This window comes from Brassica napus, chromosome A1, assembly GCF_020379485.1.
Source record: "Brassica napus cultivar Da-Ae chromosome A1, Da-Ae, whole genome shotgun sequence".
In the NCBI taxonomy this organism is placed as follows: Eukaryota; Viridiplantae; Streptophyta; class Magnoliopsida; order Brassicales; family Brassicaceae; genus Brassica; species Brassica napus.
The window spans coordinates 12,059,720-12,203,898 of NC_063434.1; the positions used below are offsets into that span (position 1 = coordinate 12,059,720).

The following is a 144,179-nucleotide window of genomic DNA, read 5'->3' on the forward strand; positions in this document are numbered from 1 at the left end:
CTGAATTGTTGAAGAATCTTCGGATTTGAATGACCTAGACGATAGTGCCACACTGCTTCAGACGCCACAACCTGCCTATCTGAGAAGTTTACTTCAAATCCTCTGTTCTCCAATCGATAAAGACCATTACTTCTTGGTCCCTTGGCTACCACTGTCAGCTTATCCAGATCAATAACATAGATATCATTAGCATCAAAGAACACCCCACAGTTTTGATCATCACACAGTTTTGAGACATACAACAAGGATTTCTTAATAATAGGACATACCAACACATCAATAAGAGATAGAGTACCTGAAGCTGAAGAGATAGATAGCTGTAAACCCAACATGTGTGGTAGGTAAGAATGCTCCATCCCCTACCATAACTACATCACTTCCTTCATACGGGTGAGCTTCTTGCAGATTTGTTGTGGATGAAGTAACATGTGCAGAAGCCCCGAAATCTGGATACCATTCCTGACCATTCTCATCAGCCACACGGAGAGATGCATAAGCAGCTGCACCTTGATAGTTATTGTCAAAGCAGTTATAACATTTTAAAGCCGTGTGGCTGGTTCTTCCACATATTTCAAAAACTGGTCTCTCTCCTGAACTTCCTGAACCAGATTGGTGCTGAGTGAATCCACGACCTCTAGTTGAGTAGCCTCCTCTACCTCGAGTAAACCCTGTACGTCCTCTGCCTCTGTAGTTGGGGTTGCACATCGGAGCTGTGTTCATGTACTCTTGTTGGGACTGCTTAGGTTGAGTGTTGAAAGCCAGGTGCGGAGTGACCTGAGCTTTTTCTTCATACGTCTGGAGTTTACGTCTGGAGTTTATAGTCAAACCCTCAGAGATAACATCGTTGAATGTTGCTGAAGGAATCTTGGTCAAGGAGCTTTGAATCACCGTTGCTATAGGATCATATTCTCCTGTAAAACCATTGAGAAGCCAAATATTTTCATTAACTCCTCAATAGGATTACCAATAGCAGTCAGGGAATCGCAAATGGCTTTGAAATCTCTGCAATAGGTCGCCAAAGTCTTGTCCTTTTTGGTTAACAGTTGAAAGGTTTCTGCACAAAGAGAACTCTCTTGCAAGAGAACTTTTGTTAAAGTTCTCACTCGCGAGATGTGGTACGAGTATGAACCGTTCCCAACACATCTTCGGAAAGCGTTCCAAAGATCCACGATCGCACGAGCTGGTTGGAACAGAACCATGCTTCGTATTGAGGATTGGGTTCCTCCAGCTGAACGTTTCCTTGCATCACCGTCCTCGTTTGTTGAGGAGCCGCAATGGAACCATTAAAAAAGCCCACAAGCTTCTGACTTGAGAGAAGAGATTCGAACTGGATCTTCCTTAAGAGCTAGTTCCCATCATTGAGCTTCAATGTGACCGAACTCAGAATATGGACATTACTAGGAAAATGATAAGGATTTAGGTTATCCGCCATTGATGTCACCTGTTAAGGTTCACAATGGTTCTGATACCATATGAAGAAGATAAGAACACAAGAAGTTTCTGTGAAAAATATGAACTTTCAACTTAAGTTCAATTACAGTTTACAAGCAAGCTTATATACAATGATAAGAATACTCTAGAACTCTTATTTTTACAGCTAATATACACAGCTGTAAAGTAAATCACACAGCTTCAATAGTTTGGAGAGGATAGAACTGGTTGCTTTCTCTTGTCTTCACTCGTCCCGTACACTCTGCTTTTGCTCCTCTGTATTTTGAACAAGATGACCATTTGGACAATAGCTGAACTTCTTTTGGATCATATATCTTCTGGACTTGAACGTTGTGGCCCATCTTCATATTCTCACCTACACCATTGTCATAGACGAAATTTACAAATGACACAAAAACTTGCATATTTTGCTTTAAGGACATTGTAAGGCTTATAGTCAAATGATCATTTCGCCCTTGCAATAAAAATAGAACATCTGAAGAATATGTTTTGAGTCACTAATATGAATGTGATTTTCAAGGGTTTCTACATCAATAGAACTTATGTCACCACTTTTACAAACTAGAACTATAACTTTGAATGCAACAGTTCTATCGATCATATCATAACATGGGATTACTGAGGAATAAGATTCTATAGAGGCTCTAAATGGTGATCTAGAGAATGAGTGGGAATAGTGAATTCCTTATCATTCCTTATAATTTACACCATTTACAAGAAATATTGGTTTCTTATGGTTCCTTAACATTCTTTAGAATTTAAGAAATAATAGATTACACAATTATTCCTTATCAAATTAGAAGAGAAATAGATTTTCCTCTTTTTTTTGGTTCCTTTTCATTCATTTCTTTAGTGGCTAAGTAGTTAGAACCAGAGATTTTGTAAGTTTGTATTTAATAACTTCAACAAGTTCCTTTCACTGACAAGTTATGATAGTTTAAGGACAGCAGATCATGTGTTTTCAGTTTACATTGATAACATTAAAATGCTTCGTAAGCCCTCTAACAAGTTCCTTCGCCTAATTAAACATAGTAAGAGAAACTAATATGATTTGTTGTATTATTTTCAATTGTGACCATTGCTAGCCCATTTGATAATCTCTTATTTTTTCTTTGATTTGTAATAACAATTTGGGGTTTTCGGCATAATAAATCCCCAACCCTTTAGTTTCGACATAATTAAGCTCTAACTAGATTAAGATCTACGCCTTGTGCAGGATGAGCATTACATATACTAGAATTCTTGTCCGCGCTACGCGCAGATTGTACCTTATAAACTTAATTTTACATCTTTATTATTATTATTTTTGAAACTCATTTTACATCTTTATATATTTGAATATTTTATACCATTTTACTTTTCAAAAAATTAAAATGTCTAAGGTAATGTGTAACATATGGTGATCGATTTGAGTTTTCGTTGTGATTTTTTTGAACTGATAAATTTCACTTTGTTTTTTATTTTACATTTATGTAATTTCTCAGCTGTTATTTTTTTGATCTGGTGTTAATTATAAATATATTGAATATTTTAAAATAGGAGAAATAGTATATAATAGTGTTTGGTAAATGTTTCATCCAAAAAATTGTATATCCATCAAATATAAAATATTTAAATTTTTGTTTTAATCCAAATTTTTAATGCTCTTATACTTTGAAAAATAAACTGTTTTAAATTAATAGTTTGATTTGTTTTTTTTAATTTATTCATATCACCATACTACTGAAAACAAATATATAAGTTTAGTTTTATTATATATTTTAAGTTATCTCTTCGCAAAGATTTTACTATTTATTTTATAACATTTTTGGAATAAATTATTTGTATATGTTTATACATTATTTGATTTTTAAAAACTATTTGTTTCATCATTGTTTTGTGCCAATTTGAATAAATGATTCATTAAACTTTTTTAATTATATAAGATTTATGAGGACTATTGATTTTTCTTTAAACTGTAGAGAAAAGATTCATGAGGACTATTGATTTTTCTTTAAACTGTAGAGAAAGGATAGAGAAAAGGTATGGGAAGGTGAGGAAAAATATTGGCTGAATAAATGTGGATCATATTTAATCTCTTGAAAATTTGTTGTTTAAAGAAAATAGATTTCGTTGTAATATGATTAGAGAACGGATTTCGACTAAGGTTGGATTTTATTTAAGCTTGTTAAATGTGTAACTTTGATTGGATACAAATATTTTTGCTGATGTGGCATAGCTTAGGAGTCTTTAAATTAGTTTCTTTTATATAGTAGAGATACAGTAAATTATTTTATCTAGTATATTTTTTATATATTACGAAATAATAAATATATATTGAATAATTAAAATTTAGTAACTATTGCATATATAATTAAACTGGTGCGAACATATAAATCAATTTTATTAATCCAAACAATATTTTTTCTATTTGATAGGATATATAATTAAATTTAAATGATATTAACATACATAGTGTATTTTTAAAATTAATGTCTATTAAATGATGATTTCTACTTATATGGTTTTTTAAACATTTGTATCTTTTATAGCAAAATTTTTAAATTACTGAAAACAAATTTTATTGTAAGATTAATAGTTTTTATAATGAGAAAAATTTGGAGAAATGCATTCAAATAAGAATATAATTTCAAAACTACACCCTTATTTAAGTTTTTGAAAATACACTTATATATCAATACTATTAAAACAGGAACATGCCCAATTGATATTAGTTGAGTCCAACTATTTAATTCCTTTATTTAAGGAACCATTAATTATTCGCTTTATATAATTAATATATTTTTTTAAACACTAACTACCGCATTATCTTTTCTTTGGTAACTGTATCTTCTAAAAACAGTTTCATCTTTCTCCTTTTTACGATTGTTATGACCTACTAAAAAATAAACCAAGTATTATAATATAGTAATTGATTATCTTTCTTCCTACAGATTAGTTACATAAGCAGTTACCAAAACAATATGAATCAATTTAATCTCGGCTAAAAAATCGTTTCATAAAAAAAAATTACTATTTTGATTTTTGAATGATTGCAATCGAATACTGGCTACCGGATATGTATATTTGAGTCGTTTAGAAGCCGTTTATAAGAAAAAGGCTAAGCTGTTAAAGAAACTCAGATAGCAACCATGGAGAAAGTTACATGAAACTTAAAAGCTGGCTTTAGGAGGAAGACAGTTTAATTACGATTGTGCCATTAATAAAATGAAAATAAATAAAAAAACAAAAAAAACTTTCTAAAATCCGAACACGAGACAAATTAGCTAATCACTAGACCTGAATATCTTGTGCTTTATAGTCTTATTGTCTTTAAATATTCCAATATAATTAGATTTTTATCTCAGTTTCATGAAATAAAAATTATTTGACTAATTTATTATGAAATTAAATTTAAGTTAATTTTTTAAAGATCATTAGATTTATCTAGGTTTTTATCGGGTCAACTATAGCCAGATCACGGTCAATGAAGAACTTACGAGGTTTTAACCATATTTTATGGAGTTCCTAAATAGAAATTTTATAATTTAATTCAAAATTGGAGATAATTTATATGCATATCATTAGATTTCTGTGTTGATCGTGGATTCTTATCAAATATGAAAACATCGCATAAAATATTATATTACAAATTAAGTTCAGAAAATTTTTTATAATTACTTTATATCAATATTTTTGAGTATATATGTTGGACTTAGTCGGTTTCAGGATCTAGACTTTTAGGTAGGTTCAACATTAGGTTTTAGAGTATGAATATTTTTTTAACTAATTATGCCAAAAAAATTCTGATTTTATTTAAATCTGATTACATATTTCATAATAAAAATTATTTGTATTAGAATGTTAAACATATTATAACCTGCACAAATTCAATACAATTATCAAAACCATTACTAATCATCTAAAACTATATATATTTTACACAAATATGAATATATGATTATAAAAATAAAAATATGATGCAAAGAAAAACACAAAAGGCAATTCTCTCAAATAGATTTTTTTTAAGTTTTGGGTCACAAAAATAGATTTCAAAAAATAAAATGACGAAAATAGACTTTTTTATTTTGAAAATTTTAAAATTTTTAAAGTTTTTAAAATTTGAAATCATACCCCCAAAAGCCCACCGCTTAACTCTAAACCCTAAACCCTAAATTATTAACCCTAAATCCTAAATTCTAAACCATAAACCCAAAAACATACCTCTTAATAAAATATTTTGGTCATTTTGATCCTTAAGAGCTATATTTGTGACAAAAAAAAATTTATGTGTATCCTACGGAATCTCTCAAGCACAAATATGAAAATTAATTTTTTAAAAGAAATGTAAACAAAAAATATACCCGCCCTTTAAAGGGCGGGTCAAAATCTAGTATATATCACATTACTAAATTGCCCAATCTTAATATTCTAATATATTGTTTAAAAAATGTTTTAAGAAAAAAAAATCGTTAGAAAAATCTACCAATTATCCCTTTTAATATATCTACCCAATATCTTTCCCATATTTTTTAATAATATCTTAAATTATTTTATTATTTTGAAAAAAAAGAACTCAAGACCCGACTCGTCTTCTCGTCTTCTTCCTTCCCGTATCTTCTCTATTTCTGAATTTTTTTTTCTTTTCTTTTTCTCTAATTTCCCAGTTTTTTTCCTCTCATCTCACTAAGAAGTTTGTTGATTCATGAATAAAATTTCAGTTTCTAATTCTAATTCGGATAATAACTTCCTGTGCGTTTTGCAAAAACCGAGACTCGCTAGCTCCACCATGTGGTTTGGACGTAGCAGCTCTCTGTAAGTGAGTTTGTTTTCTGGGTTTCGGTGGTGGAAGATAGGATCTAGCTTCGGACAGAGGAGGTAGGTTTGCTTGAGGCCGAAGAAAGATGTGAACTTGGCGATGAAGCAAGTGAAAAGGGAGTTGTAATTCTGTTCGTGTTTCTGCTTAGCTTCGTAGCAAAATTGTTGGCCGCCATTGATGTTGGGCTCCTATATGCTAGCTTCGCTGCTGTAACTGAGAGAGAGAGAGAGAGATAGAGAGAGAGAGGAGGTAGGTTTGCTTGAGGCCGAAGAAAGATGTGAACTTGGCGATGAAGCAAGTGAAAAGGGAGTTGTAATTCTGTTCGTGTTTCTGCTTAGCTTCGTAGCAAAATTGTTGGCCGCCATTGATGTTGGGCTCCTATATGCTAGCTTCGCTGCTGTAACTGAGAGAGAGAGAGAGAGAGAGAGAGAGAGAGAGAGAGAGAGAGAGAGAGAGATAGAGAGAGAGAGAGAGAGAGAGAGAGAGAGAGAGAGAGAGTTGCCTATCAACACCAGCAATGGATCCCCATCAAAAAGTCAAGCCATTAATTTTCTGATCCTTGTTTTTTTGTTTCTCTGGATGAGTCATCTCACCATTCGTCTGAGTATGTTCGGCATGCCATCTTATCCCTCCAGCAGTCTGCTTAGATTGGTACAATCTTTTCAATCTGTCTGTAATTGGTTGGTACCACATCCTTTGGTACGGTACCCTATTACGCCCTCGTCCTAGCGGTTTGAATCGTGACTTTTTGCAGAATCGACATTCTTCTAACTTCTCATCATCTCCCCAATAGATCATGCAATTGTCGATGCAAACGTCTATCATCTCCGAAGGCAACCCAAGACTATAAACCAATTGTCGATGCAAACGTCTATCATCTCCGAAGGCAACCCAAGACTATAAACCAGTTTCTGAATCTCATAATAAGAATCAGCAGACACATTGTCTTCCGGCAAATACTCTTTAAACAAATCTTCCCATGCATCCATGCAAATTTCAGGTAGATTGTGATCAATTTTAATATTCATCATTCTAGCATCCAACATCAATTTAGAAAGACCTTCTCTACAACCACTGTAAATTGGCTGATTCGCAGCATCTAACATTTCATAAAATTTTTTTGCATCTATGTTAGGTTCTTCAACTTCATCATGAGCTACAAATGCATCTGCTACCATATCATGAACCCTATCATAATCTACCATCTGCTCTTCCTGATGGTAACTATGTTCATTAGGCAAATGATCAACCGGTTCATCCTGAAATTTTTATTACTACTATTAGCTTCATTCCCATAGTTATAACATTCTCCATGTTGAAACCATATATAGTAATGTGACATGAAACCTTTATTTATTAAATGCTTCCATACATTTTTACGAGTTGCCAATTTTGAATTGTTGTTCGACAAGGACAGAACATCTTACCGCTTTTCTAGGCGACTGGTGTAGAATATGCTTGATGCATAAATGTCTCCAGCCCTTCGAGATATTCTTTCGTCACTCTCATGTTAGTATCTCTGTGCATATACATTCACTTCCGCAACTCGAATATATTCCCATCACCCGTAATTTTTTTTCTTTCACGTTTTTAGTTTTTTTTTTTTGGTGTGTTTCAAATGAAACACAAATGCCATACTTATAGGAAATTTTCAAAATTGGTAGGTGAAAATTTACTAGGAATTTACGAGGAAATATAGTTAGCTAGTCGAAACAAAAAAACATGTTTAAAACTAAAAAGTTGGTGCACTCGAGATATCAACACTAAATAGACGTAAAATATTTCGTCGTAAAGTTCTCGTTACAGATACGTCTACTTTACGATGAATCCTTGTTTCCTCGTTAAAACCATGTTACGTTGTGTCGGTTATAGACGAAATTTTATTGTCGTTAATTTACGATGATTTATTTTTTCCTCGTAAAGTACTCGTAAATAGGACATAAACTTACGAGGACTTTTTTTTCCGTTAAAGTTTTGTTTTCTTGTAGTGGCTTAAATTTAAGAGAATAGGTAAAGTTATATTAAAAAGATAGCATTTAATTTATTTAAGGTTAATGGCATTTGAATGTAAATATTAGGAAAATGTTAGGGTTAAATTCTAACGCGTGCTTCGGCTTTTGTCATTTTGTAGTCTTTAGAGCAACATTATTGGGGGTTTCTTGCTCTTAGGTTCTTAAAATACATGTATGTGTATGTATATATTATATATGCGTATGTAATTGCGGAGTTCTAAGCTTTACGGGAAACCCAACCGAAAGTTTCTTACCGTAAAGCTTAGAATCCCGCAATTACATACGCATATATATTATATACATACACATACATGTATTTTAAGAACCTAAAAGCAAGAAACCTCCAATAATGTTGCTCTAACGCGTGCTCCGGCTTTTGCATGTGGAAGTACGTTTTTTTTGGGAAGTACGTTTGTGCAAGCTCTTTGAATTCATTATTTTATAAAACCAGAATTATAAAAACTACATAGTGTTGAATATAAACGGTAGACAGAGAAAACATGAGTCTTGTCTTATTCAATATGGCACACGGTATAACATCACGGTTTAAACAAAAGATAAGGACATACAATGGACTATTTTAAGTTGGCAACATATATGCTCTTATATGGAGAAGTCTTACAAGGATATTGTAGCAGAAAATGGAGAGACAATAAGAGGGAACTTGCGACAAACATCGAGACCAGTTGCTTCAAGAAGATCAGGCTTATTATCCCCCTTTGGCCCTCCTTCGAATCTTAAGTTGAACCTCTTCACAAGGTTGGCCAATGTGAGCTCGACCAAGGGTAATGCTAAACCATCCCCAGGGCAACGTCTTCTCCCTGATCCAAATGGAAAATACTTGAAGTTTTGTCCTTCAAAATCCAAAGAAGAATCAAAATGCCTCTCTGGCCTAAATTTTTCTGCATCTGGTCCCCAAGTGGCAGTGTCTCGTTGGATTGCATATAAATTGATTAGAACCTGTACATGTTTTGCAAAGTATGTATTCTTAGAAAAAAAAACTTAGAAACCAACTTTACCGTTTAGAATTTTGTTTTGTAATATGCAAAGACTTTACCCTTGTTCCTGCAGCTATGTCATATCCATTTACTTTGACATCGTCACTAACTAGTCGGGGAATTAGTGGACCGGAGGGATGTAACCTAAGCACCTCCTTGATCACCATATTTAAATAGTTCATTTTCTCAACTTCTTTCTCAGACACATATAAATTATGCTTCGAAACAGAAAGAATCTCATCTCGGAGTTTCTTCATACACTCTGGATGTCTCAATAGCTCCGTCATAGTCCATTCCATCAGTGTGAAAGTTGTTGCTGATCCCGCAAACAACAATTCCTGGAGAAATCAATAAAACAAGTTTAGCTACTTTGTTTAGTGATAATCAATAAAATTTTCTTGAAAAATATTAAAATAGACTTTATTATACCACGAGGAGAATTTTTAAACCGGCTCTGTCAAGCTCAAATGGTGTTGTCTTATCTTTTTGAGTAGATAGCAATATATCAACAAAAGCTGACATGTCTTGGTCTGCGTCTTCATGTTCTTGCACAACTTTTTCAAGAAAAACATCAATCTCTTTATTGACTTTCTCCACTTTCTTATCCAGACCTTGGATCCAATCTATCCATGCCAAACTAGGAACGAATTCACCGAGAGGGTAAGTACCCAAAAGTTCATTGAATCTCCTCACTATGTTATTGGAATTATTTCCACCTTCCTCGCCACTATATTTTCTTCCCAATACAACTCTAGTTATTACATCGTTTGTAAGGGTGGTGAGGAGTGCGCTTAGGTTTACCGTTGAAGAGGAATAACTCGCTTTTGCCAGCTTGTCCATCATCAAAGTGATCTCTTCTTCTCTTATATACCCAAAGGACTGAATCGTTTTCTTGCTAAAGAGATTCAAAGCGCAGAGACTCTGAATGCACCCCCAATAAAAAAAATATAAAAATATTTAGCTTATGATTTTAAGATATAGTGAAGATCTAGTCATCCAAATTTTATAACAAAATAGAAGAAAAAAAAACATTAGAGAGAAGTCACATAATCATCTCGTTGCATGGATGTACAAAACTTAGATTTATATTTATGAAATAAGGTGTAAAGTGTTGATCTTATTAACGTACAAAGACAAGTATATATACACGAGAGATTTCCTATACACATCTAGATAATGACTAAGTCATAGTTATCTTTATCTCTAAACTCTATATGTTTATCTCTATACCCCCCCTCAAGTTGGAAGTGTAAGATTATGAATTTCCAACTTGGACAGTAGATAACGAAATGTAGTAGAAGGCAAAGGTTTGGTGAGGATGTCCGCAGGCTGCTCCTTAGTAGAAATATGCTCTGTAGTGATCAACTTAGCCTTAACCGCATCCCGAACAGCATGACAGTCATATTCAACGTGTTTTGTACGCTCATGGAAGACAGGGTTGGAAGCAATGTGAATGGCTGCCTTACTGTCACAAAACAACCTCATTGGGCTATCATGCTTGAGGTCGAACGAGACAAGAAGCTTCTTAATCCACTTGAGTTCTTTCAGTGCATAAGACATAGAGCGATATTCAGCTTCAGCTGAAGACATGGAGACTGTGTCCTGTTTCTTTGTTTTCCACGATATAGGACAGGAGCCAAGAAGAACAATGTATGCACTCAAAGATCGACGAGTAAGAGGACAAGCATTCCAGTCAGAGTCACAGTAAGCAGTCACGGTGAGGTCAGAGTCAGAGCGAAGGAGAATGCCTTGATCAGGTGAACCTTTGAGATATCGAACAGTTTGAAGAGCTGCGTCCCAATGAACTTGGAGAGGAGATTGCATGAACTGGGAAAGAATGTGAACAGCGTAGCCAAGGTCCGGCCGAGTAAATGAGAGGTAGATAAGTCTCCCCACTAAACGTCTGTAAGCCTCAGGTTTCGCAAAGTTAGGACATACTTGCAGAGCAAGTTTATGATTGAGGGCAATGGGAACAGGTGAAGGTTTAGCACCAAGCAAGCCAGTTTCTGCGACGATATCCAGGACATACTTGCGTTGAGAGATAAAAATTCCTTCGTTACTGCGAGCAACCTCGATACCAAGAAAATATTTAAGCTTGCCCAAGTCTTTCATGTGGAAACACTCACTTAAGTAGTTCTTAAAACGCTGCAGAACAGAGAGATCATTGCTGGCTATGATAAAATCGTCAACGTATACTAGAATATGTAGACTCGTAGAGCCTTTAACAAACGAGAAGTGAGTGTAGTCGGCATTGCTCTGTGTGAAGCCATATTTGAGTAATGCCGTAGTAAGCTTAGAAAACCAGCAACGAGGAGATTGTTTGAGACCATAAATAGATTTCCGTAGCTTACAAACTTTAGTAGGATCAGGGTCCTCAAACCCAGGTGGAAACTTCATATAGACTTCTTCTGCAAGATCTCCATGTAAGAATGCGTTGTGGACATCCATTTGATGAACTTCCCACTTCTTGGCAGCCGCGATTTGGAGAAGCATACGAATAGTTGTAGGTTTAGCGACAGGAGCAAACGTTTCTGTATAATCAAGTCCCTCTTTTTGTCTGTTGCCGCACGCGACAACACGAGACTTATGACGAACCACGTTGCCATTGGAGTCATATTTATACTTGTAGATCCATTGACAGGCGATCGGCTTCTTTCCTGGAGGTAGGGAAACAACATCCCAAGTGTGTTGTTCCTCGAGGGCATTATATTCGTCAGACATAGAATCATTCCACACGTCGTCAAGAGAAGCTTCTTTGTAGCTTCGCGGTTCGACGTTGGACGTTATAGCCGCAAGAAAAGCCGTATGTCCTGCGGAGAAGTTAGCTCGAGAGAGATAATCAGAAATGGGATAGGGTGTACCTGAGACCGTGATCGTAGGACCAGGAGAGGAAGCCGATGTGTCGAGAGAGGGGGGTGCAGGAGAACGAGTAAAGTTGACGACGTAGTCTTTGAGTAGAACCGAAGGTTTGGAGACGCGTTGTCCACGTCCAAGAAGTTCAGGAAGGCCTGGAGATGATGCAGCAGGGGGTAGGGACGGAGTGTGAGCGGTAGGGGAGAGTGGCTGAGGTGATGGGAGAGTGGGAGAGGACGGTGGAGAAATAGTATCTATATTAGAAGGAGGTAATGAAGATGACGTAGGTAGAGCTGTAGGAGATGTCGGAGCCGTTGTAGGAAGTGCTGGAGAAACAGTAGATGGTGGTATATCCCAGTCGTCGACAACTGGATCAGGTAATGGCATAGTGGCTGGTGGAATATCAGTATCAAGTGTACAGCCAGGGAACTGATCTTCAACGAAGATGACATCCCTACTGGAGAAGAATGTATTAGCGTCTATGTCATACAAGCGCCAAGCCTTTTTCCCATAAGGATAGCCAACAAAGAGGCACCTGCGACTCCTATGTCCGAACTTGTCTTTAGTTCGATCCCGCCGATGAGCATAAGCCAAACACCCAAAGGTTCGGAGAGAATCATAAGAAGGATCCGATCCAAAGAGTAAACTGTAAGGTGTCTTTCCTTGTAGTAGCGGTGTTGGAGTGCGATTTATCAAGTACGCGGCAGTGAGAATGCTTTCACCCCAGAACGTTACCGGAAGATTCGCTTGGAACAAAAGAGCTCGTGCAACATTGAGAATGTGACGATGCTTGCGCTCCACGCGACCGTTTTGTTGAGGTGTGTCAACGCAAGAGGTTTGATGCAGAATTCCTTGTTGTTTGAGGAACGAAGTAAGTACCATGAACTCGGAACCATTGTCCGAACGAATTGTCTTTACAGTCTTGCCAAACTGTTTGTTCGACATAGCGCAGAAGTTTTTGATCAAGCCAGAGACCTCAGACTTTTCCAACATCAAATAAGTCCAAACAGCGCGAGAGTAATCATCCACAATTGTTAAGAAATAAACTGCGCCGCAGGAGGCAGGAGTGCGATAGGGACCCCATACATCAACATGAATCAAAGAAAACGGTTCCAAAGCTTTATTACTACTCTCATGAAAGACAGAACGAGTTTGTTTGGAACGAAAACAAATATCACACGAATGTGTGTCATCTAAAACAACTTTAGTATCAGAAAACGCTGGTAATGTAGAAAGCACTTTAGTAGACGGATGTCCAAGTCGACGATGCCATAAAACAGTAGGTGATATGTTGTTCCTGCGTGTTTGATTTGATCGTGCAACTGTGACTCCTTTGTAGTAGTAAACCCCCTCTCTCTCTTCACCGGCTCCAATCAGGGTCCTCGTAAAACGGTCCTGCAGTAAACATAAAGTGTCAGTAAAGATCGCAATGCATCCAGTTTGTTTAAGAAGTCGAGCCACCGAGATCAGAGTGCAATTAAAATTCGGAACAAATAACACATTGATGAGGAAATAATCCTTGCTCAACGTTAGTGTGCCAATCATTGTGGCTTGAGAAGCTGTTCCGTCCGGAAAGGTGACTGGAGAAGGAGTAATCGGAATGACGTCGTGTAGTAAAGACAGGTCTCCTGTCATATGGTGGGAAGCACCGGTATCTAAAATAACATCAGAAGTATGGATTTTACCAGAGATGCGATCGACTGAGAGCTGACTTTGTTGATTTTGAAGTAAGTTGATCAAAGCCGTAATTTGATCTGACGTAGAAGAAGCAGATATTGCAGCTGATGCAGATGTAGGTGTAGAACGACCGCGGCCACGTCCACCAGAATTGGAGAAACGACCTCCACGGCCTCTGTTGCTTGGACCCGAAGTGCCTCGCGAAGCAGAACGTTGTTGTTGTTGTTGTTCGAGAAACCATTCCGGGTATCCATGTAAGAGGAAGCATTCAGAGGCTTCATGTCCGGTGCGCTTGCAATGCGTACAAGAACGATTAGCATCGCGATTGCGATATGTAGTTGCAGCAACAGAGGAAGGTAGAGCTAGGGAAGAAGACTCTGTTTTAACAGAGAAACCAACGGCGTCTTGTTTGATTTCATCAGACCGCATGTTGGTGAGATGTTGCTCAGCTCTTATGATGCGAGAGTAGACTATGTTGAGGTCTGGCAAAGGATCTTCGTCGATAATGAGGGACCGAATAGAACCAAAACGAACTCCATCCAGTCCAAACAAAAACTTGTGAACCTTAGCATCCTCGCGCTCCTTCTCAAGCTCAGTAGACGCAGCACACGTGCATGGTGTAGTAGACTTGAATGTTTGTTGCTCTTCCCAAAGTTTAGAAAGTCGTCCGTAGTACTCAAGGACAGACTGGCCGTTTTGCTTACAATTAGTAATCTCATCTTCTACAAGATGTTTACGGACACTGTTCTTGACAGAGAAGCGTTGCTTGAGTGACTCCCACAGTTTGGAGGCGTCGGCAACATGAGATACAGTAGAGGGAACTTTTGGATCAATGGAGGTGCGAATCCACCCAACGATCATAGAATTAGTAGACATCCATCGCGCAAGATCAGGGTTAGTCGTCGGTTTTTGTATAGTACCGTCGATGAAGCCTATCTTTTGCTTGGCTTGAAGAGAATTCCATATCTCAACTGCCCATTCAGAATAATTGTCCCCTTTAAGTAACACAGGAGTGATAAGGGATCCTGGATTATCTGATGGATGTAAGTAGTAAGGATCAGAGGATCTCTCTGCAGAAGAAGAGACCGTAGTAGAAGAAGAAGTAGTAGAAGAATTTGACGAAGTCGCCATTAGAACAGGTAGTAATGTAAGCGGAAGAAAAGAATGAGAGAATCGAAAAATTTAGGTCAAAGATCGATTCTGCTCTGATACCATGAAACCTGGCTCTGATACCATGTTAGATTCGGGTTTATTATGGGCTTCCAACTCAAAACCAATTGGCCATTAGTGGATTGGCCCTAACCCTTTATATATTACTTAATGTCCCATTGATTTTCCAATGTGGGATACATATCCCTTAATACCCCTCCTCGAGATGATGGCTCTTATCGGCCAGAAATCTCGGAACTTTAAGACAGTTATACTCGGTCGAGCGAGTCAATTACGACCTATATACCCGGTCGGGTAGGGTTAATATTAATTAGGGGTTTAACTTATTAGAACCTGGCTCTGATACCATGAAATAAGGTGTAAAGTGTTGATCTTATTAACGTACAAAGACAAGTATATATACACGAGAGATTTCCTATACACATCTAGATAATGACTAAGTCATAGTTATCTTTATCTCTAAACTCTATATGTTTATCTCTATAATTTAAACGACGAAAAACTTACCTTAACCTGCCTCCAATATTCTCCATAAGGGGCAAATGCCAAATCTCTCCCACTATTAAGAAGTTTATCGACCATTTTTGTTACCGGGCGGTTGGAGAACTTTAGATCGTGTGTTTTCAGGGCGTCTAGGGCTGTATCGGCTGAGGAGACTACAAGGGTGGGGACACGACCGAAGTACAGGATCATGAGTGGCCCATAGCGGTGGCTGAGTGAACAGAGGGCGCGGTGAGGGTGGAGACTTAGCTGGTGAAGGTTCCCGATCACCGGAAGCCGCCACGGAGATGGTGGTGGATTAAGTTTGGTCGTGGTGGTCTGTCTGAGAAACGATTTTAGGAACATAAAGGCTAAGAGGGTTGTTAAGGAGAGAGAAATTAATATAATATCCATCTCGATCTAACTGTCTATGATATTTGATTTCAAATTTTTAAATCTCGTTTGGATTTTGAGCATCTAGTCTCCTTTGCACTTCGTATTTATATTAGTATTTAGGTTGGGTCATATCTCTTTGATTGCCATATAATAATATCGTAAATATTGTCGTTGGATTGTGGTTAGCTTTCATTGTAAGCAAAAACAATTCATCTCTTATATATTAAAAGAATAGCAATTTTAATATTTATTTTAATAGATTATTTACAAGTTTGCTATTTTACTGATGTACAACACCATAAACTTCGTTAAATATCAAAATTAATAATCCTTATTTATTAGAAAAATTATAAAAGTTAACCATTTGTACTTATATAATATAGTTTGTTAATACATTGTAATAGACTTTCTATATTAGTGAACGTATGATTTTGTATATATATATATATATATCTAATTTACAATATATTTATATAAAAACTTAATTGTAGCGGATTTATAAATGGAAATACCAATATGTACTTACCTAATATATCATGTCACATGTCAATTAAGCCTTTTTACAAAAAAAAAAATGTTACATGACAATTTAGTAAACAAAACTTCATGTTCTATATCAATTCTGTAAATTACTGCCGCATAACTTGGACATAAGTTATGGTGCAATCCTCTATATATTAAAAGAATTTTTTTTTAATAAACAACTTTACTTTAGTAGTTTATTCACAAGTTTAACATTTCGCTGATATATACCACAAGTCTAGAAGCCTCCTCAGCTATCATAATTAATAGTCCTTTATTTACTTGAAAAATTATAACAATTTCCATTGGTACTTATATAATATAGTTTGTTATACATTATAATAGTCTTTCTATATTAGTGAACATAGAATTTTGTAAATATCTAGTTTACAATATCTTTATATGCTATAAAAACTTAACTGAAGCGGATTTATAAAGGGTAATTCTCTCAAATAGACCTTTTTAAGTTTTTGTCATTCTTGCTGTCAAAAAAAAAAAAAGTTTTTGTCACAAAAATAGCTATCAAAAAAATAAAATGACAAAACTATCACTTTTTTATTTTGACAATTTGAATATTTATTTTTTATTTTTAAAAATTTGAACTCATCCTCAAAACTCAACCCATTAACTCTAAACTCCAAGGGTCTAACTGGTGACCATTATAGGAACATTAGGAATGAGTAGGGGAAAAATAGAGAAGAATAAAACTAGAGGAATGAAAAAAAAATTATTTCTTATCAATTTTAGCGAGGAACAAATTTGTTCTATATTTCTTTAAAATAAAAAGAATGCAAAGGAAAAACTATTCGTTTTAAAAGGTAAAAAAAATTAGGAATAACAATGAATGCATTATTCTTTTTCATTCTTTAGTTATAAGTTACACCCTAAGGGTATAAATGCATATTTACTCTTCAATAAAATCTCTTTTAGTCATTTTCCTCTTTGAAGATCTATTTTTGTGAAAATAAACTAAAATGGGCAATCTAAGCGAATTTCTCATTTATAAATGGAAATACCATTATATAGTTACCTAATATATCATGATTTAGGTCAATTTAGTAAACAAAACTTCATGATTTATGTCAATTCTGTAACTAATGTTGTATACTTGGACATAAGTTATGGTACCATATTTATATATTTCTCATCTAATATATGTATCAATAATTAACATACCACTAGATGATAATTCGCACGCATGCGCGGAGTGAGTTCTTATAATAATGTTTGTTTATGAAATTATTTAAATATTTTGCAACACTACAATCTTTATCGATTATAAAATGATGAATAAAATGTAGTCTCTAAAAATATCATCGTTGTTGAAGAGTTAAGGTATTACATCTCATTTTAATTATTTTTAAAAGGAAATTAAATTTTACGGCTGACACAAATCACCAAAACCAAATATGCAACATCGATTGTATAATGACGAAAGGGGCTTAGGTTTTTTGCTCTCGATTTGTTTACTAGTGACTCCATAAGTGATTTCATTTTCTACCTTTATAGAATTGTACTTTCGTTCTCGTCTTTGTTTTATTGATATGAGTTAAGTTTCTTTTTTTTTAACTTCTTTTATGAATTCAGTGAATTACATAACTGTCAATTAAAAAATTGGACATATGTAAAGATTAGTTTCACTCCATATACATATCTAAGAATCAAAATTTTGAAAAACAAATCACCAGCAAACTATATTAACAGGTTAGTGTTCAAATCTAATATATCAAGCTATTATAGAATATAAATGCAAGCTATTATAGAATATAAATGCAAACTCGAAATATAAATGTTTATCTAGTGTATATATTCACCAACTCAGTCTAAAAATCATCTAATTAGAACAACAGAACAAATTACTTATTTCACCAGTTCGGGTAATACCTGAATCCGAACGGGTAATATCCAAACCCGAATAGATATCCGAAGATAACCAAACATAAGTATACTTAAGTCTATATTTCGAGTTTATTTCTCTCATTTTATTCAAAATATTTATATTAATGATTCTTATTACTCAAAATTAGATAATATACATATAATTATGGACAAAATCATTTGATACTCACTTAAAATACATATCAAGTTCTTGTTTTGTTGCATTAACAAAAGTTGCATCTAAAATTTCAAAACAAAAACTAAATTAGTCTCTTTCTATTTTTAAAGTTTTATTTCCAAACCTATTAATAGTTTAATCTCTTAAAAATTAAAAAAAAAACAGTTAAGATAATATATATTTTATATACAAAAAACTTAAACAATGAATAACTTATTTATTTTTTCTTCAAATTTTAAATATCTGAACCCGACCCAAAATATCCAAACCCGAACATAAAATACCCGAACCCGACTCGAAGTGTAGAAACACCCGAACGGGTTCTATACCATTATGCTGAAATATCCGATACAAACCCGAACGTGTATCCGAACGCCCACCCCTATGATATATGATCATTTGTATCTTGCTTGAAAAAAAAAAGTTAAACCATTGATCACAAATTTTTAATGTGGGACTTTTACCATTTTTAATGATTTATAGTCATTTTTTAAAATTCAAAATATAACATATAAGAAAAAATCTAATTGTTTTTTATTATATGTTTAATGTGATTGTTTAGTTTCATTTAATTGTATAAAATTAAACAAAAAAGAGAGAGGTTAGAATTTTTTTATAAAATATTTATTATTCATAATCATTAATTGTTATATATATATTAACCATATTAGGTAATTCCGTAGTTTTTATTTAAGGAAAGAAAAAAATATTTTTTTGTACACTATTAATTGATTTGATAGTTAGTTTAATAAAAAACATATTATATGTTTATATGGACCAACTTATTTTTCTAACAATTCTAAGAATCATTTTCGTGATGACACTTGGCTGCGAAAACAAGTTGTAATGCTCCAGGATTAATATATAGGGGATATGTATATGCTTATAATAATTAACTAGATTTTGACCCGCGCAGGCGCGCGGGTGTATATTTTGAAAAATATGTTGATATTTGTTTTTCATGTAATTATTAGGATTTGGAAAAATGAATCCGAGGAACATAACCGATACCGATCCAAAGATATAGTACCATACCCAAACATAAATTGATTAAATATTCTAATTATTCAAAATTTTGTTATTTAGAGAACCGAATCTGATCCGAACCGAAGTATTTGGTTATCCGAATTTATCTAAAAATAGATTTATATACTTATATATATTAATTATTTTTAGATTTAACGTATATAAAACATCAAAAATGATACTTTTAAATTGGTTTAAATACTTGAAAATATATATAGATAGTCAAAAGTAAATATCTGAAATAGTTAAAGTATACTCAAATCACCAAAAATACTTAAAATAATTATTGATTTCGTATCCAAAATTTTAAATCAAGCCAATTGATATGTTAAGCTTAAGTATTATGACATATGTTATTCAAATTTATACGTAATATATTATTTTATTTATACATTTTGAGAAATTTAAAATATATAATGATTTAAGACTTTAAAAATAATTTAAATTAGTTATCCAAACCCAAACCAAACCCGCAAAGATCCAAATCGAACTCAAACCAAAATTTAGAAACATTCTAATAAGGCTGAAATCTTTGACCCCGAAAACTCAAAATACAAACCGATCAGAACTAAACCCGTATGGGTATCCAAAAGCCCATCCCTAGTCATTATTATATATCGTATTTTATCATCATATAATTAATCGTATTTTATATGTACCATCATATAAGTAATCATATAATTAATAGTATTTTATACATACCATCATATAAATAATTACATATATTATATTTTTAAAACTTAATATGAAATATGAAAACCATAATTTGAGTTGGTATTTCAAATTGGGCTTTGTATTATATTTTTCTTATATATATTGACAATATTTTTTTATAATGGTTATTGAAAAATAGTTTAGTAAAAATCCATTTTGAATATATGTATATTTTTGAATCAATTTTTGATATAAATCAAATTTGAATTATTATTTTGATTTGAAATATGTATATAAAGTTTAAATTTTGTTTTATGGTTAGTTTAGAAAAAAATTTTTTAGGGAATTAGATTGACCCATTTTGGTATATTTTAAAAGTGGCCTAGATAACTTTCAATTTTTTAAAAAAACATAAGCCCATTACTTTTTTTTCTTAATACTACTATCCTTGTTTTCAAACAAAAATATTTTTTTTTAAAAGACTGCAATCCATGTTTTCAAACACTCCAAATTTTTAAAAGTCCTATTCAAGTCTCCAAACACTCCAATTTTGTACTTGAGTTTTAATAAGATAGATAATAATTTATTTATATAATAAGTGGAGTTATGAGCGCCCTTATTTAACCCTCTTGGCTCACAATACGCGGAGTTATCACATGTGTTACGCGTTTACCAAAAAAAATTGTAATATTTTTTAACAAATTGTCTAAAATATCATATTTCTAATATCACTTTAATCACTACAGTTAACTAATTTAAACTTAGAATTTAGAGTTGAAAAGTAGAATAAAATTTTATAACGTAGAGTTTAAGATTCTAATAAATATATAAATAAATAATTAAACTTTTTATAAAAATAGTTTCAAAAGAGTTTTCGAATTTAAAAAGTAAATTTGAAAAAATTAATTAATTTTTTTTGAAAAGATTCAAAAAAAGAAATTATATAAAAATTCGAAATTAAAAATGTATAATTCGAAAACTATTAATTCTTTTTAGTTTTTATTTTTTAATATTTATTTATTATATATAAAGCAAAGGTATAAGCCTTTTGACTCTTAATGAAAAAGATATTTGTGAAAGTAAACATGGATAACAGTACCAATAATACAGTAAACATGAAAGTTCTCCATATTTTTCCGTTTTGATGTTTACACTTTGTTATTTTTTTCACAAAAAAAAAACTATCTAGTTAAGCCATTATTTGACTAACACAACATATTGATCGGATACAATACCTTTTATATACTTTTAATGAACCACACTCAACTCGTGGAAACATTTAAAATTAGGACTTGATCTAGTAATCTAATCACATCGTAGATTGTATGAACCAAAATTTATTGATTTAGGTAGGAGGCCACCTCTATAATATTGAAACTAATCTATTAATCTAATCACATCGTAAATAATAATATTAAATCTAATATTTTTATTTTAAAAGAAAATTTTAATTTACATTTGGACATCACTGTTTTTATATTTTAACTCAACGATTTGAAAAAGTCATAAACGTATTTTTTATAGTCTTTTTTTTATTTGTTTTGACTATATCAATTTGATTTTATTTAAATTTTTAAAAAAGTACATTTCATAAAAATAAAAATTTTAACTGTATTATTCTGTAGTTAATGATTATTTATTTTAAATATGTCTCTTATCACCTAGTTATATATACACATATTTAGATATATAAATTCTAATAAATAGTATTTTTTAGTTAAAATATGTTAAGCTGAAAAAATCAATTTGTTAATTAATATAATGAACCGATAAATTTAAATAAATTTTAATCATTTACTTATAATAAAATATTTAATTAATGTTACTTTAGTTTTGTATTTGTTGATGCACACCTACAATTTAGCTTATTTTTTATTTATGTGATATATATATACATATATATATATATTAATTTAATACTGATATATGAGGTATTAGTATTTTTATGAGGTACTGTTACTAATATATTTTTAATAGTCTTGTTAAAAATAAATATTTATATAGAAACTTTACATTAACGATGATATAAAAGTTAATAGTCTATTACTATATAGGAAAAACCTTACCATAAAATATAGTTTTTTAAGAAAACTTGTACATGTCACAATTAGATTAGTGCTATGCCATTTTTGTTGATTTTAGTCCCTGTTTAGAAACTCATTAGGTGTTATTTGCCCGCTCGGGTATATTAATTCTGAGTTTTTACCTTTTTATTTTATAAGTGATTTGTATTAATATGACAAATTCACTTTTATCCAAACATATACATATTTTTTGAAAAAATATCTAATGTTTTGAACTTAATATTTGGAATTCTTCTAATCCTTTAAAGTTTTTTGGTGGAAATTTCAGTTAAAAAATAAAATCTAAATCTAATCATTTTAGATAAAATTCTTGAATGGGTTACAAAATTTATAGTAAATTTTTGATTCACCTAAGACATATTAAAATCAATTTAATATATAGATTAAATACAACATAGAATAATAAAATTGATTGCTCCAAATTATTTAGGATGGTTGACGTTTTGAGATTTTTTTTTTGTTTTTCGTAGAAAAAATCTACTGAAAAGTAGAAAATACGCAGAAGTTTAGAAAACATTAGGGAAAAATAGGTTCGATGCCTCTCTGAAACCCAAATTAGAAAATACACATAATTGGCATCAGAAACCGAGGAAAATAAAAATTGGTGGCTCATGATTCTGAAGATAGGATGCATTCATGAGGAAATGACGATGGTAATAACTAAAGAGTTAACTAAAAGTTTTACCAATAATAATTATTCACCAAAAAAACTTATTCAAATTATTAAAAGTCATTTAAAAGTTTGTATACAAATAAAAATTGTCTGTATTTGAAATAGAACCAAAATCTAACCTATACTAAAAGGGTTATATGAGGAGTAGAGAGTGTGTACACGTCAGATTAAAAAATCAGTCAATAGGATTGCTTTAAATCGCCATGTCAGCTTATGACTATTCCTCTTCCTCTTCACCGATCGATTTCCGCTGTTAATGTATCACCTCCTCCTCCTACTTTCCCTTCGCATCTCTTCTACGCTTCCTCTTATTTTGCGGCGCCATCTTCATCTCCTGTGCGCCGTCGGCGCATTCTCCTACCTCACCGTCGACCGTCGTCAGTAATGGAAGCAGCTTCGATCCTCATCTCGATCCATATTCACTCGAAGAAGAGATCTCTCTTCGCACCGTGATGTCGAAAGCTCGTGTCTACACTGATGTGAACGTGATCCGTTCTAAAGAGTATTGGGATTACCAAAGTTTATTGTGGAATGATTACGAAAGTTTATTGTGGAATGATACTAAAGTTTCAATGTTGAGTGGGGGTAAGATCCAAAGTTTGAGTCTTTTCTTGTGGAATTGATACGAAAGTTTTAGCTTTTATGGCTTTTGATATTTGATCTGTTTGAAGAGAAGTTGTTTGGTTTAGTTCTGTATATGATAGGTAATGATGATGTTTATGTTAAAAGGTTCAAGCTTTCTTCTTTGTGTTTGGTTTCTTTAGGGAGCAAGATGGTTACGAGGTAGTGAGGAAAGTGGGGAGAGGAAAATACAGTGAGGTTTTTGAGGGGATTAACATGAACAGCAACGAGAAGTGCGTTATCAAGATCCTTAAGCCTGTCAAGAAGAAGAAGGTTAGTGTTTTACATTACTTAAAGTTAGATAGGTTCTTTTGTGAATTGTTATTTATGTGATCTTTTTAACAGATTAGAAGAGAGATTAAGATACTTCAGAATCTCTGTGGAGGCCCAAACATTGTGAAGCTGCTCGATGTTGTCAGAGACCAACACTCAAAAACTCCAAGCTTGATATTTGAGTATGTTAACAGCACAGACTTTAAGGTTCTGTATCCTACTTTGACTGACTATGACATCTGATACTACATCTATGAGCTGTTGAAGGTAGTTTTTGTGTAATCCCTTTACCATTCAGTGACTTACAACATATAAAGGTTAGTAGTAACCTTGAAACTTTCTTGTGATATGATACAGGCATTGGACTACTGCCACTCGCAAGGTATAATGCACAGAGATGTGAAGCCACACAATATCACGATCGACCATGAGCTGCGCAAACTTTGCCTGATAGATTGGGGTCTCGCTGAGTTTTATCATCCTGGAAAAGAGTATAACGTCCGTGTGGTCTCCAAGTTCTGTTATATAATTTTTGTATTTTAATGTAAACATGTTACATTATACTGTCTTTATCAATAACTAACCTCGATGAAATGTTATCTCTTCAATCAGGTACTTCAAGGAACACGAACTTTTAGTGGATTTACTGGACTATGACTATTCCTTGGACATGTGGAGCCTTGGTTGCATGTTTGCTGGGATGGTGAGTACCTTTGCTACATTTATATGATTGTCTGCAGCATGTTTCATATATATATCGATGATCATCTGATTTGCCTTATTATCTTCCCTTGTAGATATTCCGCAAGGAACCTTTCTTCTATGGCCATGACAACCAGGATCAGCTTGTCAAAATTGCCAAGGTAATTTTAATTGTTTTTAGAGGGCATCAAGTTTTTTTTTCCACATCTAAAGAGTATTTTTTTTTTACTCTTGACTCAGATCCCTGGAACTGATGAATTGAATGCATATCTTAACAAGTATCAGTTAGAACTTGACGCCTCAATTAGAGATACTTTTATTCTTACGAGGAAACTTGAGAATTTTGAGAATTGTTTCAAATCATATCATTCATTCAGCTGAAACGCAGGTTCCTTCTGTAGCATTATATACTATACTTCATCTAGAAAGCTGGTTTCTAATTAAAACAAAATTAACCGGCCTGGGGATGTTTGATATAATTTTTACAAATTATATATATATATACATTGTTGTTAATGTTGTAGCAAATCTTTGTGAAAAGCCTAGAGCCATTTGTGAATTCGACTGAAAGTGAACGATGACGGTCATGATGCATTGTGGCTAGAGATACAATGTCTGCGCATGAGCCAAGCCAACTCCTGGCCCTGGGTCCTGGGCATACAGCCTCGAGCTTTCTCTTAGCCTCCAATGTCACTTACGGTTACAGGTGATGTCTGGGGTCAATGCATCACAACCTACACAATCATTCACGACTTTGCTAGATCAATGTAATTTATGTCTATATACATTACTAAGTCCATATATATTTATTTCCACACAAGGAGAAGCTTAAGAACCGTAAGAAAGCAATCATGAAACTGCAGACGAAGCAATGATGGAATAATGCCTATGGTCACGACGGAAACTTTTGGCAATGACAGTAGATATGACAGATCCAGCGTGGTAACATGACTGGCTTTAGAACCCAAGCTGGAGTTGCCCAAAAGTAGAGGCAAAAAGTTGTGATTTCCCTCATTTCCTTGCCAGTCCTGTAAAGACATAAAAATACTTTTGGATTGGGTTTTTCGTTAGTGTCCTAAAAAGCATGTTTCAGTTCAAATCAGTACGGTATATATATATATGTAGTAGCTATGCTTTAACAAATGTTTCCGTAGAAATGTTATAGATCATCTTCCCCACGTCAAACACTGCTTATGTCCGACTTTGAATTCATTTTCAACAATTTGCGTGATATTGAAAGGGTATATATATATACCATTTCTATATCGAAAAGTGGGTTTTATTTAACGCCCACTCCGTAAAATATCTAATTGTTTCGGTTTACCTATTTAGTTTATTTCTAACCATGACACCAAAACAACAAATTTGAAGTAATACAATCTCTAATAAAATACCTAAGACATCATTCCACTAAATTTGATGTAGTGTGAACAATATTATACCAAATTTGGTACAACACAATTTATCACATCAAATATTAAAATAATGTAGTTTATTATTTTCTATTTGACTATAGATATATTAAATTTATTAATTCAACTTATAGTTATACCATATTTTTTTTAAAAAATTGTATGTTTACATTACTATCATTAAACTATTATTATATTTATATTTTTAATTAATAATATAATTAAATTAGTATTACCAGTAACATTAAATTGTAACAGAAGAGAAATGCTTTTCATTTTAAAATGTATAAATTTTTAATTTCGAATAATATTAAAAATAAATAAATATAAATTAACTAAAAGAAAATAACAAATATAACTAAACAGAAATAAATTGCCAAATTTTAAGAAATAAATATAATTAAGAAATTACAAATAATTAAAGTAATAAATTATCAAAATTAAAAAGTTAATAATATAAAATATTGTTTTGGTGTGATGGTTGGAGATGAAAAATAAAGTTTAACACTAAATTTTGTGTCATGGTTGGAAATGCCCTTAGTAATGTTGTGTTTTCTTTATTTTTGTTTTGGATTATGACACTTCTTATTTTTGCCTGATATACCTGCAAAATAGGTTTGTTTAGTTACAAAGAGAATTTGATTGAAAATTTATATTACTGGAGACAATATTAAGCAATATAAATTAAGTTTGTACATTTTAACATTTAGACCAAAAAAATTAAGTTTTTAACATTTTCAATAACCTTTTGCACTAAATTATATGTTTAGAGATATGGTCTCTTTTCAATTATAAAGTAATATAGTAACACTACTTTCACAATTATCACACTGAGAGATACCTTTTTAGAAACTGCACATTTTTAAAACTTGATTTTGGAAAACTAATACAGTATTGGCTGAAGGTACAAGTCTCAATGTTTAAGTCTTCAAGAACGATTGGAAAGACACGAATGTGAAACAGATTAAGTTTGTATAATTTGTGTTTGATGGTCATCTAGCCAAAAATTAAAGTTTAAAGATCAACATAATAACAATAAGTCATGGTTAAACTTAGAGGAAATTAGATAAAGGTACAATATTATTTATATGTCATATTAATTCAACATAATTAAATGGATAATTTCATATAATTAACAATATATCTATTGTGGAAACAACGTCTAAAATAAGTTTTTTTTTTAACATTCCAAATGAAATGAGAAAATGATAAAAAAAAAGCTATATAACAAAATAAAAAATATGTTAATATTATATTTTTATTACAATAATTCATGATCAGGGACGGCCCATACCCAGTAGAGGCTCCATTACAATTTACAAAATATGCTCCCTTTCTTTTGTAAAAAAAAAAATCGAATATTTTATAAGAAAAATTTAAACCAAAAAAAGGAAAACAAAATTTTTGAGCCCTAAGCAGTCGCCTACTCTGCTTGTGCCATGGACCGGATCTTTTCATGTTACGTTATATATTATCAAATTTTGTTTTACTCAACTCAATATTGCGCTATCAAACATGTTCAAAATGGTGTAGTCTCAAACCGACATTCAAAAATACTTTAAATTCTTGATTTAAATTTATAGAAGTGTTACTAAAGACTTTTTTATCATACACTTATTTTATAATACAATTTTGATTCTTTATTCAAGCCAGTATACAAACAACACAATAATTCCAAACTAACTACTCATCAAGAGACAACTTTTCAAAACATGTTATCCGCGGGTAGCGCGGAAAAAGGCTCTAGTAGTTTTAGTAGTCGTAAATGCAAAACTTTCAAAACAAAAAATATACAATAATTATAATTATTGTTATCAACTAAATAACAAAAAATCATGTAATCCCCTATATATTAATTAAGAAACATTACAATTTTCTTTGTAGTCACCTGTCATCACTATGATAATTTTTAGAATAATTAGAAAATATGTTTGTTTATCTAATTATATAATAATATTTTGATTAAACTAACAATAAATTCATTACTCATGTTTTTATTATTTCCTTATATAAAAGCTACAGAATTGTCTAATATGGTTAAAGTATATATGATAATTAATAATTTTGAATAATAAAGATCTGATAAAAATTAATATATGTTATATCATATTTGTTCAATTTTAAACTATTAAAATAAATTAAATAAGCACAATAGCCATATAATAAAATTTTAGATTTTTCTGTATATATGTTATATTTTGAATTTAAAAAAAAGACAATAAATTACTAAAACTGTTAAAATTTTCACATTCAAATTTTACGATCCATGGTTTAAAATTTTTATTCTGAAAAGTACAAATGATTACAAAATTATATAAGTTAAAACTTTAATTAGATTAATTATTAATATTAAAAAATACATATATATATATATATATATGTATATCGTTTTAAATTAAATTAAAAACCATATGAATACATAAATATTTTCGTTTCAAAACTTACTTTGAGCAATTTTTTTTGATAAAAGCTTTGAATGAACATTGACAACTTAATTTTTAAAGATTATTAATCCCGCAATAATTTTTTTGTTATAAGTAATTTAATTTTTTTGCTATTATAGATAGAAATGATCAAAAAAACCATATGAGTAGAAAACGTCATTTAATAGATATTAATATTAAAATATACTATGTATGTTAAGATCACTTAATTTAATTACATATCCTATCAAATAGAAAAACAAAATTATTTTTTGGATTAATAAAATTGATTTATATGTTCGTACCAATTTAATTATATATGTAATAGTTACTGACTTTAAATTATTCAATATATATTTATTATTTCATAATATGTATTTAATACATAAAAATGTTTTTATATATAATTTGAAAACAAAAAAAAAATATTTAAAACTAGATAGGCTATAAAATTATATAAAAAAATTCATGAACCAATAAAAATTATGTTGTTAAAACCACTATCATAAGTTGCTAGCAGAAATAGTGTATCAAATTTGGAATCCGCTAACTTCTAGTGATGTTCTTACATGATCTCACATATTTTTGGATATAAAACATTTCATAAAAATGTTTAGGCTATATATAGTTTGTTGTTTGACCTTTTGGATGTTCATTCAGATCAGTAATTATAGATAAGTTTCTAAATTAGTAAAATATTATCTTTGAAGTTATTAATTTCTAAAATATTTTGATGTATCCCAAATTAAGTGTGCATAACAAATTAGTTTAATACAGTGCATTTATATATACTTTAATGAACTATGGGGGGGAACTTAAGTTACATTATATTAAATGAAAGTTTAAGTCACGGTTTTAATTTTTTGAAGAACATGAATATATTGTGACAAAAAAAGAAGAAGAATATGAATATATAAAATCCAGATTTGAAAACTAACTAATTTAAAATTTTCAAATTAACAAGATTTATATTTCCAATTATATAACTGATTAATTAAGTTTTTATGATGAACTTTATTTTTAGGAGGTATGGCAAAAAATTCCACGTTTTCTCATAATTTATAGTAGACCTTCAAAATATATAAATACATAGGAGACGTGTACCAACATATGCAAGACTTAAAAGTTGACATTTCAAGTGCGCTAATTATTTGAAATGTTATATACAGACTGGAACGTAATTTTCTTTAGTACTATAAAGCTCTAAGTTAATATATTTTCAATAAAATTATAAACGTTGTAGTGAAATCTCACCCACCATTGAGAAGCTTATCCACTGTTTTTGTTTTTGCCGGTTGCAGAACTTCATAGTTTGTGTTTTTTTTTCATAAAAAAAAAGTAATTTAATTTTTTTTTTGCCAGAAGCCAGACAATGTAAAATTGTAAATAGTTTCTTCATACGAAAACTGAATTTGAGTGGTGGAGTATTTATTAGACAGTCCTTTGCTACTAGACCAACATCTTATTTGTGTTTTCATATTGTCCTGAGCAGTAAAGTATCGACAGAGGAGATTTCAAGGATTGGTTAGATTATTTCTAGCTATTTTATGTGTGTTTTTGTTGTCGTGGCTTCAAGTTAGTGACTCGTTCAACTATCAATAAATTTTCTCTAACACGTGAAAGAGGTCGTCAAATGTAGTTTTATATTATATGGAGGGAGTGCGTAGGCATGTATGGCTTTTATTGGTTCAAATATTAGAGATAATCAAAAAGGAATATAGCTTAATTTTCTTGTTCACATGGAAAGAGGAAATAAAACAAATAACTATGACAATTAGAAAATATTTTTTATAATAAAATACTTTTGCTATTTACTGTACATAAACTAATCCAGAAGCAATCTCATTGGTTAAGAGTCTGACGTCAGTCCAGAAGCAATTAGCAAGCAAAATTGACCTTGAAAAAACAGCTCACAATTTATATAATATTCTTCAGCATAAGACCGAGCCTCTACGTAGCTACATAGCACACCTCAACAAGCAGAAATTATCGATCCCAGCTGGATGTAACACCTCTACGATTATCTCTCTCTTCAAGATAGGCATGCTGCTAGATGGCGATTTGTACAAGGAACTAATCAAATATCAATGCTGAACCATATAAGACATCTTGTACAAAGCATGTGCACAAGTAAAATGGGAGAAGAACTCGGCAACCAAAATTAAACTCTTTCAAAAGCTAAATTTTGAGTCATGAGAAATGAGATACATAGTAAAGAGATAAACTCAGTCATAAGCCAGACAAGGAAGCAGGAGGAATGAATAGCATGAGATATAATCATCAATCAGCATTTAAAAAAAAAAGCAAAAAGGCGATATTGTTGGGGTCGAAAACGGTTACGACGAAATTAACGTCCAAATCTCCGCAAAATACAAAGTATGTCTTTCCGCAACAAATCGTGTTCGGTCAAGAAAACATCACATCGTATGTTCCCAAGATAAAGCTTTGTTCAAATTCTATTTAGATCAAACATAAGTCATCGGAAACATACTCAAACCAGCTAATGATAGATTCGAGTATGATGATCGGAATATGGACAAACCAAGCTCGGTCATTACGCAACTACCACACATGCACGCTGTCCGGCCGCTACGTAGCGAGCCAAGCTCGGTCGCTACGTAGCGACCGAGCTCTTCCGAAACGTCGATACGACACTAGTCCATGCATTCTCGTCTATCTTTTGATGCTATCTCCCGAAGACCGTAGCGAACCCATTTCATGTTTTCTGCCATTCTAAGTCATCAATCAAACTTTACGGTAAAAACCGCGGAAAGTTTGTTCTTTATTGAAAGAAGCCGTAATAAACGCTTCGATTTAGAAGACGGCCCAAAGGGACCTAAGACGTGACTCCAGGCCCAACTTACGGTTTCTTAGTCAACAGCCCGTAAGCCGCATGACGGTTTACGCTTGGTTCGCAAGGAAATATAAATGTCAAGTTTCCGCGGATAAATACGAAGTTTTTAAGATAATTACGAAGATCGGAAAAAATGGAATATCTCCATTTTTATGCTCTGACGGCTTAAGGGCAGAAGAGGAAAAGCGTAAACCGACCTAGGAGCGAGTATATAAGGAGTCCTAGGCGAGGTGCGACTCAAATAGGTTATTGCCGTCTTAGGGTTTAGAACTATGAATCTCGCCGACAGCTCTCGTAGCCCAGGCTCTTACCTTGTTGTAACGCTCAAAGGCGAATTCGGAATAAGATCTACTTTGCTCTCTCTTTTCGATTTCTTAATTTTCTCGTCTTTATTTCGTGTTCTGATTGCTTGGCGTGTGGTATTAACAAATCTCCAGGACCTCTGGGAAATTAGGGTTTTCCTAGTTTCCTAATTTAAACGGAAATCGACAGTGCGAATTTTGGTTCCCACAGATATAATGATGGTAAAAAATTGACCATACCTATCCAATCTCTCCATATCAAAACTGGAAATCCTCAGCCTAATATTTATAGATTCTTCTTGTCCTAGAAGTCGGCGAACAACATTATGCTCTTGACCACTAGGATTTCTTATGGGTTAATATATGTCTAACAATAAACATTCAAACATAGCACTATATGAAAGGGCGAGTTCGATTTTAAGGAAAACAAATGTTATGCATAAAATCATAAGCACATGTATACTTTTACATACCATGAAAACAAAGGATGAATGTTATCTTCATTCATCAGTTAGAACTCAAATAGAAGCTCAACTTTTTGATATAAAAATCTGAAAGAAAAAGTATAAATCATTCTAACAATTTCTATTGAATCTGAACACAACATATTCAAAATGAAATCATGAATTTCATAGTGAGTTATTAGAAAGATCACGGTTAATTACAAGGAAAATTGGATAAAGTGATGAACTCCCTAAGAACAAGTTTAAGATAATAAATCTACAAACGCAATTCTCTGCGCTCCAACCGCCTTTTTTTTTAATGGACGAGTCCGCTTGGTTATTTAATGGGCTATGACAAGAGAGCAAAGCCCATTTCCATCAATAAGTCACTTTCCACTTCACAGTGTGTGAGTCAATCTCAATGAATAGAATAAATAGATTCATGAAGTTAAAGAACTCTGCACTTTGCTAATTTTGTTTCGGCATTGCCCGATTTACTAAAGACTCGGTCAAAATTCGGCGCTGAACCTCTGAATTTATTTCGCTAATAACAAGTTTAAGATGATAAATCTATAAACCAAAATTCTCTGCTCCAACCGCCTTTCCTTTTAATGGGTAAGTCTGCTTGCTTATTTGATGGGCTATGACAAGGGAGTGAAGCACATTTCCATCAATAAGTCCCTCCTCACTTCACTGTGAGAGTGAGTCAATCTCAATGAATATAAGAAACGGATTCATGAAGTTAAAGAACTCGGCACTTTGCTCATTTTGTTTCGGCATTTCCTGATTTACTAAAACTAGGTCAAAATTTGGCATTGAACCGTTGAACTGGTTTCTCTAAGAACAAGTTTAAGATGATTAATGTATAAACACAAATTCTCTACTCCAACCTCCTTTCCTTTTAATGGGCGAGTCCACTTTCTTATTTGATGGGCTAGACGAGGGAGCGTAGCCCATTTCCATCAAATAGTCCCTCCTCATTTCACTCATAGAGAAAGTCAATCTCAATGAATAGAAGAAACAGATTCATGAAGTTAAAGAACTCGGCACTTTGATCCTTTTGTTTCGGCATTGCCCGATTTATTAAAGACCCAGTAAAAATTCGTTGTTGAACCGTTGAATTCATTTCCTGAGAAATTGAACTGCCACCTCAATGAGATGTGGAATGTCGCCTACATTTAGGTGACATTTACCTGTTTTGAAGCCATTTAAATGCTTTTGGATATGCATGTTTTCATATCTGAGTCAGTCTTTAGAAAATTTCTAAGGAAGTCTTTTTGGAAGTCTTCTAACATATAATGCATTAGAAGACTTCCCGGAAGTCTTATGACAGAGTCTTCTCCCATGTCTCCTCTTTCATAACAGATCTGAGAGTTATGGTAAGTCTCCATGTCAGGTTTTTCTTCATTTGGTAACCACTTGTGCTTTTATGGCTTATAGTGATTAGGTTTTTAGAGTTATTGGGTTAGTAGATTAGAGTGAAAGATGGATGATTGGCGATACTTATGACTAGATTAACATTGTTCGAAGCTTAGTAGGTGTTCCTAATGCTGGATTGAACTTGATCTCTCTAGTCTAGATCTTAGGCTATTTCTCGCCCAAAAGGTGTTTTTAAAATGCTTGAATCAACCTAATATTGTCCTTTACAGAAGTTGATGTCCGAGATGTTTAGTAGTTAGTAGACTTGTTATTCATGCATGATTGATTGCGTTAGGCCAACCGAAGTTGATGTTTAATTCACGATTAGCATAGGGTTTCCTGTCACGGAAATGAATTTAATCTATTTTGAATGTGATCTAGACCTATAGAGCACTTGTTAGTCGATGATCTAGATCTTTAGAGCATCCAAATCTAAAACAATTATCACTGACCAATTACAGTTCCCAAGAGCTCGTCTTTCTTACCTTTTATTTATTAGTATCTATTAGTTGTCTTTACATTTCATTAGTTTAGAATTCACCTCGCCTCCCTATATGCTTAGATTAAGGATATTTGTGTATTCTTAGCGATCACTAGTTATTTGTGTATTCGATCCTAAAATACTGTATCGATTTACTATTGATAGGCCATGGATTTTACACATTATTAGTTATGGTATATAAGTGTTTTAAGATATATTTACTACGATATATAGTCTATTTAGAGTGTTTCCAGGTTCAGGAACGATTTGGAGGAAAGTGGTGTTTTTGGTGTCTTTTGGAACTTTTTGAGTGCAAAACTGCACAGACGCATCAGATGTCTAGCTATGTATAGAGATCTTCCCACTGTTAGATTGAGCCTATCTTACAGAAGATAGAGCTTTGAGTTAGCTTTCCAATACCACCAGTTTGAGGTCAGTCAGCATCCTATAGTCTTGTAAGTACGTGTAAAAGTGGTTAGTGTAAAATATGAAAACTGATACTATGAATGTAGTATTTTTGGCAATTCCCTAAAAAAATAAAACCAAAGTATTTTTAAATTTAAATTCATGAATAGTGTATTTTCAAATTATACCCGAATTTAATGAATAGAAAATAATTTAATTAGAATATATAATATAAATAGATAAAAACACCAACCAAAAAGTAATAGTTTCACGAAATTATTCTATCATTTTGGGTCACAAAGCTCAAGTTAAAAAATAAAGTTAACAAGAAAAGAAATAATGGAAAACCATAACCAAATATTAATACATAATATATTTGTTAAACTTTCTGTCCAAAAACCCTAGCCGTCAGAGAGAGAAAAACTCCATAGCCATCGGTCTCCCTCCGTGGTTGGCCGTGCTTCTCACTGCCGCTACGTGAGGGAGGATCGGTGTTCTGATCGTTTGTCTCCGGTGACATGCTTTCTTTTCGATGGTCGTCCGGTTCCGTCTCTGGAAAGCGATGGCTCTTTTCGCATCGGTTTTGCCGGCTTTGTGTCTCTGGGAAGGAATGGTTTCTCTAACATCTCTATCGCCGGCTTTGTGTCCCCGGGAAAGGATGGCTTCTCTAGCATCTCGATCGCCGGCTCTTTCTCGGGTTACGGGGGTGTATGTAACCGGTTGTTCGTTTTTGTCGGTTTTGGTAGATCTTTCAGTGTTTGACTCAATGGCTCGAGCGTTGAGTATTCTCACTACTTCCGCTTTTTCTTATCTCTTCGAGCTTTTGGCGCTTCCAGTTTGTCGAGGTCTTGTGGTTGGGGTTCGACTTTTGGATGGTATACAGCTGTGGAGCCATCTACCTGTTTTTTCTCTGTGACTGGTTTGCGGAGTAAAGCATTAAGACGAAGCAGTGGTTTCGGTTTTCAGCTCATCTCTTGCGAGGAGGTGACCATACTTTTGCTTGTAGGTGGTGGGGTATGGGTACACGAGGGTCCGCGTGTATGAGCTGCTGATCCTTCTAGTTGTTGTCCCCTCTTCGAGTTTCAAGTTTTGATCTTGTGCTTTGGTTTTTCATGGTCGCTGGCGGTTTGTTGCAGATGTGTTATTAGTGGATTTTGTCTCTGTGTCTGCTTCAGTTTTGGCGTCGTAGTTTCTGCCGGGTTGGTTCCTGTGAGATTGTGGTTTCGGCCTATATGGTTTGTGGTTTCCTCAAGTCTTTGGTTCTTATGGTTTCAGCTCGTGCTTATTCATGTTCTATGGAAACTCTCGTTTGATTGTCGGCTGCGTGGAGTTAGATATGTTCTTGTTTTTGTTGTTTTGGTTCTACTAGTTGTGTGATTTATCATTAATTTTATAAAATATCACAAGAGTTAAAAAAAACTTTCTGTATGAAGAACCAAATATAATAAAAAAATCACTGAAAATATATAATGTAATCTGAGCTTGAAGAAAAAAATAATAAATAATAAGATAATTAAAAGGCTAATGTAATCCAATAATACATAAATTTAAAATACATTAAAAAATATTATAGGAATGCGCGAATAAAAATTTATTTGTGATATTGTTTTCAGATTTGATTAAACTCAAGCCAATGAAAATATATAAAAAAATGCATTTAAAGAAAATTTTATTCCAGTTTGGTCACTAATCAGAAACTTAGAGAAATTTAAAAATTAATGGAAAACTACAGTAAAAATTTATACGTTTTATCAAACTAAGATCAACCAAAAAGATAGTGAATCAAACAGTTTTTTTTAATCACTAAGGTAACTTAAACAATATTGATTCATATCCACAATCAAGAATTAGTATATAATAAAAAATTCAAAAAGTTAATAGTTAGAAAATAAAGTATAACAAGATATAAAAATTAAACAATGAAAATTTAAAAATGCTTTTATAATATAAATACGAGATATTAGATAAGATAAACAAGATAGTTTAGGTTATTGTATCTAAATAAATGTAGATTTTTGTTAAAAAAATGTTATATGAGGAATTTTGGAAAAATCCTTGAAGATATATCTATAACTGATATGAAAATAAAAATATATAGTTGTATAATCGAACGACGGACATAATATAAAATATCATCATAACAGACACATAAGAGCAGAAATAAAACTTGATGACCAATACACCAATAAACAAAATACACGACTAAAATAAAAGCAGAACAGAACACTGTTACTGAAATCTTACAATTGTATTTGGAAATTTACTTAACCTCAACGAAATTGTAGTTGAATAAATAAAATATTAAGAAAATAATAATTTATCGAAGAGTATTAATTTGATATTTTTACACAGATTAAGACAAATGATTAAATTTCATTTTTGTTCTTATAAATACACATATTTGATCAATAGTATTTGAGATCAATAAAATTATATATAAGATCAATGCATTTTGTAATTAATATTAAAGGTAAAGTAAATATAAATTACATTGTAATTGTTAAGTGACACTTTTTGTATAACAAGAAAAAAATGTATTTTGACATTTTTTTTTGTATGAAACAGGTAGATATAGTATATAACTAAATCTTTCAAATATTAATCAAATACTTAATGAAAATAAAAATTTTAAATAAAAATAAATAGAAAACGAAAAATACAAAATTTCAGCAAAAAGCACATATCAACCTCTAGGATTTCATATTCCCCTTGAAGACCAAGAAGAAGGAGAAAAATGAGAGTCTTTATGTTCCACGAAAATTGTAATTTAAAAAGAAAATTAATATTATTAGTTATAAACGGTCGAACCGGGAATCCGGTATCGATTACAATTTTGAAAAGACAAAAACTCTGGGTCAATCCCTTACTAATCTACCTTACACAAACATAACCGGCACGGTCCGCTAATTAGGTAAAGACTTCCAGAATTGATCTCCGTTCTAAATCGGAGTAGAGGGACCCGTAGAGGTGAAACTAATGCGGAGTTACTCATATTATCGGACCTCTTCGAGCCTAAGATATTTTTCGATCCTAGTTCCCCTTTCAATTGGAGTAGCTAGTTCCCGGTGACTTCATCAAGCCTATAATAGACCCGTTCACTGAAACGCTTAATCAATCGAATGGATGGTGAGAGTCTAGTAGGTACAGCAGCAAGCATTAATACACACAAATTCTCAAGACATCAACAACATGCTAAGAAGGATACAAAACTAGATCATGAGCCTCAATACCTGCAAATAAAGAAGATAACAGTCTGCTACGAAGAGCAAGTAAACCTCCTAACACTGGGATGACCGCAGCTCAAACAAGTCTCCACATGCCCGTAAAGCCGACTGACCCAGCCGAACCTGTCGATGAATCCTTGCTCCGGTACAGAAAACTTGTATCTATCTTCTCCGCGCTTCGGGGAAAATTCAGACCACTGACCAACACATAATACCAGGAGGAGGGAGTTTGCCTATCCTACACGTGCCTCCACCTCTGAAACCTCTAACGAGATCTAAATGACAAAATAGAACCGCCGAAGATGTCACCCTAAACGCCGACTTCGAATGCCCACAACCTGGCCGCCGAAGTTCTTAAGGTGAGATTCTTAGCGGAATATAAAAACCATCTCTTAATTTTTAACTAAAAAATCTAAGAACCAGTTCTTAAATACCAACCCCCATTAATCATGCTCTAAAAAAAAGAAATTAAAAAAATGCGGAGGAAAAATTAAAAAAAAATAGAAAAGAAAAAACACATTTATTGGATTTCATCGAGGATTTTAAATTTGAAATAAGTGATTTGATTTAAAGTGATCAAATTCCTCTAAAAACTCACTAAAATCTAATCACTTTCAAATTTCAAATTTAAAATCCTCGTTTGAGTAATAGTAGATTTGTCATTTTAATACAAATCATCTTAAACTCTTAGTTGAATACGTCCCCCTAAATTTGAAGTTTCAAGGTGTTTTTTTCCAAAAGCAAATTTTTAAACTTAACTTCAAAATTATTTGTATTTTACACTATGATCCTTATATTTATTATAGTTATATAAATCCATAAAAAATTTATATATAACTAGCACATATATAAAAATATTACAGTAATATTAATTAATAAAATTTTAAATTAAATATAGAAAATTATAAATGGAAATACATTATTAAATATTAAACTACAAGCAAAATACCACATTATTCCATAAAATTATTTTCGTAATGCTCCATCTTCGGTTACACAAAACTTGTTTGGACAATATCTAAAAATTTTGAAGGTTCCGGAGAAAATTTATCAGACTTTCAATGTTGTTATAATATTTAAATTTGTTTAATAACTATGTCTTCATTTATCTTACTTAAAAGTTTTTTATTAAGTTTCTTTTGTAATATTCTTTTTGTTTAATTATAGTCTTAAAATATTATAAATCTTATTTTAAATTTTTTTATTTAATTTTATGTGTAAAATTTGAATTTATAAAAACAAATTTGAAATATTTGTGATATATAAAAATTAAAGATTAAAACGATAAATGAGAAAACACTTAAAAATCATAAATGTAATGAGTAATTAATTACAATGATCAAAATGCAAATAAGAAGATGAAACTTTAAATTTGAAGTTTTAAGTAGCTACACTTCAAATTTGAAGTTTTATTATTCAAAACTCTAAATTTGAAATTTTAAAATGTTTTTTTTAGAGAAAAAAAACTTTATATCCGAAGTTATAGAGTTTATGGGAGAGATTGTTTCGTTCTCTCAGAGCATCTCCAAAAAGAAACTCTATTTTGAAGTTTCCAAAACTCTATATTTGAAGTTTAAAGGTGTTTTTCTCCAAAAGCAAAACTTCAAACTCAACTTTAAAACTATTTGTATTTTATAATATGATCCTTATATTGTAAATAACTAGCAGATATATAAACATATTACAACAATATTAATTAATAAAATATTCAATTAAAATATAAAAATTTAAATAAAAATAACTTAATTAATATTGAACTTCAAACAAAATACCATATTATTCTATAAAATGATTTTCGTAATGCATATATGATCTATTAGTGCATATCGAAGTAAAAATGGCTCTCCTCATTTTTACTTTGTAGATTACGAGCTAAAAGTTGTTGAAATCGGGTGATATTGATACTTGTAAATACATTAGATCGGAACAAGAAAGTAAAAGAGAAACATAAAATATTGCTAAAAGACTAATTTCTTTTCGATGATATTAATACTCGTGAATATATTCGATATGAAGAAGAAATAATTGTACGAAAAATACATCAAAATCAACAACAACAACCATCTTAAGTTACACAAAAAATTTTGGACAATATTTGAAAATTTTGAAGTTTCCGGATCAAACTTATTTGACTATTAGTGTTGTTGTAATATTTAAATTTGTGTAATAGTTATGACTTCACGTAACTTTTAAAAAAAAATTTGTTAAGTTATGTTTGTATATTATTGTTGTCTAAATCTAGTTTAAAATATTTTAAATCTTATTTAAAGTTTTATTTAATTTTATGTGTAAAATTTAAAATCTGTAAAAAAATAAAATATTTATGAGATATATTTTGGGCAAATCTCCAAAATAGCACATTTCTAAGTTTATATCACAAAAATAGCACTCAAAAACTAAAATGACCAAAATAGCATTTTATCTTTTGAAAAATTTAAATTTTTTTATTTTTCAAAATTTGAAATCTTATCCCCAAAACCTCACTTCTCAACTCTAAACCCTAAAACCTAAACTCTAAACCCTAAACCCTAAATTATAAACCCTAAACCCCACTCCTTGAGTGTTATTTTTGTGACTTTTGGCCTTGAGTGCTAGTTTGGGAACAAAAACTTGATTTAGTGCTATTTTGGTCTTTTTCTCATATATTTTTTTTTAAAGATTAAAACAATAAACGAGAAAATATTTATGAATCATAAAAGTGGTGTGTGATTGTAGGGACCAAAATACAAATAAAATATGAAACTTTAAATTTGAAGTTTGAGTAATGAAACTTTAAATATAGAGTTTCATTCTTTAAAACTTTAAATTTAAAGTTTGTTTTTGGAGAACAAAAAACTTTATATTTGAAGTTATAGAGTGTCTTTTAGAGAAGCTCCTAGAATAATGAAAAAAAAGGAGAAACGCATTAATGGGACTTCAGCGATCAACTAACTACTTGAGAAAATCTGAAGCAAAGTCGGTCAACGTCACTATTCACATATCCGCGTCCACTGCGTAAGCCATGTTTTTAAACCTTACACACTTACCAAATCCCCAACTAATTAATTTAACGAACTCTCCTTTTCTTTTTGTATACTATCATATTTTATTATTATCGTTTCAGATTTGATTTTCTGTACTTGGGACTTGGAAGAAAGATTCATGGCTTGTGTTCAGAACACACTCTACTTCGTTGCAGCTATACTTCTAATTCACCAGAATACGGTCACCTCCGATTTCCTCTCTCCTCTGCTCTCTCCTATGTTCGGTTTGTCTCTTCTTCTTCCTCTTTTAGTTTCCCGTTTCAAATAGTGGGTTTTCTAGAATATCCAATTTCGTTTTCTGGGTTTTCCTCAAATTTGATTTTAGTCTAATCTGTTAACCCAAATCTAGTTCCTTTCCTTAAAGATCCATGCATTTAACTTCTTTGTAACAAGTATAATCTCTTAGATAATTAGTCAAAAGTTCTTGTTTTCATAACCTAGATACTAAAGAAAGGTATTTTTTTTATTTGCTTAATCAGGCCAGTAACTTGATTCTGTTTCTGATTAGGATCAACTCCCGCCGGAATTTGAACTAGAGATGCAAGAAAAAGTACATAGTTTTGTGCTTTTTGACAGATTTAAAGTTTCTTTATGAGTTGGGTTTTGTGTAAAAAGTGTTATTCTGTGAAAAGTACTTCTCCAAATTGGAATTTAGTATGTCGTGGCTCATGGTTGGTTTAATTATTGTGAAAAAGATGATATATGCAAGGAAGTGCAATGTGGGAAAGGGAAATGCAAAGCATCTTTAAACGCAACTTTTATGCATGAATGTGAGTGTGATAATGGTTGGAAGCAGATTGATCATAACCTCAAGTTTCTCCCTTGCGTCACCCCCAACTGTAAAATATCTATCCCTATATCTCTCTTGACACTAGTCACTTTGGTTTGAAGATATATAACACAACAATATGTATATTCATCATTCTAGGTACCTTTGATCTAACTTGCGGTGAAGCAGCTTCTCCAGCACAGCCCAAAACGCCTCCCAAGGACACCAATGCTTCATTTTTCGACAGTAGTATAATAATCTCTAATTTCATTTGCTTCCATCATGGATGTATGTATATATATGACTTTTTTTTTGTTTTTAAATAGTTTGTCACTGGGTGGATTGTGGAGGAGGGTTTTGCAACAAGACAAATCCGTTTTTATACAGCTGCAATTGCCGTGAAGGTTACAACAATCTTATGAACATCACCACATTTCCTTGCTTTAAGCAATGTAAGAAGAACACAATTTGGCTTCCTTATAAATTATCAGTAGAAAAAAAAAAGACTTAAGTTTCTGGGGGTTTTGTGTTTCGGAAGGTGCACTTGGAATGGACTGCTTGAATCTTGGGATCCCTTTGTCCAACGCATCATCGTCTTCTCCACCTGCTCTGCCTGATAGCAGCAAGAATCAAGGTTTGATGACTCCTTACCTGCCTTCATCTTTATCGAGATAGCAACTTTTTTAATTAGATCTTAATCATTGAACAAGTTGATGTTTGTTTACGTTGCAGCAACAGGATTGAATATAAGAGGATCATCGTTATGGTTTATAACATATTTGCTCTGTGTCTCCCTAGCACCATGGAGGTTGCTCTGTATTTGATCACTTTTATTCTGTGTGTTTCACATTTTGTATACGGATATTGTTCGGTACTGTTTTGTATTTCTTTGTTTCTATTCTATCTTACTCATCTATTCATTTTTTTTTATCTACCACAAATACTACTGCAGGCCCGGCCCAGTAAAATTTATTGCCTAAAAGCAAAATAAAAAATGGGCGTTCGATGGATCGAATCGAAGATTTTAAAAATGTGAAACACAATCACTGGACTATAAGAAATCTTTTGATTTTTGATGCCCTTAAATTTTTAATGTATTTTGGCGCCTATAAACTCTTAGCTTTACCAGATTTAGGCAGAGTCGGCCCTGATTCTACGTATTCAATTGTCGATATTGATAGACTGTAAATCAAAATATTACTCTTGTTTGTTATTTATTAGTTAATCCTCAAGCCAGACATTTAAATTATGTGTTACTAGTCACTAGATTTGGTGTTTGTCATCATATTTGAATATTTTATAGTTTAATGTAATTCGTTAAGAATTTACATATTTCTTTATAATATGGGGTTACTCAAAAGGGTCTACTATAAGTCTATAACAAAGTAAGGAATGGCTAGATCAAAATGGTCTACTATAAGTCTATAACGAAGTAATGAATGGCCACATCTAGATATACGCAGGTTGCGTTTTCAATTTTATTAAAAAATAAATTACATAAAAACATGTAGTTAGACTAGTTAATAAAACGAAAGTTACTAGACAAGGACTGATCCGGCCGTATGTGCAGAATGGTCACCCTCCGTGGCTGTTTGAATTGTTTGTCAATGAAAGCCGCTGCCTTTGGTTGTGTGTCTTGCCAAAATTTTTGGATTAAACTAGAGTAGGGATGTTGGTTATGATCCTGCTCTTGTAGTTTTTTTTTTTTGATGTATGGGGTTTAGTTGTGCTGCAGCAGGTCGTTTTTTTGTGTATGCTGCAGGCTCTGGTGATGTATGTCTACTACGTTTGAGTAATTGAATCAACTTACAGGGAAAGAAAAAAAAGACTAGTTAATAAAACAATTATAATCAACATTATAATAGGACAGTTTCAAGGCTCCTTAAGGTATCCACGTGTGCACTTTGTGGGTCCCACCTTTAGGTTTTTTTAATTTTTTCTTCCTTTTGTCGGGTGAGCTGCGATCTGTAACCATAATGGACTTCGAATTTTTTTTTAGGGATTCATTGTTACCGTTCTTTGTCTCTTCCACTTCTCCTTCTCCTTCTCCGTTAATCTTTGACTCCAGAGACAATGGATGCTTCTCCAACTTTTAGCCTCCCCTATCATTCAACGGGTTTCTCTTAATTTTTCGCAAAAAGTAATTATCTCAAAGCGAAAGGCAGAGAGAAAACGTTAAGGGCAGAGCCCGACCCTTCTTCTTCTTCGTGAAAAAGCTTCTGAAGCCCAGAAAAAGGAAGCAGTTTTATATTAACTCTCCTAGATTTTTCATCAAGTAATTGACCCTAAAGCGAGCTTCTTTCACGTCTTCCCTTTTCATCATATCATCGTTCCAACTCCATATCTATCACCCTCCCCCACTCTCTGTTCATCTCAAAGGTCAATTTCCTCTACCTCTATCTCTCTTTGGGCCGTTCAGATTTTTCAATCCTATTCCGGTGATTGAAGAAATTTTCACTGTATGCTTCTCAGACCGAAAACGCTCTTGATGCTGCAGAGGGTATTAGCCGTGAAGCTGAACGCCGAGGTTGTCCTGCGTCTATCGTCTCCAATGACGAATTCGACTCGGTATGTGAGATGTTGTTGTGAATCAATTTGATTTCTTACTCTGTTCTGAAGATTGTTTGCTTCAGATTTTAATATCAAGGAAACCGTGAGAGTGCCTCTGTTCGAGTAAACATATAAAAGTATTTTCTTTTATAACTTAATTCTTATTCAAAAAGTTGCCATATTCTTTTCTCCAGAGAACGCTATTATTTTTGTTGTATCCACTACAGGGCAAGGAGACTCTCCAGATTCTTTTAAGGTTCGTTGTCAATTTTCACTACCAATAACGCAGTTTTTTGTGTACCTTATTGTTTGTTCCTTGTCTTTTTTTTTTAATCACTGAAGGAATTTTGGAGGTTTCTTCTTCAAAGAAACTTGGGAAACTCTTAGTTGCAACGAGTTCGCTTTGCAGTGTTTGGGCTAGGTGATTCAGGTTACCAGAAGTACATTGTAAGTGCATCTGCCACATTGTGTAATCTGTTTCACGTTCTTCTCAACATACATTTTATTTCTGGTTCTGTTTTGGTGTATTCATCAATATGAAGGAAAAAAGTAGGCTTTACCGAGTAATAAGTATACTAGCTAACTAAAGATTCCCACAACCAGAAATCTTGAGATGTGTCTGAATTATTGTTCCCTCCAAGAGAAGATTTCTCAGATGGTTCAGATCGAACGCAGCGGCGCCACAACTGATGTCATGAAGAACTACTTCATTGGTATGAAAACAATCTTTGGAACTTTTCTTAAGCATTCCATCTATTGTCTAACTGAATTGATCTTTAATGTATGTGTAGGGAGTGTGTTGAGCGGTGGAGGAAGTGTGCCATCACCAAAGGCCACACCTGAAGCTTGGGTGAACATGGTCAACGAGATTCAGAAGGCTGCTCTTTCCACCCGCCTTGGGATCCCCATGATCTATGGGATTGATGCTGTCCACGGTCACAACAACATGAATGGCGCCACCATTTTCCTTCACAATGTGGGCCTTGGAGTCACCAGGCAAGTCTTTTAACTGTTCTAATCTTCATGACTAAAATTTTGTAAGGCTATTAACGTGAGACCAGCTTTAATATTTTTGTTTCTTTATTTACTTATCCTGTAGGTGAGGTGTGTTTAGATTTATGAATCCATTGTTTTTTTGTCTCATTATGTTTTGTTGGACTTTGTTTTCATCAGGAGGCTTCAAATGTCTCTGCAGTTGCGCAAAAGAGATGGAGTCTGAATGATTTCGACATTGGAAAGCCTCTTTGAAGAGGCAAGTTTGGTCACGCTTATCTTGCTCGAGAGAAGCGGGTTAGTATCCATTCACACATAACATTTGTTTTAGATCTTTACATTGTTTGTTTTCCTCAAATTCTCACACATTGTATGCAACTGTGAAACAGAGCAACCACATTGTCTCCCTGAAGGTTCTATTCAAGACTCAGCTTCAACAATCTCAAGTTGAGCATCAGTTAAGAAGAGAAGTTGAGATTCAGTCACATCTTCGTAACCTCAATATACTCCGGCTCTATGGTTACTTCTATTATCAGGTAAAACTTAACCGCTTCTTTGCTCTTTGTTGACATGATCCACCTTTTTTTAGCATAGCACACTTTGTTGGCTTTTGTTGCAGAAAAGGGTTTATTTGATACTTGAGTATGCTGCTAGAGGCAAGTTTTACAAGGAGCTTCAGAAATGCAAGTACTTCAGCGAAAGACGAGCTGCAACTGTTAGTGCATTCCTTCCTTCTGCTGTTATATGTTTTAATCAATTCTTTTGTTACTTAAGAAAAAACTGAGATCTTTATATGTTTACTTTGATAGTATGTTGCATCGTTGGCGAGGGCTCTCATCTATTGCCATGGCAAGCATGTGATACACAGAGATATCAAACCAGAAAATCTGTTAATCGGTTCTCAGGTTAGACATGTTTTTACCATATTTTGCATTGGTATTTAATCTGAAACCAGCTTAATAACAATGTTCGTGGATTCCAAATATCAGGGTGAGCTCAAGATTGCAGACTTTGGTTGGTCAGTGCACACATTTTAACCGCAGAAGGACAATGTGTGGCACACGTGATTACCTTCCTCCTGAGATAGGTTAAGCTAAAGACTTGGCTTGAAAGTTATAGTATCCACGTTCTTCCTGCTGCTTGTTTTGTACTATAATGTCTAAGTGTTTGAACACTAAATTTTTGGTTCTGGTGTTTTCTTTATTTTTGAGGTATGAAGCAACTCTTGATCCGTGGATGCTGTCTTTGTGGTAGGTAGGGAAAAATTAAAGAAGTTTGTGTGGGGTTTTGTAACAGAGCAGTGGCTGTGTGGCTTGCTACAGAGAACCCAGATCAACTAAAACTCCTCTAAATGATCCACTTTCCAATTCCGTATCTCAAACGGTTAAAAACCTATCGTCTCTGAAAATTTCTGATCAACAAGCACAGTTGATATGGATAACATCACCTTTCCTTCTCAGGGAGGAAGCATATCATCCAGCTAGACTTTTGAATCTCAATCTGTTTCCAGAAACTCAAATCCGCTGCCTGAGTTTGTAAACCAAGGTTAACTTTCTTCCCTTTGGATTAGTGGTGTGTTATGGGTATGGGTTATATATGTGTGTGTTTTCAGGCCTTCTTCTTTGGAATCAGACAAGTGAGCATTGTGTGGGCAAAGAAAGACCTAATACAACCCACCGGATCGCAATCAAGGATCCAAGATAAAGTGAGTGGCCTCATTATACACACATTATTGTCTCCTCAAGAAAACAAAAGCTAAGGCTAAAGGACTGAACACACCTTTTAACATTTTTATGTGATTTGAACATCAGTTGGAGCGCAGCATCGTATGATAGCCTTAAGAACGCTGAAGTAATGAGACCACTGATCACCGTCTCCTCATTGTCCCGTAAGTACACAATAACTCTCACTTTTCCAATAACTTACCCCCATGACATCTTTAGTAATAATTTTATAAAATTACATAACAACATGATGGAGGTCTACTTTTCTTTATGGGACGAAGCTGCATCAATGTTTAGGGGTCTCCTTAATTCAGGGGATATAACTTAATCTGTCAATGTGGTCACAAGTGTGATCCCAACATATTTGGAGGTAACTTATATATTTAAACTTTAAAATTAGCTTAAACCAATAGTTGACCAAGAGGCCCATAAAGGTTGATGCATCAATAATTATTTTTGTCTTATGTTTTTAATTAAAATAAAAACATATCAATATATGATTTTTATCAGTATATGTTTTTAATTAAAATAAATTATGCGTTGAAAGGATTACCTTTTTTCTACAAAAGTTGAGTAGATTTACTTTAAATATCATACCCATACCCATACCCATATTTCCTTTTTTTTAGCATATGCATATAATTTTATTTGGCAAACACATAAGTGGGACATCCTTCAAAATATTTTGCTTCAAAGGTGTGTTCTCTTTGATACCAAAGACACCGAAACATTTTGCTTATATTGAAAGGGTCATCTTTCATGTGCAGGAGCTGCATTATGGAATGGTGCATTGAGAAGCAAGAATGCCCACTTTGTCGAACACCCAACACCCACTCAAGTTTATTTTGTTTGTACAACTGATTTTTAAGCTCAAATGGGGATCAACAAAGACACAACAGTGCAAAAAGGCATGAAAAGCAAAGGAAGATGATAGGCCCAAATAGTTTACACCAGCTTCTTAGTGACAACTTGGGACAGTAATATATTCTACAAGAATGGCATCTGTTTTGTCTTAAGAAATCGAAGTAAGATCATCAAGAAGTGAAAAGACACCAAGAGAGATTTGAGAGTTGATTATGGTATGAATTAAAATAGTGTTCGATTCTGCCCCTAGTATATATAATGCATCCGATTGGACTCGCTTGGATGGATTTTGATTCATAAGAAAAGGATAATTAATAGATAAATCTACAAAAATGTTGATTCATAAAAAAAATAAAGAAATATAATTAAGAAAGTCGGTTTTTTTTCCTAAACAATCAAATCTTAAGGAAAAAATAGTTAATAGATACATCTGGGTATAAAGTGTGTATTTAATTTAAAATTTCACAAAAAAAATATTTGGTCCAGTCAAATGTTTCTGTTTTAATAAGAGAGATTATTGAATTTCATGAATAAACTATAAGAAATCAAATTCATAATATTATGGCATATTAAGATACTTTTTTTTTTTTTTTTTGACGTCGGCATATCTTACATAATAAAGTAGAGTTTAGTCTCTCCTCCTTCTTCCACGTCATCAGAGAAGGAGGGGCAATTGAGGACACCTGGCGTCTCAAAATTAATCATCTCACGTTTTCCTTTGTTGCTTTTCGTTTGGTTTATACATCGGTTTTCTCGGTTTATACTGTTGGGCTTGGACGTACGTCATCCCTTGAGAGCCCACAACGCCACACATCACTCCTATGTTTCTCCTTTTCTCACACGAGACAACATAACGGGCTTACACCTTGATTGAACCAGTAAATTTTTTATCCAAATCTCTTCAGCCTCGCCGCCCCACATTCCTCTGTCCACCATTCTAACGCCTCGCCTCCACCTTCACAACATTTAACAATTATGTCCTTCAATCATTTTGTTCTAACTACGTGATAATTAAGTATCCCCTCATGTGTTGTTCCAAGTCTTTGATCTTTAAAATAGAGATGCAGACCTCTACATATCTCATCGCCTCATCTTCTTCATTGCTCTCTTTAGCTTTCAAACACAAGCTCCAACAATGGCGAATCCCCAAATTTGAAATCTGGTCGTTCTCGAGAGGCAGTTGTAGCACATTTGCTTCGTGCCTCTTACACACCTCACAGTCATCATATTTATCACCCACCGCAGGTTGTGTGGCATTGGAAGCAGGAAGTATTGATGTGTCAAGGAAATTGAATCTGTGAAGAGCTTAACGCATACTTTCTCAATTCTCCTATGTAGGTACATCGCCTAACTTATCCACTCTACTATATTTTAACTCCTAAATCTTTGACTCTTCACGTTCCTAACGCCATCTCAACCCAAACTGCTGAATGGTTCTTATGTATGGCTGCTACTACCTATAAAATATGTATCTTTTTTTTTTGCGTAGATAAAAGTATGTATGTTTTAGACTGAGTTTTTATGAGTTGTTGATGTGACTGTGAGGTTTCTACTGTGAGGTTTCTTCTTGAGATTGCGCTGTATCTTTACTTTTTCCAAACTGTTTGTTCTTCATTTCGGGGTTAAAAGTCAGAAACAACACCCGCAAGATTCTCCATTTCCAATAGGACTGAACTCGCCAGAACGAAAGCAAATAAATAGAAGTTGGTTTTCAAAACACATGCAACCAATTGAAGGGATGGCAGGACAAAGTATTGGCATAGAGAAACCAAATGAGTGAGGTTGACTCACTCTGCAACTAACTTTTGGGTCAGAGAAAAAGCTGCAATGATCGATGATTTAACAAAAGGGCTATATGCCCACAATCTATGGAGATTCTTCATCAAATACATCAAATTTATTTAAGTGGCGATGTACCAAATTGGAATACAGGTTCAATATAAGAGCTGGAAGAAGCTAGCATAGCAGCATCCACGAGTGAAAGGACAGTTCGGACCTTCTTGGAAGATTGCGATTTGGGAGCCAAAAGACTCATTTTGTTGGGTATATATATATTCTGTTAATAATTACATAAACTTTTGTCTGAAACGAGACTTGACTTTAATTGTTGTCTTGATTCTTTCATTTTACAGTGGTAAGAGCTCCTGGTATGAGTCTGTTAACCGAGCTCTGTGGCAAAAGGTGTATCCGCTGCGGAATGGTCTGGCTCTGCATCCAAATGCGGTTACTAAAGCTAGAAAACGCATGCAAACTTTTCTTCAGGTTTGTTTTTTTTGTTGGTTTATAATATAAACTTATTTCGTTGTATTCGAGTGTTATCTTCTCAGCTAATCTAAGCCAGTTTCTTAGGTATTTTTGTTGCCTTCGTATATCAAGATCAGCTCTCGAATGATCCCGCTACGTTAAACACGTGACTACAACTTTGTTTTTCACCGTGATTAGTAGTATTTTTTTTTAAGAGGAATCCATGGATAATCAGGTTGGAGCCGGAGACTATATTATTATGTTTAAAGTATTTGTGCCCGGTATTCTAATTTTTCAGATCTCTTTGTGAAAATGGATGCATTAAAACAACTTTCGACTGCAAGGAAGCTTTTTTTTTGGATGGCATTCTAGGACCTCTCACTTTTATCATATAGTTTTGATGATTTTTGTAATTAATTGCTTATTTTAGAGAAAACTTGGTGTGTAGAATATTTTTGCCCACTCATACGCTAAAGCGCTAACTTCTGTGATTCTTTTGTTTATTGGTGATCTTTTGAGTGGATAAAACATGTGATACTAATACTATAATACAAATTCTTCATATTTTCTGTGCAGAAGTTGAGAAACACTTGAAAGGAACGCAAGATAATCATTTGCAGACAGTTTAGACCGTCGGAAGTTGCAGTGAAACTGACTGCATAAGAAGACGGGATGGAGGGTTGAAATTTTCAAAATTGAAGATCTCACGGGCGGACACAGCATAGAAGAAGGGCACCGTATGAACCGCGTAATGAGTATCCCCTACAACCTGATCACAAGACCACGCCACTTTGTGTTAGTTATCTTTCGTTTGTTTGGTCTTTTCATCCTCTTACCCGTATAAACATCAGAAGAACAAGTTTGTATATACATAAATTCATTACCCATGACACACTACACAAGATATATAGTTTGACTTTACTTTTGTTCATACGAAATACAATTTCTGTGTCATTTTTGGAGATGTGATGTTTTAATCTTATGCTTAGATTTTTTTTTATTTTTATGTATTTGAAAATAATTATTAAAGATGTATAACCAAAACGTACATCCAAATGTTTTATTGACTATGTTTTTAAACGTATCACACAAATAAATATTTTAATTTTCACAGTATTATACAATAATGTGGGTTTTAAAATTCACCAAGTAGAACAAAAAGAAAAGCTTTCAAACAAAATAAAAACCATTACTATATATTTAACATATAAATATTTAAATTATAGACAACAGTAATGTATCATTGCAACAACCTAGAAAACATATTTGTCAAGTATAATTCTACAAACAGGTGAACATTTGTATTTATGATAAACAACTAGGAATTAACACATTTATCGAGAATCTAAGAACCGAATCAAACTAACAACAATGTTCGGTTCGACTTGGGATAGAAACAAAAAATCAAAACCGAAGCAGAATCGAACCAAGAACATAAATGACTTTCTATAATATAATCAATTTATATATTTATAATTATTACCTATATTTAGTTTTATAATAATAAAATATTTTAAATTACTATTTATAAACCAAATTATTCAAAAATTAATTACCCAAATAATTTTTAGCCACAAAAATTTAAATTATTTGATTACCCAAAAAATCTGTTAGTTAACATGAAAAATTGGTTACCCGAATACTTAAGAACCGGCGAGGTTATACAAGCAAACTAATTATTCTAAGTACAATAGAATATCTATAAATTAATACTCGATAAATTAATAATATTTATAAATTAATAAATTTCATCGTTTCCAATTTGAGCCGGTTAAAAATTTGACATGAATCGATAAAATAATAAGATAATATTTTTTTAGAAAATTCTATGTAAATATATGGTTCTATTAAAATTATAAATTAATTATATGTATACATATTTTATATAATTAACACTTAATATATTTTTGATGAGATTTATTAATATTATATCTAAAATCACATTTAAGTTCCTATTGGCTACCTTACAGAAAAGAAAAGGAATCACGACAAATCAAGCATCATATTACAATTATATATTTTAGACTTGATGTGCATATTCTTGCTCTCCTTATAAAAGTCGGGTAAATCTTAGTTTAGAGGTGCAGCACGACTACGACTTCTTATATTTTCAATTGATTTAGTTTAGAGGTAGATTAATTTCTTATCGTGATAAAATTAATTATTTTAATAGTATTAAAATTATACTCTTAGAAATTTTTAAAAAATATTAGTTATTTTTATTTTATATTTTCTTTAACTATATCAAAGTAGAATAAAAATAAAAAGGACGAATAGAAATTATTACATTTTTCTTAACTGTTTAATTTCATAATTTTGTGTTTTCACTAACAAAATAAATGTTAGTGGTCCTTTCAACTCAAACCAACAAAATTTAATAAAATTTATAATTTAATTTTTGAATAAAATATAGTATATTTATTAATACAATTTAAAATAAATTTCCAAATAATTTTAAAATAATTTTTGATCAAGGAATAAAATATATTTTAATATAAAATAGTTTTATTTGTAAATTCACCCGCCCGTAGGGCGGACCAACCACTAGTTAAGATACTAAAGTAAGGTTAATGAGGGGAAAAATGAAGTATACGTTTTACGAATCGATGAGTAGAAAAGGCAAGTATACGTAAAAAAACAAGTAATCGCCTTGCGCACCCGTGTTAGTACGTATGTGGTCGGTCGTTGGGATAAAAAGACAACTTTTATGGAGAGCTAATACAAGATTGGCCCAGTAAGAACTAAGGTCTAGAATCCATATTTTATAAACATAGTTTTGATCTCGTATTAGGCTGAACTTTCGACCCAAAGACTCAGACTTGGGAACCTGTACCTGACCCTGACCCTTAATTTTAACTAAAATATGTGGGTTTGACAATAATGTTTCTTGTACCAAATTATTTGGATCTTACACAAATTTAAGAGGAATTGACCTCTGAGATTAGAGTCAAGAGAAGTCATCGTATTTTTTATCTTCTTTGTTCATTTTGTTTTCTGCAAAATTGTGACAGGAACCAACACTTATATGATCTTTGTTTTTATTGAAGTTTGAGAGGACAGTAGCTTTCTCATGTACCTGTAATCATTCGGAGAACTCGTTAAATCTATTACAGCATTTACATTTTGGTTTAACCAACAAAACGAGTGAACTAGAGTGAAATACTAGAGATAAAGCCAAACTTATTATGTTATGTAATTCTAACAAGTAGTATCAGAGTGTGCGGTTAATGCGTCCTAACATAGATGAGAAGAAGTAAAGGAAACTAAATCAGCAAAAGAAAAGCATTAGTGAGATAAGGTTACTTATATGGCTTGTTAAGAGGAGTAACTTTTCACTTGTGACTCGATTTGTCAAGGAGTTTTTCTTGGGGTTTTCCCGCAGTCTACTGGTTTTCTAGACTTCAGGATTTTTGGTTATGGACCTCGCGATTTCCGGAGTTCATTGGCTTGGAGAATGTTGATCGTCATCTAGGCATTGAGCGAGTTTCATAACATTCCTCTTAGCCTATCCGAGGTATTGTATTAGTATTATCTCGCTCCTTTGGCCAGCAAGCTTCTATCCACTCCAGTGAAGGCCAGTATATTGTTGAGGAGCCATTGAAAGAAGTTAAGGGTAGTACGCCCTTTGGTAGACGATGGAACATGAGATACATTTTTATGAAGATTGATGACGCCTCTAGCTTCCCTTTGCTTTGGCGCCATATAGGTGAGTTTATCGATCTGAGTCACTGAGCTATTCTTTTAGTTTCTCCTGACTAATTAATGTGTTTCTCGTGATCATAATTTTTTCAAGCCCCAAAACGTTCTTTTCTTTTTGTTTGTTTGGAACTAGCCCTATAACGTTCGAAGGAGAGAGATTGGTGAGGGAGGAGTTAAGCCTCCTGAGGAAGTGGAGATGGATATCGTTCTTAGTGAGTCGAGAGGCTTTTCTCCGTAGCCGTATCCTAGGTAGGTTTCCTTTTCTGAGGAGTCATACAATCCACATGGCTGATTGCTGACGTATATTGGTTCCATGTCTCATGATTTTAAAGGGAGCAGGCTGAAATATTTAATGCATTGTTTATGACGAGTATCTGAGAACGAAGGAACCATGTAAGAGTTATATCTCGTACATTATTTCAATGAAGGATGTTCATCTCTTTCCGGATGCTGATCCGGAAGAGTGTTGACGGTGGGAGGTGATGAGATCATGTCGTTGCGTTCTAGGATGCCATAGCCAGGAACCAAGCGGGGTGAATCTTTATAAGCGTTGTAGAGGTTGTTGTCCCATTACATCTTGCTGACATGTACGTTGAATCAAAATAGATAAAACATTTTGTAAATCAGCTGCTACCTGAGATAGAGTTTCGTCATGATCAACGATCGGTTATGCCGATGGCGGGCGGTTACGGGAGTTTTGTCTGCGTTAAACTGCTGTCATGGGGTAGAATCCTATAGGTTTTCTGCTCATGGCAGATCGGATGCGTTTACTTCAGTCATTGCGATGTGCGTTTCACGTTGGATCTTCAGAGGGTGGATCACGGGATCCAATCACAAATTAGGGTTAAAATTTAAGCTAACGTATTAAATAAGTAATAAATAAAATGATAATTTGTGAATAATTTCAAGGTGGAAGAGTTTCTTATTGATCATGAATATTGATTGGTAAATGATTAAGAATAAAAAGTACAAATGAATTCGAGTATAGAATGAGTATAGTCTGAAGGTATCAAGCTTGGATCTCCCTTCTCTTTCTACTTCATTGTTCTTATATAGCAATTTGGACAAGAATCGACAGAAAATTGATATCCAGCGTAAATCCAGCATCATCATTCCTTCTTTACGTTTTGAGTTGATCGGCAGGTTGGCATTGACTTCCTTTCGAGTTTGGGATGGGCCATCATTCTTATTGGAGCTATGATCTTCGTAATAGACTATTGGATTAGATCATTAAACCAGGTTTGGATTAGGATGAAACCCACTTTAAAGTTTAAACACAAATACTAGTAATCAAAACAAATAATTAAAAACTCACGAACAAAAACTCACATTGGAAATTGAAGATTACTTAGACAAAGACGTGCCATGTTTTTTTTTTTTTACGAGTAAAAGTGACCACTTGCAGGAAATGTTACACTAACCGTTATTACTAACTTTAACGGTGGATGCAAAGTTACCATATTTGTATAACCTTTTAAGTCTCAAAAATCACTTTTTTGGAAAACAACACTAAGTTCAACATCATCTCCATTTCCCAAAGTAAAGCTCCACTTATTAAGTTTTTCTTCGCCTGGCTAATATTCCACTGAAGAAAGTTGGTTCTATTTGGGTGTAGCAATTTTATAAGCGTCTTCTCTTCATTCCATTTGTTATTGATATAATAAGAACTTTAGTTCTATAACTTTTTTTTATCTTTTGTAGAAAAAAATAGTGGAATGTAAATATGTTTCCTGTTCTAACTTCCTCACTGGGTGAGGTTTTCTATAGATTTGAAGTTTTGTCTTTTGAACATTTAAAACATGTTGGTTCTCTGTATTCCACCAATAAAAATCCTACTGTCACCTCCTATCTTGTATTATACATTGTATAATACTATATGTATATATGAAAGTATCTGAATTACTCCTTTGGCTGTTTATTTGATCACGTTAACTTCTTAGTTCCCTTAGGGATCTAAAATTATAATTTTCCAAACAAACAAAAAAAAAACAAATTAGCAGTACTGATATATTGATTAATTAAACTCAGCATATATATCAACCAAACTATATATATATATATATATTTGTCTTGAGATTACAGCAAAGTTGACAAACATATACGGAGAAATATTGATGTTGCTTATGGTTCTGAAACTCTTCACCTAAAGTTCTTGTCGGTCAACATTATAATCTCTTCTTGTGTATGCATCAACGTCATATTCGACTATTTTCAATCATTCTTTTGAACAATAGTTTTTGGATCTCAAGTGAAAGGTCTCTTCGGATCATTTTACTTCTTAGAACATATTAATCTCCATTCCATAATTTACTGTAAAAAGGAGTGAAGACCGTAATAATAAAGAAACAAAAAAATAATTATTCCATAAATGAATTAATTTTTTATTATTTGTTTATATTTCATTTTCACTATATTTTTTTGAATAAATTATAGAATGGAGATAGAGGTGTCTTTAAACACATTTATCTTTCTTTTCGTTGTTGTAGTTTGTGTTATTTAGTTTACCGTTGAGTTTACTTCCGGTTGTACTATATTAATTTTTTGGACCGTTAGATTAATATAATCGTTCTGTTGACAAAACAATTACGGAGAAATATCAACATTAAACTTCTCGGAATTGTTTTTGGTTTACACTCCCAAAGAATATACTATTGAACATTCGACCAAAAAAAATACTAATGAACATAACAAGAATGGGGTAGTTGTAAAGTATCATCTTGTTCTTTTATCTCCTTTTTGTTATTCTAATCAAAATATTCCAATTATTTTTGTCACTGAAATTTTTTCTCGGGAAATATACATAGACCGCCGTTGGAATCGTGGGTCAAATATAATAATACTTCCATCTGCTGCGATCAAATATGTCTGTCCAGCGTTATAATAATCGAGTATAAAACTAAGCTTATCCGAAACTATACGATCATTTAAATAGTAACAGAATCACTAGAGATTTGTTGCCAATTTATGTGAGCCACACTAGACAGTACACACTATAAACAAAAGCAGAGGTGTCTTACTAGTTTAATCAAGAAAAGGGGTTTCGTTATATCTTGTATTTTTTACTTTTACTAAATTACACGTGGCCATATTTATTGTCATGGGATACCCTAATTCTAAGACACCAAAGAATAACTTTCTTTTCTCATAATGTCTTTATATTGAACAAATTATTATAACCGTTAATTGTATAATCCAAAAGTAATGACAAGAATATACATATAAAACGTATACAATTTTGATTCCTATACACTTGGTTACACATAAAACGTACACGGTTTGATTCCTATACACATGGTTTGGCAGCGACATTCTAGGTGCTTTTATACTTAGAGGAACACTGATAACTGTTATTTCATGCTACATATATAAGAAGATAGTGATGTCATTGTAGACGGTTAAAAACGAAAACAGAAATTCTCGGCCATATTATGTATAAAATGCGTTTCCGCTGTGTTGGTGAAGACTGAAGACCAAAGAGGAATCTCTTGGCCATTTTCCTTTGTTCGGCGGCGTTGAACGTCATTATTGCCGTATCATGATGTTGACATGAATAGGGAAAGTATCTGCAAATAATGAAAAACTAACACCAGGTCAGTTAAATAATTCTTGGATGGCTAGTGTGTAGTAGTTACCAATAAAACGGTAAATTAAATAAATCATACTATAATATATGATGTACAGTTTAGAGTTTAAATCAAAGTCCGAATTTTCGATATTACTTCCCAACTAGGATATGCATATTATTCCTCTCTCACGTGTAAATGTATTTTTAAAATTGTGATAACCCCAAAATGAAGAGAAAAGAAAAAAAATCTCACTGATTTCGCAAAAAAAAACATCGAGAATAACTAAACTTTTTGAAGATGCCTAACGTTATGTTTCCGTGTATTCAAATACTGGTCTTTTAGTTTCTTGTTAAAATTTCAAAAGAATGCTAATGCCATTTAATTGATGTTATATATATATATATATAAAAAATTGTTTCTATCATTTAAAATATATATATATATATATATATATATATTACAGTAGACCCTATATTTTCTTTCATGAATTGTTTCAATATGATATTATTTCTTCAAAATCTCTATTTTAAAAAATTAATATGGATATATTTATCTAGGATTTCAGAAGGCCCTTTCTCAAAAAACAAAAGACCGAGGATTTCCTAAATATGTAATAGTCATAATAATCGGGGCTTGGACTGTGGGCATATAAAATAGGTAAACAATAGTGTCAAACTTTAATGATGAAGATATTGTGGAATCCCACAACATCCACCCATCAGCGTAACCACAAATAAGTTCATTTCTCTATCACTCTCTAATGCGCAATGCTCAATTGTGCCTTCTTGTATTTAATGTCATCATATCTATTAACTTCACCCACATGTAGTATTATACTCCATCCATTTTAAATACTGCACCTTTAGAGGTTGATTGTTTTGGGTTTTAGATTAGTTTTTGGTTTTTGGAACAAAAACCATTTTCCATCCAATCAAGATTTTGAAAAAATGGATTCTCTAGAATGTAGGGAAACTAGCTTTTGGAAATAACTGATTTCTCAACATAGAAACCAAAAACCAAATTTTCATGGTTTTTTTCAAAACACACGTGAGTTTTTAATTTTTTTAAAATAATAATTATATTTATGCTTTTATATAAGAAAAAAATAAAGAAGATAATTTCTATACACAAATAATGTTTAGTAAGAATCATTTGCTAATTATTGGTACTTTCTACTAAAATCTGTGGTATATTTTTTTACTAATTTTTTATTTTGTTAAAAAAAAAGAAATTAACTTATAAGTTAATTATAAAAAAAATAACTGACCAAAAAATCATTAATCAAAATTTTTAAAAGCCCAAAAAGATAATAAAATTTTTAATTCAAAATTCAAAATATATTTATAATTTTATTCAGTTTTCCAAAATTCTATAAATATATATAACTTTTATTTAGTATGTTTGAATAATAAACTAACTGTCAATTGTATACTGTTTAATATGTGTGAAATTATATAGTAATTTGAAAATCTAACTATTGATATTTTTATAATATTTTAAAATATAACTATTTTAATTTTGTTTAAATTTTAATAATTTTTTTTTTGAATTGCATGAACTATGCATTGTGATATATATGAGTTGTGGTTCATCTATTTAGTTTGCATTATTTTCTCTTTTAAATTGCATTTTTTCTTTTAAAATAATTTATTAAATAAATAAATTTATTTTAAGTGGTAATATTTTGTGTTATTTGTTGTTTTCACAGTAAGTAATATTTTAGTATTAACAAAAATATATTTTATTATTAATTTTTATTTCAACTTCAAAAAGAAATATAGGAAAATTAAAAACTAAAAAAATCATCATCTAAAACTTTTTAGAAACTAAAACTACAACAAAATCAAAATTTAAAATAAATATATTAATAATTTTTAAAACGAAAACCAAAAGCCAAAACCAAAATCACCATTCATGTTTTTCCAAAAACTAAAATCTACTGCAAAATCAAAAACCAAAAACTAAAAACCAAAATCTAAAAACTAAAAACCAAAAGCCAAAAACCAAAATCTAAAAACTATCCAAACAATCATCACCTTAGAGTAAAAATTATGTTTCAGATTAAATGATGTTTTCAATTAACTATGTAAAATTTATTAATAATTAAATGATATTGTATTTTCTATTTTATTATTGGTTGAATTGTAGATAGATAGATAATTAAAAATATGTTTTCTTTTAAATATAAGAATTCAAATATTTATTAATCTATATAAACAATCATAAAACGTCATATATTAAAAACTGAAGAAATATATTTATGTAACTCGAGATATCAATGTAGAGTGTGAATATATATTGAACAAAACAAAATGTAGAACTATCAAAATTTAAGTAGGTAGATATAAAGATCAAGAAAGAGGTTGCAAAATTTAAATAGGTAGATATAAAGATCAAGAAAGAAGTAAACTGTAAGGTTTAAAGATATATATATATAAAAAAAAGGAGAAAGGAAACATTAGTGAAATAGTAGTGGAAATTAGGAGGGGCCATTAGAAATTATGAGCTTCATCTACATTTCCCATGGATTCCTCGGAACCACTTTTATTTCCTCCCCTTATATTAAATATGGATAATAAAGAGAGATGGAGGGTCATTAGTGCTAAAGTGTGTTCAAAACAAAATCCAAAATATATCTCAATTAAGAAATACGCAATGAATGGTGGTTATATGCAATAGTGGTTATATGATGATGATAAATCTGAATATAAAATATAATATCTGAAATAAAGAAAACTAGATAAATAATTGAAAACCAGAGAACCATAACTACAAATACAATCACAAACGCAAGAAATCAGAACGGTCCTGCTGACTACTGAGTGTGTGTCTGTTCCATATCAAGATATGGGGACCATATTCTCCTGGGCTGATCCTTTTGTTCTCTACAGTACATCTCCATTCACTATGTGCCACGTGTTGTACTATACTTAGCTATCTTATAGGCCCGACCTACCACCCTATAGTCGGGTCAGTATATTGCATCCCCATCCGCTTTAGATGGAGCCCCTTATTTTTCTTTTCAATAAGATCAAAAGTATTTCAAACCAGCTAATGAAAAATGTTTATTAATTTAACGCCTCGCTAAACCAAAACAAAATATTGCTTCTGTATTTCTTTATTAGACAAAAGATCGGGGTTTGATAAATTTTAGTTAAGATTTAGGTTTTTTCTTTACGATGAAAAGTTATAGCGGTAAAATATAGAACGAGAATCGCTTTGGTCAACATTTTTATACCGTTTTCCCCTTGCTCTGGTTTTACTTTTTTGTTTTACCGACTGATTAAGTATAAATGGTGCTGTGTCATCTATTAAATTGGAAGCTGAAATAAACTGATTCAGTTCAAAAAAAAAGTAGAAATGGTGCACCCTTTGCCGTATCAGTAAATGGTGTTAGCAAAGTAATCACCCTTTTGTTTTTTTGACAACAAGTAATCACCATTTAATTCTAGTTTGTTTGTTAAAAAAAAATATAAACCAAACTCGTTTTTTTCTTTTTGTGAAGTATAAAGTTGGATAAGTTATCAAAATGCAAACTACGTACATATGAATAAATGATATATTAGAAGGGAAGCGAAAGTGCATATATGTAACGGAGATTGTGTTAAAAAAAAATGTAACGGAGATTAATATTGGGAAACTGAATGTACGTAGGCATGCTGTTTATGTGTATGGAAACAGAGAAGTGGATCACGTGTTTGAGAATCTAATCTAACGTACAAATAAGTTTCAGTGCACTAGATGTCTTGAGCCATCCAGTCCAGCACGACGTACCGTTGACACAAAAAGAAGAACACTCCAAGTCTCCGAGTCCAAGCCCAGCTCACTTTACTCGACTCTAATAGTTTCTATTTGGTTATTAGTGTAATACGTGTTTTATTTAGATATATCATTGTTTCTTATTGGATGTACAATCATACTGGTACAACAATATACGAACTATGTAGAAAAGTATGTATAAGGAATTTAGAATACATATATATTCTTAATATTTAGGGTTGCGTTTATGATGTGCTGACCCAAAAAAAACTAGTTTGTGATGTACAACAATTTACGAGTTATAACTTATATCCAACGAAAAAATTTGTAGACATAATAAAACAATGTTTTTTAAATTACAATAATGTATAATGGCAACTCGCCAAACAGAGCCGGTCCTTGTGCTTTGAGGCTACAAGCCAAACGCAAAAAAATGGCCTGAAAACTGATCATGCGCATGAATGGAAACCGTGTCATGTTAGAGTGATATTTAACATTTAAGCCGCTGAGCTAATGACAACTTAGGTATACTTTGCGGCTGGTTATGTACTTAATTAAAACACAGTCTCAAGCCCATGCTTCCTCCGCATCAGTCCAGGGACGTCTCTGTCGCCAAGACAAGGGTTCCATAAAACTATTTTGCGACAAAAAGCTTCAGGATGTAGACAATGTAGTGAATTAAGGAACTCGTACATCCATATACACGATTATAAGAATATAGGACTAGTGTAATTATGTATAGCAGTATAGGCTTGTAGGTTTGTCAATTTTGCATATAAAAAATATATGAACTTGTAGATATATATAGAGTCATTCTTAGGTCCACCCTCTAGGTGAACCTCTAGGTTCACCAACCAATAAGATTGTTTTATTTTATATTCGATATCTTTTAAAAAAGGAAACAAAATATTATCAAATTATATTATGTTTTTAAAATTAAAAAGTAAAAAAAAATAGTAATAATTACAAAAAAAATATTTTACTCGTCAGCATAACATTAAACCTAAACCCTAAATTATAATCCCTAAATCCTTAATCCTAAACCCTAAACCCTTGGATAAACCCTAAACTCTAGGATAAATCTTAAACTCTAGGATAAATCCTAAACTCTAAATCAAAATCACTATACACTAAAACATTCAAGCGTTTAGGGTTTAGGGTTTTAGTGTTTTTTATTTAGAGTTTAGGATTTATCCAAGGGTTTAGGGTTTACCCAAAGGTTTAGGATTTACCCAAGGGTTTAGGGTTTATCCAAGGGTTTAGGATTTAGGATTTAGGGTTTAGGGATTAGGATTTAGGGTTTAGTGTTTTGTTGAGAACATTAAAAATATATTTTTTTTAATTCTTTTTTCTGTAACTATTATCTTTTTTTACTTTTTTATTTTAAAAACATAATATAATTTGAGAATATTTTGTTTCCTTTTTTAAAAGATATCGAATTTGAAATAATGAAATCCTATTGGTTGGTGAACCTAGAGGTTCACCCTAGGGGGTGAACCCAAGAATGACTCATATATATATATATATAATGAGTGACGAACCATTTATTACGTGGGACTGTTACTAGTTGCTTTTATTGGCAACAGTAACGGTACATGGAACCAAATCAAATGCAGATCACGCAGAATTAGGGGTGTCAAAATGGGTCAAATGTGTCAACCCAACCCATAATCCAAATGGGTTTACTGTTAATGGGTCATGGGTCAACCCAATCCATTTAATAAATGGATTGGGTTGACCCATGACCCATTAAATTAAATAGGTTAGATGGGTTAATAGTTGACCCATTAACCCAACATCTTTAGAATGAATTATTTTTAAGTTAAGATCAAATTGATCGAAATGAGAAAACGTTTTTTGTAGTTTTGGCGGAAAACACATTTTTGCGGAAAAATGAGTTTTTGCCGTTTCGGCGGGAAAACGCGTTTTGTGGTTTTTGTGGAAAACAAGTTTTTGCGATTTAGGCAGGAAACCACATTTTTGTGGGAAAACGAGTTTTTGCAGTTTTGGCGGGAAAGCGCGTTTTGTGGTTTTAGAGGAAAATGTGTTTTTCCGGTTTTGGCGGGAAAACATGTTTTTGGGTTTTGGCGGAAAAACGCCTTTTTGCAGAAAAACACGTTTTTGCGGAAAAACGCGTTTTTGCGGGAAATTGCGTTTTTGCGGGAAATTGCGTTTTTGCGGGAAATTGCGTTTTTGCGGAAAAACGCGTTTTTGCGGAAAATTGCGTTTTGCGGGAAATTACGTTTTTGCGGGAAATTGTGTTTTTGCGGTTTTGGCGGAAATGCGTTTTTTGCGGTTTTGACGGAAAAGCGCGTTTTGTGGGTTTTAGAGGAAAATGTGTTTTGCGGTTTTGGCGGGAAAACACGTTTTTGGGTTTTGGCGGGAAAACGCGTTTTTGTGGTTTTTGTGGGAAAACGCGTTTTCACGGGAAAACTGATTTTTACAGTTTTGACGGAAAATTGCATTTTTGCGGTTTTGGCGGAAAAATGCGTTTTTGCGGTTTTGGCGGGAAAACGTGGTTTTGCGGCTTTGGCGGGAAAACGCGTTTTTGTGGGATCAAAAATAAACATTTCATTTGGATTAATGGGTCAACTTGGGTTGGGTCAACTTGGGTTGGGTCAATCTATGGGTCATGACCCATTTTGACACCCCTACGCAGAACCAATGCAGATCAAGCAGATCACGCATAACAAATGCAGATCTAACTGATTTAATTTATTTATCAAATTAGCATATTTGACCAAATGTTAAAAAATAGTTTTGTAAGATAAATATCTAAAACAAGAGGACAAATTCTTACAAATTATTTTTATTATTTTAATAAATACAAGGAAATTTAAACATTATATAAAAGGTAAATACAATTACAACATACAATAACACTAAAAGATTTTTTCCCATAATTTATTTGCAATAATTTCTCTATTGTTTACCATAAAATTTTCTTGTCCGATTTTCAGCTTTTCCAAATAACTTTTTTCACCCGTAGAACTAGCATTTCCAATCTCTGCATGGTTTGGGTAGGAATGGGTTTTTACGGTTGTAATTATTACGATTTACTTAGGAAAACCAAATAAATAATATATGCTTTAAATCTTTTTATTAACAAATTTTTATAAAATAAATTATTACTAGAGATAACAAATGAAATAAACTATTTAACTATAGTTTTAAAGGAGTTCATTTTTAGTTTTAAAATGAATTAAATGGGCTAAATGAAATTATTAATAAAGAATCAATGCAGGAAAAAATAAAAAAAATACATAATTTGTCTCCTGCAAAATACCCAGCACATTTTTCTCCTTAATTGCAGATCAGTGATTTACTTCCTAAAATGAATCTGCATGCAGATTTAACTGGATTTTCTTATTATGCATTTAAAAAGGTGATTGGAAAACAAATGCAGAACTATCTGCAAATCTAATGTTCTGCATAAAATCTGCATTTTCATCTGCATCTCATTCATAGCCTTAATGATCTTATCTAATATACTCTGAATGCTTAGGTGATAGATGGTGATTGTGGGAGATTGAGCACATCCCTCGCATAAAGGCACATCAAATAAGGGCATGACTGGTTCAAACGCAGTGGTTACGGTTGTGAGAATTTGCGGATGCGAGTGGTTGCGGTTTCTAGCGGTTTTAAAAGATTATATGACTGGTTATGCAGTTAAAAATTAATGCGTTTGCGGGATACTTATGACTGGTTAACTACCAAATACATCATCGGTTAAATAATAAATTAACAATATTTATTTTTTATATAATTATAAAAATATAAAAATCGTAATATTATAATAAATATGAAAATTATATTTAGAAAGTTATAGTCTTAAAATTTTAAAATTACAGAAAATATTTTTATTTTAAAATTTATATAATATTAATTAAAATATAATAGATATATTTTAGTATTTTTTATTCCAATTTAAAATTTTAATTGAATATTTGTTTTTGTATTTATATGGTTTTTGAAAAAAAAAAGAAAAAAAAATTATTCTTCCGCAACTGCCCGCAAACGTTAGTTGGAACCAGCTTTTGATTATAAGAGGTTCAGAGCGGTTTGAAGCTATTTATAGGGGTTTGTATAATTGTTTCGAAACGTTGTCAACCGCTTCTAGCCGCAAAAAGTATGTTTGTAGTGGGTGGTAGCGGAAAAAATCAGTGATGCCCTAAATTGAATTCAATCCATTAGTCAAATAACGGTTAACAAAATATACCGATTTGAAGGGGAAAAAAATTACTATAAAAGAAAAAGATCAAAGACGAGAAGGGACATTCACAAAACACGTTATTCAACACAAGAACTAAACTTCTACCACTCATTCTTCTTGCCGAATTCATCATCAAACAGTTTACGAGTAATTTTTTCTTTTATAATCATTTTTAATCAGTCAATAAATATTTTTCAAATAATTCACCATTGAATTTGTGTCTACTTCCCATATGTGCCGAATTTAGATTAACAATGATCGACCGACGATACACTCTCTCTTCCATGCTTTTTGTAGTTTTACTATGAAATATAGCAAAGTTGAGAGGTCCGTTCTCATTTAAGTCTTCTATATTAACTAAACCTCAAACACTCTTACCAAATTTGATTTGAAGTTTATGTTTACATCTTGTCAATTTAAAAGTCTCATTCATTTTGCCCCCAAGTGATTAATTCATTGTATGTCAATCATTGTCATTAGAACCCAATTACTTTTTTTTCTATCATCATTCGATTATAAACTCATACAGTATACTGTTCCTTATTTGATTTCTAATGAGGAGAAAAACAACAATTATTCAAATGAAAGTGACAAAACAATAAACAACTGAACCATGTTTCTTGAAGTGTCCAACTATTTAAAAAAAAAAAACAAAACGCTCTGCGGCGACTGCGATGACGATTTACTAGGGTACCATGGATCAGCGACGGTGGAATCCCGGAATCCGGGAAAATCTGCTCAAGACGGTATTCGATTGGATGAGGTATGAGGGGAAAAGTGGGATCTGTAGACGAGATTGGGGAGGACAATCTCGATCGGATCGGCGAGGGTTGGTGGGAGAATCATCACGATATGGAAAAAGGATCGGGCTCTCAGATTTTTTAAAACCAAAATCTTTTCTTATCGAAGGTACGATCTCTGTAATCATCAATACAGAATCCTTTCCGATTGTCTCGATGGTGAATTCATATCAGCTACGATCGAGGAAAGTTGGATTTTGGAAAATAAGGATTTTCTCTTTTTTCTTGAAGGTTGTACGAGTGATAAAAAAGATTTCAAATTGCTTAATTGATTCTCGTATTTCAATTGCTACGGATGTTTATGAAAGATTTGGTATTAATGGATTAGATCTTTGGCAGAGAGGCATGGATTTGGAAGAGTACTATAAAGATGATTTTCGATTCAACTTCAATACCGCATTCGAAAGCTTACTTTCATACAAATCACTACTTCTCATTTTCTTGTTTGGCTTTTTGTTTACAATGTCTCAGAGTCAACTTATTGGAGGATCTGGTGAGATGAAAAACGATGATGGTGCTCGTAAGAGGCTGAAGATTTCGGTCCCTCACTTCAACAATTCAGATCTTATCAAGGGCTATTCCAAAACTTTAATTGGAAGATGCATGAATCCAGAGGAGCAGAACGTCAAGTTCTTGGTGGTGACGCTTCCTAAGATTTGGAACCTGGAAGACAAGGTGGTAGGCACGGACTTGGGGCTAGGGAGGTTCCAGTTCGACTTTGACGCAGAGGAAGATATCGAAACGGTGCTGAAGATGCAACCATTTCACTTTGACTACTGGATGATCTCGTTAGTACGGTGGCAACCAAGGAAGACAAAGAATTATCCGTCGGAAATCACCTTTTGGATTAAGGTTTTGGGAGTGCCATTGGAGTTTTGGGAAGCACCAACCTTCCAGAGCATTGGTGATGCGCTTGGTGTGACAAAAGATGTGGATCTGGACTATGGTAGAGTGCAAGTCACGGTTGATGGGTACAAGGAGTTAATATTCGAGACGACTGTGGATTTTAAGGGAGGCGAGTATTATGAAGAAGAAGAGGCTCCGGTAACATTGCGGTATGAAAAGCTGTTTGGTTACTGTAAAACTTGTTTCAGTCTTTGCCACAAGATGGAGAAGTGCCTGCAGACTATACAGAGCACGGATAAGCCGAAAGAGATAAGAGATGAAGACGAAAGCCATTACGATGATAAAGCTCGAAGCTACAAGGGGGTGGTTATCAACGGGAATGGAGGGCAACAAGATAGGGTAAGAGAGAAACGTGAGTACCAAGGAAAAGGAAAAGGGAAAATGTTTGAGGAAGGAGAAAAAAAATTGGGTTAAGGTTTCGGACAGGGAGCGTAAAACTCACAACAACAATCACCGTAGTGGCCATCGTGGTGGTGATGAAAACTCCCGTCACAGGAGCTATAGAAGGGACCAATCACGGACACATCAAGATGACCGTGTACGAGCTCCTGCAGGCTTGCGTGGTGCAACAGGTGCAGGTAGCGAGGCTCGAACGGATGGTTGCGAAGAAGGTGAGATTGTTGGGATGGAGCAGTCACGTCAAAAGGAGGAGAAGATACAGGTACCGGCTAAGCCTTCCCAAGCCTTTCTCGCTGAGCTACTGGAGACACAAGAAGGTCACTCTAAGGTAACCTTGGAACGTAAGGATGGAGATCAGGGATTAGTCTTGGAACAAATGGGTTTGGATTTAATGGAAGTTAATAGTCTAGCTTCTGATGTGGGTTTGGGGTTAGAAGAGCAGCATAGTGGTCATATTGGTAACGGGACTGGGGAGACTCTGGCGAATGTTTTTTCTGCGCTAAATGAGGAGGAGTTTGAGGACGATGATCCAATGCAGGAGGTAGTAGCAGATGATCCTGAAGAGAAGAAAAAGATTGACAATTCAGAAGTGAATGATCGGGTCAATGGTGAGGTGGAGAAGAGGCAAGGCGCCCGTAGAAAGGCGCTCAAGCCGTCGTTAGCTGCAGTAGCCTCCAACAAATGAAGCTGGCTCAGTTGGTGGCTGCGAAACGAACGGTAGTCAAAGCAGGTATGCGCCATGGAGATTCCTCCAAGCAGGGAGAGGAGAAGGGACCTTTAGCCCCTAAGCATGATCCTGCCAAGTACCTGAAAGATCCATGAATCAAGAAACCGCAAGTTATATGTGGCATGGGCATCGTATGGGTTATGGTTTTTTTATTGCTTCAATAAGATATTTGAGCTTTTTTATTTATTTTTTGCTTGAGTTGGTATTGTTTTCCGTTTGGTTCTTGTTATTGTGGGCTATGTGTTGGTCGTTCTTTATGGTTTTATTATGGAATAATAAGGTTTCTTTCGCTTGGTCTTGTTGGCATCATCTCTGGTTGCAAGGTGTAAGTGTAAGACTATTGGAGAATGTATTGTTTAAGTATATAGCTAGGCATTCCGAAAGCGGTTTATGGTTTCATTTATTTAGGTGGTACTGGATTATGAATGATATTTGGAGGCAATGTTTGGCTATTATATGTTCACTGCAGAAGCTACAATACTTGGTTTCATTAGACCGAGTAAATGAAGTGACGAGGAGAGCACTCCAAATAATTAAATGGGCTGGTCACGTAAAGGCAAAGCGGTTTTGTTTGGTTTCTCGATATATATTTTGGTTTGGAGACAATGTATTAAGCGTGAAGAGGACATACACAGTGGGCAGTGAATGTATTAGAATGTTTGTTTGTATTAGCATTTTGTCTTGTTATGCCGGTAAAATGGAATTTTCGGAATTAGGAATGGAATTAATTATGGTACAAGGTAAAATATGGGTCTCTTTATACCCGCTTGTTTTTTCTTGGGTACAAATCCTTAATTTTTTTTAATGAAAGTTTTAAGTTGGAATTGTCGAAGAATGGGAAGTAAGTGGACTATGAGTTATCTGAGAGAGATATGGCATAAACATAAACCAGATTTTTTGTTTCTATCAGAAACGAAGCAGGAATTTGACTTTGTACAAAGATTTCAACTTCATTCTGGTTTCGATAATCTAGTTACAGTGGATCCAAATGGTAGAAGTGGTGGATTAGCACTGTTTTATAATAATGAGTATCAGGTTGAGATTTTATACTCAAGTAATCGGATGATAGATGTGGAGGCAGTGGCCTTGGGGAAAAGAGTTTTTCTAACATTTGTCTATGGAGATCCGGTCCAAAAAATGAGGGAACAAGTTTGGGAACGTTTAACTAGGTATGGACTTTCAAGATCCGAACCATGGTTTATTATTGGCGATTTAAATGAAATTACTGGAAATCACGAAAAAGAGGGAGGTGTTGTGAGAAGTGCGGATTCATTTATTCCTTTCAATAATATGATAAGGAACAGCGGTTTGTTGGAATTTCCGGCCCGAGGAAACAAAATGTCCTGGCGAGGGAGAAGGGGAAAAGGAAAGGGGGCAGTGACGGTTAGATGTCGGTTAGATAGGGCCCTCGCAAATGAGGAGTGGCATACTCTATTTCCATGTTCTTATACAGAATATTTAGGAATGGTGGCATCTGATCACCGACCAGTGGTGGCGTATTTAGAGAATAAAGTGCCTCGAAGGAAGGGGCAATTTCGTTTTGATAAGAGGTGGGTTGGACAAGAGGGCCTTATGGAATCAATTTCCTTGGGCTGGTTAAATCATCGTGAAGGGAGAGAGGATGATATAGTGGAAAAAATAAGCAATTGTCGACATGAAATTGCAAGTTGGCGGAAAAATAATCCACCTTATGGAAAGGACAAGATTAGTGATTTGCAGAAAGCTCTTGAGGAGGTACAAACAGATGATACTAGATCTCAAGAGGATGTTATGGAGGTGACTAGAAAGCTTCAAGAAGCATATAAAGATGAAGAGGATTATTGGCATCAGAAAAGTAGGAATATGTGGTATTCTTCTGGGGATCTTAATACAAAATTCTATCATGCCTTGTCTAAGCAACGACGAGTTCGTAATAGAATAGTAGGATTATATGATACCGCTGGAAACTGGATTACAGAGGATAATGGGGTGGAAAAAGTGGCTGTAGACTATTTCGAAGAATTATTTACTACTACTTCACCTACAGGTTTTGACAGCTTTCTTACAGAGGTACCGATGGGGATCACGCCTCAGATGAATCAACGTTTGTTGAGGTTAGCAACCGAGGAGGAGGTTAAAGCGGCTTTGTTTATGATGCATCCAGAAAAGGCACCAGGTCCGGATGGCATGACAGCTCTTTTCTTTCAACATTCCTGGCATATTATTAAGAATGATCTGGTTGAAATGGTGAACAATTTTTTAGTTTCCGGAGAAATGGATTCAAGATTAAATATTACTAATATTTGTATGATTCCAAAGACGGAGAGACCCACAAGGATGACGGAGTTGAGGCCAATTAGCCTATGTAATGTGGGGTATAAAATTATTTCGAAGGTTCTATGTCAACGGTTGAGGTTATGTCTTCCGTCTTTCATTTCAGAAACACAGTCAGCATTTGTGGCTGGGAGGTTGATAACGGATAATATTCTTATAGCTCAGGAGATGTTCCATGGGTTACGGACTAATAAGGCATGTCAAGGAAAGTATATGGCAATTAAAACAGATATGAGTAAAGCGTATGATAGGGTAGAATGGAATTTTATTCAGGCTTTACTAGCAAAGATGGGTTTTGATCTTCATTGGATTAAGTTAATGATGGGGTGTATATCATCGGTCCAATATCAGGTTCTCCTAAATGGTCAACCACGAGGTTTAATTATTCCCCACCGAGGATTACGGCAAGGCGATCCTCTATCACCTTATTTATTTATATTGTGTACTGAGGCTTTGATTGCAAACATTAAAAAGGCAGAGCATGGAAAAGAACTAACAGGCATGAAGGTAGCCAGAGCATGTCCTTCGATTTCTCATCTGCTCTTTGCGGATGATAGTCTGTTCTTTTGTAAAGCTCAAAGGGATGAATGTCAAACTATTCTCCGGATATTAAAGGAATATGAGATGGTATCAGGTCAACTTATTAATTTTGATAAATCTTCGATTCAATTTGGGCATAAGATTGAGGAATCCATCAGGCAGGAATTGAGAGATATTCTGGGCATCCAGAATCTTGGAGGCATGGGAACTTATTTAGGATTACCAGAAATTCTTGGGGGTTCAAAGATTCAAGTTTTTAGCTTTGTGCAAGATAGGTTAAATAAAAGGGTCAATGGATGGACTTTTAAGTTTTTCACGAAAGGAGGAAAGGAAGTGATCATAAAATCAGTGGTAACGGCATTACCAAATCATGTGATGTCGGTTTATCGATTACCCAAGGCAACCGCGAAGAAATTGACAAGCGCGGTAGCACAATTCTGGTGGAGTCCATGGGGTAGTACAAAAGGTTTGCATTGGAAATCATGGGACAAAGTATGCATTAGTAAAGAGGAAGGTGGATTGGGATTTAAGGACATCACTGATTTCAATACGGCGATGCTTGGTAAACAGTTATAGAGACTGATTGAAAAGCCGAATACTCTATTTTCTCGAGTTTTCAAAGGTCGGTATTACAGGAATGCCTCACCCCTGGAACCGATTCGCTCATACTCTCCGTCATATGGATGGCGGAGTATCACATCTGCTAGATCTCTGGTAAGCAAAGGACTAATCAAACGGGTGGGATCAGGATCATCTATCTCTGTATGGAATGATCCCTGGCTCCCAACCACTCGCCCGAGACCAGCCAACAAAAACCAACACAATCATTATCCAGATCTCACGGTGGATTATTTCATTGATCCTACTACGCGGACTTGGAATTTGCAGGCACTTCGGACTCTTGTGGACCCACAGGATGTGAAACTAATAGAAAGCATACCACTGAGCAAGACTCAGATGGTAGATAGAACTGGATGGCATTTCACAAACAATGGAAAATATACGGTAAAATCAGGTTATCAGGTAGAGCGAGTTTACCCAGATCAGGAAAGACCACCAGTAATGTTTGGACCCACAGTAGATATTTTGAAGTCTTTTTGTTGGAAAATACGGTGTCCACCAAAGTTAAAACATTTCCTTTGGCAATTGGTAACGGGGTGTGTTGCAGTAAAGAAAAATCTGCAAGCACGGGGGTTAACTGGGGATATATGTTGTGCAAGATGTGGTGCTAACGAGGAGTCTATAAACCATGTGTTTTTTGAATGTCCTCCAGCAGTTCAGGTTTGGGCTCTCTCGCAGATACCATCAAATCCAGCTATTTTTCCAACAGAGTCTCTATATACAAATATGGATTATCTTTTCTGGAGAGTTCTTCCGCAATTAGAGGATCATCAGTTTGCATGGATACTCTGGTATATTTGGAAAGGACGGAATAATAAAGTTTTTAGCAATTTGGATATTGATCCTCGGGATACGCTTAAATTGGCAGAAACGGAATCTGCACTCTGGGCGGAAGCACAGCTAGTAAAAGAACAGAGAACGGTATCACAAGTCGATGTCATCTCTTTGCCGGAGATTCCAGGTAGATGGTGTTTCACAGATGGTTCTTGGAAGGAAAATGATAATTTTTCTGGACAGGGCTGGTTCAGTACTTTAGAAGGGTTTGCCGGGTTGATGGGGGCAAGGAATGTTCGGACTAGTCTTTCGCCTCTCCATGCAGAGATGGAAGCACTACTTTGGGCAATGGAATGTATGAGGAACTTACGTCAATTTCAGGTCACGTTTGCTACGGATTGTTCTCAATTGGTGAAGATGGTTTCAGAACCAGAAGAATGGCCAGCATTTGCAAGTTATTTGGAAGACATTAAAGTCCTGAAAGAAAATTTCCTCCAATCAGAGATCGTTCATGTATCACGAACGCAAAACTCAAGGGCGGACAGCCTAGCACGCAGTGCCAGGAGACAACCGTCTTTTGTTGTTCACATGGATCAATATACTCCGATTTGGTTTACAGAGTCTGTATGAGTCTGTATAAGTTGATGACAAAAAAAAAAAAAAAAACTGAACCATGTTTCTTCTGATTTCCTATATTCCACACAGAACACAAGTAGTTAGTAAAAAGAAAACAATGCAACTAACAACTTTGTTGTTGTTGTGCTTTACAACACAGAGTTTAGCTTAAATTTCTTTTTAGCTTTATAATTAATTTTGTGTTACCACCATCCACGACCAGTCCTACTAGATATTTCTTCAGCTACGTGGCATAATGGTGCAGCAACATTATTTACAAATTATCCAAATATTTTTATTATATATTTTTATTTTCCGATAATTATCTTTTAATTATATTTTATTTTACATATTTTAGTGGGTTTTCTGTTTAAGTAAGATTATGATTTTTCTAGATTTAAGGATTATTATAAATAGAAATTAAAGATTAAGTTTTATTCAATTTTATTTGATTAATAAAAAACTTTGTTTTTGAAAAAGAGTATATTATATCCTTTGTATTAATTTTATTAAACTCGTCAATCGAAAAAAGGTCCCAAACAAGATTCCATTGGTTGAATTTGCCCGTCTTCGTTCTAAACAAAAAAAAAAGAACTTGCAAATCCCAATTGAGGATTATATATATACTATTATTTGTGAAGTAAATTTTTAGAATCGAGCTCTCACGTTAAAAGTTAGAACAATTAATATCGTTTATATCCTTAATGAATAAATGTATAAATAAATTATAAAATAAAAACGAAATTTTAATTGATTTGATTAGATAATTGATTAATATTAATAATATTAAGATATATCCAAAATCTGAAAATATAATTTTAAAAAGAGATAATTTATGTATATATTGTATTGTTATCTGAAAAAGTCTTTTAGTAAAAAGTTAAAAACATAAATTATATAACTAAATATTAATCAAATAAAATTCTTAATTATATAATTAAAAATAGAATATGAATTTTCCAAAATCTAAAAATATAATTAAAAAAAATTTCTATATATATATATATACTGTATTATTATCTGAAAAATTATTTTATTAAAACGTTAAACACAAATTATATAATTTAATATTAATCAAACAAAATATTTTAATTATATAATTAAAAATATAATATTGAGTTATTTAAAAATTTATTTTAGTAATGAATATAGTGTACAAAAAAAATTTTCAAAAATTTATGAAAATGTTTAAGCCTGCCTCGCGGACAAAACACCTAGTAATCCCTTAATTGAGTTGTATATAGTTGTTTCCGCTGTATCACATAAATATATAATTTTTCATAATGATTAGTAGATTTAAATTTCGATACATTATCAATTCCGATTTCAACAAAAAGAAAAAAATTATTCAATGGTAGGGAGTCGGGACATAAGAGCATCTTTATTACCAAAATATTTCAAGTGAGTTTCCAAACTAAACACTACTAATGTTTTTGATTTTTCTTTAAAATTATGTTTTTGAATTTTTTTATATTTTTTACAGATATTTCTGAAATTGAATACTCAAAAGAACTTAAATCACTTCTAACAGCCTATCCAACACCTAACTAATTTTGACTTTAAATGTTATAATACAGGAAAATTCACTCAGTCCACCTCTATATTTAGAGAAAAAAAGTAGCATTCCTTTATAATAAAAGTCATTTTTTTATTAAAAAATAATCATTTAAATTTTTACTTTAATAATTGTAACCAAAAATAAATATTTTTGTAGTGAAATACACTTTTTTATTTTCACAATAGTTCTTAAAGAAATATTTAGTTTAAATAATATCATAATTTTATGAAATGTTAAAATAAATTGGGTTAATTTTTAACTTTCACAAAAAAAAATTATTTGTAATTTTTTTAAAAAAATATCAAGAATATTTCTTTTTAGAGAAAGAAATAGATGCATACATTAGAGACAAATCAATCTCTATTATAGAGTTTTCCTATTTTAGAGGAAAATAGGAGAATACATTGGAGATGTATATTCTATTTTCATAAAAAAAATATTTCTTGGTGAGATACTATTTAACATATCTTCTCTATTAAAAGAGAAGTACCATTTTTATCTACTATTTAGAAGTTTATTAGGACCATTTCATTAATCACATAATATGACATAATAATTAATAGGAACATTAATAATAAACTAATTTTAACTATAGATTTGAATTTTATTTTCAGTTATAACAAAATCTGTTGAGAAAAATCTAACAAAATCCTATTAAATTTTAAATAATTTTTATTAAATATTTCATTAATTAATTTCGTAATTAAGTAATATACTGCTTTCATTTAAATAAATTATCATCTACCACTAAAACAGGTTCAAATTTGTTAATCATGTTAGATTTGTTTTATACAAATGAAGTTATTAACATATGTTAAAAAATTATTTCTACAGCTATATATTTTCAAAAATCATATGTTGAAAAATATTTTTTATTTGATTATTTCAAATTATGAAAACTCGAAAACGTAATAAAAAAGTAAAATGTACAAAACAAGCCCCTATATTAATAAAGTAATAAGGAACTTAAACAATAAAATTAAAGAGTTATAAAATACATAACACTAAGATATAAATTGTATATTTAAATTTATATAATAATATCAAAATTAAATATTTATAAAATGAAAATATATCCGCACTATGTGCGGGATAAACTCTAGTCACTATTAAAGACGTTCTTAGAAAACTTTTATTCAGAGGTTTTCATAACAGTTTTTACTATTAGAAAGAAAAATAATAGAAAAACGTATGTCATTAAAAAAATGTATCTATTGGTTCAACTTCTATTTTAATATTAAAGTTCAACTATATAAAAATTAAGTTAAGTGTTTTTATTTTAAAATTTTAAGAAATATGAAGATAATCTTACTTGAAACGCATTGTTGGTCTATAAACCCCCAAAAAAGCCAAAACTACTCGACTATTATAAACGCACAAGATATGAGCCTGTTGCGTTGCAACCGATTTTTATTTGATTTTTAATTTAATACAAGTCATAAAATAATAAATCATTTTATTATAGTATTATGATTGTTTTTGCATGTGTTGTTTGAGATTTATTTTATAATTAAAACATTTTCACACATAAGTTTAAGTTAATTTTTGTATTTTATAATCATGGTCTATAGATGAGTTGTTATAAAATTTATACTAAAGATTAGAGAAAATACTATACATAAACATTTAAACTGACACAATCATGAAAAGTAAAAACGAAATGAAAGTTAAATACCCCAATCAAATCAATGACAACATTATACATGTTCTTATGTATTAATTTAATGTTTTATTAAATAAGTTTTTAAAATTTCATTTTGCTAGGACTTTTTGAAAAATGAAACAATCTATTTTATAAATCTCCTTTTTATTTAAAATAAAAAAATAAAAATATTAAATACTCTTTTACAATTTTATTTAAGATTTTAGAAAAGGTAAATTTACTGTCATATAACCTATTACAATTATCTTCTATTTAGAATTTCATAAAAAAAATATTTCTATCAAATAATTAATTTTAGTTATTAATAAATATTTTTAAAATTGCTATTTTTATAATTCATATCAATACTAATTTTACACTTATTTTGTTAATTAAATAATTTTTAGTATCATGTTCATCATTAAACACTCAAATAATGTATATCTTTTATAATTCTTTATCTTTACTATCTTTTAAAATAAATATTATAATAAAAAATAATAATTACAATAATAATTACAATAATAATAAGACTCTTAAATAATATTTATAATTAATTTTTTAAAAAACTCGTTTTTATTATTTTAGTATATGTATTTTTGATTGTTAAATAGTTTAACATATATCACATTTTTAAATATATAACTACCATGTATCACAATCATGTTAATTAGCAATTTTGAAGAACAAAGCTCAATATAATCTTTTATAATTATATTTTCATTAAAAGTTTAGAAAATAAAAATTATATTAAATAAATTGTTTTCAAATCTATTTTTAGGATTTTTAAAAAGGAAAATTTCTAAAAACATTACTACTAAATATTTTTTTAAAATCATTTTTACTATTAAATAATTTTTGAAAGTAGTTTCTTCAAAATTTGTTTTTATTATCTTATATATATTTAAACACATGTCACAATATTAGAAAGATAATTATTATCAAATATTTTTTTCCAATAATCTTTTGATTAGTATTTAAAAAAGAAAAATTACTATTAAATAATATATATAATAAGATTTTTAATAAAGTTCATTTTTGTTAATATCTTAGTATATATATTTTAATTATGAGATAGATTAACACATGTCATATTCTTAAATATATAATTGATATGTGTCGCGATCATGTTAATTACCAATTTTAAAGAAGTAAGCTTTATATAATAAAATTGTTAGTCTATAAATCCCCAAAATAAAAATTAAAGTGAAAACAAAGGGCAGTATGACAATTTTACGAGAGAGAGAGAGAGAGTAAGAAAAAGCAATAAAACGGAAGAGAAGAGAAAAAGAAAAGCAGAGTGAGAAAATAGCTTCGTGTCACTTGTCACCTCTATAAATCTCTCTCCATTGACAACCTTTCACTTCCATCAACACTCTCCTCCCAACACTCTCTCTCTTTATCTCCACTCATCAATCTCTCTTTCTTCCTCCGCTCTCTCTCTCTCAAATGGAAAAACCCATGGTTCCAACATGGAGACCCGACCCGGTCTACCGACCACCGGAGACGCCTCTGGAGCCCATGGAGTTCCTCGCTCGCTCTTGGAGCGTCTCAGCTCTCGAGGTCTCCAAGGCTTTGACACCTTCGAACCCTCAGATTCTCCTCTCCAAAACCGAAGAAGAACCCATCTCTGGCGACGGCGGCGATACGGAGGAGAACGGACTTGTCTCCGGAAACACCTTCTCCTTCGCGTGCTCAGAAACTTCTCAAATGGTGATGGATCGTATCTTGTCTCACTCTGTAAGTCTCCTTTTGTTGTTCGGATAAAAAAACAGAGCATTTGCGGACAAAGCTATGCATTTGTGTTCTCTTTTGTAAGATGTTGACACACTTTAATCTCTTTCCGTTTCTTTTGTTTTTTGTTTTTGTCTTCAGATTCTTAATTTCTTTTGTTTTTATCCTCAGGCTCTCTTAATTTAAGTTCTTGTTCTCTTCTTCATTGATTTTTTTTCTTTCCAAATCGAGACAATTTTGTTCATGGAGATCTCTATGAAAGAATGGAACTTTCACGCGCAATAATTGTAATTATTATTCAAACAAAAAAAAAAGATGAAAATTTATGATTAGATATCTACATGCTTTCTGGGACCCTTAACCACAAGATTTTTTTTTTTTTGTCATCATCTTCTGCAAAGAGTTCTCCTTTTGTCTCATGTTCATCATATTTTTAACAATAATAATGACAATTTGTGCAGCAAGAAGTGTCACCCAGAACATCCGGTCGGCTTTCACACAGTAGTGGCCCTCTCAACGGTTCTTTAACCGACAGTCCTCCCGTCTCTCCTCCCGAATCCGATGACATTAAGGTTTTCAGTTTATCTCTCTCTCTCTCTCTCTCTCTCTTTAATCATATAACTTAATTCTGGTTAAAAAAAATCTGGGTTTATTGTTTAGTTGGTTTCTGCAAAAGTTTGTGTTTTTCTCAATGTAAATGTTTTCAATTTTTACTGCTTCACTGACAATAACATTACCTTTCTCTTTATCCAACCATACCCAGAGATCATGTTTCTTTTTCTCCACTACTGTTTCCGATGTTTATTTTCAGTTTAACAACATTCGCTATTTAATAATTAATACAATTATTTACTCCTTAATCAATTGTTTTTCCTGGGTTTGTTTTGTCTTTATTTACTTTGATTTTGTCTTTTTCTTGTTCATCACTCTTCCAAGATCTTTCCTTTTCTAGGATTATTTATTTCTCTATCCATTTCTGGGGACTCCCTAATTTTGACTTTACTATGCAGCAGTTTTGTCGGGCAAACAACACTTCACTGAACAACATTAACTCCCAGTTCCGTTCCACGGCCACTACTCCGGGGCCTATAACCGCCACAGCTACACAGTCCAAGACGGTGGGACGCTGGCTTAAGGACCGCAGGGAGAAGAAGAAGGAGGAGACTCGAGCGCACAACGCTCAGATTCACGCGGCTGTCTCCGTCGCTGGCGTTGCTGCAGCTGTTGCCGCCATCGCAGCAGCCACCGCCGCCTCTTCTAGCTCCGGGAAGGATGAGCAGATGGCTAAAACCGACATGGCGGTTGCTTCTGCCGCGACCCTTGTTGCTGCTCAGTGTGTGGAGGCTGCTGAGTTGATGGGAGCTGAGAGGGAGCATTTGGCTTCTGTTGTCAGCTCCGCGGTTAATGTTCGCTCCGCCGGAGATATCATGACTCTCACCGCCGGTGCTGCCACAGGTTCAGTAGCTTCATTAACTCTGTATTTTGGGGTTTTGATTTGACTTTAAAGTTGGAAACTTGATGAAGAAAACGTTAGAATTGATATGAGGGTTGATTCAAAATTAGAATTTTGATGAAATCAAAGTTAATGTTTGGCTAATTTGATCTTAATGGTGCAGCTCTAAGGGGCGTGGCGACCTTGAAGGCGAGGGCGATGAAGGAAGTGTGGAACATTGCATCAGTGATACCAATGGACAAGGGTCTCACTTCTACTGGAGGATGCAGCAATGTTCACAATGGTAGCAACGGTAGTTCGAGCAGTAGTCACAGTGGGGAACTTATGCAACAAGAGAATTTCCTGGGAACTTGCAGCAGAGAGTGGCTTGCTAGAGGTTGCGAACTTCTCAAACGTACTCGCAAAGGTAACAACAAGTTCTTTCTTTTTTTGTTTACGTTTTAGTTCTTTGGATCTTTTGTTCTAATGCTTCTTTGTGTTACTTTTGCAGGCGATCTCCACTGGAAAATAGTTTCTGTTTACATCAACAAGATGAATCAGGTAAAGGTTTATTTCCCTTAGTGTCTCGAGATTTGTTCACTTTAGGAGATGATCGTTGATCTGATTAAAAAGATTAAAGAGAGCCTAGATTATTTGATAATCAGTGGGGAATCTTTAGTAGCTTCACATGGATGTGAACTTTGTTATATGAAACACACGAAAAGATGAGAAAATGAGATTTCAAATTGGCAGGAAAAGAAGAGAAAGCAGAAATAGTACTAAAGCTTGTAAAAATAAAAAGCATTGCTATGAAAATGATGATGATAATGAAATTATGGGATCCACTTTTTGTCTTTTTTTGCGTAAGCATCTTCTTTGAGAATCAACCATTTGTTTTTTGATTGTTTTGATTATTGATCTTGTAGGTTACACTGAAGATGAAGAGTAAGCATGTTGGCAAAACCTTCACCAAGAAGAAAAAGAGTAAGATATCATTTGCGCTTGTTACATAATTATATATATATATATATATATATATATATATATATATATAATATTTCATTCATAAAGATGATTTTTAAATTTAAAACCTGAAAAGATTGATAGGAGGTTTATCTAATTCCTTCCTAGACATTAAAGATGATTCTTCTAAATGGGGTTTAAGACATTAAAGAAGATTCTTCTAAATGGGGTTTAAAACAAAGAATGTTTTCTAGTTATATTTTGTTTGATATCACTCAATGGTAGCAAAGTTGAAAGCTTTATCTTTTTGTCACTATATACTGTCAATTATATGTGAACCCTGGTAAAGAGAATTCAAAACGTTGATGTGGGTCTGCTTTGGATATGGGGATTTGAGAAGAAAAAAAAAATGAAAAAGCAAAAGTGTATGTGTCTAAAGTAACTTATAAGATCAAATCAAAAGTGGCCCTCAATCTTTTACTTTTTGTCTATTCTTTGAATGTGAACTTGAAGACTCTTTGTTTAAAATGTTTTTTGTTCCAATTTTGGTTGCAGACATTGTGCTTGAAGTGATCAAGAATGTTCCAGCTTGGCCTGGACGACATTTGCTTGAGGGAGGAGATGATCTGAGATACTTTGGTTTGAAGACTGTCCTGCGAGGTGATGTGGAATTTGAATGCAAGAGCCAGAGGGAGTATGATATGTGGACGCAAGGTGTTTCGAGGCTTCTTGTGGTTGCTGCTGAAAGGAGATTTAGGATGTGAATAAACCGTTTTAAAAAGTCTGCCAAGTATGGGAGTGCGTTTTAACTTATGGGGTCAAAATTAAAACTTTGGTAAACTTTAGGGGTTCTTTTAAGGTAATGTTTTGTGGGTGGGTATAGGAATGTAATGGACCTACTTAGTCAAGGTTTCAAAAACGAAGGTGGGGAAGGGTTTGGTTTTTGATAAACAAAACTTAGTGGGGTGATCTGTATTGTTTAATTTCTTAGGTCTCTTTGTGTTGGTGGTCATTTTGTATAAAAAAACAAAGTTGAAGTAAGAGATAATATTTTATATTATTGATGAGTCCATTTTCCATATTTATTGGGAACATCAAATATGCTTCTTTTTTGTCCCACTGTTGGTGAAAAAATCCAGAAAGAATCTGCACATGTTTCTCATATGAAAGAAGAAGACAAAACAAATAATGAAGAGTTAGTCTGGTTGTGTTACAAAAGAAAAAAGAAAAAAGAAGAATTAGTCTGGTTACTGTTAACAACTTATCATGTGTTTCCTGAAGCCATCAGCACTGTCAACATTTATACTCGTGTTCTTAAAATTGGATAAATGGTCGGTTTAATCAGTGATTGTTAAGAAAAATTCATTCAGCCAAGAATGAAAGATAGCCCCCTTCGCAGAATTTACACAAATGCATAGACATTTGCATTCAGACTAAATATATTAAAAATATCCGCTATATATATCACTATTCTAGAGATACCTTGGTTAACAAGTAATCCCTACAAAAGCTAGTCAAATTAAAAACACAGAGCACAAAAGCAACCCAGTCATTTTAAGGCTTGTGCTCGTAATTAATTCTTAGTACTGGGGACATCAGATAAGATGAAACCAAACCAGCCACTTATTGTTTTTGGTCTGGAGTTTCACCAGAATATCCAGGAGTTTGAGGAAGAGACTGATGCTGTCCAGATAAAGATTAGCAGCAGCACGGTAATACTCATTGTAGTCAAGTTTCCTGGTCAGCTTGACAAAGACTATGTCTCTGAATAATATGATTGCAGCTAAACAATGGGTATCCACAGATGATAGAATATGTACATTTTAATGTCTCTTCAAAAAAAAAACTAAAAATAAATCTGAATTGTTTGAGAGTTAGCAAGTAATACTTGTATCAAACAAGAGACAGTGATGGTAAGGAGGGCACCGAAGAGGAATAGCTCAAGGAAGGAGAAATCACTGTTGATTAGACCTATGACCATTGTAGCAGTGAGAATTGCAGTCTCCAGAACCATCATCCCTGTGTTCAGAAGTAATTAGATATATTAATGTAACATGAAAATCACATTCTGTTTTTTTTTCCCAGTAGATGGTTATAGAAATAGAGTTAACATAGTTTCTTGATGTGGGTTGTAGCTCGGGCTTGGATCAAAGAAGATGATCAAGTGGTTCGAAGTTTCTGAACAAGATAGAAGGTTCAATGTTTCAGCTGAGTACACAACAAGAAACTACTCTTGTATTATGAGACTCTAAGACAAAGAGAGTGTCTCAAAAGGAAACACAAGTCGGGGACAAACCCATGTGAAGATGCAGAATACGGGAGAATTGATGATGTCAAAGATTCAGAATATGTTATCTGAAGGAGCAAGGCAGTGTGCTTGCTCACCAAGTTTAACCTAAAGTACCATTTGTTGTTTGGATATAAAAGAGGCTTTATGTTTTAGGTTAGAGTGTAACCAAGAGAGAGAGAAAACAAAGAAGTGTAAAGCGAGAGAGAGAGAGAGAGAGAGTGAGTCACTCTTGTGAAAAACACTTAAGATCTGTTTTGATCGGTTCTAGTCAGAGCCAGGCTTAGAATTTTAAAGGCTAGAAATCCAAAATGAAAAAAATGGCCGGAAAACATTTTGCATGTGGGGAGTTTCAAACTCTGGTTTAGAATCCTAAACAATGGCTATTTAACCACTGCAAAGACACACTTTTAGGAAAATGTGGCCGATTATTTTGATATTATCTATCAGCCTGAAGCCTATGCTTTTTTTGCTTGGGCCCAGGGCCGGTTCTGGTTCTAGTGGAAGGTTGAAAGGCCTTCTTTTCTCCCCAGAGGTGAGTATAGCTCTCTTCCACATTGGAAGAGGAGGTGAACACCGGGTCAACAAAAATCTAGTGTGTCATTATCTTTCATGCTTTGTTCTTTCATTCTTTTTCTATTTTGCTTGCTCTGTTTCTGTTTCTGAATCTGTTTCTACAAGTCTTTCACGTGACTGAAACAAGACAAAGCTTGAGACTTTGTGTGGATAAATCTCCACACTGGACATATAAGCATGGATCATGTTTTCCCCTGATCCATATTAAAAAAAAAAACAAGATATTAAAACTCCAACTTTTAAGATATTCAAAAGCAGCAGCAGTAACTAGTCAGAGATAGCACAAAGACAGCCATTCTCAAACAGAGATCTGGATGCAACACTTGTCTCCACTTTGAACTTGTTATCCATATCCAGTGTTGGTTAATTGCATTCCCAAACAAAGAAGATCCAAGGCAAAATGCTAAGAATGATGATAAATAAGATGAATGGATCTGAGACAAATAATTATTTGATCAACGGCCACTTTTCTCTGCTTCAGTCTCTCTCTCTCTCTATGGGGTGGTTTAGGTCATGGGCAAAGGCTTTCTCATTGGGAAACTGCTTGTCGTTGGTTTGCGTGTTTCGGTGACTTAACTAGGTTTATATCAACTTAACCACGGTTTGGTTTTGTATACTTCTCTTAGTTACTGTCTTTTTGGCAGATTTTATCAAATTCATTCAGAGGATAATTACTGAAAAAGAAGATATATTGGAAAACCGATCAGATTTTTATTTTAAAGCCGTTCTTGGGAGTTTTCAGCTTGATAAGAAAGGCATAATAGTTTATCGAATATTCCAAATCACATGTAGCTTTTCTTCAAGAGATTCCTTGCAAAACAAGTAAGCCCTTAAACTCAAAGTCTTGAGATTTGAGAGTTATCATAATCTTTACAAAATATATATATGTAACCAATCATTAAGAGCAAATAGCATAAACAAGCCTTATAAAGTTTTGTGTCTGGAACTAGATCTAAATAACCCATGATGAGGACATTAACAGATAGGATGTGTGCATCAAATCACTAAGTATGGACGAGAATACCAACGAGATTGAGGAAGAGATTGATGACGTCCAGGTAAAGAGAAATAGCAGCATGGATATACTCGTCGTAGTTGAGTTTCTTGATCAGCTGGTTCGTGTCGTAGATGATGTAACCGCAGAAACAGACTGAAGCTACACAGCTGAATATCATCGACGATAGCTTCCCCAGAGGATGGAATACCTAATATACATTTTTGTTTTCACCAATCTTTTAATGTCTCTTCTTCATAGACTATAAATGAATCATATTTGTTTTAGAGTTGGTGTGTATATATATACCTGTATCGTAGCGAAGACGAGGATGATAAGGAGGGATCCGAAGAGGAACGGTGCAAGGAAAGAGAAGTCATGGCCTCTCCTTACTGCCCAGAAAGTGTATATCGTTAACCCCACGACCATTGTAGCTGTGAGAACCGCAGCCTCCAGAACAATTCTCCCTGTTTTTTTTATTCACAAGAGTTAGATTGTAATATCAGTCAAAGTTAATCTTGTTCTTCATCCTCTAAAGTAGCTAACGGGATCGAGCCAAGTATGTGCGTGAACTTAAGGTGCAAGTAATACATAGATCATCTTTCAAAACAGAGAACATCCAAGGCAAAAGGGTAAACAATGATGATGACATGACATGTCTTTGATCAGCACTCACAATACTACAAGCAGACCAATAATGGAGATAATAACCATACCTTTTGAAAAAGAGCAGCAAAGTCCCACGGCGAAAGAGATGGAGAGAGTGAAGAGCATTAAGATTATGAGGTTGACGGGATGCTTCTTCGCAAAAACAATCAGTGGCCACAGCACTACAAACACACACATGAAAAGCAAACACCATCAGTACAAATGATCAATGAAACCTCCTTTAAACTAAGATCTGTTATGTACAACTTATCAAACAGTAGTGAGTAGTCGAAGATCAAGAAATAAAGAAGACGCAACTGAGGAGAGGAAGAAGGAGCGAGACAAAGAAGACGACAAGGCCGGGTGTGGTTGTCGTGATGAAGACAGATATCTCGCCTACGAAGAAAACGACGGAGGAGACTCCGACAGTCACGATCAGCTGAAGAGTCAAGATAGCGTAAACCTTCCTTATGAAAGCCCAGCGAAGCTCGGTGCTCTCCGTCATCTTAGGATAAAGCTCTTTACCACCGATCACTACACCACTCTCTATGTCAGATTTCTCCATTGTTGTTGAAAATATCCTGAAAGAAAGAGAGAAAATAAGGTCTTTGCTTTTTCTTGGTGAGAAGGAAGTTACTAGGAAAGTGTTGATAAATAGAGAGGAACTAAAGGGGTTATAGTGATGAACTTTTTTTCTTTTTCTTTTTTGGTGTCAAAAGTTTCAAACTAGTGATTAAGTTAAACTATTCTTACACTGTGGTTAATGCAAACAAACTCTTTTTTTCTTGGACAAAATGCAAACAAACTTAAACCCAATTATAGCCAGACACGCGGAGTATGTTCGAGGGGAGTTTTCGCGTGTATTGACTCTCCTTCCAACAGTGTATCATCCAGTCACTGTCATTCTCCATAGGGACGAATTGTAATACGACATGTGGAAGAGGTAGACCGCGTTGCTTTGTGTTATTGTCGTATGATAAAATGTTGCATGGAAATAGATAGGGGGGACCATACTGTACGTAAGAAAGTTTTGTGTACTATATATAACAACCTGGGGTAGTCTTTTCTAATGCATATGTGTATATTAGTCATGCACATATCGTAAATATTAAAGGATATTAATAATACTGACTACGTAGATAACCCTAGCTACGATAACAATTGTTAGCTTGTTTTGTTTGTTGTAACAAAACTACAAGTTACTTAAATGTATATGACAGTCTAGTGGGAAGAGATGAAAACAATGTAGAAGAGTTTAAAATACTCCCTTCATATATGCCCCACCAAATGTATACATATTTGGCATCTAAAAATAAAAGATAAAGAATAAAGACACTGATAAATCATTATTATTTAGTTTTCTTTGAGACTCTTTTGAGTTTCTTGCGATGAAGATGCCCTTAGTCAATGTAGTCTACTCAGATACATTGATAATGCACATGTGTAATTGTTCTACAAGATTTTGATTCTATACATAAACTGTGATTAATTAGATACCAACCATTCCATTACAATTCTTTGTTTCTTTGTTGTAACAACCACAAATGACTTAAGTGGGATATATAGCAGAAGTATGACTATCTAGTGATCAGGATAGTACTGTAATGCAATGAATAAGACTTTTAGAAACCTCACTTTTACAACCAAAAGTATACATAGATTTACAATGAAAAGTGAAACAAATTGTATTCCATCATTCTCTTTGTTGAAATTATAAAAATTAATGACAAAGATTTTGGTAGAGTTACTTCTTTAATTACATAGTAACGTTAGGATCATACTAATTAGCCCAAAAGATCTAATCATATAGTATTTGATTATTAGAGCAACATCACTGCTATATCACAAACCAAAATAATAATAGTATGTTAATATAATCATCTACTAAAATTTTAATCTAAAGAGGAAAGATAACCCATTTAATAAAAAACATATATCCAAATGACTTATCATGAGAATATCATCATTGGTGGTATTTCACCAAAAAAACTTCTATTAAAAACTGAAAAAATAAGAGAAAAAGGAAAGACAGTTTGAGAGACTCACAACAAATCATGAAAAATACTTATTTGTCATTTTGGAAGTCGTCTTAATTTTTTTTATTTTTTTTTAAATAAACTTTGTTAAATTAATATTAAATATTGGGTTAATTTATGGACTAACCATATATCGCATGTAAATTAAGTAACTAGTTTGATTTTGACGTATTGTAATGTCAAGTATTTAACACATAATTTATCCGGTTCTGCCTTTTTCCCATAACAGGTTACCAGTTATAAGTGACATAGTACATGACATCGTTGGTTTTGTGGCGTTACGAGAATCATATGTTAGTGAGTGATGTATACTTACTATTCTATATACGCAAAATAAAATGGAATATACAAAGGATCACAAAAAAGGTAAAATAGGATAGAGAGGATTATACAAATTTTGTAATGTTTATATACTAACATTGAATTACCTACTGCTTTGTCAGAGTGAACCTAAACAATCCATACTAAACTCAAATCCATTGATCACTAAACCCAAAACCACTGATCACTAAACCCAAAATGAAAATATAAACTCCAATCCAAATATCAAAACATGGAAATAATACAATATTCTATTCCATTCTACATGGTTCACATTGTATAGACAAACTGTTAAAGTAAGTGAAAGTATGGGATGGAGACGACGTCAGTAGGTGTGAGAGTACGACTTAATCAATGGAATAAATGACCAAGACTTATTAACAAATTTGACAAATGAAAGAATTCCAAGAAGCCACATAATAAGTGTAATTACTAAAGATAATTTTACTCTATTAAGGAAAACGAGTGGTGTCAAAGTAAAATCCATAGCAGTTCATGTTCCATGCTACATGGAGCACATAGAATAGAAATCTGGAAAAGTAGTTACCAATGTGCACGAATTAACGAGAGATGACGTAATCTAAACAATCCATACTAAACCCAAAACCACTGATCACTAAACCCAAAATAAAAATATAAACCCCAATCCAAATATCAAAACATGAAAATAATACAATATTTTGTTCCATTCTACATGGTTCAAATAGAATAGACAAACTATTAAAGTAGGTGAAGATATATGATGGAGACTATATCACCATGTGTGAGAGAGTACAGAGAGTACGACTTAATCGATGGAATAAATGACCAAGACTTATGAATAGATTTGGCATATGAAAGAATTCCAAGAAACCACGTAATAAGGTGTAATTACTAAAAATAATTTTACTATGTTAAGAAAAACGAGTGGTGTCAAAGTAAAACCTGTAGTAGTTCATATTTCATGCTACATGGAGCACATAGATTAGAAATCTAGAAAAGTAGTTACCAATGTGTACGAATTAATGAGAGATGATGTCACCTTATAGGAGACCAGATGACATAGCTGATAGAATAAATGGCCAAGAGTGTTTCACGCGTAACTTGATAGTAAAATGATTAAAAAAAAATTTCAATAAGTTGCACCGGTTAACTTCAAGGGCATAAATGTATTATTACATAAAATAGAATGTGTATATTGAATAACTAGGTATTTGGCTATGAACCTAATTATGCTTTTTTTCTTGGTCATACAATCCAATTTCCCTTAAATATTTGAAAGATTTTGGAAAAACTTTGCATAAAATAAAGCTCTGAGTTTTCAAAAATTTCTCAAATGAGAAACTCTCATTTTTAAGTTCATTATTTTATAGGTGAGATACTCATTAGAGTCTTACTATAATAGACATGACTTTATGTATGAAGACCAAATATAGCATGAATAATTTCATAATCAGAACACTTAGTTCAAATACTTATCATTTAAAAAATCTTAGTATTCAGTAAGCTGTAGGTAAAAGAAAAACATTAATATTTGTTTAACAAAAACAATGGCAAAGGCACTCGAACAAGAAATAGAACAGATCGGAGGAGTGTATAAGATGGTGCCCAACTGAAATTTATTGGAAGGTATGGGCTACTTACTCTTATTCACAACTGATTAAAGCCTACTAGACTTAAATTTAGAAGTACTGAAGTTTCATTGCGTGATGAAAGTTACATACTCCATAATAGAAAGTAGGGTAGATAGGAATTAACTGAAGTTTCCAAGTGTACATGGTGCCTATGAACCTACTGAAGGACTTTTCTTTGATGTTTATCCAAAACTATAAAAGTATCATTTGATGCGATAGATTTGACAATGCACTTCTCTTATTTTTTTTATTTTTTTTTTCAAAAAGTAACAACAACGTTAATTAGTTGTGTTTATGAGTGCAAACATATTATTACGATCAGAGAATATTAATCCTTCCGTTTTATAATAGATGATGTTTTTGAAGATTTTTGTTGTTTCAAAATAGATGATGTTCTGATATTTTATATTATTTTTAACTTTATTAAAAATTGTGTAACCAATTAGATGTTGCAATCATTTCTGTAATTGGTCGAATAGTTTTTGAATTATATTTTTAAAACTACTTTTTAAAGAAAGGTAAATTTCTTAATCTTTGTGCACTAAATCAAAATATCATGTATTGTGAAACGGAAGAAGTATTAGGAGTTCACCATAGATTCATGACAATGGCATTTACCTATATGGCAAAATGATGTTACGAAGGAGTTTCTGATATCGGTAAAATATATTTCAACACGCTTGGATAGAAACTAAAAAAAAACAAAAGCGAATTAGTGTTGAAAATGTATCAAGAAGTTGCTTCGTGAGGTTAGAGAAAGGGAAATTACCACAAATAGCACATTTATAGTACCACTTTTCATGTTTAAACTAACCACTTTTACCCTACTTTTAATGAAAGGTAAAATACAATTATACCCTTAAAGTTAACTAATCTAGATTTAGGGTTTAAAGTTGAGGGGTGGGGTAGGATTTTTGGAATGTGAAATTTAGGATTCTAATAATATATAAATAAATACTTAAAAAATATTTAAAAAATTTTAAAAAATAATTTTAAACATAATTTTCGTTTTTCAAAAAGAAATTTGAAAATAAAAATAAAAAAAAATCGAAATTTTTTTTTTATAAAAAAGTTCGAATTTGAAAAAGCATAATTCGAAATTTTTTATTTTTTTTATTTTTTTATTATTTTTATTATTTTCATTATTTTTTTAATGTTTTTTTTAAATAATGATTTATTATATATATAAATAACAAGAGCATAAGAGTCTTTTGCCACTTAGTGAAGAAGATATTTTTGAAAATGTCTCTTTAGTAGTGGTAAAAATGAAAAGTGGTACCATAAAAGTGGTTAACATGTAATTTTCCCTGCGAAATTGCCACAAATAGCACATTCATGGTACCACTTTTCATGTTTACACTAATCACTTTTACCCTCACTTTTAATGAATGGTAAAATATAATTATACCCTTAGAGTTAACTAATATAGACTTATGGTTTAAAGTTGAGGGGTGGGATAGGGTTTTTGGAATGTGAAATTTAGGATTCTAATAAATATATAAATAAATACTTAAAAAATATTTAAAAATTTTAAAAAATAATTTCAAACATAATTTTCGTTTTTCACAAAGAAATTTGAAAATAAAAATAAAAAAAAGTTTCAAAAAAAAAATTTCAAAAAAAAGTTTTATAAAAAGTTCGAATTTGAAAAAGTATAATTCGAATTTTTTTTTATTATTATTTTTTTTATTTAAATAATAATTTATTATATATATAAATTACAATGGCATAAGAGTCTTTTGCCACTTATTGAAGAAGATATTTTTGAAAATGTCTCCTTAATAGTGGTAAAAATGAAAAGTAGTACCTTAAAAATAGTAAACATGTAATTTTCCCCTTAGAAAAACTAGACTACCATATTACTTAAAATTTTATAAGAGTACAAAAACAACAATTACATGACACCGTAACAATGACAATCACCGAAAAACATCAAAAATAAGTGCAGCACCTGCTTCTACTTTAAACAAATAAAAAAATTATTTTCATAACTTAAGAAAGAGATGTAAGGTTATTGTGATTAATTATGGAAAATTAAAAATAAAAAAAAACAAGTAAAAGAAAAGGGAATTCAGATTAAAACACAATCATAATATGATTGAAACAATAGAAATTCAAGTAAATAGTTACAATGTCCGGACGAGCGACATAATACACAACAGTCGACAAAAAAACACATAAGAATAAGTATAACAATGGACGGCCTAAAAAATCAAACAAAATATAGTACTTACATCGCCTAATAAAAATAAAACATTAATATCTCATTAAAAATACAACTACAACAATATGCAATTTAGTCAACTGTATCACTTGGGCTCTCAATATTTTTACATCTTTTTGTCATTAAGTAAACAGACTCATTAATTTAAGACTATGCAAACCAAATAATGATTCACAAAATATAGAATTAACTCTTTGAAACTGAAAATAAATACTAATTCAAGCACTTAAAATTAAATTCTTGGCCCATGTCCTAGTTCCAACGACATTCACTTGTATATGCATTTTAAATTTTATTCGTTTCTATAGCTTTCATGTTTCATGTTAACTTTTGGTTACTTTGTTGTGTCAAGGAGAGATGTATCTAAATTTTTTGTACAACTAGAGTTCAATACTCAGATTTGCTGTGCGTTAGAGCAGGCGCATTAGAGGATGTAATGGGGTTCATGGGCTCAAGTTCCTAGGCCAGAATTGATTTAAAAAAATAAAAAATGATTTTAATTCATTGAACCGATCCTTAGTAGTGAACTTGTATGAAGCGGTTCAGACCACGTGTCAATCAGTCACTGTCTTTTCTTTCCTTCTCCACATCTTCTCCTCGTCTCTTACAGAAGCTGGAGTTCGGTAATAAGTCTAGCTTTAGCTTCCTCCACTCTCTCTCCATCTCCTTCCATTGTTCGTCCTCTTCTCTCCTCTTTCCTCATTTCATCAGATTCAATTCTTTTTCCTTTCATCTCAATTCTTCTCTGTTTTTTATTTCTCTTTTGTAACAATCAGAGGAGAATGGTGGTGGTCTGATAAATTGGACCTTATTCCTTGTGTATGTTTACTGAAATCAATATATCTTGCGATTATAGAGCTCTAATCTCCATTTTTTTCTTATGAGGTTCGTTCATATTTGCGATTATACTCTTCTCTTCTTTGTTCTTGATTGCGATGTTTAGTGTTGTTCTAGGGGATTAGCAATTAATTGCCTCTTATCAATAACATTAATGCTAATTTTTTTATTAATAATTTTAATGTTTTAGCTTCATGTTCAAGTCAAGTATCATTATGCTTTTATATTTGCCGTTTCGGGGATAAAGGAGGAGACTTTTAATCCTCTTCTCTAATCATGGCGTCAACATATTGATTACTCTTCCTGGACTGTCCTTTTGCTTTTTGATTCCTTTGGTAACTGTTTGTCGGTTTGTGGACTGTAGATGAGGATTGTTTGTCTCTCTCTCTTTTTCTCTGGTGATGATACTGTTGTGTTCTTGCATTCGGTGGATGTAGGTTATGTTTTGATGATAGAGACATTTTTTTTTACTTACAATGAGTACACCAAGAAACGGCTTTTCCAAGCATCAGAGAGCTGAGAAAGTCTGTGGTCAGAGAGGGCCTAATTGGATCCTAATCGCAGGTGGAGCCTTGTTGAGCACTCTGTCCATTCGCTTTGGCTACAAGCTTAAGCAGTCGCCTCTTTTCAAACCTCCTCATCAGTCTAATGCCTCTCCTGGATTTAAAGGTACTTGCTTTAACTCACTCCGTTGCTGCTTCTTCACGTGTTTTGTATCTTGATGGAAGCTTGTTGTGCAGCCAATGGAACATCTGAGAGGCAAAGATGTTGTTGTTTGCACTCCTCCACCACGTCTTCCTGTGCAAAGAATAATGGTTATTCCTGCTTCCGCTCCGTTCCAGGTCTGTCTTGGAACCATTGCTCAGAGGTTTCATTTTGTATTCATGATTACTGTTTGTTGTAATTGTAGATGCTTTAGCTGTTAACTCTGATGGTCGTTACTTGACGACTAGAGGAGTTGATCGCCATGTTCATAAGGTCTAATTTGTCTCAGCTTTTATGATTATGTGTCTACAGGTCTTTACAGGTCACAGGAACACTGTTTTTTCCCTATGTTTCAGACACAGAACTGCAGAGCTCTACTCTGGTTCATTTGATCGAAGTGTCAAGGCGTGCACTTACGGTTGGGAGAGATAGAATCATGCAACTACACAAGGTAATATGCTGTTTTTTTTTGTCTTCCATTGTTGGAGATGATGTTTAATGCCTGAGACAAGTCGTCCGATTTACCATGCACATCTGCCTCTGACTCTTTGCGTTCTATATAATATATATTCTGTAGTTTGTGTATTGTGTTACAGGAAGGTAGACAAGGCAGAGAAGCTTGATGGAGGAGAAGGTGGCAAAAGGAGTGAGTCATTAGTGGCGAGGACATTAGGTGTTTAGAGTGGAGAAGGTCCAAGCTCCGGTATGTGACTAGAAGACGGTGACGTTGGAGATAGAACTTTGGCTTTAGAATTTTAGGTGTAGGTTTAATTGTTTTTTAAAAAATTAGTTAAGTTTGATATACCTGTCATAACTATGTAACCAATTTCAATATATAAAAAATTTAATATAAATTTGTATTTTTATATTTTATATTTTTTTTTAATTTTTAATAATGCCAATTATTGTATGAATAATCTTTGTATGTTTTTGAATTCTCAATGTATTGAATAAAATTTTAATGTCATTTTTGTGTTATCTATTCTTAATGTATTGAATAAATTTTTTAAAAAATTATAAAAGATTATTATATTTTATTCATGTATTGTTAATTAATTGAAAGTTTAAAAAAATATAAATAATAATGTTTTATTTCTATGAACTCCTTCTTGAGATTCACTAATGCAAGAACACAATAAATAGAGGTTCAACACTATTTATGGTTCCACCAAAAAATATTAAAAAATTCTTATGAACCCTAAGAGGGGGTTCACTAATGCTGATGCTCTAAGTATGTCCCTGAACGTAGTTATGACACGTAAATAAAGCAATTATTAGGATGTGAGAAAAATGGACTGAAACCCGTGACATCTATCTATATATATATAAAGAAATGTATGTCTCTCTCCTGTAATGCCACGTCATCAAATAGAGGCACCCTAAGCTGACACCTGTCATAGTCAAACACGCTTCGTTTAATTTTTAATTTGTGTTTATGTGTACTGGGCTTTCGATTTCTGTCCACGCTATGAAACCCAAAGTCGCCTGAAACACAAAGCTTCGCCAATATGCGTTTCGTTGTTTAGGGTTAGAATGTCTTCTGCTCTTAGTCGCGTCATTTAGGGTTCGTCCAAATGAGGCGCGATTCACCATTAGAGAGATTGTGGTGCAGAATCTGTGTCATGAATCCTTCTGCTGATTCTGATCAAGTCCAGTCCTTTCGCCTTCTTTCTATCCATCCAAACTTCGTAGCTTCGAGATTCATCGCATTAAAACATCTTATTAACTCTCTCAGCCACGATCTACACTTAATGTGTGTTAAGATTCGTATAGAGGGTGCTTCCACAATATAAATAGGTATGCTTGGCTCATCTTCAAACCATCTACCAAACGTTTCTTAGCATACTTATTATTTTTGCTATAGCTAACTCGAGAAGGAGGGGAGAGCAGCGAGGATGGAGACGGCGGCAGCGGCGGCGGTTACATCGGGGTCAGAGAAATGGAGATCGGTTTTGACGCCAGAGCAAACCGTGTCCCAGAGATCCGGAGTGAGGCGTGTGGATCTGACGAGGTCGAAGACTAGCTTCTTGCAAACGGCCGACGCTGGAGATGCGACGATCTCCTCCACTGCGGAGTTGGCGATCACCGAAAAGTCTCGTCCGGCGGCGGATTGTTGGAGAGCTTGAAGGAGAGCGGATGATTGGCTAAGGGTGTCATTCGAACGGAGATCAGCCTGGAACTGAGCGAAAAATATATTCATGAATTAACACAAAATGGAGATCCAGGAAGAGGAATCTGATCTGGGAGCTTAGCTGGATATGGGATGAGACATGGAAGAAGAAACAGTGAAAGCTTTCCGACGGTGGTAGGGATGGTGTGATTTGGGCTATGAGGCCCAATAATGTGAATAAACCAAGCCTACCAATTCTGACACATGTGATTTGCGTTTTCTGTTCTGTCTTCTACGGGAATGATCAAAATGTAGGAAATTTTGCTATTCTTTTTCTCGATCAAATTACAAAAAGTGACATACACATATTTATAATGTTTTATTTAATTTATGATAAAAAGACATTCTGTGTGTTTGATTGGTTTACCTTAAATATAATATTTTATTACAGGAGTTTGACAGAAAAAGTATAAACAAGATTTGGAATTCTTACCATGGATTATATTAGTACAAGATAAGAGCCCGTTGCAACGCAACGGGTTTGTTTGCTGTTTTAATTTAACAAAAATTATAAAATAATAAATCATTTTATTATAGTTTTTTTTTTACATATGTTGTTTGAGATTTATTTTATAATAAAAACCGTTTTCACACATAAGTTCAAGTTAATATTTGTATTTTATAATCATTTTAGGTAGATTAATTGTTATAAACTTTGTATTTAGGATTAGAGAAAATATTATACTTAAATGTTTAAACTGAACACAACCCGAAATAATAAATTAAATTAAAAGTAAAAAAAATATGAAAGTCAAATACACCAATCGAGTCAATGTCAACATTATACATGTTCTTATGTACTAAAATTTAATATATTATTAAATAAATCTTTAAAATTTTATTTTGTTAGGATTATTTTTTAAAAAGGAAAACATTATATCTTATAAATCTGCTTTTTATTTACAATTAAAAAAAATTAAATACTCTTTTACAATTTTGTTTAAGATTTTGGAAAAGAAAAATTATTGTCATATAACCTATTACAATTATCTTCTCTTTAGAATTTCAGGAAAAAAATTGCTATGAAATAGTTATTTTAGTTATTGATAATAATTTTAAATTATAATTCGTATCAATACTAATTTTACACTTCTTTTTGTTACTAATATTTAGTATCATGTTGATCACCAAATACTCTCTTAAAAATATTATCAAATAAATTTTTACAATTCTCTTTTGGTTAGGACTTAAAAATATGATACTAATTTCTTTTGTTTAAGATTTTTTTTATAAAAAAGGAAAAAAACTATCAAAAATTATTTTCCAGTTTTTAAGGATTTTAAAAAGGAAGTTATATTACATTATCTTTTACAATTATATTTTGTCTAGGATTTAGAAAAATAAAATTTCTATCAAATAATTATTTCCAGTTAATATTAACTATTTTTAAAAGTTGCATTTTCAAAAATTCGTTGTTTTCAATATCACTAATATTTTTACATTTTTTATTATTAATTAAATAATTGTTACTATCATGTTTATCATTAATTTTTGAAGTAAAAAATACTATTAAATAAAAATTTACATTCTCTCTTGTCAGGATTTTTTTAAAAGTAAAAAAAATCTTAATTGGTTAAGATTAGAAAATAAATTTGTTTTAGAAATCTCTTTTTTTGTAGAATTTTAAGAAAAAAAGAAGTTTTTTGTTTACACATTCACAATCTAAGTTTTTTAATTGACACATGTCACAATCAATCAGGTGAAATATTTGAAGTTAATTTTGGTTTTTATTTTTTTAACACAAAATTATTGAAGGTAAAGTTAGTTAATCTTATTATATAAAGTAAGATTATTTTTCTATTTTATTTTATTTAGACTTTTAAAAAGAAATTAATTATTTTATAATTATTTTTTCTTTTAGATTTTTATAAAACTATTTTAATTTTAATATAAAAAATTCTGTTTAATTATTTATTTATTTTGTCTTATACATACAAATACATATCCATCATATTCACACAGACATACTCATGTACGATAACAACATCAAAATTAAAAATTATGTTGCATCAAGAAATTAAAAGAAAATCTCAGGTAATACTTTTCATGTAAATACTATTGTGTTTTGTAGAAATAATATGTGGAAGCTTAAACCTAAATATAGATGTGAAATATAAATGTAGTTTTTTCAAAATTCGTTTTTATTATCTTATTATGTATATTTTTAATCATTATATATTTAAACATAAGTCACAATATTAGAAAGAAAATTGTTATCAAATAATATTTTGCAATTATATATTATTTTGCAATTATATTTTGATTAGTATTTTTAAAAAGGAAAATTACTATTAAATAATATTTATAATTACTTTTTAATAGAATTCGTTTTTGTTAATATCTTATTATATATATTTTTAATTATGAGATAAATTAACACATGTCACAATCATAAATATATAATTGTCATGTGTCGCGATCATGTTAATTAGCAACTTTGAAGAACCAAGCTTTATATAATAAGATTATTGTCGACCCGGCCTACGGGATATGTTATATTGGTAGGGGTTGGTTTGCAACTTGATGTTGTAGTTGGTTTGTTTGTGTAAAATTAAATCGATGGATGGACAATTGAAAATAAAAATCATGTTTTTTGAATTATTTTTGAGATTTTGTTGTTTGGTTTTATTGTTTAATCAAGTGTGCTTTTATCTACTGATTATAATAGATAGCGATTTTGGTTGAGCGAGTGCATTGGTTGAATTTTGGTAACCATTTTTCTGCTAAATTATTTTGAATTATTATACACATTTGAAAATATTTAGTTTATTTACAATAAAAATGACTTTATTTTATTGTTTTATACACGCTAGCGGACATTATTTCATTGTTATTTGAGTTTAGTTATTTTGGTTAATGTGTTTCATTGTAAAAAAAATATTGGCTTTGATAAGAAGATCGGCTGAAGTAAAGTTTATGAAAAAATTTGTTTAATGTTTTGCAGTGAGTATGCAAGATTGCAAATTAAAGGGTGAGCAAGAGATTTTGAGGGTAAGCAAGAGATTTTGGTTAATGTGTTTCATTGTAAAAAAATATTGGCTTCTAGTATCATATAGAAGGTAGATATGAAATGCTGTGATCACATATCCAAAAGCATGGAAACTTAAAGGGTGAGCAAGAGATTTTGAGGATTACTTATGATACGATAGTTATGAAGTTTTGCTAACGTGGTTTCACTTAGGAAAAGTATTTTTTTTGGGCTTTTGTTGAGGTGGATGAAGTTAGAAAACATGCATTTTTGGTTTTTGTTAAATCATTAAAGGTAAATTGATAAGGAAGATTGTTTCTATCGATGGTGCTATATAAAATTAAATCAAAGTTTTCTATAAATTCTGAAATATTTCATGGAACTGGTCTTTTATACACAACCACTATTTCTGATGAGAAGGATTTATTAGTGTTTGCTTCTAATCGTGCACCGTCTATTAGAAAGGTGTGGCAACAAATTATTCACTTGCTGCTTGATAATACTTAAGTTTGAGCCCAAGAAAATATTGTTAACAAATTTCTTTAAGTGGTAGTTATTTTTCATGGTTGTTTAACATGATTATCAGCTATCACATGTCACACATATAAATAAAAGTAACGTATTCAACTACATAAACTATATAAATTCTATGATAATATCTATAAATTATTATGCCCAAGAAAATATTGTTAACAAATTTCTTTAAATGGTAGTTATTTTTCATGGTTGTTTAACATGATTATCAGCTATCACATGTCACACATATAAATAAAAGTAACGTATTCAACTACATAAACTATATAAATTCTTTGATAATATCTATAAATTATTAAGTGCTATATTTTTAACACCATCAACATTATTCATATAGTAAAAACTCTTACATGCCAAATAACCAAAAAATGAGTAATTAAATTTTTTATAGAGAGAGTAGCAAGAGAGAGAGAGAGAGAGAGAGAGAGAGAGAGAGAGAGAGAGAGAGAGAGAGAGAGAGAGAGAGAGAGAGAGAGAGAGAGAGAGAGAGAGAGAGAGAGAGAGAGAGAGAGAGAGAGAGAGAGAGAGAGAGAGAGAGAGAGAGAGAGAGAGAGAGATCTCTCTCTAGAGAGAGAGAGAGAGAGAGAGAGAGAGAGAGAGAGAGAGAGAGAGAGAGAGAGAGAGGTGTTTTGGGTTAGATTTTGTGTCTTTTTATGTATATAGAGAAATGTATTTGACTTGAAATATTTTCTTTCTATTTCATAATTAGCGTCACTTGTAAACTTTGCACACATATTAAAAAATCATCTAAAACTCTATTTTACCATTTATTCACACACTAAATAAATTTCTCTTTCTAATTAATACATTAAAATAAGAAGGATAAAACTAAACTTTTATTTAAAAACTTCCATTGAAAATACAAAACGACATTCTTTATGAAACAAAATTAAAATCTTAAAACAACACTATTTTCGAAACGCAGGGAGTAACCAATGTTCAAGAACTCGCTAGGCGTTCCTCATACGCTCGGGTTGGGCCTAGCGTATAATGAGAAAATCAGAGATTATCCGGAAATTAAACGGGAATTATTTTAGGGCATTTATATACATTTAAGGTTATATATTAAATATGTGAAACAATAATAATGTTTATTCGTGGTCTAGTGGTTTGCCCACCTTCAAAAGTGGCACAGGACGCAGGTTCGAGGGTAAGTAGAGCCTTTTTCGATTTTTTTGGAACTAGGTTTAATTAAAGTTGAAATGACAAAAATACCCTCATCTTCAACCTTCCTACCTGCAATTTTAGAGCCGCTTTTTCACCTTTTTTTTACGATTTCATGATGCTTTTGGTTGATAAATTGTTGATATGAATATATATTGCACAGATCTATGATATAATAGGTGATTCTGGGCTTACAACCTACAAAACAAACTTCTTTCTAATTAACTTCTGTCGGGTCTTTTTTTATTCCGGGTCGGGTTTTCTTTTTAATTGGGCAATCGCAATTTACAAAACGCAATTAAGTTTACTCTAATTCGATTTTAAAATTGATTAGAGAGGGGGGTTAAATAAGTTCAGGGGGAGATATGAAGAGAATTTGTATTTCTGGGTGGATTGGTCAAGAGCCAAGAAGTTTGGGGGGGAATAGATAGGGTGTGCAAGTCTACAGGGGGTTTTAGGCAGCCAACCCTTGTTTTTAAAAAAAATTCCGAGGAACTAGCCGAATCAGTGCAAATCACCACGGTTTGCCATCGCCTCACACTTTTCCGGTAAGTTTCCGGTCACCTGGAGCGTGTTTTCGAACAGGAAGTAACTATTAATATTTTGCTATTGGTTTAAATATTTGAGAAAGAATAATAAGATTTGTCATAATATAAAAATAATAAATATAGGGATTTAGATAATAAATCTAGAAATTGAAAACTTTGATTTTTATTTTTATTTTGTTTTCAATATTGCCTCAGTTCATGAAAGAGGAAACAAGAAAATCATACCTTACTCAATCCATCGAAAATAATAGATGTATAGTTTATGAACAATATTATTCTAGAAAAATACACAGAAAGTTGTTTTCATTAATCAATAATCACTGCTAATACTAAGATGGATTTTAATGGAACCAAAAAGGATTTTGGTATGCCTTAGCCAAAGCATATTTGGTATAAACAACATCCTGACCTTTCCTCGGCGAGCGGACAAACAAAGTTATTCCAAAAAAAAAGCGAGTAAAAATAATTTTACATATAAAGCGGAATTATTTGTAATGTCTTTTGTACAGTCCACCACCAAGCCAACTAATCCATCAAATCAGTCACAGCTCTTTCAAAACATCTTTTGATTATTGTCTTCTTTTTACAACTCCTTTGACGCTATTTACGGTTTCCTATTTATGAATATATATATTTTTTAAACATGGCTAAAATACCAGAATCGAATATTTGATGAATACATTAAAGGGGTGTTAGTGGGACTTAGATTTCTACAGAGTTTGTTGATTTTAAAAATTGAGATATTTGTTAAATCTAGAAAGAGTTGTAGAGAGTATAAAAAACATGGCTCCAAGGGCTTTAGGCGGAAAAAACGGTGATTGTCAGATCTTGATCCGACGGCGGCGTATCTCTCCTAATGTTTACCTACCGTGGAAGGAAGACTACGTACACTTCTTGACGGCGGTGTAGAGTTTTGGAAGCGGCCATATATACCTTTCTGCCTTCTAGCTTTACTGCTATGTTTTTATCAAGCAAGCTATTTCTATTTGCTCCACGCTCAAACTTTCAAGGTTTTGAGCGCTCTATGTGATCTACTCAAGCCTTGTGCTACGTATTATGTGATTCCTACTTCGGAAAAATGAGTCTACAATCAAGCCTGATCCGCCGAGGAACCGCCTCACCCGCAAGTCGACACTTGGATCTAGAGAAGGAAGAAGAAATCATCAAGATACCAGATGCGATTTGGATGTGGCGACATAACGTTTTAAGAAGACGCTGATCGGAAGAGTTCTCTATCTCGGTGGAAGAAGTGTGGAAGCAGTGATTGGCTTCCTCCCCCGTGCTCGGATCTGGAACATTGAAGAAAGAGTACGAGGAGTGAACCTTGGCAACGGGCGCTTCCAGTTCGATTTCGACAAGGAAGAAGATCTTGTGACGGTCTTGAACAAGCGCACATGCCACTTTAACCATTGGATCTTTGCGTTGGAACAGTGGGAACCATTCACAAGTGAAAACTTTCCACACACGGTTACCTTCTGGATTAAGGTTACCGGGGTTCCGATGCGCTATTGGAATGATAAGACCTTTGAGGAAATCACAAAAGTGTTGGGGAAGAAGATGGCCATAGATGCAAATAATTCTAGCCGACCAACCACTTCAATTTGAGCGAAGAATGGGCTTTCCCAACGGAGATGTTGGTAGAGTAAGTCTCTCTTATGAAGGACTGGATCGCTTCTGATACGGATGCAAACGGATCTCACATGATATCTATGCTTATACGAAGATCGACCAAGAGGAGAAAGAGCGTTTGCTTTAGGAGTATCGTGAACTCAACTCAGCAGCACAATCAACACAACAAAGACTCCTTGGATCTTTCGGAAACATCATGAGTAAAAATGAGAATAACAAGAGATCTCGCTCCCCGACATCAGACATGTACAGAGGATCTCCAAACCGAAGCCATTTTCCGGGGAACTCCAGATGAGAAAAACGTAACAAAGCCTCTGAAAATTACTGGACCTTCTGGACTCATAGAGAGGACGGAAAATCAGCAAAGGATTCAGACTGGAAGAGGGATGAAAAATATGATCAACACCAGCAGCTTAAGCAAAAGGAAAACGTATGGAGTCGTCTCAAAAACAATACGTTGAGAAGGAAGACAGGGGATTACAAACCCCATCATGAATCGAGGAATCAAATACATGGAACTCAAGGGAGACTCCAAAGACATGAGTCGTATGAGGCAAGGCACCGCAAGTCTAACCAAGTTTCCCAACACTCCCAACAGGTTTAACGTCCAACAACGCAAGTGAACGGTGAGAAGAGTAACGACCAATCCAGAGCAGTTACTCACTCAAAACATATGGGGGACTCCCCTTCGGAGAAAGCTGATTCCCAACAAACAATCTCGGGTGTAATCCCAGATCGTACTGGCCACAATGGTCAAGGAAATGGAGCTCTTATGGTCCATCAAAACAAAACTGTGGACGAACGGATGAGACGTCTCAAACGTAAATAACAAATGTCAGCGGAGTCTCATGAGAAGTTTATTCCATCTGCGATCTTGCTCAGAGACAGAGGCACTGTTATGATCCGAGAGGACGGAACACGTTCACCAGCTACATTTCCCATGTATGAATCCTCTCAGCGTAGATCTGACTCTAGGAAGGAAAACCCAAGCCTAGATTTAGACACCCTCATGGCGTCAGAAAATGTAGAGAACATGGTGATGACTAGGGAGGATGAAAATGAAGTAGATAAACTGGTTGACGAGTTTGGTGATGTGGTTATGGATGATAATATGTCAAAAATGATGATCTTCTTGTGGATGAGCCTGGTTATGATGCAGAAATCATTGATGCGATATCACAACTGTCTCCAGAAAATGCTGAGGTTCGCAGTAAGCAAGAACCAGCACGGCAATCTACTATGGAGGAAACAATTAATAAGGGTTCGGCGTCTAAGACACAATTTCATCCTCTTTAGGATCAGATGAAGAAGAAGAGTTCGGGGAGGGACAAAAGCGCTGGAGAAGGAAGACATAGTGGCTTGCCGAGTGGAGCTGACTTGAAAAAGAAAGTACCTCGCAGCCCTGACGTAAAGGATGCTCGTGCCTCAAAGAAACTGAATGCGATGAGGGAAAAACCTTCTCCAAAAAAGAATCAAAGAGGATCCGGTACCTCTTCAAAAACCATTTCTCAGTATGTCCCTCGCTTTGAGGTGTATCCTTCTGCTAAAAGTAGATATTCACTTGATGTTTCAGGTTCGGTGGGGTCCCAGAAACCATCCAGTAAGAAGATATGAACACCATCTCTTGGAACTGTCAAGGGGCGGAAGCCTACTTGACCAAGCGACATCTTCGGGAGTTGCATCGCTATTTCGCACCTTCTTTTCTTTTTCTTTCTGAAACAAAAAACTCTCATTCTTTTTTGCAAGACTTTCAAGTTTCTTTTGGTTATAATAAATTGTTCACCGTAGAACCGGAAGGTAGAAGCGGTCGACTAGCACTTTTTTATATGGATTCGTATGATGTTTCTGTTCTCTATTTCGATAAGCGTGTGATTGATATATCTGCTACCATAGAGGGACATAAAGTCTATCCGACCTTTTTCTATGGTGATCCGGTCGTTGAGTGCCGAGACTATGTTTGGGAACATTTAACCCGTATGAGTACTACTAGAACGGAAGCGTGGTTTATGTGTGGTGATTTTAATGAGATAACAAGGAACCATGAGAATATAGGGGGAAGGAAGAGACCCGAGACATCATTCATCGCCTTCAAAGCAATGCTAGCGGATTGCGAAATGGTGGACTTTCCGTGTAAGGGTAACCCAATGTCCTGGGTGGGTTATCGCAAGTCTAGAAAGGTCCAATGTAGTTTGGATAGAGCGGTAGGCAATGAAGATTGGCACCAATACTTCTCCCACACGAATGTGGAGTATCTTAAGCTTTGGGGTTCCGATCACCGTCCGGTGCTGACATGCATTCAAACTCGTGAGATAAGACTTCGGCGGAGCTTTAAATTTGATCGTCGATGGCTTCTCAAGGACGGTCTACGAGAAGCTATTGAGGAGGGATGAGGACCTGTAGAGTCAGAAGGGAACCGGTCTCTCCATGCCAAGCTGAGCGAAGTAAGACGTGCAATTTCACGATGGAAGCGAGCTAACCCGTCGAACACATAAAAACAAATTGCAGCAATAAAAGAGCAACTTGAGAAAGCACAATCTGATGCGGATGTGCCAAGTAAAGAGATCATGAAACTGAAATGGAAACTATGTACGGCATTCCGAGAGGAAGAATTATATTGGAGACAGAATAGTAGGGCTCTGTGGCTAAAGAATGGAGATAAAAAATACCAAGTTTTTCCATGCCATAACAAAGCAGAGACGAGCTCGGAACCATATTACTAAGCTAAAATCTTTGAATGGGGGTTGGGCTGAAAGCAAAGATGGGATTGAAAAAGTAGCATCGGAATATTTCCAGAACCTATTTAAATCCTCACAGCCAAGAGATTTCAAAGAAGCACTCCGGTACATTACTGCGAAAGTGACCCTGGCCATGAACACAACGTTGACGCGCAGTCCAACTGATAAAGAGATAAAAAAAGGCAATAGATGAGATAAATCCCGACAAGTCGCCAGGTCCAGACGGTATGACAAGCCTCTTTTATCAACGTTTTTGGGAAGTTACGACAACAAACATCATAAAGATGGTGAAAGCTGTCTTTGGTACGAACTCTTTCGACACAAGGCTAAACCAAACACACATTTGTCTTATTTCAAAAACAGAACGGCCGAGAGAGATGACTGAATTTCGTCCCATCAGTCTATGCAACATCAGCTATAAGATCATCTCGAAGATCCTATGCTCGCGCTTGAAGAAATTTTTGCCTAAACTAGTATCGGAGAACCAATCCGCCTTTGTGGCAAGAAGACTTATCTCAGATAATATTCTATTAGCCGAGGAAGCTTTCCATGCTCTTCGTACAAACCCCATGTGTAAAGCTAAGTTTGTGGCTATCAAGACAGATATGAGTAAAACATATGACCGAGTCGAATGGAATTTCCAGCTCTTACTAAAACTGGGCTTTGCTGAACAATGGGTCTCTTGGATTCACTGGTGCATTTCCTCGGTTTCTTACCAGGTTCTTATAAACGGAGAACCAAAAGGTAATGTCTCACCAACTCGAGTCCTGCAACAAGGTGATCCATTATCCCTTTTTTTTCAATTTGTTGACATAAGCTCTTATATCACAATTAAAAGGAGCAGAGGATGAAGGACAGATCACAGGGTTGAAAATCGCAAGAGCAAGCCCAGCAGTGTCTCATCTTTTATTTGCAGATGATAGCCTATTATTCTGAAAAGTGGATGTCCAGCAATGTACTGAGCTAATGAGGATCATAAAGCTATATGGAAGGGTGTCTGGTCAACAGCTTAACCTAAATAAATCCTCAATCTCTTTTGGGAACAGAGTTGAACAGGAGATAAAAGGAGTGCTGAAACACACACTTAGTATCCAAAAAGAAGGAGGAATGGGTATGTATCTCGGCCTACCTGAAAACATATGCAGTTCCAAACGACAAGTATTTGCTTTTATTCGAGATCATCTAAATGACAGGATGAATTCTTGGTCTGCAAAATTCTTATCCAAGGGAGGTAAAGAAGTTCTTTTGAAATCCGTCGCTCAAGCACTTCCTACGTATGTAATGTCATGCTTCTTGTTACCCAAAGAGATTATCTTAAAGCTACAAGGAGCAAAAGATAAGTTCTAGTGGAGTACAAAAGCAAACAATCGGGGACCACACTGGATCGCATGGGAAAAGATATGCATATCTTTTGATAAGGGAGAATAGGATTCAGAGATCTTCATGCTTTTAACTTGGCCTAACTTGCCAAACAAATGTGTCAATTACTACATCACCTGAACTCCCTTCTAGCCCGGGTCCTAAAAGGCAGATAATGTCGACATATTAGCCCTATGGAAGTGAGAACATTGAATTCTCCATCTTATGGATGGAAGAGTATGCTTGCAGCACAAGATTTCCTTCGGGAAGGCCTGCGGAAAACCATAGGTACTGGAGATAGAACTCGAGTTTGGCTAGACCCACAAGTACCGTCAGATCCGGCACGGGCAGCCAATGACGTCGGTATCCATCGGGACCAGAATCTCCTTGTTAAACATCTTATTGACCAAGATACGAAACAATGGATAATTGACGTACTACAGTCCTTGGTTAACCCAGGTGATATCCCGTTAATACGGAGTATAAGACACAGTCGCTATGACAAAGAAGATGGCTATTGTTGGATTCATACGAATCAGATCTCTACACAGTCAAGTCCGGTTATAAGCTAGCAGTCCAACTAAAAGTGGAGCAACGAAAAAGAAATCTAGTCTCTGAGCCTAGCATAAACCCTTTAAAAGAGATGATATGGACATTGAAAACGACACAGAGGTCTTCCTCTGGCAAGCAATCTCCTAATATATTGCCTCCTGCAGCCTACTAGTGGAAAGACACTGTGGGATATATCATACATGCCCTAGATGCGGTGAGAGAGCTGAAACCATCAACCATCTCCTATTTCTATGCCCACCGGCACTACAGACGTGGGAACTATCAGACATACCGACGTATCCGAGAGTCTTCCCGAGTGAATCTCTATACGAGAATTTTGACTAGCTACTTCTTCGGGCAAAGAAGAGAGGAGTGCCAGAGAATATAATGAAGCGTTTCCCATGGATTTTGTGGTTCATTTTGGAAAGCTAGAAACGAAAATGTTTTTAGCAAAACGATCCTTCCTCCGGAACTGTTCAACATGCGACCCGGGAAGAAGAAGAAGAATGGAGAGTTGCACATATCATTGCAGACCATGTACAACCTCAAGAAACCACCATACAGGAACATGACGACGACGAGAGTAATTCACACCTACCAAGATGCCAAGTGGATGCGTCTTGGGTGAAAAACTTAGATTTTGTTGGTAGCGGTTGTGTTTTCGAAGTGGAAACAGGAACTACTACTTATGGTTCCTTTGGGATAGACTAAGTTCTATCTACCTTGCACACTGAGTTTAATATCTTGCGGTGGGCAATGAAAACTGCTTTACAGTTGGGATATTTAACTATGTCCTTTGAATCGGACTGTCTTCAGCTTGTTAAGCTGATTAATGAAGAAGAAGATTGGCCCATTTTAGCCTCGGAATGGAATGAATTCGCGTACACACGTGTTCTATTTTCTGAATTTTCTATTTCTTTCATTGCAAGAAAGCACAATGTAAGGGCCAATCTCCTTGCCAAAGGAGCTCGTTCCCAAAATTTTCTATTTTCTCATGTAAACGATGTAATTCTGAGTTGGCTAGCTCCACATATTAACCACTTCACTTTGAATTAATAATACATGGAGTTTGATGTTAAAAAAAAAAAGAGTTGTAGAGAATTTTGTATATTGTGAAAATTTATTAAAATAAAGTAACATAATGATTCTAAGAATTCAAGAGAAGCATGTAATATTCTCAAAATCTTGTGTTGTGAGTTAAAATGTTAATAGATGTATAATCATTAAAATCTAAACTTTTTGAATAAAAATTTTTTTTGTATAGAATTATAGAATCAATAAACCAATAAAACTAGATATTAATGAGAATTTGAAAATTTATAAACTAACAACACTAGACTTGAAAATTTTAACACTCATTATAAATCTAATTTCCGCTGACACCCCTAATTTTTAAATAAGTCTTTTTTCCTTAAATTTACGAATGTACATGTATATATATAACATAAATTAATTGTTGTTTGAATCAGTTTCACTCTGCTCCATATCCGGTCCTAAATCCCGGATCAGATGTAATAAAGACCAAATCGAACATGGCTAAGACTCAGGAAAAAAACATTAAGCTCACGGAGTTCGAGCTCACTCTGATCTAAAAGAATTTCACACACCAAGTTCAGCAAATCAAGACAAAAAAGAAATCAAAGGAATCCAAAACCATCATAAAGATACATGATCGACACCCGAGATTGACACCTCTAAGAGCACCATTAACCCTAGCATATCATGCTTCATTTTTCGTTTTTTTTTTGTTTTTTGTCTGATTAAAAAAAATTAAAAACAAACCAATTGCGAACTGCTACGTGTCATTGGAGCCCGTGAAACAGTGGAAGACTCGACGCTTAATCTAGCGTTTTTGACACCTCTTCTTCTTCTCTTATGGTGGGGTTCACCACTTAGCACTCCATTAAGCGTCTTCGTTAAAGATGGTCTAAAGACATCTAAAATAAAGAAGACAAGCCAAGAAGAAGCTATCCAATTTTCTTTGTAGCTAAAATATAATCTCAACAGATTTAATACAATTTTTTTTTGGGGATTTTATTAATAAAAATTTAACCTTTAAATTTTTGGGGTTCAGGATAGTGAAACCTCAAATGTGAAGTTTCACTATTCAAACGCTTTTTTTAGTTTACTTCTTATAATTACGTAATTTACATATAATTCTATTAAAATTATTTTTTCACTATTTTCATCTCTATAACTATATTTAATTTAAATATATCTTATATATATTATTAGTATATAAAATATATAAATATTTTTAATTAAAAGAATAAATATAAATTAATATTATCAATATTACGTATACAAAAATGAACCATTTCATATTTTTTATCTATGTTGATGCACTTTCTTTTAAGAAGTTAGAGATTTGATCTTCTAGTGAAACCATAATATCCATAAATGAGTTATAAATATCATATTTTGCATTTTTAATATATATCGACTATTTATTAATAAAAAAATAATGATAATAACTAATTATTATTATTAAAATTGATGCATAAAATAAAAAATAAAAATGTTTTGATATATATTCAAGATATTTATTGAAGTAATTCATCCATAAACTCTTATTTTGAAAATTAGCCACCTTGAGTGAGAATAGTTGAAGACTTTTCAACACATGATTGAAATTATAATGCAAGATTTACGTTTTTTTTATTTTGGTTTTTTTATCATCGTCCACTTCATTTTTTTTGTCAGCATCCATAAGAGCATCTAACACCAAATCACATCAACTAATTTTAGTTTTTTATCATCGTCCACTTCATTTTTTTAGGTGACATAGTGAAAAATCTTCATCAAAATCTAAAAATTACAAATATAAAACTGAAAAGAGAAAACCTAACCTTTTTTTTGTCAGCATCTAACTTTTTAATTGAAAACTTAGAATATAAAACATAATCTAAAAACTAAAAAAAAAGTAAAAGTTATTTATTGGTTCAACCGGCGGTTCAACCGGTATCGGGTTCCGGGATTTAATGAGTTTTTGCGGGTTTTTACGATTTTTGCGGGTTTTTAAATAATGAGTTTTTCATAAAACCCAAACCGGATTTTTTTGGGTTACCGAGTTTACCGGTTCAACCGCGGATCCGGGTCGGGTTTCAAAACACTGCTGAAACGTATTTCTAGCGATATTTTTTAGCGAGAAATTTATTAGTCTCGTTTCAGCTCATTGATTCACCAATCAGGTGGAAAAAATAATTATTATTATTTTATTCTTTTATTCTCATCACTATTTAAATGAAGGGAGAATACCTTAATTTTTCCTCATAGTTTTTAAAGAAGAATTCAGTTACGCTAGTTACTATTCATATACTCCCTTCGTTTTTAAATATAAGTCGTTTTACCGCTATGCACATAGATTAAAAAAATCATTAATTTTTTATAATTTCTAAACAAAAACATCATTAATTATTTACCTAACCACAATTCAACAATAGAAAAGTAGAAGATATATTATCATTGGTCAGACAACATTAGTTAGTAATAAATTTTACATAGAAAACCGAAAACGATATATAATTTGGAATAAAAACATTTCTCTAAAACGATTTATATTAAAAAAGCCTAGGAGTATTATTTTATAGCCTTTACTCTCATTTACTCTACTTTAATTACTCTCATTTACTCTGTTATTTCTCAAGCACACTCCTAGTCTCTCAGCCACTGGGAGGCAGCACAAAGAATTTGTTATTAACTTTTTTTCTTTTCTCCAAATTGTTATTTTATTGATCAAATGGGCCTAGCCCACGGCCGAAGCCCAAGTACACCAGAGTACTATCCAAAAAAGCCCATCTACCTAATGGGCAACAAACAGAAAGAAACGGCCGAAGTCCATATAAAGAACATGGCCCAAAACCCAACACCGCTATGCCGGGATTGATCTGGATGCGCGTGAAGGAGGCAGAGCTAAAACACGTGTAAGAATCTGACTCATCAGCCCGCCACGTGTCGCCCGCCTCGGCTTCGACGCCACATCCTCGCACAGCCACCGACACTTCCCACCGTCACCACTTTTCGCCGGAGCTCCAAGACTACAGAGCCTCCACAAGACCATCGGTCTTCTACGCCGCCTTGTCTTCCCGTCGGAGAGTTCAATCGTTTGAACGAGATATCTTCCGCCAATGAATCACCGGAAACCCTAGACAAGCAAGACGAGAACAACCGCTATCCTCCTCTTGAACAAGCATAACCGTCGCCGGAGATCTTCTTCTTCTTGAGATCTCAACCGCTGCGACCCACGGGTCCATAGCTGACCCACAAAACACCTCAACCTTCAAAACCTCGAAACCGTCACCACAACCCAAAAGACATGGGGTTTAAAAACGGCAGCGCGGAGCTTTGTAAGCCTCCACTCTCCGTGACCAAAAACCGGCGAAGAAGGAACTGACTGAGCCTCCTCTTCCCGGAGAAAGCCTCCACCCTCTCCCGCAACAGGACCGGCGATGATAGATCTAGGGTAGCCTCCATCTTTCGGGTAAACAGACTGAACATGCAAGCCGCTCCAACTCCACCGATAGCCTTCAAACGACCGCGTCGTTACTCCAAAGCCGAGCCTCTTATGATGGAAAGCCTCGGTGTCAGAGCTCCGACAAAGCAACCATTTACGGAGCTGTGAAGAGGAAGCGGTGAGGACCATAAACCAAGAAGAAAAAAAGTGCTCCGGCGACGGCACGGACGCTCACGCGCCGGCCGTACGCCGGAATAGATCTGACTTCTCTCTCTTCTCTCCTGCTCTCTCTCGAATTTGTTATTAACTAAAACCGATAGTTTTAGTTAATTTGGATTGTAAAATCAAAATTAGTTTTTGTCTGAAATATTTCCTCTTTTTCAATGAGTATGATTTTAACATATTTCAAGTTGCATAAAATGTTATTTAAGAATTTCAATGCAATTTATACATATTTTAAAGTTAATATAAACAGTGAAATGCATTAATCTAATAAAAAATATAACATTATTGATTAAATAATTGCAACTATTAAAAAAATAAATATAATTTAGTTTTTTTTTTAATTTTTGTAAAAATGGTATTCATCATGAAACAGAGAAGATAGTGACAAGATATACACATAGCTCGTCAAAACTCTTCTTTAAACTTTTTCTTTCATTTTTATATAGTTAGACATTTGTATTAACTTTTTTTCTTTTTTTTTGTAAAAAAACTTTTTATTATTGTTTTTGTTTACTTAGATTTATTACTCTAAACGCACACGAATATATACTTCACAAACAAATCTTTTGAAATTATTTACAATTATTGGAAACGGCTTTCATCTCACTCGAGACTCGCTCCAAAAATCTTGTCCAAGAATCAGTCCAATGTCACTAACATTTAAAAAAAGGATAAGAACATCAGCACTGGTTACAGCTCTTTGATAATCTCTCATAAATATATGATGATATGTAGTTATATCATAATTAAGTTTAATCTATATAAGTTGGATTAAATAATAAAGTGACATTTGTCATTAGAAGTTCCAAACTTTGTTGCAGAGTTTCTTCGCAGAGGGACGTCCTTAGCCAAATCTCCAAAAAAATTTCTCATTCTCATACTTTATATTTGTTTTATTATGTAATTCTAAAGAGACTATGATACAATCGATGTAAATGGCCTAAAAGGTTTTATAAATGAGATAAGCCTTCTCGAATTACAAGGACGGTATGTGCCAAATTTTCATGGTCAAACCAAAATGAACAATACAGTAAATGTGACTTTAAGAACATTTGATACTCGCTGGATATCAGGTCGCCGTTATAATTCACCCCACAACACCTATAAAATACAGCCAAAGAAAAGAAGAAAAGGATCTGGATCCTTTCATATTAAACCTATAATCTAATTATCTCGGTGTTTTTCATTTTCTGATACTCATCAAGTCACGGTGGTTGTATCAATATCAGTAGTTATTTTTTTTGTTGATCAGCAGACATTTTGTTCTTAAGTTACTTATCAAACACGTTAATATAAACCCAAATTTATTTTTCGAATGGATTTACGATCCATCACCACTTTTGTCATTTCACACGTATTTTGGATATTAAAATTCAAATAGAACAAAGATATAAGCATCTCTCAATCCAATTTTAAAAGAGAACACAAACAGAGAAGTATAACTTGAAAATCGGTTGCAAAAAATAAAAGTCATGATTTGTAACTTTGTGGAAACGTGATTACGCTAATATTTTACCAATCATAAAAATGTTGCGGAATAAAAAAACGTCAAAAATGCAAATTTACATTTTTACGGACAAAAATATGAAAAAAACTTTCATTAAGTGTAAAAGTGAGTTTTACTTGATTATTGACAATATACACTTTCATATTATTAAATTGTCTGATAATACCATTTTCAATAAATTGTAATATTTTTTTGTAATGATAAATAGTTATGTTTTAATTAAAATATACTATAATTATTTTATAATATTAGAAGACGTCAATATACTATTTAAAACTTAATGAAAATAAGCTAAATATTTGTAATACAAACTGAAGTATTTTAAATAGAGTTAATTATTTTAATTTATTTTTCATTTAGTAAAGTACTTTTAATCAATTTAGTATGTGTTATTTAAAATTTTCTATGGCTTATTAATTTTTTTTTTGCAGCTTAACCATTTTTTCACGATTTCGTGATTAAGCAATGTTTACTGATAGCTGTCAAAATAACAAAAAGTACTGTACAAGGTCATACAAAGGTGTAATTTTATGTTTTGGCGGAAAAATGGTCTATTTCAACATGAACTTTATCCTTCGTGTTTATTCCCTTCCGAACTTTGGAGTAGTGTGCATTCGATATTGAATTAAACAAAAATTTAAGAGCTTTTTTCAAATATGACATAAAATTTCAAGTCAAACACAAAAATAACCCATGCTTTTTTGATACTTTATTTGTTCCTATTCACCCTAAAAGTTCGAGTTATTTACGAAAATGCCATTATATATATATTTTTTTTTGAAAATGATTATTTTACTTTATCATTCTAATTTTCACTAAGTATTTACAGTATTGCTATTGCCATCAATACACTAACCACCATAAACAACCAATTTGAACATCTTGATGCACCAAAGTTTTAATTTTTACTCTTCACATCTCATTAATTATGCACATAAATCACATTTCTTTCACTCCCTCTTCAAATTCATCCAAAAGAATCTAGTATTTTGATTCCAAGCTTTATAAGATTCATAGAGACATTGAAGCTCATGATTTGTGGTCATTAACGACTTGGTAGCTTTTGTAATGAAGTTTTGGGTACTTGGAGAAGCAAAAGCAAGTAATCTCATATGCTCAAAGTATGAAACCATTTTTTTCTCAGATCTGTTAGCGAAGATTTTCAGAAGACTTCGCTAGATGTGTTCTCCATCAAGAAGACTTCCCTAGAAGTCTTCTAACTGTCTTTTATGAAGAAAAAAACGAAAAATCCAAAGTCTGAAGTCTTCTCGGACAAATATGTTAATTTTGCAATTGACCGAAGTTTGTCAAAAATTTAACTTTTTATAGAAGACTTCTGGGAAGTCTTCTCGGAAAAAATTTCTATAGAAGTCTTCTTTAAGTTTTCCCGAAATCTTCTCATTGTCGAAAAAAGTCTACGTGAGTTACTTTTGCAATTGAAAAATAATAGTGAAACATTTAATATTAATGAGAAGACTTCTGGAACTTTATTTTAGGTTTTGGTCAAACTTTTGGTTACAAGAGAAGACTTCTATAAAAGTATTCCGACGTGGAAAAGTCAAATATAGGCAATTACAAAAGTATTTCAGGTGGAGTTCTTACGATATTGAGAAGACTTTCAGAAGACTTCTGTAGAAGTCTTCTCCGAGAAGACTTCCTAAGAAGTCTTCTATAAAAAGTTAAGTTTTTGATAAATTTTAGTCAATTGCAAAACTAATATGTTTATCCGAGAACACTTCTCTGGTATTTTTGAGAATTTTTCAAATCCAAAATTAAGCCAATATTTATAAAGGAAGACTTTTCAAGATGTCTTCTGTATGGTATACTTCTAAAGAAATAAGCACTAAACATGACGGACAAAGTTCACGTTGACTAAAGGTCGGGAAGCAATAAACATGACGGACAAAGTACACATTGAAATAAGCTCTTTTTCTATGTTTTAAAATTATTGGTGCGCAAAAAAAAGATTAAAGAAAACCCACCATGCAGTTGTTTCTATTAGTCAAAGTTTGGATAGAGTGCAATTGCCCCACACGACTAATAGGACAGTGGTTAGAAGCCACAGTAATTTTGTAAATGTGTTTTCATTCTTTCATTTTCTTGTCAGCTGCCCAAATGTGTTTCTGTTCTTTGAATCTGAAATATATTATTCCCACGTTTCAATCATATTTTTACAATGAATGTCAAAAAATATGTTAAAAGTGTGTATAAGTTAAATTTTCTAAATTTTTATCAGTTAATAATAATAAATGATAAAAAATAAACTAATTAAATGTATTAACTTATTATTATGTTAAATTTATTAAAAATAGCTAAATCAAATAAAATGGTATATTTTTAATTAAAATTGAATATAGCTTCTTAACATATATGAAAGCCTAAAAAAATTATTGTGTGAGACATATAAAATATAGTTTAATCAGTTTTAATAAAAAGTATTTTTTGTGGAGTTTTTTTTTTCTCTAAATATCTCTGCGTTTTTCTCCGAACAACAAAAAATTATTCTTTTTCATTCCGCGACAGCCACCAGTGTCGTCGGAATCTAACACTCCCCTTTTCTTTTAGCTTCATCAGTTTCTTGCTCTCCTCTCTATAATATGTCAGAGCTCTGAAACCTCTCGACGAAATCGGAAACAGATCTAACCATAGCGGATTTTATCTTTGGTTGTGGAGACATGACGAGGTTATAAGGTCAATTTTAATCAATAGAGTCGGGTTTTAGGTACTAGCTTGCATGTATCCGAGAGGTTTCTCTCTTATCTAGGCTATCATGTTGGATTTTGGTGGTGCATATGGTGTTTTAGGATTTCAGTTCCCTCAGATCTACAGTTTCGGGGATTCATCTTGAAGGGATCTCCCAACACCTTCGTATCTCTTCTTTTTGTTGCTCTATGGGGACTTTCGGCGTCTCAACGGTTTCAGATGCGTCTCTAGTGAAGACGATTGTTGTAACCAGTGGTGGTTCGCTGGATCTGGACGTTAGAGAAACCTCTACAAGTTCTTTGTGGAGGCACACATCCAGGGAAGTCTGGTGGTCTCGTCTGGTTAGCACACCTCGACTTCGTATTCAGCAGCTTAGGGTCAAGCTTATCATAATACGCGGATCTGTTTGAATTTATTCAGTGAAATTAACTATGTCTCTCTTTTAGGTATTCGTATTTGGCGTTTTAGACTAATGCTACTTTCCAGGTACATCTCTTACAATCTGTACAAGAGGAGATCTTCTCTCCTCTAACGGAAAAGAGCTACGCGTTGACAAAAAAAGTATCTTCAGACGTGGCGGTTAGAATAAAGTTTTCCCTTTAATGATGTGGCTTTTTTATGGTTCTTATCGGTTGGTATTTTTTAGTTTGGATAAATTCGATTTAAATCCAGTTTAGAATTATGATTCCTTCAAAAAATCGTAATTCATTATATATATATATATATGAAACTCCTTTGTCAAAAAAATATGTTATAATAAAAGAGTCTTCCTCAAAATGAACACCTTTGTGTCATTCACGTAAAATCCACATTTTTGTTAAAGCACACAAAATCCACTTTACTAGTAATTTTTTTAATGCCAAGCAGTAAACGGTTCATCGTATTGTCAAAGTCGTGTTGACAAAACCGCTTATGCTTAATTAATGCAACGTACATCACCGAGATTTGCGATCGAAAGATAGAAATCAAAGCTTATCAAAGATGTGATAAGGTCTGGAAAATTTGAGAACTTAGAAGAACATTAAAGAGAAAAACTAAGAAAGAGGTTTTTATGAAATTATTTGATGATATTTCACAATGGAGGTACACACATATTTATGGGGAGGATAAGACGCTCACATAAGCGCTTACCTCAGTGATTACATTATCGCTTACATCATGCGTACATAAGCTTACATCGATTACATCATCGCTTACATCATTATTGATTACACTTATTGTACATAATTAAACACACTTATTTTACATAATTATTTATTGCTGATAACTTACTTAGTGGCCTATCTCAAACTCAAATGATGTGTTTGTCACAACATCTGCAGTGATCGTATGGACATATGTACTCTTCTTCTAGCTCTTCGTAAGGCTGCTGCGAATCGTCTTTGACTTCGATGTTGAACATTTTTCGAACTTCATCAATGTTCATTGAGTCATCCGAGAGCTGGGCGTCTTGAAGTACTCAGGTGGGCATTCTTGGGATTGAAGGTCGCGTTTTTTCTTCTTCGGGATATCTTGAACAACTGGTGGATTAACGCGTTTATCCATATAGAATTGAAGATCTTCGTCAAGACTCATTTGGTAATCAATTGGATAGTATATCCAATTGGGGATGAAAGTAATAGGGAAATGTTTGTCTGGCACTGTTGAGTCATAATGCATGTTTTTGAAAGTCTTCATATGCCTTGTTGTCATTGAGGTTGAAATCTGGTCTAACTCTTCGTTGATAGTCGTTTTGGTGAATGAGAGTAGTAGCGCGTAGATTTTGCCGGTTTTGTTGTTGACTTGAAAGGGGCAGTGAAAGATGTATATCGTGTGAGGGTTAAAGAAAAGGTTGAGACCTCCTTGACTCTTTAACTTCTTGAACGATAAGCCCGTCGCTTTTGCTGATTTCCTCAATTTACCATCCCAAACAGATAATGGCGCAAAACATGTTAGAAACGCTGAGAGGAATTCCGTATATCCTCGTTGAGGGTCGGTAAAATGGATGTTGATGTATTGGTATAACCATTGAATATCAAAAGTTAAAACGATGGTGTAGATTGAGCAGAGGTACCAGAGGAAACAAAGAACTTCTTCTGGCATATACGCGTTTTTGATCATGTAGATATCAGCGAATAGGTAATCAGGGTGAATTTCCTTCGGTGAAATGAGATGATTATGGACTCCGTATTTTAACAGGATGATGGATTGATAGAAGAAAATCTTGTCGCAGAGGTGTTCGTGTAGGGCTTCTCTATTGATGAGCGTATGCACGTCGTCCGGCATGTTGGAAGCAAAGTCATAAAAGCTTCTTGCGGAATAGCTCTCCATCATTTGTATTTCTTTCACTGGGTTTCTACTGAGCATATCTGCGAGAGTGTTCTTCGATCCCTTTAAATAGACGGATTTGAAATCGTACTTCGAGAACCATTCTTTCCATCGTAATAATTACTGATGTGGGATCATCTTCTGCTTGAATAGTAACATCTTTGGGAAAGATGACATGTCCATTTCGATGCAAAATCGATGTCCTAACAGATGGAACTCAAACTTCTCTATAGCCTTATTGACCGCCAGTATTTCTTTGAACGTGGAGTGATAATGCATTTCAGAATCTTTAAAGCGTCCACTTTGTTATCCACAGATTTGATGTTTTTCATTTATTTATTCAAATAAAATGACTCCCCTATACTTGTCACTCGCGTCAGTCTGTAAAATGCGTGTTCGAGTGGAGGGAATCTTTAAAGGTGTTAGCTTTTGCACCTCTGTTTTTAGGTTTCTGACAGCTTCGGTTTGTCAATTTGTCCACTGCAGTGGATTCTATGTCAACATTTTCTGTAGCGGTCTTGTCAGTTGCGAAAGTTGCGGGATAAAGTCGCTAACATAATTGATTACACCAAGGAATTGCTGAACCTGTCATTTTGTAAGATTTTCGTCGGGAAAATCTAAGAGTATCGTAGCAAGATGGGCTTGTGGTGGAAAATTGTCATTTGTGATTTGCATTCGAAGGAAGTCGATGTTGGGCTGGGCTAAAACCATTTTTCGAGCCGAAAGCATAATTCCATATTGTATGACGATGCGTTGAAACCATTGAAGAAGCTGAACGTGTTCCTTCTCGGTTGATGAGGTAGCCACATGGACGGAGAAAGAATTTTGGGATTTATAATCGTTGTATGGGCTCTTGTGTCTATGAATGCAATGGTGTGAACTGGGTCTTCTTGACAAGATGAGTCTAAGATTGTCACTTGTAAACGCGGAGATTGTATCTCGTCTTATCGCGGCATTTTTGTGATCTTGAAACAACAATCATCATCTTCATCAGGAGATAACTTGGAAGAATTGTCATAATCCGAGTAACAACAAATAGCGTCGTTGTTGTCACTGTTATAAGATAGAACCGACTTTAAGTCGTTGCCTTCGAGGTCAATATATGGTGCGTTTTCAGATATCGAGTTGATTAAGTATTGCTTCTTCTTAGCGGATTTGTTAGGACAGTTTTTTTGTGAAATGTCCTTCCTTTCGGCATAGAAAACATTTTGTTGATTTCTTGAAGCTCTGTTTTTTTTTTTGGAAGAATCTCCTGCACCTAAAGTTGTCAGAGCGCTTAGAGAATCGATTTTTAAATTTTTGACGTCTCTCATGTGTATCGCACGAGCAAGATTTCTTGGATTTTGAACACTTGAATGATAGATCTGGTATGGCACATATTTTTGATAGCTGTTTGATCTTTCCATGATCTATCAATGTTCTGAAAACATATTGCTGGATTTGACCGATAGAAACTTCTTCGATTGTTTGTCCTTGATCCCTGATGTATAGCTTAGTCAGATGACTAAGATAGTCTGCTAACCTAGATAGATTTCTTTTAGATTTGGTTTAATGTAAACCGAGTTGGAAAAATTGTGGTGGTTTGATTTTATTTTTTAATTTCTTGTTTAGTTTTTTAAACCGGAGTGTACTTGTAAACCAATTTTAATTTATAAATAAAATTTATTTTATTCTAAATTATAAAACAATTTTGGTTTAGTTTTCAATTATTTTATTTTTATTTTTAATTATAATTAATTTTAGTTTATGGTAGAAAGATCTATCATAGTACGAAAGTAATGCTATAGTTAAGTTAAATAATATCATCCAAATATTGCTATCATATCTGTACATTTCGTAGCGTTCAAAAAATACGATCATAAAGGGGATATCTACAATGACATAGCATTTATGAATTCGCTATGGAATCCCTACTATAACATATTTTTCGCACTAAGAATGTACATATTTCTTGTAGTGCAATGAATTTTCTATGAATTTCTCCAAGGAGCAATGGTATTGTCGTTTGATAGACTTGTTGATGTCTATATTCACCGAGTGAATTCCCCCATTCTTTAAGTACTCCAGATAGTCTTGTAGTGAATAGTTGGATCACCATTTGTAAAGGAGATGTAATGGCTTCAGAATTCATCCATGCATGAAATTCGTCGAGACGGTCATTCCATATTTCGAACGGAATGTCATCGAATGTGAACACCATGATTTTTGAAGCAAATTGCTTAGTTGGAATCTCCTGTCTAGGAGGCACATAATTCATTTCTTCATCACTGGAATAAATTTCGTTGATACTTGGCTCTTTTTTTGGTGTGTTTGATCCTTCTCCAGTTACACGCGTCTTGGTAGAGATTCTTCGTTTGATTCGGTCTCGTAGTAACTGGAACTTGTATTTGAGATGTGACTGATTTTGCGATTTGTCGAGAAGATAAGGGTTGAGGATCCTTTTGATTAGGTGTTTCTGAAGGCTTGCTGAGATTATTGAGCAGACTGGCCATCAAAAATTTGATTATCCCAATGTCTTGTCCTTTCTTCTTGTTATCTTCAACAGAATCGTGACTAGAGGACGACGTAAGAGTTGGTTTCTTATTTGGGTTGACTTGAAATTCTAATTTCTTTTGACGCTGAGGCTTTGAACGAGTCTTCTTGGGATGATAGATGTTTGAGTTTAAGCCATAGCGAGATGTAAAGACTTCGTCGGAGGATAAAAACCGGTAATGGAGATCTTGTCTTTTGGGTATGATGGCCAAATAGGAACCCAGAAGAGTAGGATCTTTGATAAATTGGCGTACCTGACGATGTGCTTCCAGGGTGATCAAAGTATGTATTAGCTTGTTGTTGATTATGAACCATACTTTCTAGGCATTTTTGGAGATCTTTCAACTGATTTTTAAGACTAGTCGTCTTTGCTTCTTTATTGCAGAATTAAGTCGTGTTTGCCATCATATGTTTTGCCATGGTCATCATTTTTTGATGGAGATTGCCAAGACGACCATGTATCTTTGTGATCGAATTTTGAAGACCGAGTAATCTGTTTTTGTATCCTTCTGCCAATTGATCAACTTTATGATTTATTGTTGATAAAAGTTGATTATGAGCGAGCGAATTTTCCGTTTGCCAATTGAGGACCTTTTCTGCTTGACTTAGCTGGTTCAGACCAGAAGAGTCGATAGCTTGAGAAAGAATCTTTGAGTTATGTGCGATGTTCGTTATGAAATTGTCTTATGGAGAGAACTCATCATGATTTATCATCATGATCTTATGTCTTGGCTCTTCCTTCTTGTCAGAGTATTGGACTATAAAGTTGTACTTTCCCTCACCGAGCGGACCAACATAAGTATCTCCTTCGAGATATTTTTTGTAGAGCGGGTCTTTCTTTTTTCTTATATGTGTGTGAATATCTTCATCAGAATTTATCATCATGATCTGATGTTTTGGTTCTTCCTTCTTGTTAGAGTATTGGACTATAAAGTCGTACTTTCCCTCACCGAACGGACCGACATAAGTATCTCCTTCGAGATATCTTTTGGAGAGCGGGTCTTTCTTTTTTCTTTTACATGTGTGAATATCTTCATCAGATTCGTAGTTTGCTTCTTCACAAGCAATACATGAGCAAACATTAAAGTAAACATTAGATTATTGTTTCATCTCTTTCAAAAGAACTTGGTTTGGGAATTTGTTCTTTTGCTGGACCGTAGAAGCTTCGTTCATCAATCTGTATCGCAAATTGAATGAAGAGTTGTTTTCGAAATGATGATGATCGAGGTTTCTCAAATCTGCTCTTGGCTATTTTATCATTTCGAGAATGAAAACTGACTTCAGATGATTGGATAGGCGACTGGGTAGCTTCATAAAGCTTTTTTACTTGCAAGGAGATCAAATTGAGTCATGTTGCTGTTTTCGTATTGAGTAATTTATCCCTCCAATTTTTCATGTATACAGATGCCTTACTTCGTTTTATGTACACACTACATAGTACACTTGAGTAAAAACGATGTACTTAGCTTTTCTTTTTTTGTAACAAAACGATGTACTTAGCTATTTTCTAAATTTTCTTATGAATTAAATGTGAAAGAGAAAGTCAATACATAAAAAATGCAAAAAGAAATACATCATCATGCAGACCGTAGCAGCGTATGAGAATCTCTGCAAAAATATCTCTTTTACTTTTTGTTCTTTTCAACACAACTTTTTTCACTACCCCAACAAACTTTAAAACCTTAAAAAAAAATTTCTTTCTGAAAGCAGTGTTTTCTACCGTCTTAAATTTCTCAATGCAAATTATTTTAAGAGTCTTAGGGTTGGAGATGCCCTAAGAGTTGGAGATGCCCTAAGATATATATATATTATGAAATAAAACTATATTCATTAACAAGAAAAGACGAAACATTAATGTTCAAAAAAAAAAAAGACGAAACATGTCTTTTATTTCGAATAGGCTAGTGTTTGATGTATATATATACAAACACGCTTGGTGACCAAAACGCTACAAACTCTCTTTTCCTAATCTATGGAGTTCTATGCGTCAAAACCACCACCATATTATTGTCGAGAAAAACGCCACCATATCTATAAAGAAACCATCAGTCTTTAACATTTACAATTATTGTTTGTAACTGTGTCAAAAAATAATTATTATTGTTTGTAATAACTACACTCTTTTAGACATCTACAACGCATTATTTTCCCTCCATCTCTGAAGTTAAATTTTCAAAATAATTTTATATCTAAGACCAGTCGGATACTTTTCCAAACACTAAAATCAAAAGTATAAATTTTATCGGGACTTCTCATTAGGAAAATAAGAAAATAAGGATATTAATGCAGATATTGCAAACTTGTATGTAAGGAACAGAGTATGCAGTACGACACGAGTACATATGCGGCTTTGTAGTGAAATTAGGAAAAACTCCAAGTCATAAATGCTTTTTTACTACTTTTTACAACGTTACAACACTATTTTATATATGCTTCATGGTTTTTCTATAGTAAATGGTCCTGCTGTAAATTTACACGTGCAAGTACGATAGAAATTTACAAAATTATCATCAAAGAGCAATAATTAAATATATATGGCTGTCGAGGGACAAAACCTGTGGGTCCAAACAATCATGCATAACCATTAACCACACAAATAAAGTACTGGTTTTGTTTTGTTAAGAGAGATTTGTTCGAAAATAAGGGACAAATCACTTAATTTGCTGATAACGTAAAATGATGAAAACAACAAAACTTCATGCCAATTTTGTTTCTATGGTCTAAAAATCAAATACTCGTATTTGCAACATTTTGTTTCGTATATACTACTGTAAAACAATAAAATTAATAAACTGACTGCCCTGTAAAAAAGTGAAACAATGATTTAATTTACAAATTCTGCTAGTTCGAGTTAACTCATTCCAAAAAGATACTTCAATAGTTGACAAATGGTAATCCACATTTCATGTGTTTGCTTTAAAATTCTGATTATGCTACATTTTACTAGTACACACTTTATATTAAAATTTACGTTAAAAAAGAATTACATTTCTGCTACTTTAATATTGTAACATTTAAAAGTTTAGTTATTTAATTTAAAATGTTTGCTATTTTTCTCTTTAGATTATTATGATATTTTACCATTCATAGTTGTCTAGAGCATTTGTCGTTTTATGTTACTGGTTTGTATATTATTTTCTTGATCAAACTGGTTTGTATATAACACTTTTATTTTCGTATAACAAAAATAGAAGATAGCAAAACAAAACACTCCCTAAAGTACACGCCTATAAGATTTCTTCTACGATGGACCAAGTGTCATTAGGTAAAAAGAGATGAGGACTTTCTTTCTTTCTCGGTAATATCACAGCGAAAGTTGCCTTCGTAGAGACTAACATTTTAATATTAAATTATTAACACAAAAGTTTGATTACACTAATTAATCAGCGAAACTGAAGTGAGAGAAATGAGAAAAACAAAACAAAAAGCACTAAAACACTCTTTAACAATCTACGGCATGAAAATCTTGTCGCCACACTTACACCGCCAAGCTTCAGGATAATACTCTAATGGAATGCTCATACCGGGTTGTATCGGTACATGAACCGGTTTACACGGCTGACATTTCCCACACTTCGATCTACACGTCGGTGGTGATGAACCAGGTCCGCCAAACCGCTTATTCCCCGTAAAATGACCGTGAAAATCCGACCCGGTTCTTTGACCAAGCCATCCACCTGGATTAACACTCGATTTAATTCGCTCTTTATTAAACATCAAAAATCAATTAAGGATTGAGCTTAAAAAGGTAACTAGCTTATTTAATTAATAAAACCAAATTTTACTGAGATTTGTATGAAAATACCTCAGAAAATCAAGAAATTTCATGTTCATGTCGCAAGAAAATAAGTCTTTCAATACTCTTTTTTAAAGCAAAAAAAAAATCATTCTTTCAATACTTAGTATGAGATTATTGTGTTCTTACCCGCGGATACTGTGGAGACGGCCAAGAAGAGGTGGAGGAGAGCAAATGTGGCGAGTGCAGCGAGAATAAAGCGTCGGCGGCGACGGAGAGCGCCCATTAGCAAGAACCGGCGAGAATGCGAACGTTAGCAGAGACAAGTGTGTGGCTATTTGTTGTTTTCGTTCCTTTTAACTGGAGAGAGTTTTTTGGGGTTTATGCTTGTGTGTTTGGGATTTGGGGTTATTCATTTGGTCTTAAGTTCAAAAAAACTTAGACAGAGAGAGTGTGAACAGTGTATTGAATAGACACATGAAGCTTTGGAATCCAGTTATTAAATACAAATTTCTATTGTCTTTCTTTTGTTTTCTTTCTATTTGACTGTATTTAGTTATTTACTCTTGTTACTCTTCAGTAACACTTTAGTGAGATTGCTATCCACTATCTATAATATTAAAAGAGAAGGAGTCCTAAAAAATCTACTTAAACAAGGTTGTTAGACCTATTCACTAGAAAATTAATGTCTTATTTTATACTTACATTAATTAATCAAAACTATCAGTATTATTAATAGGGAACAACCCAACTGCCTATCATCATTATATCACCGATATATTTGCATCTAACATAGCCTTTTACACATTAATATTTTGAATACATTATTATTCACTTCATTAAGCGAAGAAAACGTCAAAACAAATAATAATATGCAATGTACATATTTTCAACCTTATATAAATAACCAAACAGAAAAAATCAAAATGCTACTGGTCGTGATTAAATTAGTGGGTATGTTATCCATGTATTTTTTTAAAATCTATGTATGAACTTACAAAATATATTCAAGGTATTATGTATATTTTCAATACAAACTAAATCCGTATAAAATGAACCATATAATATATACTTAACTCTCACCATTTTCATGTATTTTCTTGAATCTATGTATTTTTTCAAATACATATTTTCTAGAGATTTTTATCATATTTTCAGTATAAATCAAACCCTATACCCTAAACTATATTTCCATAAAATTCTAAACCATATATCCTAAACTTTATTTCATATATTTTTAAACTATAATCTCATTTCATATACATTTACTTTATATGACAAATCAAATAGTTTATTTAGTTTTATGTATTGTTATAAAACATGAGAAGTTAATCAATTTCTTAAAAAGTGGTATCAGATATTTCCGGGATTTTATAAGGACAAATCAAATAGTTTATTTAGTTTTGTGCATTACCAAAGAATACGAGAAGTTTAATGATTTTTTTTTAAAAAGTGTTATCAGGTTTTTATGGGTTTTACCAGAGGGTAATCGGTGTCGGTTCAGATGTTAATTAACAATTTTTTTTATTTATCTGATTTTTAATTAACATGTTTTCCTTAAATCTGAATTTTGTGGAAACATATCAGTTGGTAAGAACCTTTGATAGAATGCTACATGAAAAACATAAGTCAGTCCATATTATATACATCAAGGGTTTATCGGTTCAACTGTAGATCTGGATCAGATATAAAACACTCGATATATTTCAATTTGTCTGTTTATTATATGTGTACCCCCAATAAAAAGAGTTAAATAATTTGTAAAAACATAATGCTTTCTTCGCACCATTTAAATGTAGATACACTATCAATCCCCAACAGTCGGCTTCGGTTCGGGTATTTGGGTTTTTAGTGTTTTGGTTCTAGAAATTTAGGAGCCATTCATGTATTTACAAAATTTGGTTTGGTTTAATTCTGTTGGGTTATTGAGGTTTTGGTTCGGTTTGGTAATAAACTTAGGAACCGACTGATATCCCAAAAAATGTGGATCCAATTCAGTTCTGCTTCAGTTCTGTTTTTTCAGGTAATTTCAGATTTATAGATAAAATATTGGATCATTTGGGGTTTTCAGTTTAAATATCAGATAATTCAGTTTTTTCGAATAATTCAATTTTTCGTGTAAGTTGGTTTGTAAATAGTAGTTTGAGGATATTTGGTTATTTGGAAACTACATAACATTATTAATTTTAGGTATATACTTTGTATTTAAAAATTCATGTACCTATTTGGTTTTCAGTTCAGTTTTAGATTTTTGGCTCCATAGATATAGGATATGATTATTTATTTATGAAATGCATTTCAATTCTGATTTCGTGTATTCGAGTTTGATGTGGTTTGGTTCACGGTTCCATATAAATGTGCCTAGACCTATACACTATTTTATATAGAAATTAATTTAATTTTTTTTTTAATTTTGAAAATAAACTCGCGCTTAAACCATCAGTTAATTTTCAAAATCTAGTTAACCCATTAAAACTTGACCTCTAAGCCCCCCCCCCCCCCCCCCCCCCCCCCCCCAACTAAAAACATCAGTTTCAAATAGATGCTCAAATCATGTGTTAATTAAACCGGATAATTAAACATTTCTTGGTTTACCTATTAGCTAAAGTAAAAATATATAAAAAAGCTAATGAGTTAGTTATAAAATAAAATTATATGGTATTGTAGAAAATTGTAAAACATATAACTCATTTCCACGAGTTGAATCAGACTATAGTCACCATTGACCCCAATGGCTGTTCATCCTTTCAAGTTCATAAAAATTAGATTCTGAATAATGGTCTAACGGAAACATCCTATAAAATTGACTTTTTAGTATTGCTCAAAAAAAAAAAAATTGACTTTTTAGTGATGAAACTTAAAACAAGATATATATATAATTTTTATTTAGTTACACTACTATGCTTGTATTCCTGTCAAAATCCAAAATCAAATTTTCTTGTCCAAAATTCAAAATCGTAAATTTTCCAAAACCACTAAAACTTTTATACCAAAATCACAAAGTCGAGGTTTCTTGCTAGAAATGTTAAATTGAGTTTTTCCAAAACCAAAAAATTAGGATTTCCATCCAAAAATTAAAAAATCAAAATTTCTTCCAAAACGAAAAATTATGTTTTCTTGTAAAAACCGCAAAATTTCAAAATTTAATTTTCCACCAAATTCATAAAATTAAGTTTTTTCACTAAAACCGCAAAATCAGATTTTTTTCAGCAGAATGACAAATCAAGTTTTCGTCAAAATTGCAAAGACACATTTTTTCCAAAAAATGCAAAATTATTTTTTCCATTGAATCTACAGAATAAAAATTTCCACGAAATTAAGTTTTTCTGCCACAATCGTAAAATCAGATTTATTTATAATAATATTTTTTTTATAAATATATTTTTGAACATATTTATTCGAACATAATAATTATTTTATTGTGTCGTATAAATTTTGCCCTTGTCTTTTTAACTAATAGCACTAAAATGTTATTATAAAATATTTAATGAACAATTTAGTATATAGATGTTGTATCTTGATGCATCTATTAATTATAAAATAAATAACATTTAGACACGACAGTCAAATGTTCTATTTTTTTCTTTTGCCATCTGTAATATTATTAGAGGGAACGAGGTCTAACATAGACCAAGCCCAAACACCGAAACTACAAAAGCCCAAACACCGAAAACAACCAAAGAAGCTTTAAACTAAAGCTCAACAACGAGCAACCATACCCACACAGATCTACGAGATCACCAGAAATTAAATGCCTACCATATCATCCATCACCGACATACAAGCATGCGACACATATATTTGCTCGAGAGGCAGAGTAGCGGATGAAGCACATATTCATAAATCGACAAGATCAGGATAAACACGAGGGACAAAGCTGGCGATAGATGCTGAAGAAGCCACCACCTCTCGGAAGCATAAGCCAGCGAAGCAGAAGCTGAAAGCCTCCCTTCCCAGAGACAAGTCGGACGATCACCACCGTAGATTAGGTGCCTCCAAGACCAAAAAAACATCAGTATCTAGAACTCTGATCAAAGTTATTCAACACCAAGAACAAACACATGCAAACTAGTCGATAAAGAAACACAAACCGAACCGAAGGTGGTTAGAGGAGCCTTGCGTCGGCCGGAAATGTGATTAGGTTTTTCTTTTTTCTCTCTCTAAACTTTGGTGAGATTCCTGATGATTTGAGTTATGTGTGATTTTTTTTCCAGATGTTCTATTTATATGCTGCATCAGAATACAAAAAACGAATATTACTTAAATAGTTGAGACAAGGTCATTACTGTAGCATATTATGCGGAAGGAGCGTGGCGAGACAATGTCATTACTGTAGCATATTATAATATATATTTTTTCTCGGGACGCGTGTGAATTCTCCTCATGAGTCTTCAATGCTGATGCTCTAAGAGCACCCCCAATGAGTGTGCTGTTACGAGTGGGGGCTGAGGCTGTAGGCAAAAAAAAAATATTTTACGAAAATTACTGCTCAGATTTTCGTTCATTTTGGCAAACCTTTTCATGTTTCTTTTCCTTTGTAGGTTGCAGTCCTATTATTTTATTAGAATTTTTTGTGTGATGTTGGTATGTTATTAGCTTCAGATTTTTGATATATTTTGGAGTCACGCTTCGCTATTTGTTTTGTCACATCATCTAGCATGCATGATCGCACCCGGATATACCGTATACGAGACATGCACAACAAATCCGAGATGGATATATAACTATTTAGAATCTAGCATAATTATATATATATATATATATATATATATAATTTATTTTTTTGAATCTAGCATAATTTTGACAAATAAAAAGGATCAAGTCTAACTTTCATTAGTAGTATACAAACGAGGATACCGTATGAGCTCAAGAGTAGTATTCATCCAACAATTTAACCATTGGATCACCGTGAATTTGTTTATAGAAATATCACATCTTAAATGCTACTAAAATTTTTGACTAGAACATTCGTGTGGATAATTTTTTATTTTATAAATGTACAACTTTAATATAATATAAACTATAATTATAAAATTTATTAAAATAGAATAGAATTTTATTTATTTTGTTTTGTAATAAAATTTTATGTAAAATTAAATTATTAATTACGAAATTAATTATTTCATTAATTTAAAAAATATCTTAAAAATTTAGCAAGATTTTTATATTTTCTAAACAAATTTTGTTATAATTAAAAGTAAAATTTAAATTTGCAGTTTAAATCTATTAATTACTAATATCTTTATAATTATTAAGGTTTTTTAGAAATGTTATATATTTTATATATTAATGTAAATAATCAAATATAAAATTGATGGAATGGAGCTAATATGATTTTTGTATGGTAGCTAAAAATTGTACTTAAGTTTTAATAGAAAATATGTGACCTAAAATACTACATCTTCTGTTTTCTTATATAAGATGATTTTTTATTTTCAATTTGGTTGAATTTATTAAAAAAATTATGCATATCTTCTGTTTATTTTCGACTATTACTTTATATCTTCGGTTTATATTAATCCAAAAATAAATAAAACATATTTGTTGACAGAAACATTTTTTTTAAAACAGCTTTGGTCAATAAATTACAAAAGGCACAATTTGCAACTAGATTTTGAAGTCAAGACTTTTCTTCTGTATACGCCAAAATATTTGCAATAAATTACGGCAATTTGCAAATTGCAATTTCAATGTTATCATTACTTATCAAAGGATCTCCCAAACTCATTACAATTTGCAATTGGCAACAAACGAATTTTCTTCTGTATACGCCAAAATAAAATCTGAAACTCAAAATAGAACAAAGAGAAAGCAAAACAGAAAAATATACAACGGTCAGCAAAAAAAAAATTCCTTCCTACCGCCACTTAACAATTTGATCTGAACAAATATGTAACGTGATACTCATTCACGTAGATTAAGAAAACTAGGAGAAGGTAGCAATTTGAAACGAAAACTGGTCATTTGCATTTGCGTTTAATAGTTTTTGATTTGGATACTAATTAGATGATGATTTTATGTTAATAGAATATGATCTTTTTAATCTGTATGATTTAAGCCGGAAAGTTTTATGTAAGAGAATTGACAGAATATCTAAAAGATATGAATACTTACGTCAGAAAATAGTATATAATATTCCACAAGTAATAAAAGCTCTAACATTTTAAGACCGTGTGTTAGGAATTCTGCATAGAATGTCAGAATAAAAATCATACAGTATGTAGAAACACGGATGATGAGTTTACTTGTTGATAATTAGTTTTGAGTTGGAAAATTCACGAACTTAACACAGGTTCTTAAAAAATCTTTAACCTGGAATATCAAAACTGACTATGTTTTGTTAAATTTATTGATAAAGTCCAAAAAACTTTTGAACAAAGTTTGACTATGTGTATATATGTAGGGTATGTAAATACTTGGAACATGGGTTGTTGACTTGATACTGTTTTAGTTGTTTGAATGGTTGATCATAAGGTATTATTTTAGGCCCTTGATCGTATTTCTGCTGTCCAAAGTTGTCTACTTGTTTTAATCGAATCGTGAGAACGACTAAGATCAATTAAACAAAGATTAGGCCATGATTTAACTTGAAAAGAACCAATAAGATGTAAATGGGCTTATGATTTGACTAGGCCCGCTAATGGAGGATGAATATCCCTACAAAGAGGGAATCAACTCGTTGCTCAAAAAAAAAAAGGGAACCAGCTCCTGACTCACTGACTCATCCTTTGTACCCGACCCACGCACTCGCGACCCCTCATCTGCAGAAACAAAACCTGTACAATTTTCGATCACTATTCATAATTATTTAGGTGAAAAAACCAATCGACTTCGTAGATGTCAAAAAGGAAAAAGAAAAAGATATATTTTAGTTACATGAGTAGTTTTTCATTTCCATTGTAATACATTATGCATATGCTCATTATCCATATAGAATGTTAAGATGTAATTAGCTATCCATCATCTATGGACCATGTTGTGAACATATTTTTGTCACAATGTATTTTCTGTCATTTAACCTTGATTTCACTAAGATGCGAAGCTATTTGCTAGATAAGATTGTAAGACCACCCGCAACGGTATATTTTGAGGGTCCTTAGTACATAATCCTAGACTAATTGGAATAAAATAATATTAACAAAGCTCAGTTTGGTAAGGAGCAGTCCTAATTAAGAGGTTTTAAGGAGCAAATCCTTAGTGACGTGGTAAGCTCCTTTCCGATCATCATCGGAGCTAACGTCTTCCGATCACTTATAGAAACCACTTTTAAAACTCATTAAAAGATTAGAACTGCTATAGAAACTTGAATTTTTTTAAAAAAAAACTTATAGAAACCACTTTTAAAATTGATTAAAAGATTAGAATTGCTATAGAAACTTGAAAAAAAATTAAAAAAAAAATAACTTATAGAAACCACTTTTAAAACTCATTTAAAGATTAGAATTGCTATAGAAACTTGAAAAGAAAAAAAAATAGCTTATAGAAACCACTTTTAAAACTCATTAAAAGATTAGAATTGCTATAGAAAATTGAAAAAAAATTAAAAAAATAACTCATAGAAACCACTTTTAAAATTTCTATTAAACCATGTTATAAATAAAAAAAAATTTAATTTCACTTTTTTAAAAAAAAATATAATTTTTTTATTAATAAGGATTCCAAAAGTGAGACTCACCATTGGACTTACATATTGGATTAGGATCCTTAACTATTAAAAAAAAAGAAATAAAATAAGCCTAAGGACTCCATGGTGAGCCTCACCATTGCGGATGCTCTAACAACTCGGTTTTAGGTTTTCATGACTTTTATTATTGTTGGAATAATTAATCCATGAAGCAAGTCCTCATGCTTATTAGAGCATGAAGCCAGTCTTCTTCTCTTGATTAAACGTTTGCCGGTCCAAAGGTCATATTTTCTTCACACTTCTACGTAAAATGGAAAACTTCTGCTAAAGAAAAATTTATAAATATTATTCACTTTCGATTATAGAAACATGCAGTTAGAATTAGGGTTTATGAACCAATATATTGTACTCAACTATTACTCATGCTTCGTTGTTCAATAAAACATTATTTTGAGACATTAATACTGTTGATTAAACATGCACTTATTTCATGTTTTCATAATATCATGCAGATTCCTGTTTTATATTATCTTAACAATTATCTATATACAGTAAAATCTATAAATTTATATATTTATTAGTTTATAAAAAGTTTCATTTTAATATTTTTATTCGAATATATTACCTTATAATTAAAAAATATTCATTTTACTGTATATACATTAATTAAATTTTAGAAATTTGAATTTCATACTATTTTCCTTATATTATTTGTGTATATAAAATGTGTTTCATAGAATTTAGATTTAGTTTTAAATATAATTTTACTAAATATTATCAATATATATTGAAGTGTTAACAGATATAGAGATAATTCCATTGTGAATATAAAACAAACAATACAATGTTTTGTTTCTACTTATTAATTTCTGATTTAAATGAACCATATATTTACATAATATTTCTAAAACTGTTATTTTATTATATCGATTTATATCATTTTTGAACCAGCCAAATTTAAAACCAATGGAATTTATTAATATGTCGTGATTATTAATTTATAGAGTTTTTACTGTACTATAGTCCGAGTATTAAGTTTAATACCATCCATGGTACCTACCGATTATTTTATTTGAACTTATACATCTTCTTGATTTGGTAAAATGCCAATAAACTTGACGAATCATCTTGAAAAAGGAGTACAAATTAATCTGTCATGAGTTTGAATCTCACTTGAAACAAAGTCATAGCACATACTGGTAACCCATATCTGAATTTCGGCCATTAACCTTGGTGGGTGGGTCTGATTTTTCGTGCTCTAGTGTATTCTGCTCCTTACAAGTTACAATCCAGACGTCGACCGGGACTGGATCACCCATATTAATAATTATTATTAAGAAATTGCAGATGCATCCTTATTAAAGGACATGTTACCAACGTGGATCCATTTCTGAGATAACGACTCTTCCCTATTTCCACTCTGTTTTGTTTTCTTTTAGATCTTCTCATCCTCAACTTATTTCTTCCAGTAATGACAAAGTGACAATTCTATTTCTCATTTTTCTTGTTAAGGATTTACAATATAAAACATTTTTTCTTGTCATCTTTGTCTCTATTATTATGTATTATTATAGGCCAACGAAAAATGGTATAAATAAATAGTATTTGCTTATGAAAAAATAAAAAAAATAGGTTTTGAGAGCAGTTAATTTCAGATTGCGATACACATATGCTAGTCAAATACAAAAGATCCAGTTAATTAAAGGGAAAATCGCAGAAAACTTTGAAAGTGTCACTTACTATAACACTTTAAACTTTGAAGTTTTTTAACTTAACACTTTTAGTTTTCAAACTGACATTTATACCACAAAAAAACCTCCAAAATAAAAAGTCGACCAGTTGTACTAGTAAAAAGATAATGTGTCAGGTTTTCTTCTCAAAAAATAATTATTTAATCAAAAAATAAAACATATAAAACAAATTCAGAAAATTAAATGAAAATTAAATACAAATTCATAAAATTAAATAAAAATTCAGAAAACAAAAAATCAGATATTAAATAAAAGATCAGAAAAATAAAAATTTAGAAAATTAAATTAAATAAAAATAACTAATAATTCAAAAACATAACTAAGATTAAATTAAAATACAGAAATAAAATATTAATTCATAAAATTAAAAAAATTAGAAATTTCAAAATTTCAAAAAAAAAAATAAATTGCAATTTTTTTAAAAAAATATATATCATAATTGACAATGACAGTTTCTCACATAACCATTAACAATGAAGTTTTTGGCATATCTCCAATGATAATTTCCGAATTTATAGTTGAAAATGACAAAAACTTTTTTTTGAATTTTCAGATTTTTTTTTGAAATTTATGATTTTTTTTTAGTTTTTCTACATTTTAATTTGATCTTTTTTTTGAATTTTAGTTAATTTTTTATTATTTAATTTTTAGATCTTTATTTAATTTTCTGATTTAAAAAAAAAAAATCCGAATTTGTTTTTAATTTTATGAGTTCTTTTGTTAACTTTTCCAATTTTATTAATTTTTTTTGTTTATTTTATTAATTAAATATTTTTTTTTGAAAAAAAACTAACACATCTTTTTTTATCTATTTAGCTGGTCAACTTTCTTCTTTAGATGTTTTTATTATATAAATGTCACTTTGAAAGTTAAAAATATTAGTGAAAATTTCAAGGTTAATAATAAAAGTCCAAAACGCACCGTTTTGCTCTGAAGGCGATTTTGGAGGCGATTGGGATTTAGGGTTACGACGATGATTTCGGATGTGCCGCCAGACCCGCCTGGGTCTCCGGTGAGGGTTAGAGAAGGAAAGGACCGGGTCGAGGAGGGCTCTGCGACAGGAGAGTCGGGTCCGTTTGTGGGGAAGGCAGGATCTCTGAGCTATGTCTCTGCAGCGCAAGACAAGAAGGTCCTGAGGAAGTATGATGTTGCGGTATTGGAAAAGGATGGGTCGCACTCGGTTACGATTCCAGATGATGTTCTCACCTCTTCGACGCCGTTGTGGGAAGACTTCATTGTGGGAAAGTTTCTGGACATATCCCCCCATGTTGCAAAAGTACACATGGTTCTCAACAAGATCTGGAAGTATGGAGAGGTAGCAGCGAAAGTAGAAGTATTTGAAGTTAATGCCACAACAATGAGGTTCCGAGTTTCAAACCCTAAGGCCAGGGAAAAGATTTTGAAAAGGGGCATGTGGAACATTGTTGGGGTTCCAATGGTGGTATCGAAGTGGACGCCAAGAGCAGAAGAAGAAAAGCAGGAAGAGGAAGCTCTCCCGATGTGGGTGCATCTCCGCAGGGTTCCTCTTCACATGTACTCCTGGGAAGGTTTAAGCTTTATCACTAGTGCTGTTGGTTTTCCAGTCAAACTGCATTCTGAGACTATCGCCTGCACTGATTTTGAAGAAGCAAAGGTGTTCGCGAAGGTGGACATCTCTAGAGCTTTACCAAAAGAGATCAACTTTACAAAGAATGGAAAAGATTTCACTGTGGATTTTCATTTTCCTTGGCTACCATCAAGATGCAAGAGCTGTGACAAGTGGGGTCATTTGACAGAAGTATGTGGGATGGGGAAAAAAAAATCAGATGAGAGGGTTTTGATGGAGGAAGATAAGGATGTGGAAAAGGTTCTGGCTACTTCTCAGCATCTTGAGCTAGAAGCAGCTGAAGAGGTCAGGAAAGAAACAATGATAAAAGAGAGTTTGGAGGATGGGGCAACACAAAAAATACAAGGCAATATTACAGGGAAAGAAAAGGGTGATTCAGAAGGATCAGGCTGGTCTTTGGTATCTCCCACAAAGGCGGGGAAAACTCCTGAGAAATTGGCTAATGGAAACCAAAATGAAAACTTCCCAATTTCCGCCTCTAAGTTTGCAGTACTTTGTATTGAGGAAGAGGAGGATGGGGAAATAAGGGAGCTGTGCGGACTGGTTGCTGATACTGTAGACACAAATGTAGAGCAACGTGGAGATGATGCTGAGGGAGCGGGAGCTGCAGGACCTAATCTGGCCACTGCTGCTGAGAGCGAGGGTACAAGTAATCATGATAGTGATGTTTCAAAGGAGAACAGAGGAAAAGGTGTAAAGAGAGAACCGAGTATTAACAAGGAGAAGGAGAAGAAGGCTAAGTCGCATGATGCATCAACGGCTAAGGGCACAAGGTCTTCTCGTCGCCTTCAATAATATGTCGGGTTTCTTTTGGAATATACGCGGCTTCAACAAGCCATTGAAGCATACCGTGGTAAAGGAGTGGCTAAGTGATAAAGATTTGAAGTTTGGGTGTTTGTTGGAGACAAGGGTAAAAGAAAAGAAGTCAGAAAGAATTTTGAGTTCAGTGTTCAGAGACTGGTCAGCTATGACAAATTATGAGCACAGTAAAGGCGGAAGGATTTGGTTACTATGGAGAGACTCAGTTCGTATGTCACCGGTCTATAAAACGGATCAGGTTATTACGTGCTCAGTAGCTATGCAAGGGGAAGAAGAATTCTTCTGCTCCTTTGTGTACGCTAGCAATGTGGTAGAAGAAAGGAAGATCTTGTGGGAGGACTTATGTCAGCATCAAAACTCTCCTTTATTCCAAGGTAAGCCGTGGTTGATAATGGGAGATTTCAACGAGATACTTGATGGAAGTGAGCATTCGGGATTTGATAGTATGGCAAGACTACCGTTGGGGATGAGAGACTTTCAGAGCACGGCACTTCACTGTCGGCTTTCAGACATGGGGTATCAAGGACCATTATTCACCTGGTGTAATAAAAGAGATGAAGGGCTAGTTTGTAAGAAGCTTGATAGGGTGTTGGTAAATGACGTAGCTTTGCAAAGGTTTCCAAATGCTTACTCGGTCTTTGGGCCAGGGGGGTGTTCAGATCACATGAGGTGCAAAGTTCAACTACTGCAAACGGAAGAGAGGATAAAAAGGCCGTTTAAATATGTCAACGCTACAGGAAGGCTACCGAACTTCCTCCCTATGATCAAGGAGTACTGGGACTCGACGGAAAAGTTGTATCTCTCCACCTCCGCTATGTTCCGGTTCTCCAAGAAGTTAAAGAGCTTAAAGCCCTTGATTAGAGACTTTGGAAGGCAGAACTTAGGTAATCTCACCATAAGAACCAAAGAAGCTCATCAAGTTCTTTGCGAGAAGCAAAAAACTACAATGGCAAATCCGAGTGCTGAGACAATTCAAGAAGAAGCGGAAGCGTATGAGAAGTGGTTAAAGGTCGCAGAGCTAGAGGAGGATTGGCTTAAACAAAGATCAAAGCTTCATTGGCTTGATGTTGGGGATCAAAACAACACAACTTTCCATAACTCAGTCAAAACAAGGCAAGCTCAAAACACGCTGAGAGAAGTTAAATGTATGGATGGAAGTGTAGCAACAAAACATTCTGAGATTAAGGCAGAAGCAGAGAGAGTTTTTTCGGGGATTTTGAATCTGGTACCAGAGACCTATCAGGGTGTTTCTACAGAAGAGCTGAGAGAGTTACTGGATTTCGAGTGTTCTACAGAGGAGTGCAGAGGGTTAGAGGCAGCTGTCACGACAGAGGAGATAAAAAATGTTCTATTCTCGATGCCATCAAACAAATCTCCAGGACCTGATGGGTTCCCCTGCGAGTTCTACAAAACGGCCTGGCCAGTGATAGCACATGATTTCATCATTGCAGTCCAGTCAGTGTTTCAGTTGGGGTTTCTTCCGAAAGGCGTTAACTCAACAATATTAGCTCTCATCCCCAAGAAGACTGAAGCAACGGAGATGAAGGATTATAGACCCATTGCGTGCTGCAATGTGCTCTATAAAACGGTTTCGAAGATTATCGCAAACCGGCTAAAGGGTCTTCTCCCGCGGATGATTGCTGAGAATCAATCTGCTTTCGTGAAAGGTCGCCTGCTGATGGAGAATGTTCTTCTGGCGTCGGAAATTGTGAAAGATTATCACCAAGATTTGAGCTCTCCTCGCTGCGCCATGAAGCTTGATATATCAAAGGCTTTCGACTCTGTTCAATGGTCGTTCCTATTGAATAGTTTAGAAGCTATGGGATTTCCAGAGAGATACATTCATTGGATAAAGCTTTGTGTCACCTCCCCCTCGTTCTCGGTTCAAGTGAATGGAGATTTGGCGGGCTACTTTCAGAGCTCGAGAGGACTAAGACAGGGATGCTCCCTCTCACCTTACCTCTTTGTTATTTGTATGAATGTGCTATCATAAAAAATTGATAAAGCGATGAGAGAAAAGAAGTTTGAGCTGCACCCCCGGTGCCAAGGTTTAGCTCTAACCCATCTTTGCTTCGCAGATGACTTGATGGTTTTTGTAGAGGGAAAGAAAGAATCAGTGCAAGGGATTCTGTCGGTGCTTGAAGAATTTGCAGTGTGGTCGGGCCTCTCAATTAGTCTGGAGAAATCTACCATATTCATGGCAGGAGTGTCAGTTGTGGAGAAGAGAAGAATCCTCAACAACTTTCCATTTGCGGAGGGAGCTCTTCCTGTTAGATACTTGGGGCTTCCCCTGTTAACGCAGGCCATGGGTAGACATGATTACCTGCCGCTACTTGAGAAGATCAGAGGGCGAATAAGCACCTGGACTAGTCGGTTTCTCTCTTACGCTGGCAGACTACAGCTGATTAAAGCGGTATTGATGAGTATAGTCAACTTCTGGGCCGCAGTCTTTAGGCTTCCAAGCCAGTGTCTGAAGGAAATTGAGCAATTAGCATCAGCTTTTTTGTGGTCTGGCCCAGACCTTAAGTCTACGGGTGCAAAGGTGGCGTGGCAGGAGATTTGTAAACCAAAGGAAGAAGGAGGTCTGGGGATCAGAGCATTGAAGGAAGTGAACTTGGTATATGGGCTAAAACTTATCTGGAGAATGCTTGTTGGAGATTCTTTGTGGGGAAAATGGGTCAGAACCAATCTGATAAAAAAGAAGCAATTCTGGGTGATGAGTGGGAAAACGCAAGTGGGATCGTGGATATGGAAAAAGATGCTAAAACTGAGGGAGATTGCTAAGAGATTTCACTGTAAAGCAGTAGGAAATGGTCGACACACCTCTTTCTGGTATGACCGGTGGTCTGACCTTGGGGTGATGTTTGATTTGCTTGGAGATAGGGGCTTTATAGAGATGGGCATTCGAAAGGAAGCTACCTTGGAGGAAGTACTAAATAATACAAGGAGAAGGAAGAAACATAGACGACTCCTACTGAATGATATAGAAGCTGAGTTGGAAATTGTAAAAAGGAAGCAGAGGACTGAAGTGGAGGATGTGGATCTGTGGAGGGGGAAAGCGGGTCACAAACCGAGATTCTCTACCACAGAAACATGGATGCAGATACGAGAAACAGGGGTTAAATATACTTGGGGAGGAAGTATCTGGTTCTCTCAAGCCACCCCAAAGTTTGCATTTATAACTTGGATTGCTGCTAGAGGTAGATTGGCAACAATGGATCGGATATCTCGCTGGAACCCAGGAGTTGACTCTACATGTGTTCTCTGCAAAGTGTTTCAGGAGACTACAAATCACCTCTTCTTTGAGTGTGTTTACTCTTCTGGAATTTGGGAGAAGCTGGTTAAAGGAATTCTTGGTAATGCTTATGCTTACAAGTGGGATGAAGTTACTGAGCTGATCTCTGTCTCGTCAAGGGGGAAAATGAAGCGCTTCTGTCTGAGGTATGCTTTTCAAATTACGGTCTATATGCTGTGGAGAGAAAGAAACAAGAGACGTCATGGGGAAAGTCCTATGCCTCAGCATGTTCTGGTTAAGATGATTGATAAGGCGATCCGCAATAAACTGAGTCTGGTCCAAATGAAGGGAATCAAAGGCATGAACTTCAGTCTCCAGTACTGGTTTGAAACAAGAGAGTAAAAATTTTGCAGAGGTTTAGGAGATTAGAAAGAGTTAAGATTCTTATGTAAAGAGTTAGGATCTTATTTCTTTTCACAAAGGACCCACTTGATGTAAATAGGTTTTTTTGATGAATAAATTTAGCATTCATTCAAAAAAAAAAAAAAAAAGAAAATTTCAAGGTTTAAAGTGTAAATAAATGACACTTTCAGAATTTTTTGTGGGATTATACAAAAAGAAACTTAAATTTAACCTGTTATTATGATCATGACACGAGGGTATGGATGTAACACCCCGAACCGTCCTAGGTATAGATCGACCCATCGGCCAACAATCAACAACGGACTACCCACACCAAGGGTTGGAGATGAAAGGCCAACCGGCCAGCCAACAATCAAACAAGAACATGACTGACCGTCCAACCCAACACCATGGTCCGGAAGCACTACATGACGGGCTAGGGACAATCCAGTCAAAGTCACAGAACTTAATCCGCAACTTTGACCAGTTCATCCACTAACACGTCCTGCTAAATCATGGCTTAAGGCTTTGCAACCCGTACTATGAGTTAACGGTTCCTTTAGATCGCGGCCTAAGGATTTTCAACCCGTACCTAAACCTAATGTTGTATTTAGACCAGACAAGTCTATTTATCAGAGAACCATTGTAATGAATATAAAACATCATTTTTATTGAATATAATAAAGATTCGTTACAAATAAAATATTACAATTGGATCCAGGCCTAGTGTCAATATCGAGTCAAAAGACTTTAACTAGTACCGTTTTACAAAAGGAAAGGCAAAAGTACTTTCGATGCTCCTAACGTCCAGCTTTCACGCTACCCGATCTTCCACTAAAGTTTTCTGCAACGATAGATGAGTTTAATGAGTAACCTAATGTCACTCAGTGAGCCAGGGTCCTAACTAACAAATACAACCCCTCGCCATCCCAACCCCAAACAATCTAAGACGAGAAGTTCACCTAATAATAACACAACAACAATAATAATCATCACTCAAGAATTCCCCCGTAGTAATCCGAGTTACTCAACAAGAACATAAACATAAATAAGATAAGCAGTGGAATATAATCCACCATTAGCATAATAATATAATATATGCTAAGACTCTACACTTGTACACTGAACAACACATTCGAGCTTTCTCCTCACATTCTCGACCCGGAACACCTAACTCGCAGACACAGCCACAGAGGCACACAGGCTATAACATCCAAACTACTGACATGTAACCCCAATAAGGTATCACATGATGGAGCATGCTTTCTAGTAACCTCTCCGTACAGAACATGCTTTATGCAACCTCTCTGTCCAGCCGCGTGGGGATATACTTTAGCAACCTTCCTTGCCGCAAACTAACATGTAGCACCCACCAAGGATACCACATGACGGAGCATGCTTCCTAGCAACCTCCCTGTACAGAGCATGCTTTATGCAACCACTATGCCAAGCCGCGCAGGGACATGCTTACGTAACTTTCCTTGCCGCGTATCATCCTAGCATTGCTGATCAGACAAGCTATCGGCACAGCTCGACAATAACACTAGTACCAAAAATCCAGCCTATATGGCCTAGGACCCTTAGTACAACACTAACTAGGAATTCGGCCTATATGGCCTAAATCCTCTACTAACTCAACCATAATAATGCGTACTTGAAATTCAGTCTACAATAACTAAATTCCATAGTACTGACCAATAACATCATCACAATCCCTACATGCAAACATATAATAACGCAATAGCAATAATTATCAACGCCTGCAATCTAACAACCTAGCAATCAACCCAAGATAGATTCCAGAATACCTATCTATCCACAACCTAGCGATATTATCTAAGGGTTCGCATTCGCTAACAAAACAAGCAGCCTAACCATTAGCATGCTACTACGATTCCCGAGCAATAACTAATCATGCTATCAGCTCAATCAACCAAACCACGACTATTAACTAATCAAACCGTTACGCAGTTAGACCCGGCCTCCTGCCATGATCCAACTTCCAAGTAACAGGAACCTGCATGAAAACAAGTCAGCAATTGACTCACAGTGTTTGGTTCGTTGTGGCTTTGACCCTTGCCCGAATCCTCGACCAAAACCCTTTCTTGTTCTTCTCAAGTAGCCTCCTCTCCCAACTGACCTCAAAGGCGTGCCTAACCCTGAATGTCCTCCCTTGAACAACTCTCAACTCAAACAGAAACTCCTCTAGGCGACGACTCAAAACTGGTGTAGTAACTGATCTCGAAAATTCTCGAAAACTCTTGAAATCTCGGAATCACTTCATTTTTTTTCTACTTCTCTCTCTCACTTCATTTTTTTTCCACGTCTTTAAGTGTTTTTTGATGAATGAAAACGAGAAGGGGATCTGAGTATATATAGAAAACACCGGCCAATAAGGATTCACCACCCAAGCGCATGTGTGTGGTCCCGCATGCTTCCGGTTGCATGTGTGGCGACACATAGGCGTCCACATGCCCTTTTGCATTCTATTTGGCCATGCCAGAAGATACCTACACATCCACTTGCCCTTCAGCATGTCTAGTGCTCATGCATCGCGACACATGGGCCTCTGCATGTCGGTTCGCAAGTGCAGATCGCAGGTACTGCGAACCTCGTACTTCTGTGTGTCAAGCTGTATGGAACTGCTTCATGCACGTCTACACCTCTTTCTTAAGTTCACACTCAGCAGGTTAAATTGTTGACATCACGTCCTGATCCCTTAGATCAAGCCACCTCGAGCTTCTCAGTCGATTTGCGCGATTTTGGCCCTTCTAGTGAATTTTTGTCCCGCGATCAATCCCGAATATTTTTCCGTTCCCGCTCTGATTCTCTGAATAATTTTAAAAAACTCCAGATGAATTCTGATATCCCCTAAAAATATTTCCCGAGCCTCCGGCCTCCTCGAAGAATTCCATAATACCGAAATTAGTGTTTTTGCTAACTTTAAGTTTTCCCGTCGTTCTTCTATCCCGTCGTGCTTACTTCCCGTCGTGCTTATTTCTCGTCCTGCTTGACTCTCGTCCTGCTTACGACTTATGATGTCTCTGAATTAATATTCCGCTGATACGAAGTTTTGCGGATTACTTCGTGCTGAAGAAACGTTGTGCTCGGAAATGTCGTGCTTCCAAAAATGTTATGCTTCCAAAACGTCCGTCTGATCAATCTAAGACATCTTCTAACTATGGTCGAGCAACTTAGTTGACTCATAGTTCACTCACGATTATTTCTTCGACCACCACGTTCTTCAAAATTTCCCGACCGATCCTTATCGCCTGCGATTCCACCACCAAGTAGATGTTCGACCAATCTTCTGTCTTGACCATTCTTATCCCGAAGGCGGGTTATCACAATGGATATGAACGCAAACTGACGCCCTATTAAAAAACATACTTAACTAAATTAATAAGAGCATCATTAACCCAAAGACCCCTTTAGGATTTCTTAAGTACTTTTTAAATAGTAAATATTAGTTAAGAGACTTTGTTAAGAGATTTCAATATTTATGTGCTCTAATGCTAGTCTCTTAATTAAAGATTCTTAATAAAAAAAATGATTAAACATTAGCTTATTTTTTTCAAGTTATATACAGAAGAAGAGAAGAAAAGCATTAAGACTTCACTGTTACTCTTCTATGTGAGATCAGTTTCAGTTATATCTGGCTGGTTTCAGAAGAGCTCAAATTGAATTCATATCTATACAACTTATTTACTAAGATTTTGGGTGTCTCATACAAACCTGTTCTTGAGCTATTGTGTGAAGAGATCTGTGAACGTTTCTTACCATGCCTTTGGCGTCACCACAAACATATACATAAGCTCCTTGAGAGATCATGTTCTGATGTTCCAGATATCAGAAGCCTGCATTGCGAATAACTGAAAGCTCAAGAATCTGAGAAACTACACAAAGATCTGGTTACTAAGCTCATTACCTTGTCCATCATCTTGTGCTGTGCATATTCTTTGGTTGGTCCTTCACGAGAGAAGGCGACGCTTAGCTCTGAGAGTGCACCACTCTCAAGAAATCTCTGGAGCTCTTCCTCGTAGACGAAATCCTGAAAATATATAAGAAGAGTTAGAGAAACTGAACAAACAGATGATGAAGATAAGTTTTGAGTGTTGAGAAATGGCTTGCTGGAACTTTACCGTCGTCTTCCGATCGAAATTGGTTAATAATGTCCACAGTCCTGGTAAAGCGGAGTTTGGATGTTTCCGAGGGAACTCATGGCTTTGACAGCGAGATGACATACTGTAGCGAGGGTGACGTGAGAAGTCCGATTTCATCCTTTCTTCATTTTTCTTTTGTTGTTTCAGCTGAGTTTATTGGTTTGGATTCATCTCTTTTGCTTAGCGTTCCAATATTGAATTGTGTATCTTCAAAGACTTTTTTATTGTCCGCCGGCTTTGATCTCTAGTGATTGGTGGAATGACCTGCTTTGTAATTTTGATCGTTTTATAATAGTCTTTTCCGAAGAAAAAAAAAAGTTTCCTCCGTATTCTCAAAGTTATGTTTTTAAAAGAAAAAATGTTCGCTGCATGTTTTTTTTAGTGGTTAGGAGGTGATGGATATTAAGAGCCGTACATTTTTCTAAAACGAAATTTAAACCATGTTAAATTAACTTTCATTAGAAGAGTAGACGCCCCTAATGGGAAAATTGTTTTTTTAAAGCAAAAAAATAGTAACTATGTCCCTTTATACAAATCTATACTACTTTATGTTCCATTAGACTAATTTTTTTCAAAATGGCAGTAATGCCCTTATAATTTTTTATTCTTTTTTCGTTTTTTTTATTTTTCTGTTCCATTTTTCGTTTTTTTAGTTTTTTTTTTAAATTGATTTTTTTCAAAATATAAAAGTGAATATTATCAAATATTTTGTTTCCATATTTTTAGGAACTGATTTGTTTTCCGTAGAATACAACTAATATTTAGAAATTGGTTTCTACAGTTTTTTAGAATTATAGTAATGTTTAGATTTTGATTTCTACATGTTTTAGATTTATAGTAAATCTGTAGACGTCAGTTTCTACGTGTTTTAGATTTATATTAATGTGTAGATTTTGATTTCTAAAGATTTTAGAACGATAGGTTAAGCGTGAAATGTGTATTCTAAATATTTTTAGAATACTCCTATTTACGTAGATCACGTATTCTAAACATTGTAGATTCAATAAAAAAAGTGGATTTCATTTTCTACTTCGTAGAATGTCATTTCTACTTTATTTAGAACATAATATGAAATTTATAATTTTAACTTTTTTATAACTGGAAAAAATATCACTAAGTTCATATAGGTATTTTATCAAAAGTTACTATTTTTCCAAATTTTTTTGTTTGTAAAACTATTTATTAAATTTATTTTCAAAAATATTAAAGAGTGTTATAGAAAAATATGACACAAAATATAGATTAATCTAAAGGGATATAGTTACCATTTTTTTGCTCTAAAAAAACAGTTTTCCCAACAATCTATTACCCGTTTGACCAAAATACCATGGTCCTCTTCATTTACCTATCACACGATCTACGACATACTACCTGCGTC

General features: G+C 33.4%; 8 protein-coding genes, 4 long non-coding RNA genes and 1 pseudogene across 23 annotated transcripts; 9 read left to right on the forward strand and 4 right to left on the reverse strand.

Annotated features, from left to right (window-relative positions):
- Window positions 1–8,715: 8,715 nt before the first annotated feature.
- Window positions 8,716–15,929, reverse strand: LOC106369198 (cytochrome P450 71A16-like). Its single transcript, XM_013809309.3, has 4 exons — window positions 15,468–15,929; window positions 9,690–10,181; window positions 9,320–9,598; window positions 8,716–9,222 (listed from the first exon to the last, which is right to left on the reverse strand). Exons 1-4 carry the CDS (start codon window positions 15,852–15,854, stop codon window positions 8,881–8,883), a joined length of 1,500 nt encoding a protein of 499 aa, XP_013664763.2. The 5' UTR covers window positions 15,855–15,929; the 3' UTR covers window positions 8,716–8,880.
- Window positions 15,930–22,274: 6,345 nt separating this feature from the next.
- Window positions 22,275–25,829, forward strand: LOC125606631 (casein kinase II subunit alpha-2-like). 3 transcript variants are annotated; one of them, XM_048775580.1, is made up of 7 exons: window positions 22,275–23,436; window positions 23,616–23,745; window positions 23,818–23,952; window positions 24,103–24,260; window positions 24,358–24,448; window positions 24,543–24,608; window positions 24,688–25,828. In XM_048775580.1, the coding sequence occupies exons 2-7, from the start codon at window positions 23,689–23,691 to the stop codon at window positions 24,826–24,828; spliced, it is 648 nt and encodes a 215-aa protein (XP_048631537.1). In that variant the 5' UTR covers window positions 22,275–23,436; window positions 23,616–23,688; the 3' UTR covers window positions 24,829–25,828. The 3 variants fall into 3 exon arrangements, 2 of the variants coding, with proteins under 2 accessions (XP_048631537.1, XP_048631561.1); XM_048775604.1 differs by lacking the exon at window positions 22,275–23,436 and having other exon boundaries at window positions 23,613–23,745; window positions 24,688–25,829; XR_007337995.1 differs by having other exon boundaries at window positions 22,290–23,952; window positions 24,103–24,243; window positions 24,688–24,712.
- On the reverse strand, window positions 24,002–24,508 carry LOC125606775. 2 transcript variants are annotated; one of them, XR_007338047.1, is made up of 2 exons: window positions 24,330–24,508; window positions 24,002–24,226 (listed from the first exon to the last, which is right to left on the reverse strand). It is a non-coding gene; the product is annotated as an uncharacterized LOC125606775 (long non-coding RNA). The 2 variants fall into 2 exon arrangements; XR_007338039.1 differs by having other exon boundaries at window positions 24,002–24,263; window positions 24,330–24,481.
- A 14,474-nt stretch (window positions 25,830–40,303) lies between the features above and the next one.
- On the forward strand, window positions 40,304–42,126 carry LOC106369197. 4 transcript variants are annotated; one of them, XM_013809308.3, is made up of 7 exons: window positions 40,304–40,404; window positions 40,514–40,657; window positions 41,129–41,272; window positions 41,362–41,448; window positions 41,529–41,654; window positions 41,741–41,836; window positions 41,935–42,126. In XM_013809308.3, exons 2-7 carry the CDS (start codon window positions 40,552–40,554, stop codon window positions 42,024–42,026), a joined length of 651 nt encoding a protein of 216 aa, XP_013664762.1. In that variant the 5' UTR covers window positions 40,304–40,404; window positions 40,514–40,551; the 3' UTR covers window positions 42,027–42,126. The 4 variants fall into 4 exon arrangements, with proteins under 4 accessions (XP_013664762.1, XP_013664760.1, XP_022574539.1 ...); XM_013809306.3 differs by having other exon boundaries at window positions 40,319–40,404; window positions 41,362–41,451; XM_022718818.2 differs by lacking the exon at window positions 40,304–40,404 and having other exon boundaries at window positions 40,420–40,657; window positions 41,362–41,451.
- A 1,059-nt stretch (window positions 42,127–43,185) lies between these two features.
- Window positions 43,186–44,824, forward strand: LOC111200384. The gene is made up of 5 exons (XR_002654049.2): window positions 43,186–43,581; window positions 43,675–43,770; window positions 43,947–44,008; window positions 44,095–44,465; window positions 44,544–44,824. It is a non-coding gene; the product is annotated as an uncharacterized LOC111200384 (long non-coding RNA).
- Window positions 44,825–44,919: 95 nt separating this feature from the next.
- On the forward strand, window positions 44,920–45,837 carry LOC106363840 (annotated as a pseudogene).
- Window positions 45,838–45,888: 51 nt separating this feature from the next.
- LOC106363839 lies at window positions 45,889–47,658 on the forward strand. Its single transcript, XR_007338050.1, has 5 exons — window positions 45,889–46,290; window positions 46,358–46,450; window positions 46,557–46,633; window positions 46,726–46,839; window positions 47,237–47,658. It is a non-coding gene; the product is annotated as an uncharacterized LOC106363839 (long non-coding RNA).
- A 523-nt stretch (window positions 47,659–48,181) lies between these two features.
- On the forward strand, window positions 48,182–50,577 carry LOC106369195. The gene is made up of 3 exons (XR_001274143.3): window positions 48,182–49,376; window positions 49,466–49,595; window positions 50,154–50,577. It is a non-coding gene; the product is annotated as an uncharacterized LOC106369195 (long non-coding RNA).
- A 14,828-nt stretch (window positions 50,578–65,405) lies between these two features.
- Window positions 65,406–68,045, forward strand: LOC106369194 (uncharacterized protein At4g02000-like). 2 transcript variants are annotated; one of them, XM_048775699.1, is made up of 2 exons: window positions 65,406–65,845; window positions 66,086–68,045. In XM_048775699.1, exons 1-2 carry the CDS (start codon window positions 65,510–65,512, stop codon window positions 66,932–66,934), a joined length of 1,185 nt encoding a protein of 394 aa, XP_048631656.1. In that variant the 5' UTR covers window positions 65,406–65,509; the 3' UTR covers window positions 66,935–68,045. The 2 variants fall into 2 exon arrangements, with proteins under 2 accessions (XP_048631656.1, XP_013664757.2); XM_013809303.3 differs by having other exon boundaries at window positions 65,415–65,723.
- An 8,886-nt stretch (window positions 68,046–76,931) lies between these two features.
- On the forward strand, window positions 76,932–80,898 carry LOC106369193 (VAN3-binding protein-like). Of its 2 annotated transcripts, none has more exons than XM_048775707.1 (7): window positions 76,932–77,449; window positions 77,905–78,015; window positions 78,457–78,898; window positions 79,060–79,302; window positions 79,387–79,436; window positions 79,802–79,859; window positions 80,394–80,898. In XM_048775707.1, exons 1-7 carry the CDS (start codon window positions 77,159–77,161, stop codon window positions 80,600–80,602), a joined length of 1,404 nt encoding a protein of 467 aa, XP_048631664.1. In that variant the 5' UTR covers window positions 76,932–77,158; the 3' UTR covers window positions 80,603–80,898. The 2 variants fall into 2 exon arrangements, with proteins under 2 accessions (XP_048631664.1, XP_013664755.1); XM_013809301.3 differs by having other exon boundaries at window positions 77,055–77,449; window positions 78,454–78,898.
- A 2,807-nt stretch (window positions 80,899–83,705) lies between these two features.
- On the reverse strand, window positions 83,706–84,908 carry LOC106365380 (BI1-like protein). The gene is made up of 4 exons (NM_001316163.1): window positions 84,662–84,908; window positions 84,412–84,525; window positions 84,005–84,162; window positions 83,706–83,906 (listed from the first exon to the last, which is right to left on the reverse strand). The coding sequence occupies exons 1-4, from the start codon at window positions 84,906–84,908 to the stop codon at window positions 83,706–83,708; spliced, it is 720 nt and encodes a 239-aa protein (NP_001303092.1).
- Window positions 84,909–90,939: 6,031 nt separating this feature from the next.
- LOC106422108 lies at window positions 90,940–93,046 on the forward strand. 4 transcript variants are annotated; one of them, XM_013862950.3, is made up of 5 exons: window positions 90,940–91,422; window positions 91,812–92,043; window positions 92,115–92,216; window positions 92,285–92,352; window positions 92,657–93,046. In XM_013862950.3, the coding sequence occupies exons 2-5, from the start codon at window positions 91,851–91,853 to the stop codon at window positions 92,681–92,683; spliced, it is 390 nt and encodes a 129-aa protein (XP_013718404.1). In that variant the 5' UTR covers window positions 90,940–91,422; window positions 91,812–91,850; the 3' UTR covers window positions 92,684–93,046. The 4 variants fall into 4 exon arrangements, 2 of the variants coding, with proteins under 2 accessions (XP_013718404.1, XP_013718397.1); XM_013862943.3 differs by having other exon boundaries at window positions 92,676–93,046; XR_007338062.1 differs by lacking the exon at window positions 92,285–92,352 and adding an exon at window positions 92,392–92,530 and having other exon boundaries at window positions 90,941–91,422.
- A 29,744-nt stretch (window positions 93,047–122,790) lies between these two features.
- LOC106365379 (EPIDERMAL PATTERNING FACTOR-like protein 4) lies at window positions 122,791–123,703 on the reverse strand. The gene is made up of 2 exons (XM_013804823.3): window positions 123,391–123,703; window positions 122,791–123,142 (listed from the first exon to the last, which is right to left on the reverse strand). The coding sequence occupies exons 1-2, from the start codon at window positions 123,485–123,487 to the stop codon at window positions 122,916–122,918; spliced, it is 324 nt and encodes a 107-aa protein (XP_013660277.1). The 5' UTR covers window positions 123,488–123,703; the 3' UTR covers window positions 122,791–122,915.
- Between the last annotated feature and the right edge of the window lie 20,476 nt (window positions 123,704–144,179).

What these genes read in the sequence shown, in the direction of transcription:
- LOC125606631 (XM_048775580.1), top strand. Translation starts at nt 23,689, where the DNA reads ATGAACAGCAACGAGAAGTGCGTTATCAAGATCCTTAAGCCTGTCAAG. An exon ending in AGCCTGTCAAGAAGAAGAAG is followed by an intron (nt 23,746 to 23,817) that starts GTTAGTGTTTTA and finishes TCTTTTTAACAG; the next exon opens with ATTAGAAGAGAGATTAAGAT. An exon ending in TTAACAGCACAGACTTTAAG is followed by an intron (nt 23,953 to 24,102) that starts GTTCTGTATCCT and finishes GATATGATACAG; the next exon opens with GCATTGGACTACTGCCACTC.
- LOC106369197 (XM_013809306.3), top strand. Translation starts at nt 40,552, where the DNA reads ATGGCTTGTGTTCAGAACACACTCTACTTCGTTGCAGCTATACTTCTA. An exon ending in ATTTCCTTGCTTTAAGCAAT is followed by an intron (nt 41,655 to 41,740) that starts GTAAGAAGAACA and finishes GTGTTTCGGAAG; the next exon opens with GTGCACTTGGAATGGACTGC. An exon ending in TGATAGCAGCAAGAATCAAG is followed by an intron (nt 41,837 to 41,934) that starts GTTTGATGACTC and finishes TTTACGTTGCAG; the next exon opens with CAACAGGATTGAATATAAGA.
- LOC106369194 (XM_048775699.1), top strand. Translation starts at nt 65,510, where the DNA reads ATGGATCAGCGACGGTGGAATCCCGGAATCCGGGAAAATCTGCTCAAG. An exon ending in TTTTCTCTTTTTTCTTGAAG is followed by an intron (nt 65,846 to 66,085) that starts GTTGTACGAGTG and finishes ACAATGTCTCAG; the next exon opens with AGTCAACTTATTGGAGGATC.
- LOC106369193 (XM_013809301.3), top strand. Translation starts at nt 77,159, where the DNA reads ATGGAAAAACCCATGGTTCCAACATGGAGACCCGACCCGGTCTACCGA. An exon ending in CACCGCCGGTGCTGCCACAG is followed by an intron (nt 78,899 to 79,059) that starts GTTCAGTAGCTT and finishes TTAATGGTGCAG; the next exon opens with CTCTAAGGGGCGTGGCGACC. An exon ending in CTTCACCAAGAAGAAAAAGA is followed by an intron (nt 79,860 to 80,393) that starts GTAAGATATCAT and finishes TTTTGGTTGCAG; the next exon opens with ACATTGTGCTTGAAGTGATC.
- LOC106365380 (NM_001316163.1), bottom strand. Translation starts at nt 84,908, where the DNA reads ATGGAGAAATCTGACATAGAGAGTGGTGTAGTGATCGGTGGTAAAGAG. An exon ending in TTGCTGCTCTTTTTCAAAAG is followed by an intron (nt 84,163 to 84,411) that starts GTATGGTTATTA and finishes TAAAAAAAACAG; the next exon opens with GGAGAATTGTTCTGGAGGCT. An exon ending in TCGTCTTCGCTACGATACAG is followed by an intron (nt 83,907 to 84,004) that starts GTATATATATAC and finishes AATGTATATTAG; the next exon opens with GTATTCCATCCTCTGGGGAA.
- LOC106365379 (XM_013804823.3), bottom strand. Translation starts at nt 123,487, where the DNA reads ATGGGCGCTCTCCGTCGCCGCCGACGCTTTATTCTCGCTGCACTCGCC. An exon ending in CGTCTCCACAGTATCCGCGG is followed by an intron (nt 123,143 to 123,390) that starts GTAAGAACACAA and finishes GTGTTAATCCAG; the next exon opens with GTGGATGGCTTGGTCAAAGA.
- LOC106422108 (XM_013862950.3), top strand. Translation starts at nt 91,851, where the DNA reads ATGAGTACACCAAGAAACGGCTTTTCCAAGCATCAGAGAGCTGAGAAA. An exon ending in TGCCTCTCCTGGATTTAAAG is followed by an intron (nt 92,044 to 92,114) that starts GTACTTGCTTTA and finishes CTTGTTGTGCAG; the next exon opens with CCAATGGAACATCTGAGAGG. An exon ending in TTGATCGCCATGTTCATAAG is followed by an intron (nt 92,353 to 92,656) that starts GTCTAATTTGTC and finishes TATATTCTGTAG; the next exon opens with TTTGTGTATTGTGTTACAGG.
- LOC106369198 (XM_013809309.3), bottom strand. Translation starts at nt 15,854, where the DNA reads ATGGATATTATATTAATTTCTCTCTCCTTAACAACCCTCTTAGCCTTT. An exon ending in AATATTGGAGGCAGGTTAAG is followed by an intron (nt 10,182 to 15,467) that starts GTAAGTTTTTCG and finishes GGGTGCATTCAG; the next exon opens with AGTCTCTGCGCTTTGAATCT. An exon ending in GTTTAAAAATTCTCCTCGTG is followed by an intron (nt 9,599 to 9,689) that starts GTATAATAAAGT and finishes TGATTTCTCCAG; the next exon opens with GAATTGTTGTTTGCGGGATC.